At 36.0% G+C, this 137,743-nt stretch overlaps 26 protein-coding genes across 42 annotated transcripts; 10 read left to right on the top strand and 16 right to left on the bottom strand.

The window, feature by feature from the left end:
- Positions 1-2,599: 2,599 nt before the first annotated feature.
- On the bottom strand, positions 2,600-3,131 carry LOC132790674 (endocuticle structural glycoprotein ABD-5). The gene is made up of 2 exons (XM_060799302.1): positions 2,966-3,131; positions 2,600-2,900 (listed from the first exon to the last, which is right to left on the bottom strand). Exons 1-2 carry the CDS (start codon positions 3,097-3,099, stop codon positions 2,714-2,716), a joined length of 321 nt encoding a protein of 106 aa, XP_060655285.1. The 5' UTR covers positions 3,100-3,131; the 3' UTR covers positions 2,600-2,713.
- A 364-nt stretch (positions 3,132-3,495) lies between these two features.
- LOC132791184 (flexible cuticle protein 12-like) lies at positions 3,496-4,027 on the bottom strand. Its single transcript, XM_060800018.1, has 2 exons — positions 3,811-4,027; positions 3,496-3,691 (listed from the first exon to the last, which is right to left on the bottom strand). Exons 1-2 carry the CDS (start codon positions 3,951-3,953, stop codon positions 3,496-3,498), a joined length of 339 nt encoding a protein of 112 aa, XP_060656001.1. The 5' UTR covers positions 3,954-4,027.
- Positions 4,028-5,444: 1,417 nt separating this feature from the next.
- LOC132788298 (uncharacterized) lies at positions 5,445-10,018 on the bottom strand. The gene is made up of 4 exons (XM_060795630.1): positions 9,848-10,018; positions 9,595-9,787; positions 5,801-5,967; positions 5,445-5,700 (listed from the first exon to the last, which is right to left on the bottom strand). Exons 1-4 carry the CDS (start codon positions 9,964-9,966, stop codon positions 5,505-5,507), a joined length of 675 nt encoding a protein of 224 aa, XP_060651613.1. The 5' UTR covers positions 9,967-10,018; the 3' UTR covers positions 5,445-5,504.
- Positions 8,330-8,956, top strand: LOC132790063 (larval cuticle protein 65Ag1-like). Its single transcript, XM_060798494.1, has 2 exons — positions 8,330-8,527; positions 8,672-8,956. The coding sequence occupies exons 1-2, from the start codon at positions 8,385-8,387 to the stop codon at positions 8,865-8,867; spliced, it is 339 nt and encodes a 112-aa protein (XP_060654477.1). The 5' UTR covers positions 8,330-8,384; the 3' UTR covers positions 8,868-8,956.
- A 1,601-nt stretch (positions 10,019-11,619) lies between the features above and the next one.
- On the top strand, positions 11,620-12,187 carry LOC132791323 (larval cuticle protein 65Ag1-like). The gene is made up of 2 exons (XM_060800194.1): positions 11,620-11,849; positions 11,920-12,187. The coding sequence occupies exons 1-2, from the start codon at positions 11,719-11,721 to the stop codon at positions 12,113-12,115; spliced, it is 327 nt and encodes a 108-aa protein (XP_060656177.1). The 5' UTR covers positions 11,620-11,718; the 3' UTR covers positions 12,116-12,187.
- Positions 12,188-14,226: 2,039 nt separating this feature from the next.
- LOC132791714 (larval cuticle protein 65Ag1-like) lies at positions 14,227-14,615 on the bottom strand. Its single transcript, XM_060800744.1, has 2 exons — positions 14,481-14,615; positions 14,227-14,425 (listed from the first exon to the last, which is right to left on the bottom strand). The coding sequence occupies exons 1-2, from the start codon at positions 14,591-14,593 to the stop codon at positions 14,227-14,229; spliced, it is 312 nt and encodes a 103-aa protein (XP_060656727.1). The 5' UTR covers positions 14,594-14,615.
- Positions 14,616-16,826: 2,211 nt separating this feature from the next.
- Positions 16,827-17,265, bottom strand: LOC132792637 (larval cuticle protein 65Ag1-like). Its single transcript, XM_060802073.1, has 2 exons — positions 17,114-17,265; positions 16,827-17,054 (listed from the first exon to the last, which is right to left on the bottom strand). Exons 1-2 carry the CDS (start codon positions 17,233-17,235, stop codon positions 16,859-16,861), a joined length of 318 nt encoding a protein of 105 aa, XP_060658056.1. The 5' UTR covers positions 17,236-17,265; the 3' UTR covers positions 16,827-16,858.
- An 866-nt stretch (positions 17,266-18,131) lies between these two features.
- Positions 18,132-18,750, bottom strand: LOC132790393 (endocuticle structural protein SgAbd-6-like). The gene is made up of 2 exons (XM_060798891.1): positions 18,653-18,750; positions 18,132-18,577 (listed from the first exon to the last, which is right to left on the bottom strand). The coding sequence occupies exons 1-2, from the start codon at positions 18,659-18,661 to the stop codon at positions 18,272-18,274; spliced, it is 315 nt and encodes a 104-aa protein (XP_060654874.1). The 5' UTR covers positions 18,662-18,750; the 3' UTR covers positions 18,132-18,271.
- Positions 18,751-20,209: 1,459 nt separating this feature from the next.
- LOC132790394 (larval cuticle protein 65Ag1-like) lies at positions 20,210-20,676 on the bottom strand. The gene is made up of 2 exons (XM_060798892.1): positions 20,507-20,676; positions 20,210-20,451 (listed from the first exon to the last, which is right to left on the bottom strand). Exons 1-2 carry the CDS (start codon positions 20,623-20,625, stop codon positions 20,256-20,258), a joined length of 315 nt encoding a protein of 104 aa, XP_060654875.1. The 5' UTR covers positions 20,626-20,676; the 3' UTR covers positions 20,210-20,255.
- Positions 20,677-22,785: 2,109 nt separating this feature from the next.
- Positions 22,786-23,331, bottom strand: LOC132793727 (uncharacterized). The gene is made up of 2 exons (XM_060803783.1): positions 23,095-23,331; positions 22,786-23,029 (listed from the first exon to the last, which is right to left on the bottom strand). Exons 1-2 carry the CDS (start codon positions 23,301-23,303, stop codon positions 22,852-22,854), a joined length of 387 nt encoding a protein of 128 aa, XP_060659766.1. The 5' UTR covers positions 23,304-23,331; the 3' UTR covers positions 22,786-22,851.
- Positions 23,332-24,164: 833 nt separating this feature from the next.
- LOC132792889 (larval cuticle protein 65Ag1) lies at positions 24,165-24,784 on the bottom strand. Its single transcript, XM_060802414.1, has 3 exons — positions 24,676-24,784; positions 24,509-24,603; positions 24,165-24,453 (listed from the first exon to the last, which is right to left on the bottom strand). The coding sequence occupies exons 1-3, from the start codon at positions 24,682-24,684 to the stop codon at positions 24,243-24,245; spliced, it is 315 nt and encodes a 104-aa protein (XP_060658397.1). The 5' UTR covers positions 24,685-24,784; the 3' UTR covers positions 24,165-24,242.
- A 2,130-nt stretch (positions 24,785-26,914) lies between these two features.
- On the top strand, positions 26,915-28,160 carry LOC132788299 (pupal cuticle protein 20). Its single transcript, XM_060795631.1, has 3 exons — positions 26,915-27,115; positions 27,152-27,325; positions 27,831-28,160. The coding sequence occupies exons 1-3, from the start codon at positions 26,915-26,917 to the stop codon at positions 28,158-28,160; spliced, it is 705 nt and encodes a 234-aa protein (XP_060651614.1).
- A 1,949-nt stretch (positions 28,161-30,109) lies between these two features.
- On the top strand, positions 30,110-31,570 carry LOC132788300 (zinc finger protein 64). Its single transcript, XM_060795632.1, has 2 exons — positions 30,110-30,686; positions 30,750-31,570. The coding sequence occupies exons 1-2, from the start codon at positions 30,110-30,112 to the stop codon at positions 31,568-31,570; spliced, it is 1,398 nt and encodes a 465-aa protein (XP_060651615.1).
- Positions 31,571-32,458: 888 nt separating this feature from the next.
- LOC132792774 (larval cuticle protein 65Ag1-like) lies at positions 32,459-32,901 on the top strand. The gene is made up of 2 exons (XM_060802245.1): positions 32,459-32,602; positions 32,670-32,901. The coding sequence occupies exons 1-2, from the start codon at positions 32,490-32,492 to the stop codon at positions 32,866-32,868; spliced, it is 312 nt and encodes a 103-aa protein (XP_060658228.1). The 5' UTR covers positions 32,459-32,489; the 3' UTR covers positions 32,869-32,901.
- Positions 32,902-33,401: 500 nt separating this feature from the next.
- Positions 33,402-34,033, top strand: LOC132792340 (larval cuticle protein 65Ag1-like). Its single transcript, XM_060801650.1, has one exon. The coding sequence runs from the start codon at positions 33,708-33,710 to the stop codon at positions 34,014-34,016; it is 309 nt and encodes a 102-aa protein (XP_060657633.1). The 5' UTR covers positions 33,402-33,707; the 3' UTR covers positions 34,017-34,033.
- Positions 34,034-37,926: 3,893 nt separating this feature from the next.
- Positions 37,927-43,195, bottom strand: LOC132788349 (serine/threonine-protein phosphatase 6 regulatory subunit 3). Its single transcript, XM_060795689.1, has 10 exons — positions 42,919-43,195; positions 42,583-42,782; positions 42,180-42,504; positions 41,717-42,030; positions 41,488-41,626; positions 41,308-41,426; positions 40,661-41,240; positions 40,348-40,412; positions 39,187-40,281; positions 37,927-39,098 (listed from the first exon to the last, which is right to left on the bottom strand). The coding sequence occupies exons 1-10, from the start codon at positions 42,976-42,978 to the stop codon at positions 38,936-38,938; spliced, it is 3,060 nt and encodes a 1,019-aa protein (XP_060651672.1). The 5' UTR covers positions 42,979-43,195; the 3' UTR covers positions 37,927-38,935.
- Positions 43,196-43,711: 516 nt separating this feature from the next.
- Positions 43,712-45,000, top strand: LOC132788352 (methyltransferase-like protein 22). The gene has a single exon (XM_060795692.1). It carries the CDS (start codon positions 43,898-43,900, stop codon positions 44,729-44,731), a length of 834 nt encoding a protein of 277 aa, XP_060651675.1. The 5' UTR covers positions 43,712-43,897; the 3' UTR covers positions 44,732-45,000.
- A 13-nt stretch (positions 45,001-45,013) lies between these two features.
- LOC132788351 (all trans-polyprenyl-diphosphate synthase PDSS2-like) lies at positions 45,014-47,432 on the bottom strand. Its single transcript, XM_060795691.1, has 3 exons — positions 46,984-47,432; positions 46,735-46,924; positions 45,014-45,915 (listed from the first exon to the last, which is right to left on the bottom strand). The coding sequence occupies exons 1-3, from the start codon at positions 47,301-47,303 to the stop codon at positions 45,109-45,111; spliced, it is 1,317 nt and encodes a 438-aa protein (XP_060651674.1). The 5' UTR covers positions 47,304-47,432; the 3' UTR covers positions 45,014-45,108.
- Positions 47,433-47,605: 173 nt separating this feature from the next.
- On the bottom strand, positions 47,606-49,696 carry LOC132788350 (all trans-polyprenyl-diphosphate synthase PDSS2-like). The gene is made up of 3 exons (XM_060795690.1): positions 49,003-49,696; positions 48,754-48,943; positions 47,606-48,585 (listed from the first exon to the last, which is right to left on the bottom strand). The coding sequence occupies exons 1-3, from the start codon at positions 49,332-49,334 to the stop codon at positions 47,779-47,781; spliced, it is 1,329 nt and encodes a 442-aa protein (XP_060651673.1). The 5' UTR covers positions 49,335-49,696; the 3' UTR covers positions 47,606-47,778.
- Positions 49,697-50,492: 796 nt separating this feature from the next.
- LOC132793297 (protein nervous wreck) lies at positions 50,493-58,104 on the top strand. Of its 12 annotated transcripts, XM_060803103.1 has the most exons (12): positions 50,542-50,661; positions 51,005-51,133; positions 51,240-51,469; positions 51,537-52,064; positions 52,829-53,711; positions 53,776-53,944; positions 54,014-54,430; positions 54,508-54,570; positions 55,967-55,992; positions 56,060-56,426; positions 56,511-56,851; positions 56,947-58,104. In XM_060803103.1, exons 2-12 carry the CDS (start codon positions 51,113-51,115, stop codon positions 57,001-57,003), a joined length of 3,102 nt encoding a protein of 1,033 aa, XP_060659086.1. In that variant the 5' UTR covers positions 50,542-50,661; positions 51,005-51,112; the 3' UTR covers positions 57,004-58,104. The 12 variants fall into 12 exon arrangements, with proteins under 12 accessions (XP_060659077.1, XP_060659086.1, XP_060659082.1 ...); XM_060803099.1 differs by having other exon boundaries at positions 56,060-58,104; XM_060803094.1 differs by lacking the exon at positions 50,542-50,661 and adding an exon at positions 50,493-50,532 and having other exon boundaries at positions 53,776-54,430; positions 56,060-58,104.
- Positions 58,105-58,649: 545 nt separating this feature from the next.
- LOC132793299 (gamma-aminobutyric acid receptor subunit beta) lies at positions 58,650-102,792 on the bottom strand. Of its 6 annotated transcripts, none has more exons than XM_060803107.1 (10): positions 102,682-102,792; positions 97,800-99,755; positions 85,799-85,896; positions 85,453-85,520; positions 78,176-78,402; positions 76,678-76,760; positions 73,148-73,285; positions 69,750-70,034; positions 65,378-65,913; positions 58,650-64,460 (listed from the first exon to the last, which is right to left on the bottom strand). In XM_060803107.1, the coding sequence occupies exons 2-10, from the start codon at positions 97,937-97,939 to the stop codon at positions 64,299-64,301; spliced, it is 1,737 nt and encodes a 578-aa protein (XP_060659090.1). In that variant the 5' UTR covers positions 97,940-99,755; positions 102,682-102,792; the 3' UTR covers positions 58,650-64,298. The 6 variants fall into 6 exon arrangements, with proteins under 6 accessions (XP_060659090.1, XP_060659087.1, XP_060659091.1 ...); XM_060803104.1 differs by having other exon boundaries at positions 65,372-65,913; XM_060803108.1 differs by lacking the exon at positions 73,148-73,285 and adding an exon at positions 74,788-74,925.
- On the bottom strand, positions 93,241-93,741 carry LOC132792125 (larval cuticle protein 65Ag1-like). Its single transcript, XM_060801371.1, has 2 exons — positions 93,541-93,741; positions 93,241-93,480 (listed from the first exon to the last, which is right to left on the bottom strand). The coding sequence occupies exons 1-2, from the start codon at positions 93,648-93,650 to the stop codon at positions 93,273-93,275; spliced, it is 318 nt and encodes a 105-aa protein (XP_060657354.1). The 5' UTR covers positions 93,651-93,741; the 3' UTR covers positions 93,241-93,272.
- Positions 95,952-97,756, bottom strand: LOC132793300 (larval cuticle protein 65Ag1-like). The gene is made up of 2 exons (XM_060803110.1): positions 96,294-97,756; positions 95,952-96,227 (listed from the first exon to the last, which is right to left on the bottom strand). The coding sequence occupies exons 1-2, from the start codon at positions 96,416-96,418 to the stop codon at positions 96,002-96,004; spliced, it is 351 nt and encodes a 116-aa protein (XP_060659093.1). The 5' UTR covers positions 96,419-97,756; the 3' UTR covers positions 95,952-96,001.
- A 2,567-nt stretch (positions 102,793-105,359) lies between the features above and the next one.
- LOC132792001 (cuticle protein CP14.6-like) lies at positions 105,360-105,795 on the top strand. The gene is made up of 2 exons (XM_060801183.1): positions 105,360-105,517; positions 105,584-105,795. The coding sequence occupies exons 1-2, from the start codon at positions 105,393-105,395 to the stop codon at positions 105,780-105,782; spliced, it is 324 nt and encodes a 107-aa protein (XP_060657166.1). The 5' UTR covers positions 105,360-105,392; the 3' UTR covers positions 105,783-105,795.
- A 1,992-nt stretch (positions 105,796-107,787) lies between these two features.
- Positions 107,788-108,204, top strand: LOC132792491 (cuticle protein CP14.6-like). The gene is made up of 2 exons (XM_060801896.1): positions 107,788-107,945; positions 108,012-108,204. The coding sequence occupies exons 1-2, from the start codon at positions 107,821-107,823 to the stop codon at positions 108,202-108,204; spliced, it is 318 nt and encodes a 105-aa protein (XP_060657879.1). The 5' UTR covers positions 107,788-107,820.
- Positions 108,205-128,999: 20,795 nt separating this feature from the next.
- On the bottom strand, positions 129,000-134,518 carry LOC132791318 (proton-associated sugar transporter A). The gene is made up of 4 exons (XM_060800187.1): positions 133,644-134,518; positions 129,702-131,092; positions 129,455-129,629; positions 129,000-129,384 (listed from the first exon to the last, which is right to left on the bottom strand). Exons 2-4 carry the CDS (start codon positions 131,066-131,068, stop codon positions 129,163-129,165), a joined length of 1,764 nt encoding a protein of 587 aa, XP_060656170.1. The 5' UTR covers positions 131,069-131,092; positions 133,644-134,518; the 3' UTR covers positions 129,000-129,162.
- Positions 134,519-137,743: the final 3,225 nt, after the last annotated feature.

Below are 137,743 nucleotides of genomic sequence, written 5' to 3' on the forward strand. Positions count from 1 at the left end.
ACAGGCATCACATCTACATCTACTAAGCGGACCTGCCTGAGAGTGTGTGCGTGTGAGTTTTGCCTCTGCTTCTGAGTGTCACTGTGTGTGTGTGCTAGCAAGTTAGTAAGAAGAATAAACTTGATACTCTGCTATCTGCAGAGCCCGTTAGCTTTGCATAAGTTTATTCTAAACTAGTGAAAACTGCAAATTATGTTATTTGAATATAAAAATAGACGATGACTTCGATGCACATTTTATTTGTTTTTGTTTTAATGAATTTTAAATGAAATTTTAGAACCTGAAAAGTGTTAGTGCTAACACAGAAGTGTATCAACATGTTGTATTGCATTTCTTCTCATGTATTTCAATTTCTTCTAATTTTTTTTTTAAAGACAAATCAAATTTATTATTTAATCAGATATTAACGTTCTGCAGGTTATTGCCAAAGAAGAATTAAATGATTTGCTATGGTTAAATTTCTAGTTTAATTGTTATGGTAATTTACTCCTGGTCTGTTTTTAATTGAAGTGGAAGCATCTAATCAAATTATTCACAAATTTAACCGCGATTGTATTGAATAACAATTTGCTATGAAAAAAAAAAAACGTATTGTGTCCTTAAAATTTTTGAAATGGGTTTATTGCTTATCAATAAAATATAAAACATGGCTGGTCATCGACTCTAAGTCTTGAAGTGCTAAAATAAAGAGTATGCATGTGCAATGATGCTATCTTTTATCAGAACCATGTTGCAGCACATTTACATATGCTTGTGTAGTGGAATGAGGAAGCCATGTTAACAACTTGCATTATCAATCAATGTTCTGGGGATGCGTTTTACTGCCGGATGCACGCAAGTTGCTTCAGGTGTGCTGTCAATTCGTTTTAATTGAAATTTCGTTGTCAAGATCCATGCGCAATGTGTGCAACTAATTCATTTACATATCAATTAATATGCAAACTACTTTAGACTCATCAATACATGCAAAATGGAAAACTAATTAGCACTGCCTAAAAGTATGCAACAAAATTTTAAACTGAGCTCATAAAGTTCGTTGCCTAAGTCTTTTGATTTAAGGGGCTTTAATATGACAGCCTAGAAGTATGTAAGTTTTCTTTTAATGATTTATTTGTTTTAGTGGCGCACACATACACATGTGATTATTAAAGATGAACTCCATTGACCTCTCGCTGTCATAGTTGTGACGAATTGTCTTCGAATGAATTTCGACGCTCGTTTCAGCACTTGTTCTGATTTATAAATTGGAAGTACAACCTAAATATTTCCTAGCTTCACTTTTAGAAATTGCAAATAGTATTGAATCCTATGTTACGGTATTAAATGCAAATAACATATTGTTCTTTATGTTAATTGAAACTAATTAACTATATATAAATATTAGAACTGAGCAGCAAGTCACGAAAACCATATGTGATTTATTCACGCTTGATTTTTAACAAGCTGAGAACCTATAAATTATTTACAATAGAAATTAATGTAAAATAGCATGTCGGATCTTAATAGGCTTATATCACATTTTATAAATTCATTAACTATTCAACACTTACTTAAATCGATTGTAATATAGATTGAGCTACCAGATTTAGGACGCTAATCAAGATTTACTAAGTTGGCAATACTTTTAACCATAGCAAATAAATGCAAGTACTGATAAAATAATTGTAATTTTATATTTGGTAAACATAAAAATATTCACATTATGAATTGTGTTAATAACTCTTAATTTCTTAGTTAGGCGTAATTTTCTTTTTCTACTACAAATCCACGATTTTCTTTTGTTTACTTTTTTAAGTTATTCGTTTGACAGTTTCAGACCTAACAACATAGCAGACGCTTTTAAAATGCAACTTGTAAAGCGGCTTTAGTAATAAATATTAGGCTCGTGAGTTAGACAAAAAAGAGTCTCCATTAATAGCCCAGATTCAGATCATATTGCAGAAGGTCGGCGGCATTTTAAAAATGCAAATTGAAATTAATTAATTTAGTTTGGTGATCTTAATTATATTAGACGTTTGTCTTTCGGTGTGGTGTAAAAATTAGCATCAACTGAGACACACACAAGATACACACACACAGAGTAACCTTCAAAATAAAAATTTATTGATTTGCCGTTGATTTTTTTGGATTTTGATTCGCGTTAGTGTCCAACAAATTTGCTTTCCGCTAATTGATAAAAATGTATGTAGATGCACAGCTTTCGTTATGTACCTTTTAATTACAAAGAAAACAAAATGTAAAAACACGTTTAGCAAAAGCAAAAACAGCAAAAAAGGTTTGCAAATTTCGTTAATGATGATGCAAAATGAATGTGAAGGTCGTGCGGCTTCGACTTCGACTTCGACTTCATCTTGGGCTTCAACCATAGTGCGTAACGTTGCTTGGCTGTAGATATTAGCAGAAGCAAAGAAGACCACGGAAAAAACCGGGTTGGCATCCAGTTTTAATATAATATATAAAACAACTCTTGCGTCAGACTTTTCATTTCGTTTTAGGCCCAGAACGCGTTATGCTAATAATTAACTGATAGTATATTTTAGCTATTATTAGCCTATTACCTATTGTATAGTTTTTTATAACAAGCTAAATGGATAATTTATTAGTTTTGTTCAGCTTAAAGTTTATTGTCTTTGTTTTTTTGTTTTGTTTTGTGTTTGTTTGTTTTTGAGAATGTTCAGTAAAATGCAAAGGTCTTTTCTGCTCGTTGCACTATTTAGGCCACTAGCTTAAAGCTGGGATGGTAGCCTGTTTCATCAGCTGTGAAACTAATCTCGTATTTCTTGCCATCGGGTGCAGTCCAGCTGGTGGAACCCTTTACAGCCAGTACTCCTTCTGCGTCACCTTCGCCTGGCTTGAGAACACCTTCCTCGTCACGTGTTATGCCATTGCTCGTTTCATAGCTGTCAATGTTATACATTAGTTTAGTTTGTTTATGCCATGATCAATGCATTGTCACTCCACTCACGCAAATGAGTATTTGTCCACACCGTTGTTTTCACTCTCCAAGCGCACTGTCTCCGCTTGTGCATCATCGGCGGGCAATGCTTGACTAATGCCCAACAGCAGACAGATCGAAAGCAGCACAGCACAAAACTTCATCTTTGGGTTACACTTGACTGCACTATACTGGAATTCTAGCCATAGCGCAATTAGCTTTTATAGGCGACTAGTGCTAAAAGTTCTGAAAGCAAACGAAAATAAACAATGATGCGACTCTTAATGATAAAATTCAAAAAACATATAAAAAAAACACCATTCTCATGCATTTTAATTACACATTAACACTTTTGTTTTTTTTTTGCAAACTTTTATTATCGTGTTTCTCTCTCTCTCTCTCGCTCGGAATATAATAAAAGCAAAAGTTTACTAAAAATTAAAAGCAATGCTAAATTCATGACCCTCATTATATCCAGAAATAAACTTCGATAATTATATGATTTTTTTTTTTTTAATTTTATTTAATTAAACTTCGTTTTATTCTTATATATAAGATTATTATTGAGGTGCCACTGGAAGATGAGCGCCTTGTGGTTGGAAACCATTCTCATCAGCGATGTAAGAAACTGAGTACACAACATTATCAGGGCCAGTATATTGGTATTGTCCCCTCACACTGATGGCCTCATTCTCGGAACCAGCATTCTTGAGTTGACCCTGCTCTTGTGCAGAAATTCCATTGGATGTCTCATAACTGAAATGAAATACATATTAAATATTTAAGATGTATAATGGTTAAATCCAATTAATTCTTAGCAGTGATGGACTGTAACTTGAATTAATACAGTGTTATTTTAATGGACGAGTTCTTACCCATATTTGAATCCATCAGTACCAATGTTGTCTGCATCATATCGCAGAACTTGCGCATCGGCATCGGGATTAACTGAAGCAGCGTTGATCAAGGAAGCGAACAGAAGGGCGCACACGGCGAAGACGGTAGTTTTGAACAGCATTTTGAGAGATTTCGCGTCACGAAGTTGTCACTATTAGGAGCAAACTTATTATGTGACGATTTAAACAGATCTCGAGCATTTTATAGTTGGACTACAGACACACATACAACGAGAGCAACACTCACACACTCATCAAGACGCACGCGCTTTTAAGATAATCATAACAAAACACCTTTGAATTATATAATTATTGACTTTGCTCTGAAGATGCAAATGAATGCGTATCAACCCACACACACACTCACACACACACTCAATATATTTATGTAGATGTATGCAAATTGAAAAGGTTTTTTTTAATTAAACACGCCAAAGAGTTGTAAGCATTAGCTGAGCACTCAAATCGTATTTGGATTGGCCCTCGAGCCTTATCAATTTATTGCTGTGGTGAACGTGTTTGAACACGAACGTGAAGATGACGATGCGCGTAATGGGTAAGTGATAATCAAATGTGCTTACAAATATTTACGTAGTCGCGCATCTCTGATGTGATTTCTGTGGCATTAGGTCAATGGCTCAGCTTACGTACACACCAAAAATGATGATGGTAAAACACAAGAGAAAAAAACATAAATCATCTTTAAATAAATATGGCTCGAATAATAAATTTGTTATTGCAGTGAAGTTTATTATGTGATCCGATTTATTAATAATATTAATAAGTTTATTTACATTTTACCTAATAAGGCAAGATTCATTAGGGAATGAACCTTTCGGAATCAAGAATATTGTCATATTTCGAAATATTTTCGCCAAATTATCATTTGTTATGTTATTGTTTATCATAACTTTTTCAAAAGTATATAAAAGGCAGAAGGAGGCATCTCCAAACCTATAAATTATACATATTCAGCGTCAATAGCCGAGACGATATAGTTAGTTTATCGGCCTATCTGTCTGTCCGATTTAAACTCTGGATTTTAGATACTATGAGAGTTGGAAATAAAATTTATAATTTTTCTTATATGCTTGCAGGTAAATTTTGTCTTAACATTTTGGCACGCCTATTTTCGCTTCGCATAGTATTTAAGATTCCGGAAAATTTGATTGCGATCAGATAAAAATTGTATAAGTTATTTAAAAACTTTTCGTGTACTCAATATTCGACCTACAGGGTCCTAGCTCATATTGTCTTATGCCTTTTGTATAAATATAATAGATATTCATATTCATATTCAACTAGTTATAATAGATGACAAGACCTTTGTAAAAGTTTGTCTGTAAGGCTTGTAAGTTTTAATTTTGTTTAGCTGAAATTCTTACCATAGTTTTATAACTAATGTTTTCATTTAACTATAATCCTCTTGGGTGATCATCTATGAATCTTATCCACATGTGCGATTTTTGCTTGTAAAGTAAAGGTTCATAAATATATACACGCATGTAGTATTATGATACTCGACCAAAATATGGCTATGAGTGGTGGATCAATTGAAAAGTGAAATATTTTATAACTTCTGGACGTAGTAAATTGATAATTAGCTATAGATATAGGAAATCAGCATTTATTATATCAGCTCAACTTTATTTTTTTTCTTATATATAAGATTATTATTGAGGTGCCACTGGAAGATGAGCGCCTTGTGGTTGGAAACCATTCTCATCAGCGACGTAAGAAACTGAGTAGACAACACCATCATTGCCTGTAAATTGGAATTGTCCCCTCACACTGATGCTCTCATTCTCGGCACCAGCGTTTACAACTTGACCTTCTTGTTGAGCAGAAATGCCGTTGGATGTCTCATAACTGAAATGAAATACACATTGAATATTTCAGATGTATAATAGTTAATTCTTAGACTGCACAACGAATTAATACATTGTTATTTTAATTGACGAGTTCTTACCCATATTTGTATCCATCAGTACCAATGTTGTCGAAATCATTTCGCACAACTGTCGCCTCTCCATCGGAACTAACTGGAGCTGCGTTGATCAAGGAAGCGAACAGAAGGGCGCACACGGCGAAGACGGTAGTTTTGAACAGCATTTTGAGAGATTTCGCGTCACGAAGTTGTCAGTATTAGGAGCAAACTTATTGTGTGACGATTTTAAAATAGCTTAACCCTTTTATAGTCCAAAATGTTCAAAACGTTCACAAATATATTCAAACTTGCGGCAAGCTTAGTCACACGCAAACTTAAGATAAAACCAACAAAACACCAATGCATATTAAACTGCTTTAATTTTGAAAATGGAAATAAATAAATTTAGAAAATGTTAATATATTTATGTATATTAAGTTAATACGATTAAGTTTAAAAGCATGTATGTAAATCAAGTATATGTCGATCAAATTTTAAACAAGTAAATATTCTATCCTCCTAATATTTTCTGTATTATTCACACATTATAATTAAGAATTGAAAGAGAGAGTAACTTAAGAATAAAGCAATTACCAATGAAAATATATATTACTATATTCAGTATATATAAATTTCACTTTCTTACGCATCTACGCCTATATATTAGGAAGTTTTTTTCGGCAACACCTTCACGCATCAACACCAGGAAATAATCAAGACAATGAATGCATAAAATATATTTAATATAATATAATAGCTATTTTATGGTATTTCTGTAAATACTTGTTAAATAAAAAGAACAATGCCAGAGTTGTTTTATTTGTGTGACACACTTAAGTTAAGGATGGGCAAATTAACCTTCAGAAAGTCCAAAGATAGCCTATACGAAGACGACGAGGGTGGGTGCAACTTGTCATCTCGCTGTCTCTTTCTCAGTGAACAAGCTGATGACCTTAGTCAACATAAAACAAAAATAAAAAATAAAAAGATTCAACGTAAAAACTGAACCTGCTAAGTTGACTGAGCTGCCGACAACTTGGCTACGTTTTACAGAGCGTATGCGTAATGTATCGCTTAGCTGCTGGCTGAGATGGCATCAATCATTCGAATGGCAAAAAAACATCAAGCAAGTCCCAGTCTCCGAATTGGCTTAGATAATCCCACGAGCATGTTTGATTATTTTGCAGTTACGATTGATAAATGAGTTGTTCGGCCGAAAAGATGCGCCACTAATTGATCAACAATGACTCGATTGCGTTTGCACTAGTTTGCCCTTTTGGCTTTTTCATCAATTGTCGTTGTTGCTGTCGTTGTTGATTTGTTGTTGTTATTATAGTAGGCTGTTGTCGGTTATGTGTGGTTCTCACTTTCGTTGCCGTCTTCAGCAAACGTGTTTATTGAACCGGTTCGGCCCTGGCCAGCTGACTGTGTTAAAACAATAAGATGCTCTCGGACAACGATGAAGTCCGCGGGTTGTCTAAATAAATTTGAACTTTGCATTTTGTTCATCAACTCTTGATGCATTTAGATACAACTTTGAATGAGTATTGCATTGAAGTGGTTGAAGATTTATAATTGAATTAAAATTTATTCATTAAACCACAATAAGGGATAAAGAATAGTATTAGAAAAGCCAAAGTCCAGTCTCTCTATTATATATCTGCAAGTAACTTTGAATCTACCCTCGTTTTGTATAAACCAATAAAATCGTATTATAAATTAGCATATTACATATGCTAATTGAATGTTTGAAGCATCAGAATATATTTGGTGGGTGCAAATTTATGGCAGCACATTATCAATTCCATACGAATGCATATTTAGCATATCATCTATCACGTGCTCAACGCATTCCAGACATTTCCTTAAGTTTCACGCAGTCAAATCTGTCATGAGATTAAGCCGAGTTCAAAGACTTGTTAAGTAAGATTATTATACTGCATGCATTTCTCACGCTCAATATAATTTTTGTGATCGGATATTTAAATCGTACAGAAATAAACTAGAATTATAAATATGAATAGATGATTTTGGGTTAACATTTGAATAGCATTAAGTTTGATATCTTTATTATATTACTTATTCTATAAAGCTATTAAGAAATGAATAAAAAACGAAATGCTAATACATACAACAGATATGACCAACTTTTTTGCTGCACTTGAGCCAATTACTCACACAACTGACCCCATTTCAGAGGCGATCTGTAGACGTGTATGTCTTAATAGCAACTCATGTTGTGCGTCTCATTTTACTTTTTTTTTTGTGATTTCTTGGGTGAGGTCTGGGCACAATCAATCAAAGACAATTGCCATCAGCTATAAACCCACAACGGCAATAGCAACAGCAGCAGTTAAGTAATAAAGGTTGGCCACAGGAAACAAAACAACAACAACAACCACAACTAAAAAAACAAAAGTTCAAAATGTTGAAGAAATAAAAAACGGGTTTAGGGGTACCTTAATTGTAATGTGCACTTTTTTTTCTCTCTTTTTCTTGATTTTTGCCATCTTTTGCAGGAGCCAAAAGTCGAGGTGCGTGGTATAAATTGGCCACGAAGTTAACGTTTTGCATGCATTGATCGTCAGTTCCTTGAACGCACTACAAGTCCGCAAAGTTAAGCATAATGAAGTACACAGTTGCTATTGTCGCCATCGCCTTCGCCAGCTTGGCCATTGCTGTCAATGGAGCACCAGCAACAGCTGGGCAACAAGAAGCTCAGGTTGTCCGCTACGATTCCGATGTACAGCCCGAGGGCTATAAGTTTGCGTGAGTAAATCTTACGGCTACACTGCCTACCAACTGACTGTGTCAAGGTCACCATATTAAACTGGTTTGTGTTTTTGTTTTTCTCTTTCTTTCTTCATTATTCCATCGTTCTTTGCCATGCATCTGTCATCTGAACATGCGCAGCGTGGAGACAAGCGATGGCAAATCACATCAGGAGGAGGGTCAACTGAAGCATGTGGGCACCGATCATGAGGCGATTGCAGTGCGTGGCTTCTACACATATTTGGGCGATGATGGCCAGACCTACACCGTCAACTATGTGGCCGATGAAAACGGTTACCAGCCAGAAGGTGAACATCTGCCGCGTGCTGTTCAATAAGCATTTTAAGCAGATGAAACACAGATACATATGTTAACTATGTTTAAGACTTTTCTAAATTTACAATCAAACAAAAATAAAAAAGCAATTTGATATAAAAAAAAGTTCAATCTTCATTGATTATTAGTATTATATTATTGAAAAAACAGTATATTTGGAATGAGTCCGTGGTGTTAAGGCCCAAGAATAAACATAAACTAGGGGAAAACAGCAATCGATTGTACTCGACTTAGAGAAAGTGATTTTTAATATGGTTCTAATGTTTATTTCAGTATTATTTCAGTATATTGATTTGGTATATTTTCACCATATATAGATACATATATTGCAATGGTTTGCTTTTATTGGACATCGAAAACGGGTAAAAATGTACCGAATGAAATACCAAAAATACTGAAATATTATATATATATGTATATATATCAGTATATAGATTTGGTATATTTTCGCCATATATACATATACTGCGAAAGTTTGCTTTTATTAAAAATCGGAAACGGAAATGTACCGAATAAAAATACCAAAAATACTGAAATATACCGAAATATATATAAGGTATATAAATATACTGTTAAAATATATTATAAAATTGTAAAATGCCGTAAAAACTGTAAATGTGAAAAGTTTTTGCCGACATCTTTGCCAGACAGGCGAAGTATTAAAAACTCATTGGTATTTATATGCAAAAACAAACAATTTATTAATTACTTAATATAGTTATTTAAACTGTGGGTGCAATGGGAATATCCTCGCTCTCGGGCTGGTAACCGTTGACACCGGCATGATAGTTGACAGTATGAACCTTGCCTTCAGGGTCGGGATAAGTGTATCTTCCATTAACTTCCAAAGCTTCATCATCGGTTCCTGCGTTGGTCAGTTGACCAGCTGACTCAATCTCAGTGCCATCGGACAGTTTCAGACTAAAGCATCAAAAACAATAATTAATAACTTTTAGTTATCAATGAAATCAGGTAACTTACTTTGATTTGAATGCGTTGGGTTCAACATCCGAACTCTGCTCCACAATAACAGTTTTGTCATCGCTTGGGGCTGCGATGGCCAGAGCGAAGAGTGCGACTAGGACGATAAGGAACTTCATGTTTGTATTAACTGTAGCGCTTGAGACTTCAGAGTTAACTCTGCATTTTTGGAGCAGATAGCTCAGTATTTATAGACAAAATGTGGTTTAATTAGCACTCTTAAAAATTAGTATACTAGTTTAGTGCTAACAAAATTATAAAATTGATAAATCGAATTAATATGTCATCTCTAAAATATATTATGAACAAATGTGACAGAAAATAATTGGAAATGAGAAAGTGCTTATTGGGCTACTTATAAACTGATATTAGAAAGTAAAAGTCTACTCCAAATGAATTAAAAAATATGAATGTATTAAACCTATTTGTAATATGTTTGATCAGCAATAAATTTCCTTTTTTTTTGTTTTTTTTTCGACTAGCTGAATTAGCGTCTCAATGATAATAAAAGTGTTTTAATTTCAAAACGTTTTACACCTTAATGCACCAATATATTATTTCCAGCCGTGGACTCTGCAATCCATTTCGCTAATTTTATTAAGGCTCTAAAAACTTTTGTATTAAATGTAAATTTACTTATTACCCATTGTTTTAATTTGATAACATTCCACTTATAATCGAGTGGCATACTTTTAGGCAGTGAAACTTCAATTGCTTGAACAAGATGTATTTTTATATTTATTTATCTATTGTTGTTGTATTGCTTTGATACAGCAGGTGATAAACTTTTGTGTTGAGTGATGATCTTATGGCAGTGATAAGAAGATATATTAAAGTCCACCTGTCTGTGGTGAATTACCTAAATTTAATAAAAATTAGTTAAATCTTAAGATAAAGTATTAGGATACTTTCTAAGTTCTTATACTTCTTTTTGAAATTTTGCTGATTATTGAATTTTGAAACAGTGACAATCTGGCTTTAAATTTTTTAAGCTGTGAAATGTACAATCTATGGAACAAGCTGAACGTAGTGGAGCGTCCCTTAAATTTCGATATTGTGTAGTCAAATTTTTTTTTTATGTTTACTAAATAAATATTCATTTGACAATATTTTTCAATACGATAGATTTACATTGTGTTCGACACCCACTCTTATAAGTAGCCTCAACAGCACTTGGAGCTTTGAATGGAGCTTCCGGTAAAACATCAAATAAAATTAAAAGAGGGCGAAACAAATATTTAAAACTTTTTTGCAGTATTTCGGGTTTGTTTTCATTGATGTTTTGTTGTGTTGGCTTGTGGCTGTAGGGTAAACCAGCTTTGAGCGGCATTTGAATTTGAGTATGAGTACTGGGGAATACGAAATTGGTGTTTTTTATACGCATACTCGATTGTATATCCAAATTTTATATTGAATCGTTTGATTGATTCACGAAAAATGCAAATTCGTGGCATCGGCAGCACAATGATTATGGCAATCATTATGAAGATGAGATATTTCCTATAAACATCAGTGATTTGTTTGCCTTAGAAGTTTTTGTTATTATCGATTATTTTTTTGTTTTTGCTGTTGTTGTTGCTATTATTGTTTTGTATTTAATATTTTGTTGCTGTGGTTTTTGTTGTTTTTACCGTGATGCGCGACCTGTTGGTACGTTTTTCAAGCCAATTTGTTAGCTTATGCGTTTGGCATGTAATTAGTCATTTTTATTTTAGACAAAATTTTCTTCAATGTCCAATGTTTTGCGGCTATAAAAAGCGCCTGGTCAGCTAAAACAGACATCAGAAATCAAGCAACGTGCAACAACACAGTTCACAGTTCACACAGTTTATTCGGAAGCCCAATCGGACTAAAAATCAAAAACAATCAAAATGAAGTGCGCAATTGCTATCGTTTTCGCTGCCATGCTCTCTGTGATCCTTGCTGCCCCATTGGACGACAGTGCCAATGCGCAAATCCTTCGTCAGGAATCCGATGTCCAGCCCAATGGCTACAAGTTCTCGTAAGCAGCTCACATTATCCATACTCCATGCGTACACACTTTATAATCATTCGATTACTCGCTTTCCTAGGTGGGAGACAACCGATGGCCAGAAGCACGATGAGGAGGGAACTCTGACCAACCCTGGTGCTGAGAACGAATCGATCGCTGTCCGTGGCTCATACTCCTTCACCGCTGATGACGGTCAGGTCTACACTGTCAACTACATTGCCGATGAGAATGGCTTCCAGCCACAGGGTGCCCATTTGCCCAATGCGTCGAACTAATTAATTATTTCCTTAACGCAATTCACAAACCAAGAGCTGTTCTAGAAGTTGATTAGTAAATAAACGACAAGCAAGCATAATTTAACACCGTTTATTCTGGGATCTCAACAGGTCTTTATCAAACGCTACACACCAATGGAAGTCATGCATATTTATCAGCAATCTGCTTGGGCATTTTAATACGAACATTTTTATTGTGTGTCTGTCTTTGAACGAACACATAATGCATTCAGTTGTAACTCTACCCGCTACTCCTATTGTCTAATAGTATAACTGAAATAGGATGGCCATGTCCGACCCAATAAACTATATTTTATTGATCAACATCAGCAGCAGGCACAATATGCTAGCTAACTTTGTCTATTGTGATGTGAAGTAATAGGAGCTATTGGTATTTTGGTTAGAATGCTTTATATGATAGAACACATATTTACAATAGTAATACAAATACGATCGCACAATTTAGTCTGAGTAGTAGTTGTGAGTCAGTAGCGGGTACAAAAATTATGAATTTTAGCAAAACTCTATGCCAAATTGAAAAGCTGTATCATATTGGATGTTTCTGTTAACTAAATTTGATTTATATCACTTACAGAATCATGTTGATGACATTATTAGATATTCTGAAGATGTTCACAGCACAAAACAAGTAATTTGAATATTGAATTCTCTAAAAATAGGTATCATTCTGTATTGTTTTAGCTGTGAGTGTTACATACATAACATATATAATATAAAAATTTGATAATTTACCAATTTATTTTGAAAATCTGACTAACTGATCTATTATATAAGAAAGACATTGTCAATAGGTTGTTTGGTAATGTCATAACGGTTTCTTTATTGATTTTTGACGACGATTTTAACATAGTTAGCATTGTCCGATTTAAGTGCTATATGTATCGTTGTCTTCGATGATTCTCTGTCATTTTGATGGTAACTTGTATATGCCTCTCCTAAAGAAGTCCTTGTCCCTACGGCGATTCGATATTCACAATCCTCCCTTGAACTCAATTTTTGTCCATCGAAAAAATTTTTCATGGCCAAAAACAGATGGTAGCCGCTTGGGGCAATATCCGGACTATAAGGTGGATGCATTAACACTTCCCAACCAAGCTCCCGTAGCTTGTGACGCGTCACCAAATATGTATGGGGCCTGGCGTTGTCATGATAGAACACAACGCCCTTACGATTCACCATGGCTGGCCGCTTCTGTTCAGGGCAACACTTCATAATGGATAATTCCTCTGATATACCACCATACACTCAGCAACACCTTCTGAGCCGTCAGTCCTGGCTTTGCCACCGTTTGAGACGACTCACCGTGCTTCGACCAGGATCTTTTACGCTTTATATTGTCATATGTAATCCATTTTTCATTACCAGTGACTAACCGATCCGGAAATGAGTCGAGTTTATTACGGTACAAAGATTCGCAGATTGATACACGGTCGAAAAGGTTTTTTTTGGTATAACTCATGGGGCACCCATACATCGAGCTTTTTTGTTACATTTTTCGACTTTAAATGCCAATGGATGGTTTTCGTGCTTAGTTGCAGCTCCTCTGCGATGGTTCTAATAGTCACATGATGATCTCGATCCACTATTTCCATGATTTTATCCGTATCAACGGTCACTGTTCGTCCGGAGGGCTTGGGTGTTTCGGTATCAAAATTGGCACTTCGGAATCGCCTAAACCACTGTTCGGCGGTTTGAATCGAAAGTTTGTTATCTCCTAAAACAGCAATAATCTGAATGCGAGATTCCGCAGCAGTTTTTCCCTGTGCGAAATAAAATTTCAAAATTGCCCGAATTTCTGCGTTTGTGAACTCCATTTTAATCGATTGTAATTTTTTAACGTGGAAGCTCATGTAAACAAACTATATATTTAAACTCAAAATGCTATCTTCTATCTCCTAGGGATATCCACATTCAGTAAGAGTCCTTTCTTCTATGTCCAGTTTCTGACCTGCCATCAGAAGTTTCCTACTTTTTATTTGTTGTACTATTAGGTAGAATAGAACAATTTTTATATCTGAATCCTAAAATATGGAGCTTAAAAAAAGAGGTTTTTTTTTAATAAACAATGATTTTATTAGTTAATTTGAAATTTAAACTGAAGGAGCCACTGGCAAATGAGCACCCTGAGGCTGGAAACCGTTCTCATCGGCGATGTATGTCACTTCGTATATCACACCATCGTCACCAATGAATTTGTATGATCCTGTGACAGAAATACCCTCGTTATCAGCTCCTAAGTTCTTAACCACACCTTGTTCATCGTGGGAAGCACCATCAGAGTTTTCATAACTGAAACAAAAAAAATATTAGCGAGTGCTTAATTGCAAAACAGGATATAAATTACCCAAATTTGTAACTTTCGGGTCCAACTTCAGAGGCCAATCTCAAGTTTTGGACTTCAGCAGGCGCTGCCAAAGCCAGAGCGAAGAGGGCGACGAAAACGATGAGGAACTTCATGTTTAGATAGAGTGTAGTGCGTTTGAGATTTCAAAGGTGACTATACAATTTAGGGCTAATTCACAGCCTATTTATAGTAGATTTTCTGTGGTCCATTTTGCATAACAAAAAAGATGCCGACTAACTGGTTTGCTGCTGAACTTGTCAAGCCAAAAACTGCAAAAGTCCAAATCACAATTGACTTTATAGCAAAATGAATATTAATGTAAACTTAAAATAAACTATGGATGTCGCCAAGTAGCCGCTATAGGCCTACGTCTATAAATTGGCTCTCTGACGTCTTTGAGTTTCATGAGTTTTTATTACATATATATGTATATTTTTCAAGAACAAAAATATATGTAAAAAAAACACTTTTGATTTTTAGATATGTTAATGTATTATAAGATAAACTGGTTTACTATATATTTGGACTAAACATTTGTAGTTCTTCTGTTTCGCTTAACTGCTTAGTGGTGAGAACCATTTAAATGATAATATGGATGTCTTTCGAGTTTTTGGTTTACAATTCTTTATTCAGTCTGCGTTCCTCTCACATATCTTTACTGCCTGTTAGTCTTAGTTATGTATAAACATATTAACAAAAAATAAAACAAAACAAAAATTTGGGCTTGATGAACCATCAACAAGAACAGCTAGGAGTCTTGATAGCAAGGATCTCTACTAATTACGATAACGAGTTTGAAAGTTTATTGTGCGTAAATATCATTTAAATATAATATACCAAATTTATACACCAGAATAATATCGAAATATACCTATGTATATTAAATCAATATATTATTCAAAATAAACCATAAATGTCGTGGTTAATCGATTAAACTATCAAACATATCAATATTTTTCAGTATTATTCTTAAAGTATTCTATAATGATATACAAAGGAAGTACTGAAATAAACAGAAGGCTTTTTAATATAGAGTACAATCTTTATTAAATTTTTAGGAATCAGCATTACAATTTTGCCCGCTCTTTGTTTTTTTTTTTAATTTTCTTATATGTATTAATACAATATCGATTTGCATGTCGATTTTAAATTGCCGTCATTCTCAGCTAAAAGGACTAAATCCTTTTTTGAGCCATCCATTGCTATGAAATACAGAAATGAACAGCTTAAGTATTCATACGAGTAAACAAATCACTTGTCACATATGGAATCCGGAACTATATCAATATTAATAGTTATAAAATTCAATTTAATAATTATTAAAACACAATTATATTTGTTCAACAATCAATTTATTCTTAATATATAGATGATATTTAACCCTAGAGGTTGGGAGGACCTTGGCCCTCTGGCTGGAATCCATTTTTATCGGCAATATAAGTGGTCGTATGAGTTTTACCCTCAGAGTCCACCCATGAAAAACTTCCATTAACGGAAGGATTAGATTCATCTACAACTACGGAAGGAGGAGATTCATCTCCACCTTCACCTTCAGATTTCATTTCGGTTCCATCAACTATTTCGTAACTATAATATACACAGATTAGCATATATATTTCAACTTTATTATAAAGTAGCTTACGAAAAAATGATGCCATCGACTGGTTTACTATCGTATCGTAGTATCGTATCGTTCAGAGGAAGAGCCATAACTTGTGGCGCGTTTGAAAGTTCAAAGGTAACTATACATTTTTGGGTTGATCCACCGAGTATTTATACCAAAAGTTTATGGTTAATTAACATGATGGAAAAAGGGAAAACTAGTTTAAATGATGAAAAACAAAATCACAACTCGAACGTAAATAAAACGAATAGTAATACGGCTTAAATAAAATTAATTCATACCAAAATACATTTGTAAACAAGTTTGTTTGATGACTTTTAGAATACATTTTTTAATATAATGCATAATTTATTTAAATTTTCTATTAATTTGAAATTTTACCATAAATCACAACATTTGCTAATCTTTTAGAAATCATAAAGAATTTTATTATTGGTGTATAAAACTAGCTCAAAAATTTTGCTTGCTCTTCGATTTATTCAATTTTCTTATATGTATTAATACAATATCGATTTCCATGTGAATTTTAAATTGCCGCCATTCTCAGCTAAAAGGACTAATATCCTTTTTTTTCAGTCATCTTCTGCTGCGGAATACGGAAATGAACAGCTTAAGTATTCTTATACAAATCGCTTGTCACATATGGAATCCGAAACTATATCAATATTAATAGTTTCAAAATTCAAGTTCAAAATTATTAAAACACAATTATATTTGTTCAACAATCCATTTATTCTTAATTTAAAGTTGCTATTTAAGCAACGGGGGCAACGGGAATATCGTCACTAATTGGCTGGTATCCATTTTCATCGGCAATGTAGGTGACCAAATGAGATAGACCCTCATCGTCCAACCATGAATAACTGCCCCTAACGGAAAGAGATGGCTCCTCTCCAACTTGCTTAAGTTCACCTTCAGCCTTGATGTTGGTACCATCACTTGTTTCTAGACTATAACATACAATGATTAGTACACATATGTATGTTAATGTTTATATAAAGTAACTTACGCATGTTTAAAGCTTTCGGGTCCAACATCGGATTCCGAGCGAAGGACTTGCACTTCAGCTGGGGCAGGTGGGGCAGCCAAAGCCACGGCGAAAAGAGCAACGAAGACAATGAGGAACTTCATATTTTTGATAATGTGTAGCGCGTTTGAGACTTCAAAGGTAACTATACATTTTTGGGTTGATCCACCGAGTATTTATACAAAAACTTTATGGTTATTAATATGATCGAATAAGGGAAAACTAGTTTCGAGCAAAATAAATTATGAAAAACATAATCACAGCTCGAACGTAAATAAAACGAATAGTAATACGGCTTAAATAAAATTAATTCATACCAAAATACATTTGTAAGAAGGTTTGCTCGATGACTTTTAGAATACATTTTTTTAATATAATGCATAATTTATTTTAATTTTCTGCAAAAGTACTTTTTGACTATTACTTTAAAAATTTAGCATAGAGCACAATTTTTGCTAAACTTTTAGGAATCATAAAGAATTTTATTATTGTTGTATAAAACTAGCTTTAAAATTTTGCTTGCTCTTCGATTTATTCAATTTTCTGGGGCGGATGTGGACGTCACAAATATCTAATAAATTATATGTCTATCTAAGTTCATATTGACAGACAGACATACATATCGCTATAAAAATGGCAGCCATTAAGAAAAGAAATTCATGTTTTCGCAGAAAATAACCCATTAAAGTCTCAGAATTTATTTTTAAGACTAACAGCAACAAATCTTGTGTTAATTTCACTCTAAGTGGATGCTACAGCAGTGTTTGCTTATAATTTTAATAATTGGGATTCAAATAAATTCCATGTTTTCATCTTGATCTGTATAGCACTACATAGTTGGTTGAAGCCATAATGGTGACTAGTGATGATAGTAAGAGCACAGTGAAGATGTCATTTTGAAGAATCCCGGAACTTCACTCTTTTGGTTGGCAACGATGTCATTACTTACACTCTGATAAAGGATCCTATTGCTTAAAGTAATAAAGAAAAGGCATTGATATCTAATAATCGAAATTAATTTTTAATACGAGTAACAATAATAATGCACGACACTAACTTCACTGACTGACTGACTGACTGACTGACTGATGCACAGCACTTTACTTACAACCCCTAAAAATGGTCAATTATGTGTTCACTCTACTTGGGTATATGCGCACCCTCGGGCTGGAATCCATTCTCGTCGGCCACAAAGTTAATGGTGTAGGTCTGTCCATCGGGTGCCACCCAGCTGACGGATCCGCGAACGGAAAGCGATTCGTTCTCGGTGCCAGCGTTATTGAGGACCGCCTCCTCGGTGCGTGTGGTGCCATCGCTTAGCTTATAGCTGAACTTGTAGCCACCAATACCAATGTTATCCGACTCGTATTCCACAACTTCCACATCATTCTGAGGCCGTGCGCTGCAGGAAACGGCAGCCAGAGCAATCAAACCAGCGACTATTATCTGTTGTGTTTGTGATGGCACAGATTAAGATTTGGTGATTACTTTTATATATTCCTTTGCCATCTAACTATTTACCAATTTCATCCTGTCAAGTGTTCTGTGGAGCGTTCAACTGCGTTTAGATAGACTCACGAAGATGCAATGTGGCAAATGAAGCGTCTTCGTTCAATTTATACCGCGTTCACGGATTTTGCAAACGTCATAAATTTTGCACAATTGTGGAAGAAGACTAACGTGGCTCTGGCGGTCGTCCGGTAATGTATTTAATTTACCACCAGTGCAACAACAACAACAACAATAACAACTAACAACAGCCTCAAAGTCGCTGCGACAAGTAACATTTAACGCGAATTTGTGCAGCGACATCGCAGATCCAATGCAGATTTTGGCATAACAACTATATAATGCTGTTGGTAAAACATTTGAAAATAAATAAAACACTTAAATTTTGTCATATATAATAAAATTCTTAATTTCGATGATTTTCTATTTAATGGTATAATTTTTTTTTTATATCTTTTTGTATTTCAATATATAAAAAATAAATATAAATTATTCGAATTAAAATGATGCTCAAAATCATTATGTTTCTCTTTTCAAACATATATTTTCTAATACTTTTTTCTATTTCAATAAAATAAAATAAAATGAAATATATAATTTTAATTTAGTTGCAATATTTGAATGCCCTTAATTGTTTCATTATTTATTCACATTTAGAATACAAAGTGTGTACGAAATTCTATATGCATTCTACTTGTCCCCGAATATCTGTTTAATGCATGCGTAAATAGTTAGTTTGACTTTTGTACAATATGTAAACACTTTACTAGTTGATGGTTTATGGCATAAGTTTTGCGGCGTCCAATGAGTTTTAATATTTATTTTAGACATATCAACTTATAGTACTATGCATATGCAAGTTAAGACCCTCATTAAAGAACCACAAAAGCGCTGACAACCGCAAGAGGGCCGCAAGTTCATTTCAAGTCCGAAATTCTTCCATACTCCGTACAATAGCTGCAAGTCGACGAGACGCGATGCGACGTTGGCTATTGGCAATCGGAGAAACCAGCGAATCTGACTTTTGACATATGCAACGGCCTTTGCAACGTTCGATTGATGTTTGTAGTTTGTAGTTTGTAGTCGGTAGACTGTAAACTGTAGTTTCTAATAACACAGCAGCAGCAACAGCAGCATAGCAACCGAAACTCTCACATACGAATATACATATGTAAGTTCATAGTCAGCGTCAGCATTTAGTATTTTTGTCTATTTTGTTTATTCCACCTTCGATGACCGCTACGAGTCGAAGAAGCTGCAAATTGTCGAGCCAGTCGATCAGGTTAACGCTTAAGCCACTGCTGAAGAATATATATGTTTGCCTTTGACATAATGTCAAATGTGTAAATGTGGTTATATTAGTATGATTTCAGGCTGATATTAATAGACATCAATATCGATTTGTGTTTGGATTTTAAATTATCACTATCCTCAACTAACATCCTTTTCTTCTGCTGCGGAATACGGAAATGAACAGTTTAAGTATTCACAAACTTAATGCTTGTCATATATGCAATCATATCAATATTAATACTTATAAAATTGTAGCTAAAAATTATTAAAACACAATTATATATGTTCAACAATCCATTTATTCTTAATTTAAAGTTTCTATTTAAACAACGGGGGCAACGGGAATATCGTCACTAATTGGCTGGTATCCATTTTCATCGGCAACATAGGTGACCAAATGAGCTAGACCCTCAGGGTCCAGATATGAGAAGCTTCCCCTAACGGAAATAGCAGATTCCTCTCCAACTGGCTTAAGTTCACCTGCAGCCTCGATTTTGGTTCCATCACTTTGTTCCAGGCTATAACATTCAATGATTAGTACACATATTTTAATGTTTATATAAAGTAACTTACGCATGGCTAAAGCTTTCGGGTCCAACCTCGGATTCCGAGCGAAGGACTTGCACATCCGATGCAGGTGGGGCAGCCAAAGCCACGGCGAAAAGAGCAACGAAGACAATGAGGAACTTCATATTTTTGATAATGTGTAGCGCGTTTGAGACTTCAAAGGTAACTATACATTTTTGGGTTGATCCACCGAGTATTTATACCAAAAGTTTATGGTTAATTAACATGATCGAAAAAGGGAAAACTAGTTTAGAGCAAAATAAATGATGAAAAAAAATCACCGCTCGAACGTAAATAAAACGAATAGTAATACAGCTTAAATAAAATTAAATCTTACCGAAATATATTTATAAGAAAGTTCGCACGTTAACTTTTAAGAACATATTTGTTGAATATAATACATGATTTAATTTTTTCTTCTGCAAAAGTACTTGATGACCGGTGAAACTTTTTTATGTGGAGAATCCGTATCATTTTAAATATATGTAGTTTTGCATCTCAAATATAAAATAAATCTTTTGATACAAATAAAGAGATTCTACACTTCAATAATACAATGAAATTAAATATGTTGTAAGCATTCAATAAACAATTTATATTATAGAAATATACAACAATTTGTGCTAGACATATGCAATACATTAAGAATAAATGATTGCCATGATTATAACACATTCTACCCAATTAGTAATTAGGTATCATTAATTAGATATTATTATTTGACATCCTTGTATGTTTTATTGGTTTAATTGCCTTTTAATGTGTCACATACATACATATATCTATTAATTAACATACATATATTTCGTGTGTTCCGATGTCCTTTTAAGCATATACATATATACCATATTTACTTTGTCTTTTTCACTGTCCCTTTTAATTTAAGCCTAAAGCAATGCAGAAAGAGGGAGAGAGAGAGAGAGCGAGATAATCGCAGAAGAGTCTTCAAATTTATTATGAGACTCGCATGTTCAAGGTCAGCGCCACTGTCTGGCCAACTGGCTTGGTGCCCGGTTGTCGTCACAGCTGCCGCTTCTGCTGTTGGTGCTGTTGCTGCTGCCTCAGCTTTAGCTTCTTTTTCAGCCTCAGCCTCTACTTCAGCCTCCGCCTCTTCGTCTGCTTCAGCTGTAGCCTCTCCACCAAATACTACCGCTGACGTCTATACGCACACTTCACCTTTGCCATCCCAGACATATCGCCGCAATACCGGTTATTTGGATGGTCACCGACATCTTTTTCGATTTTACATCTTATTATGGCACGACTTAAGCACCATAGTCTTTGACGGGCCAGTAAAATTAGCACTTGAATGATAATGGCAATGTTTTAATATCAAGTTTTTTCCACACTCATACCACTTCATACCTAATTTAATCCAAGAACACTCGATTTGTATTAAATTACATATGTATATGCTCATGGTGAATCGTACAGCTTCAATGTGTTGAATGAGGCAAATGTAATACAACTCATATCAGCGTCATTTGTTCAGATTTATTGCGATAATTCAAAATACACATTTAATACCAGAATAATTAAGATAACACTAAAACTGGTTATTCGTATGTCATAATGCTTGCACCTTTAGATAACTTCAATTTTTATTGCATACTTTTAGGCTGCGTTTATTAATAACAGTTGCTTACTGTTGCTCGCTGTGGTTAACGAAAACTGGAACACAAAAGATGGTTACTGGTAACTTTTGAACTATAAATAACTAGCATACATAACAACTGAAGCACTAAAATTACGGAGGTAATACTTTGATTTGCGAGTATATATTTTTCTTTTTTCATATTATTAATTTCGGCAGATATGAAGTAATTACTGAAGTCTAAATTAATTAACGTGGAAACTTGCACTTGGTAATAAACAATTTCAAAATAATATGTACATATTTACATACTTAATTCTCAGATACATGTTACACGATAAAAAGGAAAATGAAAAAATCGAAAATATTTATACTATATCTATAAAATAGCTCTGTTGAGCAGATAAGTTGGGTTGAAAGCAAATCAAATTAATCCACATTCATAAATCGATCATCGTATTAAAAACGCACGGAATTTTGGCGCAAGAAAATACGAGCGAGTATCAACTATAAATTTACTACATTGATTTCACACTCTTTAAAAAAAAGGTATAAAATATTGCATAAGTGCTAGCTTTTTTTTGACGGTATTTATTGTTGAGTAATATAATTAAATCATTTTGAAATGATATAACATAAAATCTTAACCTATACTTAGCATAAGTTCATTCCTAACAGGTTGGGGCGTTAAGCAAAATTCGAGGATTTCCAGTAAATGTCTTTAAATATGTTATAGTACAATCGATTAAACTGAAGATCAACCAGCCAACGAAGAAAGGGATTTTGGTGAGAGTTTACGATTTTTAAGGCCCGGACGACGCGAGGGTCGAGCATTGCGATCAAAGTTATTTGCATTTTGCACGTCCTCATTCGCAGATCTGTCATGAAGCAACTCTCCCACCTCATCGCGATGTGTGCCATTGGGCAAGGTATAACTGAAATCGAATTGATTGATTAGTTGCTCGTTCAATACTATAACTATTGTCTCAAATGGTTTTACCCAAACTCGTAGCCTCCACGCGTTGGTATGTAGCTGAATTGCTCAATCACCACATCTCCCAGTTGGATGTCCAGTACTGTGCCAGGTGCATATGAGGCTGAAGCACAATTCTTTGCCTCCCACTGAGCACATACTAGTAACAACATTAGATACTTCACACATTTTAGTTTAGTTTTCCAGCCTCCCACAAATGGCTTGCAGTTGTCCATGATTGTCAATAGACCCAACCGTCGACGAACACAGCTAGCGAAAGATTGAAGACTCGAAGTCTGCCGAAATAGCGACCCAGAGACACAGAGATGGGAGCAAAACAAGCCCCGTGGGCCACGCATTACGAATATGAATGTTACTTTGTGGCTAAAACAAAAAAAAAAAAAACTGCTGAGTAACCCCGAGGTGCAGGTAACACGATTGCTTCACCTGCTGTCGTTGTATTCGTTTTGGATTTGCATAAGGAAAGCAGATAAAGAAAACACACAACTTTACAGATGGCGTTTTACATGCTAACCCCCGCCAAAGCTGAAACTCATTAAAACGATCGTAAAAGGAACGCAACTATTTAAATGCCCTATGCATAATCATTGGTGAAGATCGATGGAGATAATGGAGACCACGTAAAAATGTTTGATGAGCTTATTTAAAAAATCTTAAAATGTCAATGAAAGTAATATTAAATGTAAATTTATGTACATACATATATGTACATTAATGTCTCAAGTAGCGTGATAAAAGTTAAGCATCTACGGAAATACCCTAAAAATACTCTATCATTCATTTCGATTTTTATTGGGCTCAAAACAAGCCCATAAATCAAACTGATCTTCAAGCTAGGTCTTGAGATTGCAGCTTTAAGCTTAGTGAGCTTGCGTTTTGAGCTTAGCTGTGATTTTTTACCGCAAGAGTTGTGCTTAAAGCTCTGAGTCATTCAGTTTGTAAGTTTCGTCCAAATGACAGCTTTTTTAACACTTAAAACAATTTTTTGAAAAGAACAAACTTTGAATTTTTACTTTTCGTTAAATTATAGTGAACATTTTTTACTTTTCAGTACACTTTTATTTTTTTAATCTCGTTGATTTTCATTTATATTTAAATTACTTTGATTTTTTGTAATCACAATGATTTAAAGTTAATCCTTGGTTGAATGCACCTTATGCGCTGTCACATAAGGCTGGAAACCTTTTTTTATTCGCCTTATAAAAGACCTGATACTCATAGCCATCGTCGGATATATAACTGTAACCACCTCGAATCTCAATTGGCTTCGTTGTTTGTGGCTCCTCGGTCGTATTTCCATCAGTTGTCACTGTAACGTTGTAGCTGACATCCTCTGATCTCTTATAACCATTGTCCATCTCAAAACTGAACATAAGAACAGTTTAGAATTCATTTCTTTTAATTATTACACTTTACTTACTCAAAGTGTCGGGAATGTTTTCGCTCCTCCGGTAAAGGTGATGCCAATATTACAGGCAGTAAGAATACTGAGACTAACAGGAGAATTTGTGGCAACTGTACAAGAAGAACGAGAAATAAATTAACTAAGAATGAAGTAAACAAAATTAACCAACAACAATTACTAACGACTTTCATTGCTCTGGAGTTTAATGGATTTCTTGGCGTTGAAAGAACTTTATTCTTATGTGTGAAGAAGCTCTGTTCGGCTTCGTTTCTAAATCTCTACTGAAACACCTCCGGCTGAGATGAGCAAAGCAGCCGAAATAAGTCAAAAAGATAATGAAAACAAATACATAACTGAATATCCACTGAGCCAGATTGCGTCATAGTTTATGGCACAACTTTTAGTTCTAAGCATCGAAAGCAGACAGAAACAAGAACAAGAACAATAACAAGAACAACTAGAACAAAAACAAAAGCAACACGAACGAGAACATGAGAAGAAAGCTAACTACAAAAATGTTGAAGCGAGTTCTTATTAACTTTAATCAACATTGTCTGAAGCGTCTACAAATGCGAAAGATGCGAAATATTTTAACTTTTCGTTTAATTCCCCAAGGTCTAAACAATAAACATTTAGCAACAAACAAGTATTCTTTGATTGTTCTAACAAAAAAAATGAAATTGCAAAAGCTTACTTTAGTTTTGCAATTCAGTTTCGACTAAAGGCCATATAACCAAAATACAATCGGTTGAATTCAGAAATTATTCATACATAATATAGACTGCTGCTTGGAAACAAATTAATTTAAGGATGGAATTATAATATATAGTAAGAAAAAGTCAGAAAAGGAAAGATAAATTTACGAAGTTATAAAAAATGCATGTTGGCATTTCTTTCTGATTTATATACTAAATATTTTTTCTGCATAAAAAATGATGCTGAAATTGGCAATTCAGATGCAAAGCATATGCCAGTTCTGATTAAATAGTGAGCCATCGAACAGTTGTTGAAATTCCCGCGAATTAAATACAGGCTGTCAATGCAAATAATTTATCAAACGCGTTTGACTTAAAATGTTGATTTAAGCGTGCTGAAGAACTTAATCGGATGCAACCCTCGCTCGCTACCTTTTCATCCCGACGCGTCGTCCAGTTTGTTAATTCAGTAATTGACAAAAATGGCAATTAGATCGTCGCGCTCTGTCAAAATGCACTTTATGAAATTTTTGTGCTGGAAATTTCAACTCATCAAATGCGGGCGCGAAATATGTGCAATGGGTGCGTGGCGAAATGACCATGAAGAAAGATCTATGGATAGAGATATGGATATGGATATTTAGAGAATGAAAATCATGTGGATATGATGAAGAGGGTGTAACCGACAATTGTTGGTTTAGGCAGCCGGTGCAGTGCTTGGTGGTTAGTTGGTAGGTTGGTAAGTTGGTAAAGTTGGTTGCCTGGTTGGCTTGGTGGTTGCTGGCTGTAAAGGCGAGCGAAGCGGCAACAGCTGACGGCTGACATCGAAACAGGTTCAAAAATCCACACAGCGCCTGGGAAGACGTCAGCTGCGCGCCAGCACATTACAAGTAGGACAAGCTGCAAACAACATTGCCATTAGGCATTGCCAGGGATGTCCTTGCCAGCATGCCTGGCTGCCTGCCACCCCGATGCAGCAATATTAGCGTCATCAGCGGCTGGCACAAGTTGCCAGAGAATTGGCAAAAAGTTAATAGACGATTGACTAAAGCCGACAACGTCGCTGTCCTGTTAGGCCAGCGGCTTAACACCCCCTTTGAGGACAGGCAAAGTGCATTAGAAATGGACACGAGGGGTTGCTGTTGCAGGTGTTGCCTGTGCCGTGCCTGATCCTTAGCTCTCCTTTGGCTTGCTGAAAATTGCCATTGAATTAGAAATTTTGTTTGTGGCCTGCCCGGTTTTGTTGTCTTTACCGATTAGTCTCAGGCAGTGCTGATGTTCCACCACGATTTATCACAATTTTATCTCGTTGGTGCAAGTTATCAATTAAGCTAGAATCTGAATCACTATTTAATAAAGACCATTTTCATTTTGTAACTAGTTATTTATTTAAATTAAATTGAATATGCTATAACATTGAGTATCTTGTGCTGTTGTTACCTTTGCTGTACTTCCAATTGTAATTAAATCTATGTTCAATCTCGCACTTGAATCTCTTTAAAGTAAACACTTTGCTATAATTAGTTTTGGTAATACAATTCCTCTTCAGTTTCTTGCAGTGTAGTCACATTGACCGAGTTTCGTTTTACGTTTTCCGTTTTCCACTTTAATTAGAGGCCACGCACGTGTCTGACCCCCAGGAGCAACAGGTTGTGGTCAAATGCAACTGTTTTGCCATATAAAAAGACCAACGCCAGTCGGTCAGCAACATCAGTGAGCGTGCAACATGAGTGGGGCAACATTAACACCGCTTATTATGCTCATCTCTTTGGCTGTTGTTACTGCACAGCCAGCAGGCTATCCAAGCGCTCGTCCCCCAGCCACGTATTTGCCGGCCAAGCCACCAGCACCACCGCCACCGAAGCCACCACCAAAGCCAGCACCACCCAGCAACAGTTATGGTCCACCCAAGAACGGCAAACCACCGGCGCCACCCATGAAGAGCTACGGGCCACCAGCCAAGCCGGCTCCTCCTCGTGACAGCTATGGACCACCGCCCAGCAATGGCAATCAAAACTACTTGCCGCCCTCTAACGGAAGAGGAAGCAATGGAGGTGGTGCCGGGGGTAATGGTGGTGGACAGGATATACCCATTATAAAGCTGGAGTCGAAAATCAACGCTGATGGCTCCTACAAGGTAAGTCAATTGAGGAAATAAATATTACAGATAATAAAGAAGTAAAAAAATAAATAATAATGAAACTAAATAAACTAAAATAAATATTAATCAAATATTAAAGAATTAATGGTTACCACAAGGTGAGAAAAGCGCGAAAATATATAAATAAAATTAAATAAAATTAAAAAAAAAATATTATAACCTAAAACACAATAAAATATTAATATAAAAAAAAAAGGAAATGAGGGCTACTACAAGGTAAATGAAGTTACATGAATAGTAATCAAAAAATAAATTAATTATGACTTCCACTATGTAAAGATAAAAGCACCAAAATAAATAAAATACTATAAATATTAAAAAAAAACAATAATTAAATAACAAATAAAACATACGAAAATAAAAAACAGATAAATAATAAACTAATCACAAATTAGTAACGAATTAGTCAAACAATAAATACAAAATTAATGTTAGATTAATAAGAAATAATAATGCTTAATTCGCATTCCCCCCTCTTAAGTACGAATACGAAACAGGAAATGGCATCAAGGCAGAGGAGATGGGATATCTGAAGAATGCCGGCGTGGAAGGTGCCGAGGCGCTAACCGTTGAGGGCTCCTTCTCCTACAGCAGTCCCGAAGGCGAGCAGATATCGTTGACCTACATTGCCGACGAGAATGGATTCCAGCCGCAAGGCGATCATCTGCCCACACCGCCGCCAATTCCAATTGAGATTCAGGAGGCACTGGACAAAATTGCAGCTGGTGGCGGCTGTCATGGTTGCGATGACAACGAATCTGGCGGCGGCGCCGGAGGCGGTGGCAACAATGGAGGCTACGTCTATCGCTGAAAATAGGCACCCACTCGAAAGGATCAAATACAATTGACACATTGGCTGTAAACAGGTTGCGGCCTACTTATTTAAAAACAAGCAAACACCAAAACCAAAATTTGGCTTGTGCCGGTCTCTCTCTCTCTCTCTCTCTCTTTTTGGTCTGGGTTTGGTTTTCAGATTTGAGTATTTTGGGTATGAGCAAATTGGCTGGCTCACCTCACTTGAGGGCTGTTCTGCGCTGTGCAGACGCCCCAACCCCTTGAAAGCCGCTGAGCCTGTGTGACTGGCAACACATGTTTTTCGCTTTGTGTCCTGTTGATCGCATACGAGTATTTGTTGCGGGTGGGGGTTGGTGGCTTTGCAATAATGAAAACATTAGTGTCGAAGCATATTTTACTTGGTTCAGGAGCGGACTCGAACAGCCTGCGGTTGGGCACAACTAATTAGGGGCGCAGTCTATAGAAATAGTGAATTGAAAGAAAGATAAAACAAAACAAAAAGTTGTTGAATAATTTCAATTCTACTTAAACACAACTCTAGTGTAACACTTTAAGTACTCTTGGTACAGTGAATATTCAATATATTTGCATCCTACAGTTTCTATAGACAGTATACAATACAATTCATTGATTAGTGTACTTACAACAACCACAAAAAAGATCAATCTGTGTGATTATATTATGACATTCTATAATATTTTATTAACATATTCTTTATATTGTTAATAATTTTCTTTGATTTAAATACATTTTAATACAGTCTACGAATGTTTAGGTAGCTTATATCAAATGCAATCAAAAGCGAATAAGTTAAATATAAATTACGATGAAAAAAAATCATTCTGTGATGTCAGATATAGTAGATTATCCGATTCTGTAAATAATTGAAGTTCCTTCTTAATTATTGGATTATTATTATTGCCTTACTATATACATATATTATACTATTCAATATTTACTTTAGGTTTTTCCTTAATTATTTCTATAATTTTCGATGGGCTTTATTGCTCATCATATATTGTGGTATATATATCCAATTCAATATTTCATTTAAGAAACTTCATAATAATGTTCTTAATTTCCGACTAGCATTATTTCTATGCTCACAAGTAATTTTAGCGCCCCTGGGCCCGTTCTTACCCTCATGCCGCTCTACACACTAAAATCACGACCCACCCTAAACCACAAATAGTGAAACGATACATGGCCATATATTAAGGCATTATCAATGGGCAAGGGGAGGATTGACGGAAAGCGAATGCGATTTGTATATGGTGGCATTACAATAACAATAACACGACGAATGCATGACAACAGCAACAACAACAACAATAGGAGAACAAGGACAACAAACGATCGTTTAATTTCAATTAAAAACATTTTCGTTTGGGCGCAGCATCGAAAGCCAAAAAGGGCCAACGACAAGGGGAGGTATGAGAGGATTAGGCATAGGAATACGCACACTTGCTACAGGGACGCTTAGCTTGGCTTAGTGCCTTAGTGCCAGAGTACATGATGTTGCACTTGCCGCCGCCGCTGCCGACGCCGCGCACAACAACAACAACAACGAGTGTTGCTACCACCATGCTGAGGCAGAGGACAGCACCAGGCAGCAACCAGGACCTGGTGCAAAAGGGATGCCCGGTTGGACGGCTGGTTCGATGATGGTTGTTCTTCGATGTTCGTCTGTGTGTGTCGGTGTGTGTGTGAGTGAGGCGGTCGCAAAGTGCGTAGCAATGTCAGGCGAGGCAGACTGCCAGGCTGGGAATTCTTGCACTTGACGCTAGTGTTTTGACACTGCAAGCCGTAACAAATCCAGGAAAGCAGCGAAGCGCGGTGCGAGGCGGGGCGGGCAAGGACACGCGACAAGAACAACAACAGAAGGGCGGAAGCTGCGAGTGTGTGTGGTATAAAAGCAGCGTTCGCCTTCCAATTGGAAAACAGAATCAAATCAAAGCGCGAGCGATGCACACCACAGCTCAATTGGATAACCACGAGTTGGATGAATCGCCAGCCCAAGCGCAAGCGCAGGCACAGAAACGCTCCAACTCCGGCATGATCTTTCGCATCGAGCAGTTGCTGCCGGGCAGCGTGACCTCAGCGCCAGCCACAACGACAGCCACTACAACAGCAACCACAACGACGACAGCAACATATGAGAGCAGGGAACCAGCTGCCAAGCGTATGCGCTCCAATCTTCGACCCGGTGTTTACACCGCCCAATACACGCCAAAGGACACGTGCTCGAATGGCGTGGCAACAGTCAGTTTGCTCAGTTGCATGGCCACGCCCACGCCCAGCGATGTGCACGCCCACTGCGAGCTGTTGAACGGTGAACTGGCCGTGTCGGCAACGCTTCTCAGGCAGATCAAACTCTCCGAGGACATATACAGCTTCAATGCGTTGTTCGAGCTGCACGCGGGTCAATTGCGCATACGCCTAGTGCGCGATGTGGCACGTGACGATGAAATTGTCGCCTGGTTCGGCGAAGAGCTTGTGCTGCTTATGAGCATTCCCTTTCTCACGCCATTGAACATACAAGGTAAGCAGTAATTGAATGACATTTAATTGCAACGCATCTATAATGAATGTATTTTATGCTTAGGCAACAATCGCTACACTTGCCACTTGTGTCATCTCACCTTTGAGACGCCGCATCCATTGAAGATACATTTAGCTCTCAGTTGTGGTCGCAGTGTAATGGACTTGCTCTGGATGCGATTGCATTACGCGCTTAAGTCAGCCACACGTTCAGCAGCCACGCCCACCACTTTAACTCTATCGCCTCCGCCTGCAACTTCCACATCCACCTCTTCGGCATCCCCCACACGCACGCCACCTCCGCCTCCAACAACACTGTCAGCACCTACACGCTTCTCCGCCTTTCGACCCATGAGCTCGTTGCCTTCATTATCACTGCCGATGGCCAGCACTCAAGCCACAGCCTCTGCCACACTCTCCTATCTGCCCTCCATTTCCATGGCAGCTCCACTAGCTGGGCATCCGATGAATGCGGCCGCGCAGATCGAGGCAATTGTCAGCAATATGGGTGCCTCCAAGCAGGGTCATCTGTGCATCTACTGCGGCAAGGTTTATTCCCGAAAGTATGGCCTCAAGATTCACATACGCACTCACACAGGTTTCAAGCCACTCAAGTGCAAGTTCTGCCTGCGTCCCTTCGGTGATCCCAGCAATCTGAACAAACATGTGCGCTTACATCTACAAACTCAGCCCTCGGGCAGTGGTGAAATGGATATCAATGTCGATGACGAGCCAGAGCCCGGTTTCCAGTGTCAATTGTGCCACAAAACATTGGCACGTGCGAGAGATTTGCAGCGGCATATGGAAACGAGACATGGCGGCACTTCAACGCATTCAACTAGCAGCACAGCGACGGCAACGACAGCAACAGGCAATCAGAGCTGAGACAAAAGCCGATCATGGTAATTGTGTAGCATACTTTTAAGCGTTTGGCTGTGATAATGAAAGTGAAAGCGAACTGAGAAGTGAGGATTGGGAGCTACGAACTGACTATATATATATATAGAAAATATATATAGAAAACTAAAAACGAAATACCTTCACAATCAGGAATTAAATCTTGACTGAGAATCCAAATATAAAATATACGATTCACATAAACTTGTCTTTCATTTCAAACACCTTACTGAGGTATGGGAATGTAATTTCCTGACTTAAACCTCGCCGTTTCCAAAGTTTTACGATATAGTGCTGAGATTTGCCTATAATGTTATTAGATAAGTTAATATTATTGAACAAATTAAATAATATAGGAGATATAGTTATTCCCAATCAAAGGGTACTATAGTAGAAAAGTACTGTTAAATGTTGACTATCATAAACGCATCACTTTTTATTAGTCTATTCAAGATCGTGACTCGTCGAATTTGTTTCTGTTTAATATTTCGAACTTAAAGATAGCAAAAATTGAAAATATCGTTACCTATTCTAAAGCAAAACTGTAAAAACAATGTTTCGACAAACTTATTAGACCCACTTTTACTTATTTAAAAAGAGATGTGTCTCAAAATATCAAGCTCTCATTTAAGGGCAAATTATACCCCAAAATTTCATGAGAAATTGAATGTGTTAACTGCATCTAGACTAGTTCATTATTTAAATAACTTTCGACATATATTCGCATGCTAAATGCTAATTAATGCGAAATTTGAACATGTTTTCAATAATACTTGTTTTAGACATTTGTATTCCCAGCGTTAATCCAGTTATTCGAGAGCATTGAATTTGCTATAAATAACAGAGACATCTCAGTATAAAATCTAGTTACTCTGAAAGTCTTAAGTCCGCTGCACTCGATCGAAGTATGAAATTTCTTATCGTCTTTATCGCAATCGTCGCAGTCGCAATGGCATCATCTGTTCAAGAGGAAACCATCACAAACGAATCCCAAGTTTCACCCGAGGGCTACACATTCAAGTGAGTCACCAAATATTTTATTATAGAAAGCAACCAGTCATTAACTTTATTAATATATATTATACAGCGTGGCAACAAATAATGGATTTGAACATAGCGCAGAAGGTAAAATTGATAATGAGAACACAGAGCATGGAAGTCTCGCTGTTCACGGACATTTCAAATATGTTGGTGACGATGGAGTGACCTACGAAGTCAGATATATTGCCGATGAGAACGGTTTCCAGCCCATCGGTGCTCACATTCCCCAACCTTTAGATGATTAGGTGTTGAATAAATTTACTATATTTCATTCATTATTTTCGAGTTTAATGTTTTATTTAAATTCGGGTATAACATTGAGGACCATAAATGTTCTATTAATGTTTTTTGTGGTAAATTTTTTGACCACAAAAATGTATATATATATATATTATATATGTATAACTATATACATGTAGTTCAAGAAAATACTTGCCTTTTCAGCTGTTGATAGAGAAAATCAAAAATCTAGCACTTTAATCTTAATTATTGTATACTAAATACATTCTTTATGCAGTGATATAGCAGAGATAATCTATTTTAATTTATGAATCTTAGTCGAGCTTCTATTTATAGTAGTTCTTGCTAATATTAGAAAGTTCATTGACTCAATGAAAGTGAATAGGCGAATATCATATTATTAGTATGGTTAAAACACAAACACCTACTTAACTACTGTATTATTAATGGATTATTAAAGCTAATACGAGTGAACACTATTATCCGATACCTAAGACTGCAGTATGTTAAATAAAAAAGAGTTAAATGAACTATTTACTTCAGCTTAATGATCTATTTATTTAAATAGTCGTGCACTATATATAAACACAAATGTGTTTCATGTATCAATGTCTTGCAGAAAACCAGTTGAGACAAATCTTCGAGTAAGCTGCGAAAAAGACTCAAAAAATAAAAGATTTACAAGATAACAAAAAATTGCGACGGTAAGTTATGTCTGCATCTGTTATTATGTCAATGTTATTTGAGTTATTTGGGTGTTGAATCTACTATAAATAACTGGCGATCCGCTTCGTAATATCAGTTACTCAAGCAGTTTTGAAAACTTAATACACTTTATCCAACAATGAAGTTCCTCATCGTCTTTGTTGCCATCTGTGCTGTCGCCTTGGCAATTCCCACCAATAATGTGGAAACCCTGAAATACGATTCCGATGTTCAACCCGATGGCTACAAATTCTCTGTGGAAACCTCTGATGGTACAAAACGTGACGAAGTTGGTGTCCTGAACAACCCGAACACCGATCACGAGTCTCTGGCTGTGTCCGGAAATGTGAAGTACATCGGCGACGATGGAGTGACCTACGATCTTTCCTATACTGCCGATGAGAACGGTTTCCATCCTTCCGGTGCTCATTTGCCTCAAGCTTCGTAAAAATCAATTTAATGTTTCAAAAAATGTTATTGTTTCTCTTTTTTATTAAATAAATCAAACTATGTTGCAATCAATTCAAAATCCATAATTTCTGTGTTTTATGATATAGATGATAGATCTGTTAGTGCCTTGGGTTCCTTTTGAATTTTTAAATTTCATCAGGTTTCCAATCCTTTAATCTGAAATCCATCCCAATAAAAGTATATCAAAATTACACAACACAATCAAATAGGTTTATAAATTTTATTTGCAACTTTTAATATGAAATCAAAGTGAATGTCCTTTGAATTGAATTCACAAATCATATTATTAGACAATAAACGCTAATATTTTCGAACAATTATCGCATATACATGTACATATCTGTGTATGTATGTATGTGAGCATACAAATACATACGAATGCTATTCATTCACATTCACTCAATTTACGAATACAGTTCATTTGAAAGGGCAAAGCAATCACAAGCTTATGCTTACTAAACTATTTATATACATACTTGTACAATATGTATATATTGTATATACAAGTACATATCAAGTGTCTTTCTCTGTATGTGTTTGTGTCTGTGTGTGTGTGTGAGTGTAGAAAATCGGTTGAGCAAAACATTTAGAGAACTATCATACGGAAAAACACTCAAAAATACAAGATTTATAATTACAGATAGAAAATGCGACGGTAAGTTATGTTGTTATAGTTATAAATATCAATATCTATTCAATGTACGATGTATGTCTGAGTGTGATCGAGGGTGTATATAGTATTATTAAATATTTAATATGTAGATCGGAGCATAAAGTTAACTATTTAGTGATTATTGAATATTGAACAAACTTGTTTTTCATGGTCGCAGTTTTTCGTATTTTTATTTTATTTACTTTTTTGGTTTTGGTTTTTACACACTCCTACAAAGTTTAAGGCACTACCTCAAGGAATTACTATTCCGGAGTGTCCCTTGGGGGTTGTTTCAAATAGTTTCGTCTGATAAATCAAACAACGAGAACTAAAGCAAATTCTTTATAGCAAGCAATGTGATCTATGTGTGTGTGTGTATGCGAGTGTGTGTGTGAGTGTGTGCATTTATCACCGAAAAGCAATTACATACATTCTGGAATTGTTTTTATGATTTTGGTAAGTAATTTGGATATATTGACGATACGTTCGTGTTTTGTATGTTTGTTGCTTCCTTCAAGTCTCTACTCGTTATTTTAATATAAGTGTTGTATACGTGTATATACTATAATATATATGTATGTATGTATTATTAATAGACACCAATCGTAATTATAGTTAAGACATTTAATTAGGAATACATACTATACATGTAGTATACCGCTTACTTTTTTTTTGGGGAGGATATTGAAATATTGAAATTTTATTTATTGCATTGTAAAAATCGTAACGTAAATTCTTACATGAAGCACACTTGGGTTCGATTCATTATTCACTATTTACTAATTATAGTTTTTAGGTATTATAATATAAAATTTTTTTTTTCGCTTACAAATTTCAAATGTTTTCTTATTTCTCTCACATTAACAAAATATTTTTGTATTTATTTGTTTTTTAGGGGTCATCTTAAGAAAATTCATTTAATATGTTAGATGTGTATAGGTTTGTGTATTTTTTTTTTTTTTTTTTCGTATCATGAAGTTTTGGTTTTATTACAGTTGCGTGCTCATCGTTGTTGTTCCCGCTTGTTATTTTTGTTGTTCTTTAGAAGTTAGTTTATTAAGCATTTTCATTCATAACTACGTATTAAATGTATTAATTCACTTTTTGGTTTGCAATGGAAACCTTTGTTTAAGAATAATTTTTTTTTTATTTGTGTTTTTTGGGCTTTTGGATTTTTATTAAGTTGGCTTAGTTGAAATACTGAACTGCTGAACACACAGACAAGAATGTACGTCAAGTTTTATTATATGTTTTTTTCACTCTTAATTTGTAATGCAATTGTTAATAATAAAATGCATGCATATACTTGTATATATATGTATGTCTATATATAAGATTGTGTCATTATGTTTTTTTTTTCGTATTTTTCTTTGTTTTTTTGTTGAAGACTTTAATGTTCACAATTGTTGTTAGTTTGTTTGCATGGGATCCATGCAACATATTGGACGTTTGGTATTTTGCATTCTTATTGTTAATAATAATTATGAATTATTACAAGTATCATTAATTATTTTTGTATGCCCTTAAACAAACTGCTTAAAGCTGCGCACAAGACTTTGTCTACAATTTTGTTGTTTTGTTTATTTCAAATGAATTATTTTCTTTTTTCTTCTTTCTTTTTTGTATTTGAATTTAAGTTTTAGTAAATCAGCTTAAGTGTAATACTTTCAGTGTCCAAGTTGAATGCTTGCTTATTATATAAAAGACACACAGTATGTAGTAAAACTACATTTCTACTTACCCATACTTATGCATATGCAAATACAAATACAAATATGGTTAAATGGTTTACAACAATTTTTATACGTATGTTAACCCTTTCCGATTGAATTCGACAGTTATCATTGAAGTTTACAATGCATTAGGTAAGGCATTTTGCACAAGGGAAGGATTCGGTTGTTGGATAATAAACAAATATACATCATTCAATATGTAGGGAAGACAACACAAGAACATATTTGTATACTAAATACTATTACATCGAGTTAAATTGAGTATTTTTTTTTTTATATTTTATGCTAGTTCATTTCAATCAACTGAAGTATTTTTAATCGTTTATTACATTGACTCAATCTCTGATAAGTGAGAATTTCTCTATTCCGTGGGCCGACGACTCATTCAACGTGAGACATTATTGCAGTAATTATTGCTGTTTTGTTGTATTGTGTAATTAATTAGTGGTGATGTATGTGTGTGTGTGTGAAAGTATGCGTGTGTTTTTGTGTGCCAACAACAAAAATTGATTTCTTTTTTTTCTTGTTTCTTGTTTAAGATACATTTGACAATGCGTTTAACTTAAATCTGTGTTTCTTGTTTTGTTTCTTGTTTTTCATTTTTATCAAATACCCTGCAACTTCATTTAATTATCACAGTTTTCATCAGAGATAGTTTTAACATTCTTTTTATGTTTCATATACATTTGTTTGCAAAAATAAAAGCAAGCGATTTGAAATTTGTGCAAGCGTTTTGTTTTTTTTTTTTTTTGTTTTGTTTTTGTATTTTAAGTTTTTTTGTAATCGAGCATACATTTTTAAGAAAAGCCTCGTCTTTTTATTGAACAAGTCCTCAAACTTACGACTAAAGTTTTGCATACCTTGTGTTTATAATAGATTTAATTTTAATCATTTTTCTTGTTTTATTCAAATCCCTTGCAATTGCCTATAACGAAGATTAGCGTTAAATCTTTTGTTATTGGGATTATTTTCTTTTTGTTTGAGTTTATCGCGATCTATATACTAAAACATTGCAAGAACGCAGTCTAGCGATTTAGCTGATATGTTGCGTCCTCAACTATTGACCTTCCATTTATTTTGTATTAGTTTTATGTATTACAATTAATTGAAATTATTGTGCAAGGGATGTGAAATAATGATGGAAAATAAACGTCAATTTAACTTTTTAAGTAATTTTGTTTTTATTTTTTTGTTTAACGTAAATATAATTGTAATTATTTGGAAGCAAAAGATGGCATAATGGTTTATCATTTCGTTTTAACACAAACATTTCTCAGGCGACAAATTTAAATATATATCAAACGCAACAACAAAGCTGTTTAAAATTATACAATATATATATAGATAAATATGTATATGGTACGAATAAAATGTCTTCTTGGAAAGTCTAAATGATTTGCATATTTCATTTCGATTAAAAAAGTATAAAAAGGATATAGTTTATGCGATTCACATATAATTGTATATGTTTTATGCTCAGATTATCCGTGTCGTGGCAAAAATGCTTGCTGTTGTCGTTTTTTTCTTTTTCTTTTTCGTTTTTTTTTTTTGTTTTTGTTTAGTTCTCAGTTTTGTACTTTCGACGTTGAATACATTTTTTGGTGAAACTCAATTGGTAAAACAAAAGAATAAGAGTAAGGGACATAATAGTATATACATAAATATACTAATTGTGCTTGCAGCATATGTAAGTATGTGTGAATGAGTGTATATCATGTATGTGTATGCTTGTTGTATAGATTTTTAGCGCTTTTTGGTTTTGTTTCAAAATACATACAATAAATACAAGTCTCCAATTAAACATTACAAAAATAATAAACGTATTGTAGTACATCAGTATATTCAGATCAAGCTAAGAACAATTACAAAAATTTATAATATGCTGGTACTTTTAGTAATGCTCATTTGTTGTCTAACACATTGAGAGTATTGTAGAGTTTATAGAAGAAACTAATAAAGATACAAAAACAGAATACAGCTTATTTTAATAAATAGGAAATTGGCAATACGATGAGCGAGGAATAGCAGGAATCTACAACATATTTTCCAATTCATTATCATCATCAACATCAACATCACCATCATCATCTTCATCATCATTTTACTTTCACTATTTGTTTTTGTTTTGCTATTGAATTGGGCGGGCTCGGGCTTTACAAATACACAATCGTTTGTTGTCATTTTCAACCTATGTGTACATTATATATATACTATATATGTGTATATAGAGGTGTACATATATGTACATCAATGCTATATAGTATGTACGTATAGTAGTAGTATGTAGTGTAGTGTAGTGTATATGTATATATATTCAATTAGGTATGTAAATATGTATGCATGATTATGTATAAGAGATGACCAAAGAGCAAATCAAAGGCTTTTAAGTTTACAACTTTTTGACATATTTTATGCTATACAAATTGCAATCGTTGATGTAGTATGTATGTATGTGGTTGTGTCAATGTGCCTGTACATGTGTGTGTGTGTTGGGTGTATGTGTCGGCACATTTATGTTGTCGTTGTTGCATTTTCAGCAAAGGTTTTAGCAGCCGCTGCGTTTATACTATCAGACTTCTGCTGCAGCTGCTGCTGTTGCTCCTGCTCCGATCTGGCTGTGATGTTGCTATCGTCGCGAGCATCGTTACTGGTGCTATTGTCGTTGGCATGATTGCTGCAATTAAATGTTATGCATGCATTAGGTTTCAAACAAAAAAACAACTCAAAAGCAAACTGTATACATTGGCAACTGGTATTCTTACAATTCATTAATTTTACTGGGTCCATTTGAAATTGAAGCAGGCTGTTGATCGGTTGCCATCGCAGATAGACTACTATTGCCACCCAATGGCTTTGTCCACATGCCTTCATCATCTTCGTAGTCCTCCTCGCCAGCGAGCAGCACCGACTGCAACCTACTAACGATGGATGTGGCAGCCGAAGCTGCTGTTGCAGCAGTGTCGAGATCGTTTAGCTCGTTAAACTTATCGCTGGCGGCTTTCTCCACATTGGCATTGTTGTCATACTCTGCCTGGTGGTCGTCTTTTATGGTTGCAGTCATGGACACATCGTCCTCGTTAAGCGTTGCCCGTTGCTGTTCATCGCTATTGGTCTTGGCGGATAGATCGTTGGCTTCGGTCGATTGTGATGCATCGGAAGGAGGGGGTTGTGTATGCGGCATGCCCAAATCACTGCCAAAGGTGCTGAAATGCGCATCGAAGTCGGCGAAGTTGTCACTGTTGAAGTCAGCTCCCCAATTACCAGTACTGGCATTATCAGTATTCACGTCCGTAGAGGCACCAGTAATATCAGCAAACTGTACGTCCATCTCCCAGGGATCAGCCGCCAGATTGTTGAGGGTGATGGAATTCTTAGTAAACATACCATGACCATGATGACCGAGACCATCGCCGCCACTGCCACCGTTCTCATCATCATCGTCGTCATCATCGTCGATATTCTGGCCAAATTGAAACATAAACTGATCGTTGTCCGTGGTAAATACAATGTCCTGCAGTGTGTTATCCAGATCGCTATAACCATCATTAGTGATCGATGCTGTATTAATATCCCAAGTGTTTTCGCCCAGAAAATCTTTCGAGTTGCCAGCACTGTACTCATTGTCCTCGTGTGGATTGCAGTTGGCCAACAGTTTACTCTGTTGTGACACTGCTTTCGTGAATTCACCTTCATCGGCATCGATCAGCGATTGCCAGAGCTTTAGCTCCGACTCATCCGCAAAATTAGAGGCAATCAAGGCAGCGATATGTTCAGATTCTGATATACAATTCGTAATATGTTTAAGAATTTTGATGAGGTGGCCCATATAGCCTAGTCGTCGACCCTTTTCGGCAGATCTGCAGAAGAATAACAAAGGTATTATAGTCTAATCCAAATATAGAGGGTGAATGATGTATACTTACTGCGCTTCTGTATTGTGACGCCAGTAATTGACCAATTTGGATACCAGTTGGCATTTGACAATCAGCTGAAAAGATCATAAGTGTTATACAATTAATATGTATAGTGAAATTAATTTGAATTAGTAAGATATATTGGTGAAAATTCACTAGGAATATGTAATTTACAGAGATAGATAGAGTAATAATCACAATAAATAAATTAAGAGTACACAGGCGGAGACAGACAGACAGAGAATATTTGCAATTGATGCTTAGTTAATAGATTTCAAGAAAATTAATAAATATTATGAAAGTCTTTAAAAACAATACTTACATATGTTTGCATCTCTGTGGGCAGGTTATTGTTTGGCGTCTTAGTCTTATCCAAATCATTCTGTGCTGGCGGCCCTTCGGTCGACGGATTTGGTTGAGCTTGAGCATCATCAGCAGCTCCAGCAACCGCTGCTTCAGCACCTTCTGCATCATTGCTTTTAATATGGTTCTCCTGGTTGGTCTCCACTTCTTCTGCCGTTGCATTTGCATTTGGATTCTCATTCTGCTGATCAGTGTCAGTTGCCTCTTGTTCAGCTGATGCCGATTCTGATGCCGATGCCGCTTCAATTGTCTGGTCTTTCCCATCATTACCGCCCTCTGCGCGCTTTGCATCATTTGCGAAATTTTTCGCTTGCACATCGGTCGAGAAGTTTATAGCCGCTGGGCTTTTCATTAGGCAATCAAATAGGCAATCATCCTGATAAATGTCGGTGCACTCAGTTGAGGTGGTATTGTTGTTTGACAACTCGTTATAGAAGGCCAAATGCAATGCCTTCTCCATCTCGCTGTGCAAAAAGTTGTTCCAGCAGTATTCCTTGAAATAGTCCAGCAGCAAGGCAAAATAGTCCGTGGCACAAATACTGACAATAGATGAAAATAAGTGTTAATTGATATTCAGATAATTATAGATATTTAAAGCAAACTTACGCCTGTTGAATAGTCTCATGCTTCGTCTCCAACAATGCGGTAAAGACGCGACACACCTGCAGACGTGTCTTACCAAATGGAGGTGTCAGCACCGCTGCCGTAGTCTCCAAACTCGGTTTCTGCAAGTTTTAGATATAATAAGTAAATTGACAACTTGTAAACAGAAAACGGCAAACATACCGCTGGTGGATTCTTGAGCACATGCACAAATTCCTTGAGGCGTGGCGCCATCACTGTAATCACAGTCTCCTGCACTTCCAAATGAAATTCACGCTCACGTTTCTGCAACAAACGCTGGCGATCTGAGTTGGGCTCATCACTGTTAATAGGGATTAAAAATACCAGTTATTCGAGATTTTAAAACTGGGGGAGGAAACCCATTATTTTGCTTTGTTTTAGCGTGACTCACGTGAACTTTATGGGTTTGATTAGCGTAAGTACAACCGATATTCCTGATAAGATGGCGCTCTCTAGAGCGTTTGGTTCCAAAATCACATTTAACAAGGCTTCTATTGTCTGTACGGATTCAATATTTCTCAATATGGGATTGGAGCCATCAAAGGCCGGCTCGAATGAATCGTTCTCCTGTTCGGTTTGCCGCATTAGACGACCTTGGTTAATAAGATCACAGAAAAAGTCCGCAACATTTGCATGTTTATCGGTTTCTTGAGGATTACGCAATATTGCAATCAGTCTCTCTACAATTTTATCTTCAGTTAGCCACTGCAATAAAGATTATGAATCATTACAATACATATAGATGCTAAGATTGAAGTTCGATAATGGTTGGATTTGTTCCGGCTCGTAAATAGTATATATTTACTTGTAAACCGGAACAGACCCTAAGACCTTAACAATTTATATTATCATACTTCGTATAGGTTGCGCTTTAGCTGACCACCATCGATGAGCTTCATCATTTGCATTATTAAATCAGGTATGACCGGTGTGTCGAAGTGTTTACAAATTAAATCCAAAAAATTCGTCTGCATTTTAATATATTCCAAAAGTTGTAGGCACATTTGTTGATACAAAAACCAATCTTGTTCAGGCTTTTTGGTAAAGAGCATGCTAAACGTTTTGCTAAAAAACGATGATAGCAATGGATTTAACGGTGGTTCCTTTTCCAGATATGAATACAGCAACTGTAGTGTATTCGCATCGGACAGCAGCTTTTCATCCAGGGACGGCAGGCCGCTATACAAGATTATTTAAAAGATATTTAGTTAATATACCTGTATATTTTTGTTGGGTGGAGAAGGGGGAGCAACTTACAGTGTTAGTATCTCACATGACATGTTTGCATAGCGAAAACGCTGCGCCAGCGGCACATCCTCCGATGGTTCCGTTGTGATTAGTTCGACAAGTCGTCTAATTACTTCGGGCCGTGTTAAATAGTTGACGAGGTTCTTTTTTGGCGTTTTGCATTCCTGCAGTATTTCCTCCTCGTCGAGAAATTCCTCCACCGTGGAATTCTGTGCACAAAATTATTAATTATACCAACAAACTTTTAGCAAGTCCAGTCATTTTTGCTACTAAACTAAGCACAGTCAACAAAATGAAAATTGAACCCAAAAAAGATCGCGTTCAACGAATAAATAATATACCAACCTCTTTCTCTAGCAGCGCCTCTATGTTCGCTGAGGGCGCATAACCCTTGTCCCAAAACATTTTTCGCACGTACGTCTTGGCGGTGACACTTTCAGGCTTGGGGAGAAGAAATAGGCAGCAAGCTTGCTTTGTTGTTGCTTGTTAAATGTGTAATTGCACTGATTTCGAGCTATTTCGATGCACAGCACTGCTGTTTTTTTGCACTTTTACAACGATTTCAATAATTTTTCACCCAAAAATTGCGTTGCCACGCTGATGTAAAAAGGGTACTGTTATGCTCAAAATGGCACTGTTAAACTCGAAATGGTCAAGCAGTGCTCGAAACTGCACAAATAGAGTTTGTAGTGAGCGCAACAATGTATGTTAAAGTTGCTGTTAAAATGAATAAAAGTGGCAATGCTTGAATAAAAAAGGGCGAGCATATGGTCAAAGAAACAAAACATTAGTTGTTAATTATTTAATTTGTGCCAACCAATAAATAAATGGAATACCGAGCTGTATATTTTAATAGCTTCTCTTTGACAACTTTCAATGGTGTAGGGCAGTTTATTGTACATACCATGTATTTTTCAGCCAGAATTGGGTTTGAAATTAAAAGAATAGTTCACAATTTTAAATCAATTTATTGTAGACTATAATTTTTTGTAATAAAATTATAATTTATATTAATTTATTGATCGATAGCTACATATTTTTAAATTTAAAATTGCATATTTTGAATTTCAGTCTGCGGTCACACTCAGCTGAATGTCATAGTGTTGTCAATGTTACTTGTACTATTGTTGTTAGCTGATTTTCAACAAGTCTAGCTTTTTTTGGCTGGTTTCGAAAGCTCAATCAGCTACAAGTGTCTTTGCTTGTGCATTGTCAACACTAGCATTTAGTTGTCAATGTCGCAGCCTTTATGTTCTCGATTTTGGCTAAATGCCAGCAGAATTGCCGAAATTATTAGTTAGATGTCTCTGTTCCGGCTGCATAGATGTATACCGTACGATCCGAAATCTATAGTGAGACCAACTATCAGCCCGTGGACAGTGGCGGTGGCAATCTAGTCTCCCAGTTCCGTTTTCGTTATCCCGACGAGGATTCCAAAAGCGATGTCACCATTGTGGACAAGGATGGCGATCTAGACGTGCAGCGCGTTCGCCGTGGAATCATCCAACTCGAACATTCCGGAGCCACAGAAATCAAGCTGGTCGGACTCCAGGTTTGGCGTGGAGCTCTTCTCCTGGCGGATTATCTATTTGCAAAGCGGCAGGACTTTGACTCCAAGACCATTATGGAGCTGGGAGCTGGCGTTGGACTCACTAGCATTACGGCTGCCATTCATGGCCATGGCCAAGTCTATTGCACCGATGTGAATCTGGGCAAGATTCTGGAGTTAATCCAGAGCAATGTGCGGCGCAATGCAAAGTTGTTGCGAGGTCAAGTGTCTGTTTTGGAATATGACTTTATGGCGCCCCAATCTCAACTCAGCGAGCAGCTAATAGCGGCCATTGATGCCAGCGATGTTATAATGGCAGCTGATGTTGTTTACGATGACAGTTTGACCGATGCTTTTGTGCGGGTTATCGAGCACATCTTTGAGCGTGGCCAAAAGTCAGGAAAGCCAAAGACCATCTACATGGCGATGGAGAAGCGTTATGTGTTTACTCTGGAGGATTGTGATTCTGTGGCTCCGATGTACGAGCATTTCCTCAGGCAGACGGTAAGGAAACCTTGGATTATAGAGAACATACCACTGGACTTTCCACAGTACTTTGAGTACGAACGGTGTCCACAGCTCATTTTGATGCGCATCAGCAGCCGTTGAGTCAAAAGACAAACGAGAGTAGCTCCAGCAGCGAGACTTATTCGCAAATCAAGGGATAATAGATAAATATGATTGTTATGTCGATCTCTTTTTCGCAAATTATCGTATGACTGACTTATTCACTCACTAATTAACAGATTCAGTGAGTTCATAATAAGGTCGCATTAAAACTTAATTGCAAATAACAACACAACATACGATAATTTGCCAGAAAGCGCTCCATCGTTGTCTATATTAAATTAATAAATAAAATGACTTTATTTTTATAAGTATACTTGTATAACAATGTTCCGCATTAGTCTAAATTGTGAACTGTAAGCTACTGTCATTGTACTATAATTAACACCTGAACCCATTGACGTCGCCTTGCAGCCGCGTCACAAATCCTGCATCGCCAGTATGATGTTCTCCAGCGCCTGTCGTGCATCCGTCGCCGGGAAGTGTTGCAGCACTGTGAGCGCCGCTGCCGTGTGCTTGCACTGCAGCTCCTTAGTCTTGGCTAACGCTGGGCCGGCTATAACGATCTTGTGTATCTTGTGATAGTCAATGTGCTCCACCGTTTGCTTGCCCTTTTCCAACAGCGCATACATGCTGGGGTCGTGTTCCAAATGGAACAGCACTGGGGCACTCACTAAACTAAACTGTGCGTCCAGTGGTAAGGTGGGAGTTTGAAAGATTTCAGCATCCAAGCAGGCTTGCCAGGCGAGTGCGAGATGCTTGCCAAAGCGATAGGCATGACGTTGCATCTCTTCACTCTGTTGGGCCAACTTAAGGGATGCCTGACAGGATTTTCCTAGCAGACTGCCGGCATTTAGGATATTGCGACACTCCCACTCCTGCTCCGGATTGCCCATCACCTGGCCAGTGGACATAGGAGCATGTACGTCATGTTCGTTGAAATCGACGCCAACGGCGAGCGAGGGACGCTGGAAGGTGCCCGGTTTGAAGGGCAGCGGATTATTCTGTTCGTCGCGTTCACCAACGAATTCCGATTCGGAAAAGTCGCGCACAGTGGAGGAAATCAATTCCACGACTTCCTGGTTGCGCAGATTGGCCAGCTCAGCATTGGTTTGTCCCAGCAGATAGTCGCCCATGAGCAGACCAATTTTGTTGCCAAAGGACATGTCGTCGAAGGTGGTACCATCCTGTCCCGCCTGAGTGCCCGATTGCAAGTTGACGACGCTCTGAATGGGAATTTTAATAGGTAACACGTAAAAAAGCTATAGTCGCGTGTACTCGACTGTGAGATACCCGCTACCCATTTTGAATAAAACCAATATATTTTGTGATATTATTCTCAAAATATGCCAAATATACTGCAAAAATACTAAAAATATACCAAATGGTTTATCGATATAGTACCGCATTCAAAATATACCATAGACGGCTCAATATACCAGATTGTCAGCCAAAGCAACTAAGACTCCTAGTAAGTAGGCGTTTTTGCCCATACAAAAGTATTTCTTTAATAACTTCGACCATTTCTATCTGATGGCAACCAAATTTTTAGGAATCATACAACTATAGTTATTATTGTATGTATATACCAAATTTTGTAACTCTAGCTTTAAAATTACGATTGTTATTCGATTTTTTTTGATTTGCGGGGGCGGAAGGGGGCGTGGCAAAAATTTGAAACAAACTTGATCTGCGTGCAAACATAACAAATGCTGTCGAAAAAAAATTATAGCTCTATCTCTTATAGTCTCTGATATCTAGGTGTTCATACGGACATGGCTAGATCGTCTCGGCTGTTGATGCTAATCAAGAATATATATACTTTAAGGGTTGGAGATGCCTCCTTCTACCTGTTACATACATTTCCTGTCGGCACAAAGTTATAATACCCTTCTATCCTATGGGTAGCGGGTATAAAAAGTGTTTAATTTGCTGTCTTAAAGTTAAGTTAAATTGTAATTGCATACAATTTCATGAAATTATCGTCTATGCAATAAACATTTCTATCTGTTGTACTATAAATTGAAATGATGGGCCAAACTTACATTGTGCACCAGGTGGGAGATGCGAATCATTTCAGTGATCTCGGCCAGCGCTCGTTGTGAGTGAAGTACGCCAGCACTCTTGTCCTGCTCCACATCCGGAATGTTGGCGGCATGTCCGCCAGCCTTGGACACGAGCAGCACAATGAGTCCCCAGGCCTGCATTGTGTTCTTGCCATTGTACAGTAGATGCCTTGAAATTGTTTAGATTGGAGAATCACACCGAAATGCACTAAGATTTCATTGACTTACTTGGCAGTCTTCATTAGCGGATGCGCACTGCCCACCAGCTTGGGCAAGTATAGCGCCACATTGGCAACCTCATCGCTGAGTAACCAGCGTAAACTGAGGAATGAGGTGGGATAGCCAACAATCCGCTCCGCCTCGCTAACCGCAAGATTCCAGTCGTGGCTCGGTGGTGGCGTCGCTTGTTTACTTGTCACCGTAGCCGTATAACGATGCTGCTGCTGCTGCTGAGTGATAGTTGCCACTGGTAATCGAGAATTGGACACGAGGCACTGCATCCTTTGACGCAGCACCTGTTGCATAATCAACGTGGTAGCTCGTTGCATCGTTGTAATAGGTTGTGTAAATAAACTTGAATCCCGTGCAGAAATTCCACTTTCAATTACTTTTACTCAAGCTATTGGTATTTCGACACATAAATTCCACACTTTCTGCACTTGTTGCTGCTGCTTTTTGGCAGGTTATCGTATGACTGACTTATTCATTCACTAATTAACAAAATATATATTCATATTATTCTACCAACTGATGATTTAGTGACTTCATAATAACGTTGCCTTAAAACTTAATTGCAAATAACAACACAATATACCATAATTTGTCAAAAAGTGCTTCATCGTTGTCTATATTAAATTGATAAATAAAATGACTTTATTTTTATAAGTACTTGTATAACAAATTCATTTGTCCGCCCCGCTTAATGTTCTGCATTAGTCTAAATTGTGAACTGTATACGCTTTAAGCTAATGTCATTGTACTATAATTAAAACCTGAACCCATTGACGTCGCCTTGCACCCGCGTCACAAATCCTGCATCGCCAGTATAATGTTCTCCAGCGCCTGTCGTGCATCCGTCGCCGGAAAATGTTGCAGCACTGTGAGCGCCGCTGCCGTGTGCTTGCACTGCAGCTCCTTAGTCTTGGCTAACGCTGGGCCGGCTATAACGATCTTGTGTATCTTGTGATAGTCAATGTGCTCCACCGTTTGCTTGCCCTTTTCCAACAGCGCATACATGCTGGGGTCGTGTTCCAAATGGAACAGCACTGGGGCACTCACTAAACTAAACTGTGCGTCCAGTGGTAAGGTGGGAGTTTGAAAGATTTCAGCATCCAAGCAGGCTTGCCAGGCGAGTGCGAGATGCTTGCCAAAGCGATAGGCATGACGTTGCATCTCTTCACTCTGTTGGGCCAACTTAAGGGATGCCTGACAGGATTTTCCTAGCAGACTGCCGGCATTTAGGATATTGCGACACTCCCACTCCTGCTCCGGATTGCCCATCACCTGGCCAATGGGCATAGGAGTGAGTACGTCGTGTTCATTGAAATCGACGCCAACGGCGAGCGAGGGACGCTGGAAGGTGCCCGGTTTGAAGGGCAGCGGATTATTCTGTTCGTCGCGTTCGCCAATGAATTCCGATTCGGAAAAGTCGCGCACAGCGGAGGAAATCAATTCCACGACTTCCTGGTTACGCAGATTGGCCAGCTCAGCACTGGAGTGTCCCAGCAGATAGTCGCCCGTGAGCAGACCAATTTTGTTGCCAAAAGACATGTCGTCAAAGGTGGTGCCATCCTGTCCCGCCTGAGTGCCCGATTGCAAGTTGACAACGCTCTGAAGGGGAGGGGAAATTACATGAATTTAAATAGGTAAATAATGTCTTATTATATGAATTGTATGCAAATTAACAGATTGCGCTTTGCATACAATTTCATGAAATTATCTTCTATGCAATAAAGATTTCTATCTGTGGTATAAATTGAAGTGACGGGCCAAACTTACATTGTGCACCAGGTGGGAGATGCGAATCATTTCAGTGACCTCGGCCAGCGCTCGTTGCGAGTGAAGTACGCCAGCGCTCTTGTCCTGTTCTACATCCGGAATGTTGGCGGCATGTCCGCCAGCCTTGGACACGAGCAGCACAATCAGTCCCCAGGCTTGCATTGTGTTCTTGCCATTGTACAGCAGGTGCCTTGAAATTGTTTAGATTGGAAAATCAGAATGAAATGCACTAAGACTTCATTGACTTACTTGGCAGTCTTCATTAACGGATGCGCACTGCCCACCAGCTTGCGCAAGTGCAGCGCCACATTGGCAATCTCATCGCTGAGTAACCAACGTAAACTGAGGAACGAGGTGGGATAGCCAACAATCCGCTCCGCCTCGCTAACCGCACGATTCCAGTCGTGTCTCGGTGGTGGCGTTGCTTGTTTACTCGTCACCGTTGACGTAGCCGTATAACGATGCTGCTGCTGCTGATGATGATGAGTGAAAGTTGCCACTGGTAATCGAGAATTGGAAACGAGGCACTGCATCCTTTGACGCAGCACCTGTTGCATAATCAACGTGGTAGCTCGTTGCATCGTTGTAATCGGTTGTGTAAATAAACTTGAATCCCGTGCACAAATTCCACTTTCAATTACTTTTACTCAAGCTATTGGTATTTCGACACATAAATTCCACACTTTCTGCACTTGTTGCTGTTGCTGCTGCTGTTCGCGTTGCTGCTCGGTGGCAAACTGACAAAAAGTGAAATCACAGTTTTGGACTCGGGCGTAACCTCTTCTTTGCTGCTGCTGCTGCCGCTGTTGTTGCTTCTTCGCTGGCGGCCCACTTTTACAATTGGCTATAGCGGCGCCACAACCGTTTTGTTTGTTTGCTCTTGACTTGAAAACAGGTTTTCGTTTGGCTACCAATGCCGCTGCTCCCGCGAGCATTTTTATTCCACTCACTGTTTTGTTTTGGTTTTTATGCTCTTCTTTTTCTAAAATCAGCTGTGTCTTTGCCGATATATCGATAGCAGCGATAGCAGGTGCGCGTTCCTCATCGATTATCAGGTGGGAGAAATTTGGTATCGGTATGCAAGCAGTATTTATTTATCGCATCCTGCTGTACGGCGCAGTATATTTTTTCATATTATTATAAGAGTTATTTGTATATTTAAACAATATTCATTCTTAATGTGAGCTAATCAATAACAATATTATTTGTTTCATATCAAGCACTATCCATTTTTGAAATACGTCTATTAAGTCTTCTTGTGGAAATTGCCTCACACCTAATTATGTGTGACCAGCCCAGTATATTTAGAGTCTTCAAATAATCGTAATATACTTTTGCGCTTGGCCACTTATCAGTTGTTAAATTATCAATATTTATCAATTTAAAAAGTTTACTGATAGCGAGCATACTTATGTTTATCAGTATGCAAAAGCCCATTGTCGCCAAATTTTGACATTAGTTGCTTACTGCCAAGTGAATGCGTGTCATTCTCGGTAAAAGAAAAACAATGGAAACGTAAACGTAGTGACAATTGTAAGAAAACACTTTATGAAAGGGTTTTACATAGAATAACAGTTGCATTTAAAAACACTGGGTCCACAGCGCATGTGTCGGTTGTAAGAACGCTATGAATGAACATGTTTGTGCTTTTAGCACACACCCTTGCTTTTAGCCCAACTCGGTCGCTCTCTCTTACTCTGTTTTTCGCTCTCTCGCGCAGCAGCTAACGGTGTATGTGTGGAAAAACTGCTACAACGGTATTCAAATCGAAATCGATAAGTACGCAAAGAACACAGCGCGCAGCGTGAAAACGTGAAAATTCCCTATTAAATTGATGAATAAAATAATTTTGCAAACAACTAATTGGTAGACAACTCGATGCCACAACAAAGCATGTCCAAAAAAAGTGTTAGCTCCCAGAATTTCTTGTAAACGTAGTGCCAGGCATGCCAACAAAAAAAGAAAAACGAAAATCTTAAGGAGCTCTGTGCTCCAATAGAAATCGATACACGCCAAGAGACATGGGGCGGGGGAGCAGTTCGGGGGCGGGCAGCTTCAGTGAAAGTTTTCCATCAATTTGCAACATTAATTTCGATTATGTAAAATTGCATTTGAGCTGATTGCAGTCGCGACTTTTCTTAAATTTAGCTCACGCATTTATTACATAAGCTTTTCTTTGGTAATCCATTAACTATACGCTTTTCTTTTCACCTCCTCCCACTCTCGCCCACTCTTCATTTGTCATTTGCAGCTGCTTGAGGTAATGTAAAGCCATTTTTGATTGGAGCTCGAGATCAAGAAACCGCTTCCGCTTGATAGAACTGTGCCCAATTGTTGTGCTAGTAGCCAAGCTATCAGAATGCAGCCGCCGCCGCGTAAGGTATAAATCGGAAAAATCCGTCAGATAAGAATCACACATAAATCGATAATCCTTATCACACAACATAAAACACAACACACTCAATGGATTTCTTTGAATCATGCAGGGTAACTATGTGAAATTCCTCAAGAATTTGCACACGGAGCAGGTGGCCAAGTTGCAGCTAAAGAATCAGCATGAGTGCGATCTACTGGAGGATATACGGCAGTTCACCATCAAGCGATCTGCCATTGAGAAATCATATAGCGAAGGTCTCCTCAAGATCTCGTCGCAGTATCTCAATAAGAAAATCCCAAATATACCCGACATTAAAATGGATGGCATGGAGGAGCGTTGGTAAGGGCTCAAATTGTATTTCAATTCTGGAATTTCTTAACCTTTCCAAACTCTTTATTCGTCTTAGGAATATGTGGAGCGTTTGGCGCACAGTGCTGGAGGAGAATGAGAAACTGGCTCGTGCTCGACTGGCTGCCATTGAGGTGTTCCAGCAACAGATTGCCGACGAGGCCAAAGTGCTGCGGGATTATAAGCTGGCCATTGCCAAACGTTCCCTTTCGGGCATTGTCAATGTGCAGAAGGAACTGCATTTGAGCGTTGGCGATGTGGACAAGACCAAAAAGTCCTATTTCGATGAGGAGCACTGTGCACACGATGTTCGCGACAAGGCCAAAGATATTGAGGAGAAGTTGAAGAAGAAGAAGGGCTCGTTTTTCCAATCCATCACATCACTGCAAAAGAATAGCGCCAGAGTGACTTCCCGCAAGGAATTGCTCGAGGAAAAGTCTTCGGGAGCACGCAATGATTACGTACTTAGTCTAGCTGCGGCCAATGCACATCAGAATCGCTACTTCACCGTCGATTTGCAAACAACGATGACAACCATGGAGAATTATGTATTTGAGCGAGTCGCCGAGTATCTTATGCTAATGGGGTGAGTAACACAAATGGGTAATTAATTAGCTAATGCTTTTCTTTGGGTAACACAGAAGTAGTAAATATTTCCTTATGAATCTCATAAAATTGTCTTATATTTGTTATTGTTCTCTAGAGATGTATATGTAAAAAGTAGTTTAATTCAGCTTTGCTGCCCACACAGTTCACATGCGGGTACATCACTGTATCAAAGGTTTTCTCTTTTCAAGTTAACACACTTACAGAGACGCCACTGTACGAGAGTGCTTCGTAATTAGTTTCTCTTTTCAACTAATTTGACTTGAAAAAGACTTGTTTGTGTTTCTCATTACTCATATCATATTTAATTCAAGGGTTTCTAAAGTGCATTTCTGTATCTTTTAGTGATTATTTGCTTAGTATTAACAAATGAAATGAAACCAAAAAGAAACATTTAATTTAAAGTCAATTAAATAAAACTGTATAAAGAATTTGAACTGAAATGGCTACAATCGTAGTCTTTAAATTTATATTTTTGCCGTTTTTAGCTTCTTAACCCACCCTTATATGAGACGTGTTCAATAAATTAATAAAATTAGGGTGTTAAAGGCATTCTTCATGGTTCTTCAGTGAACCTTATCGGATTGACATCGATAAGATTGTTAATTTTCTCATAATTCAAGCTCTTGTACAACAAAATCGTGACTCTTCAAATATTAAGTTCCTAAGTGTTACACATTGATTGGTATCCGGCAGTCGAATGCAATATTTATTAATAAACATGCTTATCAATTATTCTTCCAGACGCACAGAGCTACTCACCTGCTCGGCCACGCAGAACAGCTTCGGCAAGATACGGGATCAGGCGCAGCAGTTGACGAGGGAGTACAATCTGCAGTGTTGCTATCTGTTCTATCCGGTGCTCAAGCAGCACATTCAGTACGACTTTGAGGCATGCGATAATGATCCAGTGCGTAAGGTGACCGCAGAGCATGATTCTGCAGCCGAGACGTTGACCAAGGAGGCAAAGAACTTGGCTGGACGTGTGGTGAAGGAAAATGCTTCAATACGGGAGTATGCCAAGAAGTTGGCATTGTGTCAATCGTTGAGGGATGCTGGTCAACGCACAGATCCCAACGATCCAAATGGCCCAGATCTAGATACCAAAATCGATGAGTTCCGTGACCAAATCCGTCGCTCCGAGACGGAAAAAGCCAAGGCCGAGGCGTGTCTGCAGTGTCTGCGCGATGGGGGCATCAATGTGGACGAATGGGTGCAGGAGGCAGAGATTATGGGTGTGCAGGAATTGACACGCTCCGCCAGCTCGATTTCCATGCGCACCGATGCTTCCGGACAGGGTGAAAATCCCAGCTCAGATTCGTTCTACGACAGTGACAAAGAGGAGGCAGCTGGTGGTGCAGCTGCTGCTGCTGCTAAGCCCAAACAGGAGACACAACTGTCACGGGATCGCACCTTCAGTGACAGCGATGAGGAGCCAGAGGAACGCGAACGTGCTCAGCCATCGACTGCGGCACCTGTGCCAATGATGGCGGCCAGCGGAGGCGGTGGTGGTTGGGATGATCCAACTGAGGTCAATTGGGATGCCGAGGAGGAGGATAAGGATGATCCCATTGTGCCAGAGCCCAAGGAGGCCATCTTCAAGTGCACAGCTCTCTACAGCTATACGGTGAGTAAAGAGTTTTGATGAGTTGTTTTTAGATGCTAATTGGATTCCCTTTTATGCTTTGCAGGCACAAAATCCGGATGAGTTGACCATCGTTGAGAATGAACAGCTTGAGGTGGTGGGCGAGGGCGATGGAGACGGTTGGCTGCGTGCCCGCAACTATCGCGGGGAGGAGGGTTATGTGCCACACAATTATCTGGACATTGAGCAGGATGCGGCCGGTGGCGCCTTTAATGGTAGTTCAGGCAATCAATTGCGCTCACAAATCTCATTCTCATCTGTCGATTACACCGTTGACAATGAAGATCAAACGGTGGACTCTATGCAATCACCCGACCAGGTCTCTGTCATAATGGCACCACAGAAGCGCGTCAAATCCGATGTGGAATGGTGCATTGCGCTCTACGATTACGATGCAACCGCCGAGGATGAGCTGACCTTCGAGGAGGGCGACAAGATCAAGATCATTACGAAGACAGCGCACGGTGTCGACGATGGTTGGTGGGAGGGTGAACTGGATGGTAAATTTGGCAATTTCCCATCGCTGGTCGTTGAGGAGTGCGATGAGATGGGCGAGCTGCTCAGCGATGGAGGCGACGAGTCTCCGCCACCGATGGCACCACCCAACTTTGCCTTGCCCCCGGCCCCCGCACTGCCGCCAGAGTACGCACAGGAGCTGTCTGACATAACGGAGGATATGTTTGCCTCACAGGATACAGCTGGTGAGTATTGAGAATTTAAATGTTTAATTATTCATTGTAAGCTGACTCGTCATCTACTTGTTCTCATTGCGCTTCAGATGAGGATAGGGACAGCGGTTATATACCAAATGGCGCTGCGGCTCCTAGCATGCCTCCGCCAGGTAAATAAGATGCATATACAAGCTTACACCTTTCCTCTCTCTCGATCAATCTCTCTATTGTCTTATTTATATCACTACCAATACTCAACTCTCTTATATTTACACTCAATATCGATTCCTCTAGTACTATATCATTTTTATTTCACTAAACACAAAACAAAAACCAAAAAAAAAAGTATTGTTATACCTGCTTCTATATTCTCTAGAGGTACCTAAACTTATTCTTCAAGTGCAGCTCGTCTAACTACTAACCACTACCAAATACTCGTAACCACCACCAAAAAAAAATAAACCACTATCATCACTGTAACTATTCTCCACCACTCTCCGTACTCTCCGTTAATGTGCTATCCAAAACTAAAAACAAAAACCAAAAAACGAACTTTAATGTTTTATCAAAACTATGTCTATGAAAATGTGTTGAGAGAAGTGTAAAAGGAAAGAACTTAACTACAATTCTTTACAGTGTTCTTTAGGCTTATCAACGTGTGTCCTCTATGTGTGTGTTGGTGTTACCTGCTATGCCACTGTCTACGATTCCATTCTCAAGTTTCGATTGAGTTTCGAATTCTTTATTATTTCTTTTGTAATATACAATATATATAAATACTACTACATATGTGTAAAAGATTCTTTTTGATATCGTATCGTTGAAAAAAGCATTCTAATTGATTCTATAAGCCACAGTTTGTTTTCCAACTACTTACTATACTTTTTGACTCAGTGTATTTTATGACCAAAAATTTGATGTACTTTTAAATGTTTCTCATCTCAACTGTTGCCTGTTTTCTATCTCTACCCCTTTCTTGATTAAACAACTATATAATCACTGTAATATTTGGATATTTTGTGAAGGTTTCAAAAATATATTAAAAATCCCACTCTCCATTTTAAAAGTAAAATCAATTCTTTCTATCCTAATTCAAGAACTTTTATGATATACTACTATAAGCATGAAGAATTGAAGTACTTCTAGTCAGAGTCAGAAAAATCTTAAGTATAAAACAGTAATCAAAAAATAAATTTTAATATTCTTCCCACATTATCCTTGTCAAAAAATAAATCAAGCCTTAATAAATTGCATGCGCATGAGGCCCAATCAATCCACCTAAACGCTGAATAAAATTGTGCAAATATCATTTCGATTTGATGTATGTATAATGTATTTATTTTTTGAATCCTATCTTACCCTTTATACGTGTATTCAGCCCTATAGCGTATTCCTTTAGTTCAAGATCTTGTATATCACTTTAGATTGAGCCTTTAACGTTCTACACACTTGACTAAGGATTTTTCTTTGAATAAATACATATGTATTTAAATAATTATAAATTCGAGTAACGACAAAGAGACTAAGTGAAATATTTTTCTCTGCTTTTATTTAATGCAAACTCAGTTCTTATACAAGAGCCTGGCATGGAGGTAACATAAATTAAGAAAGTAAAATACTTTGTGAATTTATTTAATTAGTAATTTTATGTATTTGCAGGACGATTTAAGTGACGATGGGAAGTCACCGCCAAGCATGCCGCCCCCACAATTAGCCAAGGGTCCGGAGGGAGGTGCGGCCAATGGCGGCGCTACTGCGAATACTTTGAACTTAGGTATGGCACAAATAATTGTTACCGCTGCAACCCCAATGGTTGAAGACGGTGCCGATAAATCTTTCCCACCAGTAGGAGAGAGTGATCAGTCAAAGTCCCCTGCGGCTAGCGATAAGCAGCAGCAACCCAAAGAGCAGCCCGTGGTCGTAGATAAAAAGCCCGATATTGTGCCGAAGCCAACGGCAAAAGTGTTGCAACAAAAGCCACAGCAGCAACAATCTCAATCAGCGACAACGACAACCGTAAAAGAAGGTAAAGTTGCTGTCGATGGTGGCGGTCAAGTGGGGCCAGCTGTAACCATAACACTGACAGAGTATCATGTATCCTGTAACGCAGAGGATCAACCGTCTAGCCAGGATGCCACTGACTCGGCCTCCGATGATGTGCCCGTCCTTCCCGAAGCCGAGGATCCCTTCACCGAGAAATCTAATTCCGGCGCTTCGGCATCTGAAGGCGGCAGCAATGCGTTTGAAGCCAACTTTGAGGCCAATTTCGATGCTAATTTCGATGATGCATTTGCCGGAGGCGGCGGGAGTGGCGGAGGTGGAGGTGGAGGCGAGAAGTCTCACGACTTGGATATGAATTGCGAGGCAGCTGCCGAAGATGTCATTGAGGCACCCAAGCAGGTGGTCGGTGGAAGAGCAAGCATACCGGAGGAATTGGACTCCAATCAATTGGCTCGTTTGGAGAATCTAAAAGAATCGAACGCCTAAAGAATGTCAATGTCTTAGTCTCCAGCTTGTCGACTTTAATGTTGTTCGTTATCTATTAGGCACTCAAGCAAGAGCACGATACCTTCTATATAGACTATACTCACGGTCAGTTATAGAACAACCACCACCAGCAGCAACACCACTGAACAAACCGCTCTGTTTGCATTTACGAATGTCTCTACACAGAATTCTAACCGAGAGAGAAAGAGACGCTTTGTCTTCTAATCCAATACACAAAACAATTATATGCAATAATCAATGAAGTAACAAAACATAATACAACGACGCCATAGTGTACACAGCTCAATGATCGACAACCACCATATACATCTAGATATACTTACATATATCATACATAAATACTTCATATATCACTGTTTATATATGTATATTAGTTTGTAATATGTTAAACTCTCTGAAATGCAAATGATAAGTATAACAGGCGTGTTCCGAATTCCACAATAGCAACAAATTCAACACATTATACAGAGGATCGCGATATCTTTTGATATATAGCTCAAACTTGAACGTTTCGTAAAGAATACTTAATCTGTTTCTTTGTAGAATTGTTGAGAAAGCGAAATTCGGAATGCGTCTTTATATATAGGTATATTGAAATATGTATATTATAATCGTTTTTTGGATAGGCAACTGTCGCAATCGTTGTACTTGTAGTTCTCTCTCAGTCCCCGAAAAGGATGTTCGAATATCATCAGTTAATAATCGAGCAATAATAAGTATAAATATATATGTGTGTATATATCTAAGTCAACTATATGATAACATATATGTATTAGCGAAAGACTATATATTTTAAATTGTTTCAACGCTTAATTAACAATAGCAATATCAGCCAAAAACAACAAGTATGTACTTCAACTAGCTCAGAGATATTTATTATGGTTTACTGAACACACGGATATCAGAATATATTTTAATGTTAGCACATCTATGTAACTTACATATATAAGGAATTGTGACCCATCATAGGAAATTTCACTTTATTATTTCCCGAATATATAAGCACTATAGCATTGTTGTATGTTGTTATTTAAAGTTGATTCTAATTAGTTAAATTATTTGCGTCTTTCGGAGCGAACAAGTTTAGTCAAATTATCTCGGTTTATACCTGAAATGCCTAATCAAATTTTGCAAATCGAATAACTAAAAGAAAACAAAAAAACCAAATACTCAAAGCTTAGATCACAAGATGAAACTGATTATAGTATGAGCAAAAACTCTCTTAAAGTTAATTTACTGAAATAAATAAATAAAATATATATATCTATATATTAACAAATTAATTAATTCAAATATACCGCAACGTATTGAGTTGTATGTTATTTTCATGAGAGATCATACAACTTCAATTTAATGAACAAATAAATAAATTAACACATTACTTGCAGAAAACAAAAAGTGTTTTTATTATAGATCACCATCACCATTTTCCCATTTCTCCCAATAAAAAGATTTTCAGATTTTAATTTTTTTACATATCTTTATTCGTATTCGCTTCATTTGCAATATTATTATAATTATCTTCTTGGTTTGGATGTTTCCCATTGTCTTTATTTGACGCATTTAATTTAGCATTCAACTTAATGTTATAGGTTCTATTTGGTTTTCATTTTTGTTTTGATTTTCATCGTTCTGTAACATTTATTGCGTGTTTAGTTTTTGTTTTGTTATATGTGTATTTATTTTTATACGCTATAGATATTTTTTTATATTTTTGTCTTTTACTTCTTCTTCGTCTTCGTCTTCTCTTCTGTTTTTCCTTATCCCATTTTTTTTTATTTATTTTTATATATATATAACGAAATTAACACAGTCAAAATTTGTGATCAGTGATCAATCATTACATACGCATTACGCTTTAAATTATTTATTCTTTTTTTGGTTTTTTGGTTTTTCTTTTTTAGCTTATTTATTTTTTGTTTTCTTTCTTCGGTTTTATTTCCTTCTTTTCTTTTAAACAGTTGCATAATGCCTGCTTATCTACTATTTCGGGGTATTATACTGGGTTGGTTATTTTGAGCAACGAAAATAATTGGTGCAGTAAGTATACATAAAAATCAAAAGTAATGCCTGATATAGAGATAGAGTATGAAATAGAGAGAGGGAGATTTTAAGGAGAAGTGAGATTGAACAAATTGTAATTGACGAGAGGCCAACTTGGGAATCAATAATTAAAATACAAATTATGATAAGAATTGACTGCTTCGTGGGAGTTTGTTGTTCTTGTTCTTGTTGTTGTTGTTGGCTGCTGACAAGGTGAATAATCATAACAAATATTCATTTATTGCAATTAGGAACTTTTATTTAATGGACGGATAAACAAAAAATTATAGATACCATATTTATAGCATTTTAGCAACTGTCATCATGGTATAAAAAATCAGTTAAACTTCAAGTGAATCGCAGAAAATTAAGTGAGTTATATAAGTCTGCAGCAGTCCGAAATAGTTTTGAGTTGTGCTGAGATAATTGAGAATGATTGTGAGTGTTTAGAAATAGTATTGCTAAATGCTTGAGCAACAAATCAAATGGATAATTTATATAGTATTTGAGTACTTGATTCAATTTGAATTTGGGATCTTCTTTTGCCATCTAGCTGTTAAATAAAAATTGTAAAAAACAATTTCGAATACAAAAAACTACAATAAGGTGTACAACCATAAGTATGTTTAAATGTGTGTGTGTATATGTGTGTGTGTGTGTGTGTAGTTGATGTTGCAAGTTAATTTGTGCAATTTTCCAATGTTTTGCATTTATTTGTTGTTTTTATTGGATGGGGAATACCAACTATCAATAATTATATTTGTTTCATAAACATTTCATTACATTATTTTTTGGGTTGCATTAAAAAATGTTTTTTTTGGTGCATTTTTATGAAATATATGTATGCTTTTGTGTGTGTGTGTCTGTTTTTGTGTGTGTGTGTGTTTGGGAAGTGTTTTATAATTATACTTATTTGCATTTGCATTTGTGATTTCTGTTTTCTGTTTTTTTTTCTGTTTTCAACTCCAACTAAATATATTTAACTTATGTTTGTAACTGGTTTTCTTTTATTTTAGTTGTTTTTGCTTATCTAAATACTTTAGAATTTCATTTTGAGACCATCATACATACATATATATAATACATACATTATTATACATAATCTATACGCACACAATGTAATTATTACATCATGTACATACATGCAACATCATGTTTTATATACGAGTATGTATATGTAACTCTATATATGTATACATATTTAATTTCTCATATTTTCATCATCATCATCATCGTCATCATCATCATTATATAAAACGTTGGTGTTGGTGCCCTCGTCTAAGCGAAACGGCACCAAAAATGCTTCAAACATTTCATTGTGTTGTTCTTGTTTTTTTTGTTGTTCTTTTGTATATAAGTAATTTAATTTAAGGGCTTGTGTCATTATTTGTCCTAAATGCTTTGCCGCTTATTTCTTTGGTTTTTGTTTTAGTTTTTAGTATTAATTTTATATTTCTTGTTTCTTCGAGTTTTCATTTATTTTCTATTCACTTTGTTTTTTATACTTAAGTACAACTAAATTGTAACAAATTATATAATTAACTAGGTGTAGAGTAAAAAAGAATATGAAAAAGTAAATACAATTACATAACTTAATTAGTTGTCATTGTTCTTTTGTTTATTTAAAAATGCTCAGCTATTTGTTAACAACTAAAATGTTTTTGTTTAATTTTGTTTTCTTTGGAAATACGCTCCGAAACCGTTGAGCAGCTATTTGTTGTTGTTCTTGTTGTTCTTGTTGTTGTTGTTGTTTTTGTTGTTCGCTTTTGCATAGAACTTAATTATAGATAAACCTATGCATTATACATATTTACTCTTTCAAATTCACTTATTTCTCTGTGTTCAATTTATAAACATTTTGATTTAACTATTTTGTTATGACTTCATAATCATTCTCTTTTTTTATTCTTTTGTTGCATACGAGTATAATTGAATTTCGACATCTGTATAGCTACAAAATATATGTGTATATATACGCATATATGTATATATACTTGAATTTTGTCTTTATCACCGATTTCACTTGATGTCGAGTTGCGTTTACTGCCTGATTTCTGATTCTGATGCTAGCTATTTATTGAAAAAATTGTGTTCCTAAGAATAATCTTCTTCTGCTTCTTCTTCTACAGTTTATTCCTCGTTTGTTGTTGTTTTTGTTTTTGTTGGTAGATGTAAATCAATTGCAGTTGCTTTATTTCAAATCCATGTATGTAAGTACTTGGCTCCAACTGATCCTTTCAACTCTCCTTCTATGTTTGTCTTTTGTAGCATATAAAAATGTAAGTATGTATGTGAGTGTGCCTGTGTGTGTGTTTGTGTGTGTGTGTGTCTAGAAAGTTAATAAAGTAATTTTCGCTCAGATGCTATATTTTTTGTTTTTGGGTTGGATTATAGGTGTGGTTAAGTGTGTGTGTGTAGATCAATCAATTGTGTGCAAAACCATCGATAATACTAGCCTGAATGTCAATCTCGATTATATATCTACAAATATGTGATATATATATCTATAAAGTATACTTCACGATAGTAGTAACGATCGATTTGCCCTAGCATGATGTTATAGGTAGTACGAGTATTTTTAAGGGTAACTGTGCATTGTTGACTGTGTAGAATTTGCTATTTGTCTTCGATATTCTCATCTCCAAAACATTTAGACAATATATACTATATATGTATATATATATTGAGCCTAGAATTTAATTTTCATATTCATTTCCACTTCTTTCGATTTATTCTCTTATTCTTTACTTGGGATTACTGTGTATATAAAATAATTTGTTTTTGGTTTTTTTTTCGTTTTCGTTTTTGTTTTTGGTTGGTTTACATATAAAAAACTCGTGCTACATATAGGTGCTTAAGTATGTTATGTTATTGTAAAGTACATCCATAACATACATACATATGAAATATATATATATATATGTATATTGTATCGTATATATATATATATCTATGTGTATTATGTGTGTTTATGATGCTGCTTCTATATTAGTGTGTATTTCTCTGTGTGTGTTTTTCTGTGTGTCTCTTGTATTATCCATATCCATAAATTATTAGATGCTACTCATTTGTTTGGTGTATACCTCAGCTTTAGCTAACTGTACAAAAAAACTTTAGCCTTAGATTCACATCTCGTCTTAGCTATTAAATTAAAATTTATTGATGATATTCTCTTTTATGATCTCGATAAATGTTTATCTCTTTGCTTAGTTTTGTGCCAGGTTTTTTCTTTCTTCTTTCTTTAATTTATTGAACTCACTTGCCTTTGCTTTTTTTTTAACTAAATATTTTCAGTGACTTATTGAGGAACTTCACCAAAACTTTAAATATGTTTACGGTGTGACTGTGTGTGTGTCTGTGTGTTAGTGTGTGTGTGTCTACTAAGCTAAATTGAATGGTGCATTTGTCTATACTGCTATATTAATCGCTTTATTGACTGTTTGAACGTTTTCTTCTTCTTGTTGTTGTTGTTTTTGTTGTCTGAGTTACTTTAACTAGATGTAATTATATTAATTAGCTAATATTAATTAATTCTTAATTTCCTTGCGAAGTTTTGCTCCTACTTTGCTGTGTTTTTTTTCAGAATGTTTTTCTTTTTTAGTTTTTAATACAATATATACAACTGTTTCAAATTAATTTGCTATCAACTATCCTGTCTTTGTTAAACAACTATTTGTGATCCTTATAGGCTAGGTTCTTAGGCAGTTTCATTCAAATTTGTGTACATAAGTATCTAAACCTATTTATTTTCGATTTATATGTCATTTATTGATTTCACTTTGCTTTCAAAGTGTCATTTTATTTTGCTTTTTTTAAATAATTGTTTTGCTTTTATTTTTTATGGTGCCGCAAAGTTTTCTTGAAGATGGATTTTTCTGTGCAATTAAAATGTTATTTTTTTTTGTTATTGGTATTCTTATTTTTGCAATATTTTTTTCGTAGAATTTTCTATAAAAATTGGTGAAACTAAAGCCGTTTGTTTAAAAACCAAATTTTTTTATCGTTATCATCTCTTATTTGTTATCAACTATTTGCTTTTTTTGTTTATGCCCGATGCCTTTTGTTATCAAAAGGTGCCATTGAAAGTAATATTGTACATTAGAACTTTTCCTTTATTTTGTATTTATTTTTAATGTGCAAATTATTAAAAATTTAAGATTTTTATGGTCGAGTAATTTTAGGTTTTTTCATTTCATTTCATTTTTGTTTTTCGTTTTCATTTTTAAAATTAATTAAATGATTTCATTAATTTGTTTAAGTTTGATTTGCATTTTGAAAATTTATCGATTTTAATTCCTAAAAAATTTGGCCATTTTTCTTGGAAGCGCTAAAAAGTGGTCAGTTTTGAGAAATAAAACAAAAACATATTGGGTCTTTTTTGTTGTTGTTGTTAAAGATAGAATTACAATTAACAGTGCGTGCAGCTTAAAAGGAGTTTCATGAACCACAACAAATAAAACTAAGGCTATGATTTAAATGTAAATTAAAACTAAGTTTTTTGCCTAAACTAAGGAAGACTCTTCAAGTGTCTGCTTAAGGGAAGTAATTGGCAAAGGAAATCATTTCAAAAACGGGACAAATTGAAGAATGCCAAAGTCGAGAGCGATCGACTTGATAATTCCCTATAGCCAAATACAGATATAATTTCAGTATTATTATTTGATATTACGACAGACGCTCGGACAAATATAATTATATCATATGCTTTGGTGTAGCTACAGGGTTTTATTTTTGATTAACTCAAATGGTTGAAAAGTTGACTTCTGGTTCATTTATATTCACTTATGTAAATTGCATCGGGTGTATTAAAGTTTTGAATTATGTGAGTCTGAAATAAATTGTTTTTGACTGTGCTATTATTTGCTTTTGCATTTGTAATTATCTATGTTGAGACTTTTTCACGAGTATTCTTTTCGTTCTTTTTTTTTTGTTTATATTTAATTTGCTTTGTTTTTTTTTTTACTTTCTCTACTATTTGCTATATTTGCTGCTTTTGATTATTCATCGTGTTGTTGTTCTTGTTGTTATTTTCTTCTTACTTCTAGATTTATCTGCTTTGGTTTCTCTCACGTAATTCTATTTAACAATATCCTTTGCTCTCCGTCTCCATAATATGTGTGTCCTTTTCTTGTAGTATTTAACAATAATATGTTGCTTTTGCATTTCTTTTGTTTATATCGCTAGTTAAAATTAATTTTGGTTAATGTTTTTTGTGTATTTTTTTTTTTTTTGATTTTTTTTTTTTTTTTTTTTGTTGTTTTTCAGCGCGCTGCATAGTTTGACTCTCACGTGCGCTGTTCACTTGTCGTCTCCTGCATCTGTCCTTCAATCTGCGCATCCTGGGCGTTTATTCCTCCCCAAGCAAGACGAGATCGTCGGCAACGACGTCACTCACATGAAGGTAGATGATCCAGTACATGAGATTGAAGCATACGAAGCAAACAGGAAACACAATACGCGAGTATTTGTCGATATCCGAGGGCGTAATGCCAAGGAGTTTGTTAATATCCTGCGGGGGAAATAAAATATTTAGTATATATTCGATGAGCCATGCACAGTGCAAGCTCGAAGTGATTAAACATTCTTTTTTTTTTAGTATTTTTTTTATATTAATATTACAAGCACTCTTTCATATAGTCAGTATGAAAATATTCTGAATATTTGTATATTAATATTACAAGTACTCTTTTATATATTCAGTATGAAAATATACTGAATATTATTTATACTAATATTACAAGCACTCTTTAAAATATTCAGTATAAAAATATACTGAATATTTTTTATTTTATAGAATATTTTCATACTGAATATTTGAAAGAATGCCTATAATATTAGTATATAAATATTCAGTATAGTTTTATAGTATTTTATGAAATATACAGTATAGTTTTATAGTATTTTATAAAATATACTGAATATTTTGGAAACTAATATTACAAGCACTCTTTCAAATACTTAGTATGAAAATTACTGAATATTTTTTATACTAATATTACCAGCACTTTTTCAAATATTCAGTATACAAAAATATTGAAGATTTATATACTAATATTATAAGCATTCTTTCAAATATTCAGTATGAAAATATACTATAAAAATATACGGAATGTTTTTTATACTAATATTACAAGCACTTTTTTAGATATTCAGTATGAAAATATACTATAAAAATATACTGAATGATTTTATATTAATATTAGAAGCTCTTGCTTTAGATACTCAGTATGAAAATTTACTGAATATTTTCTATAATAATAATACAATCACTTTTTTAAATCACTTTATAGAGCTTGCACTGCGTTAAAAATTTCAATTCTTTCTCGAATTTGATTCAATTGTTTGATTTCGTAAATGATTTAGAGACTCTCGTATTTTGTTTTGGTTTTTGGATTGTGCCGCATCATGTACGATCTTTACCTTTACCTTTTTTACTTTGCCAGGATGGAGTAAATGTGCGGGCACCGCTGCCTCTGGATCACCGCCGGCATCTGGTGGACCACCACCACCGCCCCCAGCACCACCGCCAGGACCAGCGCCGCCGGGCGCCGGGCCGGGTCCATGCGACTGAGGTCCGCCACGACCGCCATTCACCGTGTTCTCCAACGTGCCGCCCTTGGAGTGTGCCTTCGGGTCATGGACCTTGAATCTCACCTCCTGGAACAAGGGTCCCACTATCGAGCAACCGCGCGTACCAACGTTTTGTTGGATATTTGAAAAGCCGATTGGGCGGTTACTCACTGTTTGCTTGGGCGCATGCGGATGACCATGGCTGTGGGCATGGTGACCATGCCCATGTCCATGCTCCGGGCCGGGTCCGCCTCCGACATTCGGATTCGGATTGGCCTGCTGCTGCACACCATCGAGCTGTTGCTTTTTTTGTTCAGCTATCTTTTGGATCGCCATAAATCTTTGTTTTCGCATTTGAATTCGTTTTGCCATATAGCCGACGGTGGCGTATTCTATGATTGCGATATGATTTGAATATAGTTTCGAATTGTTGTTGTCAGTTTTAAGTATTGAGAGATAGTTTGATTTTTTTTTTTTGATTGATTGATTGATTGATTGATTGATTGGTTGTAATGCGATTGATTGGATTGATTTTGATATTGAGATGGGGGCAAACGGACGGTGGCGGTTCGGAGGGGTTGATGGCGGATGCACAAAATTTTGAATCAAGTCGCGTTCCATATGAGTTTTAATGATGGTTTTGTTGATAGTTGATTTTTGGTTGTAGTTGTTGTTGGTTGTAGTTGTTGTAGTTGTTGTTGTTGTAGTTGTTGTTGTTGTCAATAGTTGGATTGTTGCACAGTTTGTAATTTTGAAGTACGGTTTGGAACAGTATAGGGAAAATGGAGCGTTTTTTGGAATATATTAATTTTTTTTTTGGCATTTCATTTTTCTTTTTTTTTTCAATATACGTAGATGTACATAAATTTATGTACATATACGTATATTTAAGAATATATATTTAAATAAATTTTAATAAATAAATATTGTGATTTATGAAACTTCTGTTGATATGTTAAGGGATTGTAAATAAAATGGGGTCTTTGGAGCAGCCTTAGAAGTTAGAAAGCAGGTTAAAATAAAGCAGTCGAGAGTGCTCAACCAGCAGATACCCTGTACCGAGATCAGGGGTTAGCTAAGTGCAATATATTACTGTAAAAATTATTGACCCTATAAAGAGTAGTTAGCAAATATAGTTGAAAAGCAAATTTAAATTTATAAATTCTTTCTGCTAAGTTGAATTTATATAGTACTTTTTAAGAGACTTTAATTAGCATATATTATATATTTATTATGGACTGTCTTTATTCGATTTGGGTACAGGGTATAAATAGTTAGCTTGAAGCAATTTCGCCCCAGTGTAATTAATGGTTTTACAAATAAAAATGTTAAAGAAATTATTCTTTTCGTTAGCCAGGCAAAGGAAAAAAGTGAAAAGCGAGTGGTGTTGTTGTGTATAGTAGGTGTGTGGTGAAGGGTGTACTCGCATGAAGTACGCTGTACGGTGTACACTGTACAGTGTTCGGGTGTTCGGTGTTGAGACAGGTAAGTACAGACAGAGCGAGAGAGAGATAGAGATTCAGAATAATTAAAGTGTAGCGACTAAATGACTGTGAGTGTTAATGTGTGTGTGTGTGTGTGTGTGTGGGTGTAAGTATAAGTGTAAGTATAAGTATAAGTATATGTGTGTGAGTGTGTATTAGTGTCTGTATCTGTGTGCTTGTCAGTAACTGTCTGTCTGCTTCTCATGTTTTGTTGCTGTTTTTGTTGTTTGCTTTGGTTTAGTTTTGTATTTTTTGTTGTTGAGAAATGAGTGAAAAAAATTCATTTGTAAGCCAAATGGTTTATGTACAAATTTATATCTGCAGTTGAGACCATCATTCAAGGAAAATGTTTATGTGCGTGCCGTAAATGCAAATTCATTGAACAGTCGCCCGTGTAGAGGACACACACATTTCCGTGTTACACATTACGTATACGCAATATTTTGTTTGGGGAGTACGTACCAATCCGAAGTAGTCCTAACATGCATCGGATAAACAAAAGGGATCCAACAATACTATACGAGTATGTTTATGCTATGTATTTTTATGTCTCTAAACTTAGCTATAGTTATGTTATATACTTTTGGGGCGTGCTGTATTCATAGAGTATATTTTTATTTTTATTTTTGCTATTGTTGGGGACGGGTTGAAGAAATGAGACGCTCGTCGAACTGGTTAGCCAACAATGAGGGGTGAGTATTAGCGTTGAACGAGTAACTAACGAGTTGAACTACTTACCCCATCATAAGAACGTCTTTGCTGTAAATGCAGAGAATAGAACAGAAAACAAAAAACAGAAACGAAATAGACAGAGACCATCTATCATATCTTACCTAAAAACCTCAAGTTCTATCGTATACATTATATTTATGTTGCCATTCACATTTGCGATTACCATGTCTGGGTGTGTAAGACTTAGACTTGGCAATCCAAATGTGTTATCTTGTATTATGATTTTGGTTTGGCAACATTTCTTGAGGCTTTCGACTGATATATATGTTGATCTATCCGGATGCTATCAAGAGCACATCTTACTTGGACTTTTTATTTACAGTGTTCTGGTGTTTTCTCTTTTCTTATCTTTTTTTGTTTGTTCTTTTATTCAATTCAATCGCGACTCAAGCCAGGTGTGACGCAAGGCATGCTGGTTCATTTTCAATTTGTTGTCTTTTTCTTTTCATTTGCATTTGGATTTGCATTTTTTTTTTTGCGCTCGGTATCAGCTCGTACCCTGGGCTGGAGATTAATGTTTGATTGTGTTTTTCGTTTTTGATTTGGGTTTTTTTTTTTTGGATTTTAATTAAATTAAATTTAGCAGTTCGTAGTATTTTTTTTGCGTTATTTTGTAGTGGAAGCTGGGCGTATATTAATATCTGGGTACCATTACAGGTTGAAGTGTGTTCGCTCATGTGCATTTTGTATGCAGTTCTCATGATTTTTGTATTTTTATTTTTTTTTTTGCTTTTTTGCGGTTTTGTTTGCTGGGTGCGCTGGAACACTAAGTCAACCTGAGGCGGCTACAACAATATACTATATAGAGTACAGTTAAGTGGAAGCTAAGAGGCTAAAATAATTTCATGGCATGCTTCGATTTAGTTGTTGGAGGCTCTCTAAAAGCATATTTCTGGTGTATGTTTGTGTGTTGCTAACACTGAGTCTAAAATATGTGAGCGTATGTGTGTGTGTGTGTGGGAAATAGTGTAGGTGTGAGTGATGTGTTTGTGGAAATATTGTGGCCTTTACTTGGGCAACGCATATCTATGAATTTGCATACATTTTCCTTAGATGATAGTTGCATTGTTTCTTTGTATAGAAGAAATTAACAATAACATACAAATACGAAAAAAGAGATTTCATTTTTTTCATCTTGTTGACCTGAGTACAGTTTTAGTTGTAGGTTTTGTGTGAGTTGTTGCTTAAGATGTTAGGATTTTAAGAGAGAAAGTTTAAAAGTTAGAGCATTGATTCGACTTGAAATTGAAATGGTTCTTCTTGGATTTGAAATATATTTGATATGGGTTTTTCGTATACTTAGGTTCAATCAAATGTATTTCAAACTCTTCTTAATTATGAACGAGCCTTTTCTTTTTTTGTTTTTTTTGTTTTGGTAAAGTGCGCACATAATCTGATCATAAACAATTATCAGTACTCTACTTCCAGGATAATGTGAATTTGTAGAAAATTGAATACGAATTAATCAAATTTCGTTTGCCAATCGCAAAAGTATAAAAAGATTTTTGAATTTTGAAATTTGGATCGAGAGCATTTGGTTTACTTTTTTGATACTTAGTAAGTATTGTTTAGAGAGGGTGATTTGATTGTAAGTATCTGTGATGTTTTGTGATGCTGCTGCAAAACGCGAAGCTGAAGAACAGTGTAAAAGTGTTTTTAAGTAAGTTTGAAGATAAAGTGAAGGAAACCAAATGCAAAATTTTCTGTTATCGTTTTTTTGCATTGGCTGTGGCCTGAAACAGTTTCAGTTGTCTTTTCTTTCGGCCAACTTGAAATGAAATTATAAAAATGAATAAAATCATAGAATTGTAATAATAATTGAGTGTGTGTTCTTGTGTATGTGAAAGAGATAGTTAGATAGATAGATAGAGATAGAGAGTATGATAGTAAGTTGTATATGCCCGTGTGGTGCTTTTTGTGGAATTGAATGGAAATTGTATTTTGGCTACTTTGAATTGGTTTTTGGTTTTGTATTGTTTGTTTGTTAAATGTTTTCGCTAGATTTTGTTTACCCAGTAGACTGGCAAAGACCATAACGAAGCATGTTCCCAGATAGACGTCAATCGACTTGACGTAAGAAATCTTTGGCAGCGCTGCATTTGTTGACGACATCAAAGTGGTCATTGTCAACACGGTTGTCACACCGAGCGCCACACGCGCCGGCGTTGCATTGCGATTGAGCCAAAATGATACCCATGATATAATAACGATCAGTCCAGAGGGTATGTAGATTTGTATAAGATAATAGCCCATCGAACGCACGAATTGAATTTCGCAGGCTAAACGTGAATAGTTGCCTGTTGATTATTATTGATTTCAGTTCAACATGTTTTTTTTTTTTGATAATGATTGTCGTCGTTTTTTGGTTTGGTTTTTTGATTATTTTGATGGTACAGTTTTCAAGTAAATACGTATAAATATATAAATATTTGTTCATTCATGAAACGAGATTGGGAGAGAAAGAGAAAAAGAGAGTAGAGAGTAATATATTATTAGTAAATGCTTTCGCATATCATTTCATTTTATGAAGTATATTAGAAATTAAAAATAGTTATTATTAACAATTATTAGTATGTTTTCTTCACTCAACTGAAAAGTAGTAAATATTCAAATAAAGTTTCCAATCAACACAGAGCAAAAGGGCTAAACCAAATAAATGAAATGAAAATTTTTAACTAATTTAAGCATTTTTCATAAGTATGAGCGCATTATTAACGAAGATAACGAGGTATTCTTCAATGGCTGGCAAAAATTGGGTCGCTGGCTCATTTTCGAAATATATATTGTAAATCGACGGGTATCGATGATTATAATTGAAATCAAAACAAGTTAACTATATAATAGAAATATGTGTGTGTGTGTGTGTGTGTATGCAATAGGTATAAAAAGTATGTGGTAAGGGATTATTGTATTATCACTTATGTAAGTAAGTAACAAGTTAAATAAAGCAATCGATAAAATTGGATGAATTTGTAATGGACTTTTCGCAATTACTGTCAAACTTTTAATTTGTGCTCAAATTAAATGGAATACGTAACGCCGCAGTCGCCTACTTGCAATACTGCAAACTCTTTAAAGATATTTAATATAGTATTTATTATTAAATAAATAATTTACTCTAAGTCGAACACCTCATGAGAATGACCGCAAATGTTGTTGGAATTGCTGTTAGAACAAAAAACAAAATTAGATAACAAATTTAAATAATATTTCGAATGAACAGAGATGAGCAGAGCTAGTCAAAGGCCCAGTTAGGCGCATTATTATTTTTTCTTATTTTTTGTTTTATTCCTACAAGAGATTTATTATTTATGTATGTAATACGAAACGAAATTTTAAAGATGAGAGCATGCTTGGGAGGGCGTCTTATATTTGATTTTTGTTGTTATATATTTTATTATATATATATGTAAGTATGTAGTAATTAGTTTTTGATTTCATTTTGATTTTGGTGTATTTTCATCTAATTATGTTAATCATTAAAAAAAGCTTGAATGATTTGCGTTTAGATTTTGTTAATGTCTTAATAGGAATATCTTTGATTTGTTTTGTTCAAGTTTATTGTGTTTTGCCTGTAATTTTTACAATATTTATGTTAATGTTAGTTCTGTAGTTGTTTGCTGTTATTGTTTTGGGTTGTACTAATGAATTTTCGATAGCGTTTTAATTTCGTTAATTTCGTTTTCTAGTTTTTTTTTCTATTATTTGCATTGGAGGTAAACTAAATGTGACAAGATAATAGGTTATATAAGTATAGTAAAATAGTTGAATGTGTATTGGTGTCAGTTGGAAAATATAATAAATTACTTTTATCAATACCAGGCATTAATTGAAAGGATGATTTTCTAAGTACAAAAAAGCCGTATAAAGATAAGCATCGCTATTCGTTTCACTATTTTATTAATTGTGTGTTTGTTACCCAATAGATAGATATAGTATGTATTTATTTATGCATATTTTGCTTATTGCATTTATGACACTAAAGTCACTAAGTAAATATCAGAATGATTGATTTTGTATTTAAATTTATTTTGTTGTTCTTTTTTTATTATTATTTTTGTCGAAGAATGAGAAATGTTCAATTATGATATCAATATATATTTGATTAGCTTGGGAATGCCGAACATTCATTTTTTTTTTTGTTTTGTTACAATTATGAAATAATGATGAACCGAAAAGCTAAAAATAAACTTAAGCTGGTAGATAGAATCCAATGTAGAAAATGAGTTAAATGAATTACTAAATGAATAATAAAATCAGCTATCTTAACATGCATTTGTCTTGCATTTATGTTAGTTACTTATGTTAGATTCTGATAGATATGAATTCAATTACAGTTTTAAGCAAATCACTAAATGGCACACAGGCTTATCATTACATGATTTCCTAATAGGTGGTCAATGTGGTAGATTTCGGATTTACACCCTTGCAGCCTATCTTTAAACCAACTGTTCTTAACAAGTAATTTATCCGGATTGAAAATTTGTAATATATTTAAATAGTTAACAACCGATTCATAAATAGTTAACAACCGATTCATATATTAACAGGACAAATCCTGTAGGGATATCAGTTGATTTTCAAATCTTATTAGCAAATTTTTAAACAAGCCTGAAAGTATGCTTCGATTAAAATGTAACTAGCTCAGCCAATTCATAAATCCATTTTGCTTCAACTGATTCTCAAACCGCCGAAACAATTTAGTGTGCCCCTAAAAGTATGCTTTACACAATTTGGGGATCCTCAAACAAATCTGAATCTAGACAGAAGCTAAAGCTGCAAGGGTATTTAAATCTCGGTAGTCCGAATATTGCTTTTCATTCTTCTCGATTTGTTGTATGTTTTTGTCACTTTTAATGTTTGATATCAAAAAAGTCAAACTCGATAGATAAGTTTTTTACGCTTTCAGTAATTGTAGTTGTAGTTGTAAATATAGCAAAATGTTATGCTAAAGTACATGCATTTGTTGTAGTATTGCCTCCATTTTCAGTTGAAGCCTCAGCAATTTACACTATATATGTATGTATATATAGTAAATATCGAGTCATAGCCCGACATAACTGCAAGCCTGTCGATTTATTTGGATGAAGTAGTACGAGTGCGTTATAAAATTGTTTTGGGTAAAAAATAATGTAGAATTGAAGGTTAAGCAACAAATCCAACTTAATGTCGTAAAGCAAAATGATCGAAACGAAATGAAAAGAAAAAGAAATATATATATAAATATATATACATAGATGCATGTATATATGTATATTTATATAAGCATAAGAATATTGTCATCATTCAGCACTATTTTTCAAATGCATACATATGTATATATGTATAAGTATAAAGGTAAATATAAATATAAATGTAAATATGTAAAGTTAAAAGTAAATTTAAAAAATCGGTAACCGTCTACAGGTACCTGTGGTAAGACTGATCTCCATAGCTCTCTGACGATGACCCAAGACCTTAAATTGGGGCAGCGATACCTCACTCGAGACACCAACCGAGTTAGGGCCTTCATTCCATTTATAGCGAATGTCACGCATCGTGTAGCCGACTATACATATATGCACATATATATGATCACGTGTATATATATGTTTTTCGATTTTATGTATACATATATATACATTTCAGTTGTGTATATATATGTATTAATAATTTGTTAAAACGTGGATTGTTTCGTTCATCGATGTTTTCAATTTGTTTTGTTTTTTTTTTTTTTTTGGTTTCATTTATTCGGTTGATTAATTGTTTATTTTTCCATAATTTTGGTGATATTTTTGTTGTTGAATTTATTAGCGTTAGAGTTGTAGTTCGGCACAGTTCGGTGAGGTTGTCGTTGTAGTTCATTTGACGAAAAATATGCACAAAACAAAAAATACATTTCGTGAGACTATTAATGATTGGCAGAAAAATAATTTCCTAGTTGGTTTGATCAATTTTTTTTTTGTTCTCAAAATATTTACGTTTTGTTTTTGTTTTTTTTTTCAAAATTTTGCAAAAATTTGTGGTATATTTTTGGATAATTTTTGTTTATGGTTAATTTATTAATAGTCTCATTCAGAACTTGTTACTTAAAGTGTTGTTAAATATATTTTTTGATTTACATCATAATATATAATATTTTGCTTATATATTACAATTCCAATATACATTTATAATACAATAGGATAATCCAGTATTTTTGGATACCGATATGTTTTCAACTAGACTTAAAGCTACTGTTTGTTCTTATTGGCAGTAGTTCATTTTTGTTTGCTTTCGTATTTTTATTATATTTTTGTTTTTATTTCTTTTTAGTTCACCTTAAGCAGTTCAGGTGTCAGAAATGGGTGCTCTTGTGTGTTCTGTTAAGTATTATTATTTAGTATATGTATTTATAAGGGATTATATATATATATGTATATTTTTTTTTGGTTTGTAGCTGTTTGTTTGTTACACATTGTTAGCCTACCCAAGCAAATGCGCTAATTGGACGACAACTGGATTTGGTATTGGACTAGTACAATAAAAATAATTGCGACTCGAGAACCGAAAAAAGTTGTAAATAAGGAGTAGAGTAGAAAATTGTTATCGCAATTGTAATCGAAATCGTTATCGATAAATGCCTTTCAACGCTTACACTGGACTACAACTGCTGCGTACTGACTAAACAGTTAATAAATCGATTAAGTGATCAATCAAATCAATCAAAGGCACAACAGAGGTTAGTAGAGGACACTCGAAACACAATATTTACGGTATGTAATTAGTTAGTAAAACAAGTTACAGTTAGCACTCGATATAGGTGAACATAAAACAAAAAGGAAAAAAGAATGTGCATGTTTGTATGTTGATTATGCGCTAAAACCCTTTGAAATCAAATCAAAACTAAACAATTTATTACGAAATATGAACTGAAAAAAGATTGTATAAAAATGTTTTGTCACAACAAAGAAGATGTTAATGTCACTTAATGACAATATTTATTGTTCTTTTTTTTTTTGTATTTTTTTTTGGTTTTGTTTTGACTTTTGTTTTTTTTTTTTGGTATGAATTTTTAATGTATGGGGGTACCTGTGGTTAGGTTTATTTCGGTCGCCCTCTGCCTGTGTCCCAAAACTCGGAACTGCGGTAGTTCGACCTCACTGCTCATGCCAACACTACTCAGTCCATCTCTCCAGAAATATCGGATATCTCGCATCGTGTAACCGACTGGTTTCATGTTGTTGTAGTTGTTGATTGCATGAATTTGTTGTCGTTGTTGTTGTTGTTTAATTGTTGCAAAAAGAGGGGGGCAGTAGTTAATTAATTATTGTAATTGCTTTTTGGTTTGTTTCATGTTGTTATTGTTGGTTGGTTTTTGTTTTTGTTAGAGGAGGTGGAGGATATAGTATCAGTGTTCTCGGATAGTTCGATTGACACTTAGGCACTAACTCATATATTATTTTTGTTGTTGGTCTGAATGAGTAACATATATGTTTGTAAAAGAACTGAGTGCTTACAGGTATCTTAATAATAAACTTTAATAAATTATTCATATCTTAGCTATGGTGAATAAAATCTATCGCCTGATAATGTGAAATGTTATTAATCATTGCTTATTGCTTTTTTTTTCCATTCTCAATTAAATTTAGTATATGTATTTACATTTGGTATTTGTGTGACCTCTGGAGAAAAAAGCGTGATTATATTAAAAGGGTTTTTCTTTCGTTTTGTAATTTACATAGAATTATTTTCACAGTACGATTATATTAGAGGTCTACGTATTGAACAGAGAGGCAGCATATTAGATTCGGTTTAGTATTTTAGTATTTAGTTATCGGTTATCGGTATTATCGATCGATCATTATCAGGAGCCTTCTGCGGTTGCTGTAAGTGAGAAGGCGACCGAAACTAACCAATCTTATGAATTCGTTTTGGTTTTGTTTTGGATTTTTATTGTAGTTGGTTTTTTTCTTTCGATTTATTATGTTTTAACCAGGAATTTGAGTCGAGGGCACATGGATGAATCATGAGATCAAAAAGAGAGTTATATACGATATATGCTACAGGATAAATGTTGCAAAATTATCTGAATTAGCGTTTGTGCAAAATTTGCCACATTAAATTGGCATAAAACAAACTTAAAATGGTTGAAAATGTACGCAGTAATTATCTATCTATATTATTTACGTATTTAATAATTTTTGTATTCATATGAGCAGAACTATTTGGATTTGGATTTTGTTTTGTTGGTTAATCTTGTAATTTTGGTGGATCCATTTTCTTAACAAATAAGAGTTTTATATAATGAAGAACAGAAAATGATTGAAACCAAAGAGTTGAGAACTAGATAACGAGCGCTGTGCCTCATAACTACTGAACCCTCAATTGATTTGGGTGTACAATGTCAATGTCAATACTGGTAAAAGACTAAATTTTATAGTAGTAAGTAGTAAACAAAAGAGTTATCAACCCTGATCTGCCCAAATATATAATATATATATCGATATGTGTTTTTACTGTACTGTGTGAGTTGACTTACAATTGCATTTTATTAAACATTTTGCATAAGCTTCGATTCGTATGTATAAATTAAATTTTAAATCAATTTTCTGCCCACACTGAACAAACAGCGCGTGGCCTTAAGCTGAGTGGCCAAAGTTTCATGCAGATGCAATTAGTTATGGAAATAACATATAGATAGGAACTTGAATCAAATTTATTGGGAATAAAATAATACCAATACTAAGCGCATCGTCACTTCACTTTGGCCACTTGGATTCTATGCTTGGTTAAGTGCTTCATATTCTGAATGAGTTTCATTTTATAGAGATTCGCTTTAATTACAATTTTCATTAAATTTTCATATACAATTTGTTATAGATTTTGTTTTGCCTTATTTAATTTTTTTTGCATTTGTTCTTTTTAAATAGAATAAGACGTTGCGGTGGAATGAGAAAAAGAAAGAAACGTTGTACTTACAGCTTTCGATTTCGATGTGACACAGTTGCCGATCCATGGGGAAATATTGTAGATTCATTGGACACGATGCCGTGATAGTCAATCTGAAATTGTATTTGTTTTGTTTTTTTTTGTGTTTCGTTTGTTTCAACGACAAAAGAAAGTTGTTCGATTAGTAAATTGGTAGTGAAAGCAGGTGTTGAGCACAGCTAATTGTTACAACAGTTAAACAAGCAGGAGGATCAAATAATTTACGACATTTAGGGGGTAGTATATTATTATTATTAGTTACGAGTTGAGGGTTTGTTTGTTTTTTTTTTGTTTGGCGGTAACAGGTAAGTAAGGGGTTAGTTCATTTGGCTAGTTGAAACAGAGCGAGTTCAATTGGATATGAGTTATATATTTTTTGTTGTTTGTTTGTTGAATATTATAATTATTATTACAATTACAATTAATTAGTATTGTTAATGTTAATAACATTTGTAGTTGTAAGTGAGAGAAGAGAAGAGAGAGTGAGGCGAGTTGCTCTTACGCTTTGCTTCTGTTGATGTAAATTTTTTTAGTTGTTTGATTTGTTTTGTTTATTTTTAATTTGGACAGAAATTATTGTTTGTATTTTTTGTTGGTTGTAGTAGAGCTACGAATATGTTAATGGTGGTTACAACTAGAAAACCCAAACTCTAAGCATACTTGACGTTAGACGATGGCAATTTACTGCTGCTTTGCTGCTTGGCTGTGATTTTGGACAGATTCTTGTTTATAGGTAGTAGAAAATGTACTGTGACCAGTGCAACCTTTTTGCGGTGTAAAAGACACATGACAGAGACGGAGAGATATATATATAGAGAGAGAGAGAGAGTCATGCAACTGGCGGTACCCAAATTTCAAATACCTTTACTTTGCTTTACTTTATTATTGTTGTTGTGTGGGGGTCAAACTTTGCATACTTCATGCGCCCCATCCCCCTATATCATTTTAGACAGGGGGCGTGTGTCTATCATGAAATGTGCAATAGAGATTTATCTCGCTTTATCGCTCGCATATCGCCAACTTGCCAATTGAACTCACTTGATTAAAGTATATATATATATAATTATATTCATATTCATATTCATATTCGATTTATAAATGCTTCAAAAACTTTTTCATTTTGTTGAACGTTTTGTTTCAGTTTTTTTTGTGGTTATTATTTTTTTTTTGCAAATTACAACATTAATTTATACACACGCACACACATCAAAAAATTGTACAAAGTTGCAAAAAGGGTTGAAAAATAATTGAAATGAAAAAAAAATCTTTAGTTTGTTAGTAAAATAATTATCAATTATTCTCAGTAGTTAATACTGTTTTCGATTTTTTTTCTTATAGAATTTTGTTTTGATTATTATGTTAGTTTTTTGTTTTGGTTAGTTTAAGTTTTGTAAATAGATATAAAATCCAATACACATACACATATAGATGGAAAAAATAGTTTGAAATTGCATTTGAATTAATTTGCTTTGGAGTTAATGATTTTTACCTAATACTTCTTGTTATCGATCCAGAATGATGCACTCGAATGAATTCATTACTGGTTGTTGCAATGTGAAAATATGATTGTTTTTCATTTACAAAAAAGGTGTCAGGTACCCAAATATTCTTAATGAATTCTGATCCAACCGATAGTGTTTCTACACCAGGTCGTTTTCTATACGCTAAACGAGGATCGGTCCAAAATTGACGAAAGTAAAAATCCAATGTAAAGTCCTATTTACGGGATACGTGTTTTTGTTACCAATTTCGATACGATACGATACGGTACGGTACGATATACGATACGATGCGAATACGATATCAAACGCATCGCGTTGCAACGTCGCATTTTTCGTGGGGAGGAGGCAAAAAGAGATGTTTGTTTCTTATTAGTAAACTTGATAGAACTTATCACTAATTTAATATAATATAAAAGTAGTACGAGTATGTAAGTATTTTTTGTTAAGATTCAACACAAAAGACTCTCATATAATTTAGTATATTGAAATGAAAGTCTAAAGAGTACATAGTTAGAAATTAGGCCAAGATCACAGATCACAAATAAAAAAAAGAATAATAATAATATCTAAAAACGATAAATGCGCAAAGACTTTTGCGTTGAAAGTAATGATAAATGAAGATTTAAGAATTTGGTATTAATCAAGCATGCAACAATTGGGCATTAATAATAATCATAAGTAATGCATTTAATTTTGTGACATGCAAAGACATCAAATATATTTTTATTTTTTACAATGTGTTTTCTGGAAAGTGTTAAATTTTCTTTATCCATTTGGAAAACTGAGAAGTAAAACGAAAAGTAACAGCATAAAGTAAAATCAAAGTTTAAGAAATCAACAAAAAAGTTAAGCTATATACAGTATTTCGCTAATATGATTAAAAAAAGCAGTTCAGAAACCTTTCATCATCTTATCGTATTTGCTGTGATGTGAAGTATTTAAGAATTTCTGATTAATTGAGAATAGATATGTAGTAATAAATATTATAGCACTATGGATAGCACTATGGCAAATGGTATCAGTAAGTCTCTATGGTATTTGGTATTTTAGTATACTATATTTTGAGCTAACATGGACTTGGCTCATTGTTGTTGTTGCTGCTGCTGTTGTTGCAGTTGCAATTGCTGCGGCTGCGGCTGCTGTTGCGGCTGTTGTGGCTGCTGTTGCTGCTGTAAGGGCTGTTGGCAGTGCCTCAAAGCTAAAGCATACAAGGCGGTACACTACGACTAAAAGAGGCACAGAAGCGTTTTCTTGTTAAGGGACAAGGTCGGATCGGATAGCGGATAGCGGATGGAAGAAGGCGAAGGACGATGGACGGAGAGGGCACGTTCTATGTTACAGGTCCGACAAGTTATGCAGGCTGAGAGTTTCGAGTATTTCTTTTTTTTTTTTTTTTTGTTAACTGTGTTCTTCATGTGTGTGTGTGTGTATGTGTGCTGCTAAAAGGTTGGGTTTTATTTCGGGAATTAGTTCCTTGTATCTCTAGTGACCGCGTCAAGAAACAACAACGAAAAAAAAAACGTATAACATCGTTAAATTAAAAATGTACATGTTGTGAGCATAGTTCAGGGTACTTTTCGAGTACTTTTCGCGCTCACATATATATTCATATATGTTCATAGAGTAAATAGTAATTTGTACTAAATGCTTGCAATATTGATCGAAAATTGCCCGTTGCACTCGTGACGTATGTGCAATTCTCGTTTATAAGTAAATTCGATTCGATTTTATTTTGTTTTTGATAAAGTTTAAGCTTAAGTTCAACTAGAAGATTTGGTTTCCACTCAGTTCAGGCACGCCCAAAATTAAAATATATAATAAATACAAATTTGGTATAATAGATTAAAAATAAAGCAAAATTAAAATAAAAAAAGATATAATCAAGCATTTATATAAGGTCAGGGTTTATTTGGGGCTCAACGCAATCAACTATTTTAAAGGGAAAACAGAGGGAAAGGGAGAGATATTTTATTGAATTTATAAAATACTGCAACATCACACCACAATCTAGAACGCGAACGATTTCATGAATGTTTTCCATTTATTGTTTTGCAGCGCATTGTGTATTTTGTTTTTTTGTTTTTGTTTTTTTCTTTACAACATTTACTCAATTTGCATACATATATCTGTATCTGCATTTGTATCTGTATCTGTAGCTGTTTTATTGCTTTGGCTTGTTGTCTGGATAATGTTAGTTTAGAGTTTGTTTTTTGTCCGGTTTTGTTTTCAATAGTTTTTTGTTTTCATGTTTATCTGAACGCATTGTTTTCTTTCATGTGATTTGAATATGAATATTGTGTGTGTTATAGAAATTATATTATAATATCCTTGCAGTGGGTTAATTTAAGGCAGATTCTGTTCATTAAATGCGTTAATGAATAAATTATAAATACAGACTTGGAATTTATTGTTTTTTTATGACAGCAATATTTTTAAATCATTCCTAATTTAAAGCAGATTTACTTCATTATAATCTTTAATGCATGAATTTTAAAGTTAGACTTGAAATTTATTATTCTTTATGACTAATGTTTAAAGCTGCTACCCGCAAAGTAGAAGGTAATATATATATCAAATATAGCCTTTGGTATATTTTAGTATTTTTTCAGTATATAAATTTAGTATCTTTTAAGAATAAAATACATCATTATATATCAGATACGAACTTTGGTATATTTTTTAATATTTTTGGAATATTAATATGGTAAATTTTGGAATTTTCGGTATATTAAGTTGGTATATTTAATTGAATTGTAAAGTCAGACTTGAAAATTATTGTTTTTTATGGCATTAATGTTTAAAGCTGCTATCTGTAAATAAGAAGGTAGTATCAAATATAGCCTTTGGTATATTTCAGTATTTTTGGTATATTAATTTAGTATAGTTTAAGAATGAAATGTATCAATATTGTCATTTGGTATATTTTTGTAAGTTTGGTATATTAATACGGTATAATTTAGAATTTTTGGTATATTAATTCGGTATATTTTAAGAATCAAATGGGTTGCTGTTGTAGCCTTCTTACTTGTTTATGTCATTTCGAATTTAAAGTAAAGTTACTTTATTATAATCTTTAACGAATGAAGTAGAAATTCAAGCTTGCAATTAATAAATATATGAACTATAATTGAAATGCCTTATTTTTCATGACTCCAATATATAAAAATCATTTCAATGGTATTAAAACTAAAGTATAGTTAAGCTTCTTTATTTATGCTAATACTTTAACTTTTATACTGCAAGGATATTCAAATAAATAGCTGAATAAGTTTAAAACAATGTCGTTATTACTTTTAGATATTTGTGGTAATTCTGTGCACTCGCTTGATATTGATGTTGTTGCGTTGTTTGTTGCGTTTTTGTTGTATGTTTTTGGCATGTTGTGTTTTTCGTGTTTGGTATTTGGTATTTTGGTATTTCGTGTTGTTTCTGTCGCTTCTCGTGCTCATGTACATTTGAACCACGTTTGTTTCGCATAAATTGATTGCTGTTGACTTGATGCCAAAGCCAAAAAGTGGTGCACGTGTCAATCCGTCTAGCTTTATGCACTATGTAACGGGTGCAAGTTTGGTGATGTACTGTGTGGGGCATACTTTATTTATAGTACACACTGTGCTTGATTTCTCACACGGCTCGAAAAAAGAACTGAAAAACTGAAAACGAAACAATCAAAAGTGAAACTCAAGTAAATGTGGTCGATGCTGATTTCTTGGATGTGGATTTTGGATATTGGGTTTGTCGGAGGTGGAGGTGGGCATGGTCGGGGGATTTCCAATTAAATGCTGTTCTCTATCGACCCCATTCTCAGTGAAGTGGATTTGCATGTTTGGTGTGAATGGGGAGGGGAGACGAGTTGTCGAAGTTACTGAGCTAAGTAATATATGGAGCCAATTTTATTGTTGATTAATGATTGGGAAAGAGTTCAATGGTCTAACTATATATATATTGAGGACAGAAGTTAAAACGAGTTGAGAAATAAAAACAAGAATTCAAATTTAATTAACAGTTGTTCAATCGATCAAAAATTAAATGAAATGTGTTTTTGTTGTGGTCTTGTTTCAAGTTTTAAATCGAATCCTGAATATCGCAAGTTACGAGTACAATTTAGAATTTGTAGAAAATGCAAAAATATATGAATAATTGAATTGAATCCTTTTCGCATTGAAATAAACACAGAAGTACCTTATACACTTATACGTTTGTCTTGCTATATATAGATATGTTATATATATATATATGTGTGTGTATCACATATGACATCGAGCTATACGAGTATTGCGAACATTATTCATATACATATATATCCATATATTCATTCATATTATTTTTAATGTTTTTTTTTTTTTGTTTTGTTTTGGAATAATTTTAGTTGTAACAAAAACGCATGCGCGCAGCCAATGTCGACAGGACTGCTGTGATTATTTGTTTTGCCTTTGGCCACAATAAAGTACTTTTTGATTAGCGGATTAGCATAGATTATATAGATTATTAAAATGAAAATATGATATCGCAAGAGGTCTGAGCGTGTGATTCTCGATTGGCGGATGCAATTTATAAGTTCAGCATGAATATAAAAGAAAACTAATTAAATGAGCAAAAATTTCATAGTTTAGTGAATGTTTACGTATCAAAGCTTTGATAGATATATATAGTATATAGAAAGATAGTGGCGCTGAAGACAGAGGACAGAGCAGAGAAGCGGGCAAAAAAGCCAAGTGATTAAATTGCAGTATCACATTCAATTTTCAATTCAAGAATATATTTTACTGATCGATTGGAATATAAAACTGGTTTCGAACATAATACATCAAGTTGCCTAATAACAAATACAACAATGAAACGATAAATCTTCAACAATTTTTAATAATAATTATATTCTTTTGTATTCTTTATGTATTCTTCAATTTCGGTTAATTTACTGTACTTTATTTTGGCGCAACGACAAATTTGACGGCATCGCATAACAATTATAAACACAACATTTAATTGTTAAAATTGTAGAATATGTTTATATATAAGTATATTGTATAACGGGAGTATATGCATTGGAAATTCGCAATTTGCTTTCTTCCAAAAACAAAAACTAAACAATGAACAACAAATGAAACTTAATTCAATGAATATGTTTTTCTTTTTTTTTGTTTTTTTTTGAGACTGCAAATAAGCGAAATGATATATGAACAAATGTTACACAAAAATGTGTGTTTAAGCAAGAGAGAGAGAGAAGAGAGTTACAGACAGAGAGAGAGAGAGAGAGAGATAGAGAAGTAAGAGGTACTGGTTGATAGTTGGGAAGAGAGAGAGAGATATATATATAATAGTGAAATCAAGAAGTTGACGAGAAGATATATGATTGAATTTTCATTTTTTCGTTTATTTTTTTTTTTGTATAAGAAAAACAGAAAATTTGAGATTTTCTTTTTTTGTTGTAAAATGTTTGTAGTTGGTATAGTATTTTTTTTTGTTGGTAAATTTTTGGTATGTACCATGAGAACTTCCGAAACCGAACTGATACTGAGGACATACATTGTGACGCCGACTTCCACAGGGGGGACCTGCAACATACATATACACACACACGATTGATGGGTTTTTGGTTTGTTTTCATTATACTTAATGGATTTGTTATTGACGTAGTTGTAGTTGTTGTAGTTATTGTTGCTGTTCTTGTTGTTGTTCTTGTTTATCTTGTGGTTTGTGGTTCTGAACCATTTTTGTGTGTTAACCCAAAAAAGATCTTAAAAAAAAATTATTAGTTAAACGCATTTGCGTTTCAACTTGTTGCTGGCAACTTATGTATTTCTTCATGTTTCTGTGGAATTTTTCATTTAGCAAAATCAAATATACATACAATATAGTTTTTTTTTTTAAGGGGAAATCAGTGCGCGTTTTCAATTAAATTCGTGCGAATGATTTTGCTTTTTTTTTTTTGTTTGTTTGTTGTTTGCACGCGCCGAATGAAAACCAAATCGACTACTTGAATTTTGCTTAGAATTGTTTTTGTTTTTTATTTTTAAGTTTAACTATTTTTTCATTTGTTTTTTTGTTTTGTTTTTACGGCTAAGGCTGAGCTATAAAAATTGAATGCAAACATAGAATAATATATTTGATGTTGTTGTGAGTTTGTAAATAATACTAGCGAAACATATGGATAAACTACAAGAAGTTGGTTGTAAGTATTGTTAAGTACTTAGTTTTCACTCAGTGATAGCGGATTTAACACACCATTTTGCAAAAAGCATTGAATTTTGTTTGTCAGAAACTTCGAGTAAATTGATCTTGAAGCATTTTTGTATGATTTATTTTTATTGTATGTGGTCCTATAAAAAGTAGATGAAAATAAATAATCTATGAAGTGAACAGAACAAGTCGATTTTTGATTATTTGTTGATTGATTGATAAAGGAGGGAGAGTGGAAGATGATTTTTTGTTTGTTTGTTTCTTTGTTTGTCGTTGAGGGCAGAGGGATTTGTGTGTGTGTTTTTGGTTGAGTGTGTGAGTGTTGGGAACTTTTTTTTTTCTTTTTGCTGTGCTCTTTGACCAATCTAGAAATGTACTCAAATTGTCAACAACGACAACGACACATACACACAGAGAAACTCGTTTAAAAATTTATGCATTAAACTAAATTTGGTGAGATCTTATTTACTTATACGTAAGAAAAAAGCATTGCCAATTGCGTTAATAGAAGTAGTAATTGTAATTGTAGTTGTGGTTGTAATAGTAGTAGTTGAGAGTTCACTAAAACATTTCAATAAAGAATCATATCAGTTGAGATAGCCTCACTCATTTTGATCAACCCTAAACAAGCACTTTTAAAAAAGTGCACTATGAAACCCTATTTGATAGCTAACCAAAAGAAATTCACAAATCAAACAACTTAAATCGGAGCATCAAATAACATAAATAAACATAGAACTTCAAAAAGAAAGTTATAGAGAAGAAATCATATGTTCAATTGGTGTACTAATCGATTTTAATCGATTTACTGTTGTTAATATTACTTTTTTTTTTTAGATGTTTTGTGTTCATTTAACGTGACAATATGTAACTGAAGCATTGTGTGTCTTACGAATTGAAAGAGTTAAGAGTAGTTAAAAAGTAAAAGTAGTGTGTAAGTAGTTGAATCCAAAAAAGTAAAGTTCAAATCAAGATGAAAAGTAAATGTTCCAACAACAGAGACAGAGAGCAGATGCGAGAGAGCGCTTAACGATAAACGATAGATAAGTTATTAAGAGAGGTACAAAGGTCATTTAGTTTGTACCATTTTCACTTCTGAGAGCGAGCTGATTGATAGCACATACATGGTGACTCCGACTTCAACGGGAGGTCCTGAAACACGTACAGTTTGTTTGGCATGTTATAGTTATATCATATATGTATGGTAGAGTATTACAGTATTCACATTGTTCACATTATTACAGTCTAAGACGCTCAAAATATAATCATAAACTAAGAAGTAAAAACAATAACATTTTGTTGGTTATCGACCTCTCTCTAAGTGAATAATAATTATTCAATTTGATTTGCGAGTTGGGCCCCCATTTGAGCTAGCTTTTTGTTAGTGTGGGTCTCTAAGTATAATGCGATTGCAAATCGTTCGTACTTACCACCATAATTGGGTCTTACTCTTTTGTCGTAACTAACACTAAAGGAGTCGAGTATAGCGGATATGTTTACGTCACCCAACATGCTGCCTCCGCCGGTTCTGTAAGAGACAGAAAATATTCATTAGCACAACTGAAACAAGTATGAAAACCATTTTCAATAAGAGCAAAACAGTGTGGTATTATTTTTAAAATATACAAAAATTAATATGCTGATAAAATACCACAACATAGATATACTTAACGTATACCAAATATACACTCTTAAAATTCATCGAAATACTTAAAATAATCGCAAGGCTATATTTGGTACGTTGATATTCTTCAAGTATGCCAAATATAAATACTAAAAAATTGTTATACCGAAAAATCGAAAATTATACTATATTTGGTATATTGATATATTTTTACATTCAAAATATGCCAAAGTCTATATTTGGTATATTGGTTAAAATATACTGAAGACAATGTTTGGTATATCGATATACTTAAAATATACCAAATATATATTCTTAAAATATGGTAAATAAATATACCAAACAATTGGCAAAAGTGTACTGATTTAGTATATTGAAATACTTTTATATTAAAACTTTACCGAATGCTATATTTGGTATATAGATATACTATTATAGTAAAAATAAAGTAAAACAATTGCTGACTGTAGTTATTACGATATGTACCAATTGTAAGGTACCTTCTACCCTTCTACCTTCTGGATAAGTTAAAGTTTAATCAATATCTAAGCAAACATGCATATACATTTAATATATATTGTATGTTAAATGTTCCTTAAGTTTAACCTTATGCAATCAAAGCTTAATGGCTTCTAATCATAAGCAGTTGAACCTTAACATTTGCAAGAAATAATTTAAGGCATTAAGACGCTTGGATAGCTATTCCAGCCTCGTATCTGTGGATCTACATGGCACTGATCAATAATACATGCCCATTTTAGAGGCTGAGATATGCCCTCATTCTGTTTGCACAACTTTATGATACCCTTTTTAGGCATTTTTATGGATATTTGGCAGAAAGAAGAGCAACAAAAAAAAAAAGCGAAAACGGATAAAATGATAGCTGGAGGAGCAGGCTGCTGCAGGTGTGTGTGTGTGTGAGTGTGTGACCCTATATATATATATTTATGTATTTGTGTGTGTGCTTGTGCTACATTCAGTTTGTTTGGTATCAAGTGTACACACTCACGCAGAGTCAAACAGTCAAATGGGCAAGTCGCCCAAGCCAAGCTAACCATATGTGTATGTCCTTTTAAGGGCTGTGTATGTGTGTGTGTGTACGTTTGTGAGTTTGTATGTATTATTTATGGCAAGTCCCTGGTGCTGAAGGCGCTGGCATGCCTGTTTATTTGCGTCTATTCTGCGCTAAACTGTGCTATTAAAGCGCGTTTGTTGGTATTTTAACTGTCTCGCTCGTCTCGGATATACACAAGTGCTTGTTTGCTTCTGTGGCTCTGCTCTGTTTGTGTGTGTGTGTGTATTTGTTTGCAAGTGTGTCAGTGTGTGTGTGCGTGAGTAAAATCACAATTTAATAAAAGTTACGCCTGCAAATAAACACCCACTTTTCTGACTTTGCACCTTTCGCGCTTGGAACGTGGCTAAATTCAAATTTTAATTACTTGCCATGCTTTGTACTTTGATAATTCAATATCTAAATGATTTTAGCTGCTTGATTGCCATGACATGTGCAAACTACAATCTGTAATCAAGTAGCACGCTCTCGAAACACACACTTCAAACTCTCAGCAAGAGTCGCTCTCGCTTTGGCTCCCACTCTCTCTCTCGCTCTCGCTCGGTGTTGCTCTCGCGGTCTTTTGCTCTCTTGATTCTTTTGCGCTCTTTGCCTCTTTTTTTTTGGGGCTGCTGGCTGCGCATGTTGCGCTTTGCTCTGTGTATACGAAGCGTTGGCATTTAACAAAAGTCGTCGAAAAAATGGCAGCCTATTTATAAATATAAAGAGGTACACACACTCGCACACACACACCTCACACACATGTGCGTGTGTAAGGACAAACGGTGGCAGGCCACAGAGCCTGGCAGAGCTGCTGCTGCTTCTGCTACTGCTGTTATTGTTATTATTGCTGCGCAATGGCCTGACAACAGTTGATATGCGGTTACTTTGGCTTTGGTTTTGATGACTGCCAGCCTGACTGCCTGCTGCCTGGCTTTGGATAATGAAAAGTTTTGATTGCTATTTGATTTGAGTTTAAGATGAAATTGGTATGGGCTTGGGCTGCGTATACGCAATATTCATTGTCATTAGCTTACAGCTTTAAGCACGTCAGGTGCTGTCAATAAGTTTTAACTCGCACTGGCATGGCAGCAACATCATTCTGTATATTGGTTAGGCGTGGCCAACTGCCAGCTGTGAGCTGCGAGCTGTTCGCTGTTCGTTGCCAACACCGCGTATACATAATATGCAAATCAAAGTGGCTGCCATCCAGCCAGTCCGCCGCCTAGCTGAAACTAATTACGACTACTATGACACATTTGATCAAATTATTTATGCACACTCTCTGGCTCTGTGTGTCAGTGTGTGTGTGTATGTGTGTGTGGCTGCCTGTGTGTGATGCTTGTTATTGAGTGCACTCGAGACTGTCAATGAGCCATCAAATATTTGCCCATTGAAATACACATACATATACATACATGCTATATACACACAATATACTTATATGTTAGGCTTTAAGTCTGCAGACAAGTATTGTAGTATGAGCAAATATGTATGCATTGAATTACAGCTAAAAATGCGCAATTTTTTTAATGTTAATTCAAATACTCTAAAGCAATTGTGCATATGTTTTAAAGTTGTAAATATATTTAGTTTGTTTTTTAAGTAATTTATTTGTTTCCTAGCACTAGAAGCTAAACCCTTGATTTATTATTTTTACTATGCTTTTTCGAACTAACTGAAACATTGTATTTCAAGTGCAATTCTTTATCATTATTACTTTAATCATTTTAGAATACCAATAGGTTGTTTCAAATTTAATGGCTTGTTATTTACTTTCATTAAACTTTCTTTCCACCACTTTTACTTAAAATATGCCAGATCTATTAAAATATACCAAATTAACACACCTAAAATATAGAAAAATGTACTGAAGGCTAATACCAAATATATATGTTTAGAATATAATAATGACGTTATATTAAATACCGAAAAATAGTATATTATTCAGTTTATAATCAAAATGATCTATAGCTTGCCTCAGATTTTATATCATTTATTATTTGTTTACACACAGCTAAGAGTAGATTCCAATTTTAATTTTATAAACACATATTTTATCTAAGAAATTGCCCTTAATATATTTTCACAAGCAATTTTTCTTAAAAATATGTTTATGTTATTTCATTCATTCACTCATTTCTAGTTTCATTTTATTATAAAGAAAATATCGCCAGCTTTTCTTTGATTTCATTGAATATTCTTTTTTTGTTTACACGTAGCTAAGAGTAGATTCCAATTTTAATATAAAATATCTTTCATATTTAATAAATACCAATTTGATTTAAGAAATTGCCCTGAATATGCTGTGTGATGTGTCAAGGGAAAAATGTAGCATAAATAGTGAAAGCTTGAGCTGTCAGGGATATTAAGTTTAGTGGAGGATGCGCCCACAAATGTAGGCAACGCTTTTTATGTGTGCCACAGCGACAAAGTGTGCAAAGTGACTTGCACAATACGCGCTGTGGCAGCAACAACAACAACAAGCAAACAGCAAAAACAGCAACAACAACAACAAACAGCAAAGTGTAACAAACCAATGTCATGCGCAGCAACGGAGGCAGAAAGCAGCGACAGCGAGTAGCAAAGTCCAAGCCCAAAACGTGTCGCCAAGTTGCCACCATGGCAACACCAACTAAATCCACATCCTCATCCACATCCACATCCACATCCACACACACACTAACCCACAAACACATACACACACACACAACTACATGCACACACTTATCCACAGCCAACGCCGGGCATATTATCGCTGGCCACAGTTTGTTGTCTTATCTGAAGCCGCTGTTGATGCTTTGTTTGTCCACATCTAATGTGTGCGTGTGTGTGCGTGTAGCCTTGTGTATGAATGTGTGTGTGAGCGTAAGTTTGTGTATGTGTTGGAGCTAGCGGCAACGCCCCCAGCAGTGTTCACTGCGTAACTGATGATGGCCGACAGTGAAATGAAAATGTAAGAAATATCTTTGTTATTGTTTGTTGTCATTGTTGTTGTTGCTGTTGCTGTTGTTGTTGTTGTTGCTGTTGCTGTCGTGTCGTTGTCCGTGTTACTTTGAGTGCTGGCCATTACGTATACGCGGCGTTGGACACGCGCCATTGCATAAATTCAAGTGATATGTTAAAACAAAACGGAAATGCGAAAACTGCTAGAAAACATTATCTCGCTGCCAGTCGACAGTCGACAGTCGACACGCTATTCACGTCTCCTTCGTGGACCGAAAGCCCCGGCTACCCATGTCAGGCAAAATACTCTCTACAACAACAGCAGCAGAAACAACAACTTAAGCATTGCCAACGCTGGCTCAAAGATAAGCCAAAAGTTGGCAAAGCACATTTTCTGTTTTTGTTACGCAGTAAAACACTTGGGCTATTTCTACTATGTATTTGTTGGTGTGTGTGTGTGAGTAAGCGTTTTTTTAATAAAGTGATAGCTTGATGGCAAGTATTTTCTAAAAATAAATGTACATATTTATTAAGCTGGGCCTGAGTAGATAAATATGTTATGCTATCTCTCAGCTGGCGACCACGCCCATGCAATACATGGGGCCTTGGGAAATACGAAATATATATAGAAATAGGCGAATTGCACTCGAATCTCTGTTTGATTAAACAAAAGTCAATTTCAATTGCAATTGATGTGACAGCTCAAAAGTGAGGTAAATGCACATATGCAAGTCCTTGACATTTTCCCAAATTGAGCAGCAGCGCCAGCAGATAGGGCAGAAATGGTTGCCTGGCGAATTGGATTTGCGAATGAGAGCGAAAAAACCAAAAAAACGAAACGAAACGAAAGAAAATTGAAGTAACCGTGTCTGGGCTTTATTAAATATTTCATATTCGAAAAGTAGTTGGGGAACGGCTGGCTGAACATTCAGCTCAACAACTTGGCTGGCATCCATCGCCCCCATTGATCTCTCTCTCTCTCCACAAAACGAAACGTTTGTGGATATTCTCAATCATACTCAAAATGTGAAGGAACAACAATTTACGCTCAATGACACTCAACGGCGAGCTGTTGTCTCAGCTGCTGCCAACGTCTCAGTCAGCGTTTTGTTGAATGATGCAGCTGCCACCCAAAAGAGAGAAGAAAAGAGAGAGCAAAAGAGTGAGAGGGAGAGAGAGAGGCAGGCAGGCAGGCAGCAAATGTCCTACTGTGCTTTCAGACTAGGCGGTGTTGCTTTGTCGCTGCCATTGCTGCTGCTGCCACTTCGGCATTATCTGCCATCAATAAATTCCAAGTGAAGTGTGCACTTGTGTGGCAAGTGGTGCACAACGGAGCGTGGAGCACAGTCCGAGAGTCGCTCACTGCCTCTATCTCTCTCTGGGGCACAGGAAGTTCAGGGGTATAAAGTGAGCAGCAGGAGCTGCTTGTGAAATTGTGTCGTTGTGTAGCTGTGGCCTTTAACCTTTCTTAGCAGCAACAAATGCATTGTAAGAGAGTCTGTGTGTGTGTGTGTGTTTATACAAGGCTATCATTTTGTGTTGCACACTTTGTGGCGTCGCCTGTGCAATGTTGCATGAAAAAGTGGCGTAAACTTTACACAACCTGCCCCAAATAAGCAGCCAACTGTGCCAAGCGTCGTGTGACTTGCGACATTTCCACGACATTTGAGTTTGCCTCCTTTGCCTCTTGCCTCTTGCCTCATCTCTCTTTTTGTGCGGCACTTGTTTCTTGTTGTTACGCTGCCTCACGCGATCCCGTCTCATTTGAAGTCACAGTCCAGAATTGGAGTTGGAGTTGGAAGAGCCTTTGATTTAGGCAAATTGCCTGCTTGCTTTATGTGTATGTGAATGGGTGTTTGTGTGTGTGTGCGTATATAATAAACTCTCTGAATGTGAACTAATGAGCGTTAACCCGAAAAGGAAAACATTGCGAATGCGATGGCAACTTCTTTCTAACAATGTCGCATGCACTTTTCAAAGCCAAACAACACTGTCAATTTACTGCGCAAACTATGTAATTAGAAGTCCTTGCCTGTTGGTGCCTGGCAGTTGTCATTTTTCAAGCTGCGTTCTCGCCATATGCAAATGCGACGATGACGAGCTTAATTAATTGACTCTGACTGCATTTTTTTTTTGTTCTTGTTTCGTTCCAAAACACTTGTACTGTTTATTTACTGCTGGCAGGTCAAACACAGGCTGTCATTCAGCCTAATTAGCTTCGCCAACCGCCAACAGCGGACTGCCAGCCTGGCCATTAGTTTAAAGCCCCAGTTTGCACTATTGTACAGCGAAATATAGTACAAGTGCTTATTTGAATAATCATAAATTACCATGAAATATTACTCCATGGAGACACACACGCACCTGAACACTGCCTCCCCATTGGACACTGGCCACTGGCCACTGGCCACTAAACGTTGAACGCTGAATGTTGCGCGTTGCAGCAAAATGTGTCGCAAAAAAGAATTTATTGTTGCCATTATTTATCTGCAGATGAATGTTGCTGAAATTGTTCATCATTTCATATTTGCTGTAAAGTTACAAACGGCAAGAATAAGCACACTTTTGTTTTTTATTATATTCATTCGAAAGATTGCTGAAGTTGAAAGCAAAAGGGAATCTTCTAAAGAAAACCTATACTATTCATTATTTTTTAATAATATTCGTATTTTAATTTCTAATTTGCTACTCAAGAAATGTGGATCATTTAGGCGTTTATATGTAATATTTTAAGCATTTCATATTCATGAAACAGCTGTGTTGAGAGAGAAGGCAAAGAAAATCATTCAAACAAGATCAATAGTTCTTTTTATTGGACGTGAGTTGGTATTCTACTAACTCATACAAAGATGCAAAGCTGTGTGATTTAATATCGCTGTGTCTAATTATATAATATCTAATCGATCTTCACGACGTTGCATGGTTACCAACAAGGAAGATTTCATATACCGGTACAACTGGTTATTGCTGCGTCCCTCTTAGGGACAATGGGTTTAACCTAAACCTAAGCCTTGAAGTCTAATATCTTATTAAAGCTGCTGGTACAATTACTAATCAACTTGTGATACTCGTATAAAGCTCACTTTTTTATATAAATTATGTTTTGAATATATGATAGTATTTAAAATACACTTTTTTTCCTTAATAATGTATTGAAAAGTTGTTGAAGATTTTGTTCCATATATATTCGTATATATATAGATTTACTACAGGTGAACCAATTCATAAAAAAAACACTCATATTTGTTGTCAATAATAATCAATATATTTTAAGCTTTTTAATTTAATGAAGGGCCTCTGGGGCAATGGGCAAATGGGCACCGGAAGGCTGGAAGCCGTTCTTATCGGCGATGTAGTCGACGGTGTAGGTCTGGCCATCATCGGCAACGAAGCTGTAGCTACCCTTGACCGAATATTCACCCTTATCTTCTTCTTCACCTGGAATCAGTTTGCCACTCGACTCATGGCGGGAGCCGTCAGAGGTTAAGGTGCTACAACATAAAACAATCATAAGGAAATGCTTGCAAATACCTTTTGTATAGCTCACTTACTCGAATTTATATCCATCAGCAGTGACAACGCTGTCTTGTCTGTGAATTTCGACTTCGGGTGCAGCCAGGACGAGGGCGAAGAGGGCGACGAAGACGATAAGGAACTTCATGTTTAGATAGAGTCTATTGCGTTTGAGATATCAAAGCTAACTATGCATTTTGAGTCTGATCATCTGGGTATTTATATTGTTGCGAAATCGATGCGACTATTGACTATCTCGAACAACATTTGCAAAAGATTATGAAACTAGTTTAATGGCAAATATGATAGACAATAAAATATGACAAAGCAAACAAAAGAAAATACAAATCGCAGTAATTAACTTTGGAAATGCAAATGTCGGCGTCATCTTTAATCGAACAACGAGTTTGAATCTAGTTTCGTCTACATATTCTATATGATAACGTATTTCGATTTGTATGCACATTTAATTTGTATATTGATAAAAGTATAGTATTGATGGTTCACTTTCTGCAAACTTTTTCCGTATAACATCAATGTGTCTGAAATTTGTTGTTTGATTGTGTGATTTGCAATTAACTTTCGTTTTCATTAAATGTATATTCATATTGTTATCATTTTAAAAGAAATAAATCTTGTCTACACCGCATCTATTTGTTAGTTGGGTATTATAAGTGTCTGACATCCGAAAATGAAGAAAGAAATTATATCCCGGAACAGTATTTAGTCCACATCAAATGTTGTAAAAGTTGTGGAAAATTAGAAACGCGAAAATATTGAAAAGCATTAGAAGCATCATCCTAATTTGTTATGTTTTCTAATGTTTTCTTTTTCGGCCTTAGTGAATATGAATATTTAACAGAGATGTTCTTGGTTTTGAATACGTTTATTGTGTGGTCATCAAGAAAATATTCAACAGCATTGCATTTTGATTCAAGTTTTTTCTAAGCTATATAGTTTTTGTCTATAAGTCATCGGTGTAGCTTCTGTTTTTTATACATTCATTGCTCAGTACAAATTAAAGTCCTCCGATTGTTTATATTTAAATATTTGTTAACGAATATAGAAAAACAATTTATTGTCACGATCGCAGATCTCGACTTACACAGCGATCGATTGATTACCAATACGTTGAGAATTTTAATGACTTTATTTTATTTAACTTTGAAATATTTTATTTACTTACTACGGTTTTGTTACTTTGGTTGACAATCTGGTCTATTTTTTCACTGTATGGTATATTTTGAATCGACTACTCATAGTACATCAATATACCAAATAAAGTCTGTGGTATATTTTTTTGGTATTTTTGCGGTATATAAATTTAATATATTTTTTTTTAATAAATGCCGCACAATTTTGCGATTATTCACAACGGGTAGTCGAGCACACTCGACTTATGTTGCATAAAGATAGATAGAGAAGACATTAGAAAAAAACAAGTAAGTAAAAAAATAAGAAAGAGCACACTCGACTGTGAGATACCAAATGATGTCGAAAACAAATTATAGCTCTATCTCTTATAGTCTCTGAGATCCAGTGTTTCATACGGACGGACGGACAGACACACAGACGGACAGACGGACATGGCTATATCGTCTCGGCTGTTGACGCTGATCAAGAATATATACTCGTATACTTTAAGGGTCGGATATGCCTCCTTCTACCTGTTACATACATTTCCTGCCGGCTCAAAGTTATAATACCCTTTTACCTTATGGGTAGCGGGTATAAAAACCAGCATTATTGCATTTTTAAATTTTCCGCAAATTGCGGACTCATTTATCTTTTGGGTCAGCACAATCAACTTTTCATTTCATACCTATTATTATTTTTTTATGTATTTTAAATACAAAAGAGAAGAAATTTATTCATGCCGTTTATAGTTGACACCTCTGCTGTTGCTGCAATTGCCATATCGTCGATATTGTTCTTGCCGTGCCAATTTATTTTACAATTATGTTTGATATAGAAAAGATTAACCGCTGATCTAACAATAATGCAGCAGCTCAGTAAGATGCTTCGTCACACATTTCTAAACACCCAACTCTGCGAATTGATATTCATGAATAACAGGTTGATGACTGTCTTCTTTGATAATGTAGACTGTTAGTAAGAAAGACATCTGAGGAAGCAGAACTCGCTATCCCAAGCCCAGAAAAGGGAACATATTGGGCTTCCAGTGTGATAAAAAGATTTATGCTGCAGGACACATAACGATCTCACATCGAACACCATTAAGGGAAAGCTCACTCAAAACTCAATCGAATCGATGTTGACAAGTCTTTTCGGTGACTGGTAAAAACAACAGATAATCCTTAGATCACAAGTACTAAGCTGCGAGGTAATCTTTTGACCAACGAAACTGTTTAAGGAACAGACTTAAGATGTTGTCAACTACTTTTGACCTCTTTAGTGAGAATTGTCCAGGAATTGTCTGTGATTGAACTGCACTTCAAAGAGTTCATAGAAAAATATCCTCTTTTTTTTTAACAATAATCAATTTATTTTAAAACTGAAGTTTCTTAAGCTTCGGGGGGCAACGGGCAGATGAGCACCCTGTGGTTGGTAACCGTCCTTACCGGCGGTGTAAGTGACGGTGTAAGTGACACCATCGTCGGCGACGAAGCTGTAGCTTCCGCGCACTGCAATACCCTCTTCCTCTGTACCTTCATTCTCAAGATGACCTTCGCTCTCCTCCTTGATGCCATTCGAGGTTTCGACACTATAATATCAAATACAGCATAAGGATCAGTGAATGTTTGGTAATAGGTTGTTATTGGTCACTTACGCGTATTTGAAGCTTACAGGTCCAACATCGGCATCCTGTCTCAGGACAACTGCATCTGCATCAGGATTAACTGGGCTAGCCACGGCCAGGGCGAAGAGGGCGACGAAGACGACGAGGAACTTCATGTTTGGTTTAAGGTTGTAGTGCGTTTGAGATATCAAAGGTGACTATACATTTTGAGGCAGATCGCCTCGATATTTATACTCAACTCTCGCATGTGTAATCTGCACTGACATCGCGAAACAAAAACTAGTTATTCGCATTGTCCGAATTTGTATTAATGCCTATGCAAATACAGTCCAAATGCCTAATGAATACATTAATTTGTTTGCAAAAAACTAATGCGTGACTCTCGGCTGCTTTGCATATTTTTGTGGACGGATGGTTAATTAATTTGAAAAGTTCTAAATTTAATGTGGGCATTTAATCATTGTTTGTTGTCAACCGAGATACAATCATGCTTCACTTTCCCTTTTCAAAGACACAGAAACCCAAATAAATGCTGAGATTACGGACAAGCACGTGGATCTTTTCTTTGCTTTTGCTTTTGTTTTATTTGTGGTGCTTTTTATTTTTTTTTTATTTTTTTTTTAATTATTATAATATTCGCAACCTCAAGGTTAGCATCACAATCTGGTTAACTGTAGTTTTGTTTTTTCTTATTTTTGGGTTTTGGCCAGTTAAGCCATCTCGCTTGCACACGCAGCGTCTTGGCCCAGCGATGGATGCGACCCAGACGAAGATATTACCGGTTATTCGTTGGCTGAGATACAACGTTTGACGTCATAATCATTGATGGGCTAGCCAAAAATTAGCACTTCAATGTTAATGGCAATGTCTTAAGTCGTAGCCAAAAGTCGAATAAGAAAAAGACGAAAACGAAGAAGAAGACGAAGTCGCTGTAGCTTTAGCGACTGTCTTCCCTCCCTCTCACTTTTTGCACACCAACTGAAGATTGAATAGCCAAAATGCCAAATTAATTTGGTGTTTTATGACAATAATACCCCGGAACAATGGCCACAAATAAATGGGGTATTCTAATTTTGCATTTGGCTATTAATTTCTTTTAACTACATATACATTTTATATAGTTGAGTAATGTTATAGGGTATTAATTAATCCATACTCTCAATAGGTGAATTTATTACATATTACACACATGAAATATTGTCGTAGGTTCGGGTTTTGTGTGCCACATTTGGAAAGTGTTTAAAATTAGACCAAGGTTCAGGAAGTGCACACACATATAAAATACATATTTATGAACTGGTTTATGCAGATAAATCGCATTATTTATATTAATTGACTGAGAAGTAGAATGAAATTCGATCAGGTTTCTTTTGCGGTGATTAACACAATGTTCAATAAATTAAACTGTTATGCAGCAGCAGAAGGCGGAACGTGCAGCAAACGTTTAATTAGACGAGTTATACTCGATATAGTTATATCGATACGATATATGTATGTAGATAGATCGCATTTAGATAGCTAATGATTGGTACTTACGCCGATTGGACTGTGGTGCTCCTCTTGTGGCCCTGCTCCTGTACAATTAGCGCCATATTGATGGCCAGCCATATTGTCAGCAGCGGTGTGCGGGTGCAGGGCGTCAATTTGATTAATTTGTCCATTGCTGAATCACTCATGGTGGTGCAGGTTGTTGCTGTTGCTGTTGTTGTTGCTGTGGTGCGTGGCGAATGTCAAAAGGTTGGAAGGTTGTTCTTAAGTAAGTTGCTAGTTGTTGTTGCTCTTATTGTTGTTGTGGTTGTTTAATCGTGGAGTGCGTCTGTTGCTTATTTAAAAATGTTTCTCGTTCATTTGTTTTTTTGTTGTTTTGTGTGTTGCAATTATTTATGAATTACGTTTTTTGTTTTGTTTGGCATTAAAATGATTTTAGATTTTTGTTTTTTTTTCGTTTAGCTTTTTTCTTGGTTGCGTATAAAGTAAGTAAGTTTTAGTTGATGTTTTTTGTTTTGTTTTTGGTTTCAGTTGCAAGTAGTTGAATTTTGTTGCATTAGTTGAGTTGCTTGTCCACTTTCCTCTCTTCTTCGTGTCGCTCTAAATGGGGCATTCGCTCTAGTCTCTCAGTCAGTGAGTTAGTTGGTTGCTTTCTTTATTTATTTTTTATTTTTGTTTTTGGTTAATTTTATTTTATTTGTTTTTTGTTTAGGCAGCGAGGCTTTCAGTCAGTACATCAGTGCGTGCTTGTTGTGTGTGTATGTGTGTGTGTGAGTCTGTGTGTGAATAAGAGTCTGAGTGTGTATTATTATTGCTGAATTGCTCTTAAGCTTAAGTTGCTATCTCTTTCTCGTCTCTGACTTAGTTGATGCGTTGCCAGTGCGCTATCGTTTGACTGCGCGGCAAGGCAAAGCTTAACCAAAACAATGTCAGTGCGAGGAGCATCAGAAGTTGACACAACAGCACCGAGTCCGATATTGATTCCACCTCAATGGCACTGGGAATGGGCAGACTTGCATCTGTCAATGATGCTGTTGATGATGACAAAGATGTTGTTGATGATGATGAAGAAGATGTTGCTGCTGCTGCCGATGTCACAGCCGATCCTGCTGCCCGGGATGATGATGTTATTGCTCTATTGCGCGCTGTTAACCTCGGCCACATTAATCGCGCCAAGCTGCACGTCGCACGATGTTGTTGCTATTGCTGCTGCTGCTGCTGCTGATGTTGATGCTGATGTGTTACCGCGCTGCGTCTGTCATTAGATAACTTTGAGCCTCAGCTACGCTCTGACGTGACATCTGCCCCAAGTTTTCCTCCTTTCTTTGCCTTAACTTTTCTTTTTATTTGTTACTGTATTTACTTTTAATTACATTCCTGTCTGCGTCGTGAGGGCTTTTTGCAAATTCCCTGAAATTGAGCCTTTCGTTGTCTTGACGTCGTCCTTTTTGTGGTGGATTATGCGTTAATTACGCATCCTGTTTTATTATGTATTATGCTCGTCGCACACACACACACAGCCACACACCTCTTTTTTCTATGCTCTTTTTTTGCTGTTGCTGCTTGCTTCTTGCGGCACGTCGTTCATTAATAAATATTAATAAATCTCCGCATTGTTAATGTTCGTCCTTTGCCCCCTAGATCAATTGTGACTTGCGTTTCAGAGGGGTTTTCTTTTTTCGTTTTCTTTTTTTTTTTTACAAGTAATTGTCTTTAACTTTTCTCATCCAAATTGACGCTCCATCCCATATTTCTTTGTTGTCTCTTATTGTTATTGCTGCACTGAGCGTTTATTGTCCGTTGGCTCTAGCTTCCACTTGATGTTGTTGTTGATGTTGTTGTTATTGCTGCTGTAGGCGACGCTTCTCATTTTAATTGCTGAGTAAGAATGTTTTAGAGATGATAAAGTTCCTTTTTGATGTTTTCTTTCCGAAATGATTTTAAAAAATTTACAATTATGTTTTTGCTTCCTTTCCTTGTTTATTTTAGAGTTTATAGTTTACACTGAGAATGCGAAAAATGTGGAATTATTATGAAGTTTTTAATGGCCCAATATGTATTTTTAATTTTATTGTTTGTTTCACAGTTTTGTTTTATTAGTTTTATATTTATTTTTATATGTAATTATTATTATGGTTTTTTCACAGTTTTTGAAATATTTATATTATTATTATCATTATTTCAAATTTTTTTTAACTTTTTGTTTTACATATTTCAAAGTTTTATTTTAGAATTGTTATTAATTTTATTTTTTTGTAATATGTATTTTTTATTGTTTCTTTCACAGTTTTGTAAATTTAATTTTTACTAAATATACACCAATTTTTTTTTTATTATTTCCAATTTGTTTCATATTGCTTTAAATAATTGTGTTATATACATATATATTTATTATTTATTTAATTATGTTTGCACGCATAAACACTCACACACATACACACACATGCATACACTTGCATTCACATAAACACACATATATTTTGTTTAGTTGGGCAAAGGCAAAGCGTCTTCCGTAGTTTTGCGTGCTGCTGTTTTCGTCCTTTATCTTTCACAGCTGCGCGTTTGAATAGCGTTTGCCCAGAGTCAGCAATCGGAGGCAGCCCGTTGACAGTTTGCTTTTGGGTTTTTCGCTTTGCTTGGAGAGCAGACGAGCCTGCAGAGCGAGCCAAAAATAGCTTCAGCTCGAAATTTTTGAGAGCGCCTGTAAGTATGCTACAATTTCTGCAAAAGGCGCGTGCACTCTCTGTCTCTCTCTCGCTCTCGCGTTCTCACGCTCTCTCGCATTGTTTGTCGTTCGTTTCTCGTTCGTTCGTTCGTTCGTTCTGCTTTGCAGCCGCAATTGCCTCGCGGGGCCTAGAGACCCACCTTTCTTCCCTCCCTCCCCCCTTCGGTTACTCCCTACGCTTGTCGCCATTTGGATTTGGCTTTTGCAGAAATGTCACTGGCAAACTGGCAACCCCGGCAGTTACACTCTGTTTAGCATAAACGCTTGCTACTTGGCTCCTGCCACCCATCTACTATACTTCTGTCTCTCTGTGTGTGTGTGTGTGTGTGTGTGAGTGTGCGTGTGAGTGTGTCAGGCCTTTGCTTTTGTATTGCTGTTTTGTTATTTTTTTTCTCTCTATATTTTTTTTTAGTTTTACGTGTATTTTTTAAGCGCATTTGATTTGTATGCCCTTTTCTGCATGCTTTGGCTCCTTCGGGCCCCTATTATCTTTTGCTTGCTAGCTCTTTCCCTCTCTCTCTCTGTCAGTCTCAATGTGTGTGATTTCTCGCTCTTTCGTATGCCACACATTCGCACGTATCTCGTTAATTGGTTTTGTGTGCGTGTATGCGTGTGTGTGTGTGTGGTTTTTGCTTTCAAAATTTACTTGTACTTCGCGCCGTTGCTTTGATTGCTTTTTGTGGCAAAGACGTAAAGGATTTCGAAATTTGTTGTTATGAAATGTGGCAGAGGAGGAGGAGGCGAAGGAGTAGGAGGACAGCGTTGCCATGGCTGTTGCTGTTGTTCAACTTGTCAGAAGAAACGCGAGCTGAGCCGTCACAGGATAAGTGAATTACATAAACATATGTGCAACTCTCTCTTGCGTTTGTTGTTGTTGTTGCTGTTGCTGTCTCTGTGTTTTCAATGATAAGGACTTTGGCATTAATTAAAATGGCAAATATGTGTATGTGTGTGTGTATTTATTATTGTCATTCTGCGTACAAGTTTTCCCCCGCTCTCATTTCACCATTCTGTTTTGGCTTTTGTACAAGCGCCGAGAGTTATTAATGAGTTTTGCCTCGGAACTGGTCCTTACATTTTTGATGACCTACAAAAAGGCTTAAATATGCAGACCCTAACTTGAACTTGCATATTTAATGCGCAACATGGAAAACTTGCAAATTACTTAATCAGATTTTGAAGGCAAGTTTTTAATGGAAAAGTATAAAATGTTGGCACAAAATCAACCAAGTAATATTGCTTGTCTTTCTCCCTTCCACGAGTTTGCAGTCTAATCCATTAACCTCTGAGTAACCAGTATCATTAAGCGGCGAAGATTCATTCTGCTTTTATATTTTATGGTGCATGTGAGATTTCGCAAAGCAATTGAAAGTATGCGGGTCTCTGTCTCTTCCTCACTCTCTCTCTCTCTCTCTTTCATCAGGCTAATCAACGAAGCCGGCCATCAATTTGCTTGCGAATAAAATAATATATAAAAGAAAAGTCAGTCGGAAGCAGCCGGAAGACGAGACCTGGAATTGGAGCAGCCACCAAGACTTGAGGCGGCAGACGGCTGCCAAAAAAGAAAAGAAGGGAACAAGAGACGCACGAAGACGCCGACGATATTGCTCCTCACTTATGCAGAGTGCGGTATATATGTATATTTATATCATCTATATATGCATAAACGTATGTATATACAAGCGAACGTTGCATCAGACTCCGCTTTGGGCTCAACTTTTATTTATTTAGGTTTATCGAGTCTTTTGGTTTGAGTGACCGAGTTTAGTTTCACATTCAAATTATATTTTTTTTGTATTTGAATTTTTTGCAAATATTTTGTTTTTTTCATTTTCGTTTTCGTTTTCTTTTTCTTCTTCAATTTCAATATTTTAGCACGGTAATGTCGTGAATTCCATTTACATGTACACATTCACACACTCACACACACGTACACGCGCGTATGTATGTGTATAAATATATATATATATATATACACACATACACAGACGCACGTCGCGCTCTCTACACCAAGAAATATGCATAAAGTTGGCTTCGATTTTTGCAGCAACGCCTCTTTTCAAGCGAAACGGCAGATTTCATTGAAATAAAATGATTTGATTTGGAAGTTTTCTGTTTTCCGATTTCATTGCACAAATTTATTTCAGATATTAGATTGTTGTTTCCTTTTGTATTTTGTAGTTTTAGAATTTCAAAAGATTATACCAAAAATTGTATGTGGAAAATGTATCTATGCCTCGCTTGAACTATTTTAATTTTTGCGCACAGCGTTGGCGACGACAACGTCTGAACTCAACTCGACACGGACACGGACTCGGACTTGGACTCGGGAGTCGACTCGCTCAACGCTCAGAACGCAGAACTCAGAACATCGAACGCATCGGGACATTCATCGTCGTCGTCGTCGCGTCGTCGGGCATTCGGCAATTTCCATCACTTCGTGTTAGACCGACTGGCACAGTGTGGCACACACAACACGAATCTGCAAACAAAAAAAAAAAACAAAATTCTGGGCGCGACACACGACACACGAACTTGAAGCCGAACTCGAACTCGCCTCAACCGAATCGCAACCGAAAGTGGCACGGAACGCTCCTTAACAAAAAAAAAATGTGCAGAGCTACTACTTTACTTTACTCTGCTTCATTTTACTTTACTTTACTTTACTTTACTCTCTATATGTATTGTGTGTAGCTGTTGTAAGTCGCTGTTATTGTTGGCTTTAAGCGAACGCTGTTGTTGTTGTTACTGTTGTTGAGTTTCTGCGCTTTTTGTTCAACCGGGAACCGTTTTAGATCTGCCTCAGCAGCTGACTTTGCCTCCCTGTCTTTGCCACTTTGGCACTTCATGCTCTCAAGTCAAAATATATCAGCTAAATTGCACACAGAAAGACTTAAGAATGAGGCAGTATTGAAGTCAAATAGTAAAGTAGTTTTTGCTATTTCAATTCGTTTATATTTCAAAAGTACAAAGTTACAGCTACAAATGCTTGCCACAAAATATATACTTTACGTGTTCGGCATGTCGTATGCTTGATATTGAATTGCCATAAGTAACGGCTTACAAGAACATCCCAATTTAACTTTTATTGCATTACAAAAATAACTATATTTTATATACAAAATTGTATTATGTTGAATGATCAACAAAACAAAGTATATAAAAAATTTTTGGTTTCTGCACAAGTCAAAATATATCAGCTAAATAGCGAAAGTATTAAAGTAGAATTACTATTCTATTATACATTAATAAAATAGTATTTGCTGTTTTTCTTATATATTTGGTATCTAAAAAGCACGACATTTTAGAGAGAAATGTTAACCACAAAGTATCAAAATCCTTGTTTTTTTTTATATATTTACTATCAGAACCATTAGTTGTATGATCGACAAAACAAAGTATATATATATATATATATAAAATTCTTCTAGATAGAAACCCTTAGACACATGCAGTAATGAAGCAAAATAATAAAATACTTTTTGTCTTCTAAAATACAAAACTAGAGCAACAAATGTATGCCAAAAAGTTCTTATAATATTGTCATGATTTGCAAAACATATGCTTGATATTGTATTGTATTTTAACTATTTATTTATTTGTTATTTTTATATTGATCATATTGATCATAAATTGTATGACAAATTAATTTCTGCTATATTCACATGTCAAAATAAATGGGCTAAATTGCTCATGAAAGAGTTAAGAGAAAGGCAGTATTAAAACAGTATAGTAAAATTGCTTTTGCTCTTTTGACTCATTTATATTTGGTATTTAAGAAGAACAAAATTGTAGCATCTAATGTTTGGCACAAAGTAATCATCATACATATGTATATACTTACAGTATTTTCTTGTTTTTCGTTTCGTATTCTTAAAATGGAATTTCATTGTTTTTTCATTTATATACATAATTTATACTTATTACAGGAAATAATACCTCTAATAAAAAGTTAAACAGTTTCTGCTCCTTCAATTCGTTTATTCTTGTTATTTAAAATGTTTGCTATAAAGTTTTATTTACTTATAATATTGTTTGTTTATAATCTTGTTTTGCATGTCGTATGCACGATATTGAAATACTATAAGTCAACCTAAATATTAAAATCTTACAAAATCAGTTCACAGCTGCAACGTCAGAATATTTTACACATATTTATATTTTAAATATCCAAACTGCATTTTAAAACATTTTCATTAACTTGAGAGTGTTTATTTTCTCTGTTCTTATTAATTTATATTTATTTAGTTTATAATTTAAGGATCATGAAGAGCGTTCTAATGACATATTCAGCTGCAACAACAAAAATAAAACCACTTTAAAAATGCTTCCGCTAAAAAAAATTCATTAAAAAACGGGTTAACATATCATCCCAAGTTAACTTTAATTACATTATGGAATAAATAATTATATGTGCATAAATATTTGTTTTTGACATATTTTTTATAAGAGACCTTAGTAGGAGAAATAAAGATTTGTTTTATTTTTAATTTTGCAACTTTGTGTTAGGTTAAACCGGCAGCCAAAAGAGAAGCAGAGGAGACCTCTTTAGCAGTACCGGTCAACTTTATGTTAACACCGACTGCAAACTCGATATATCTACTGCATTTTATTAACATACTATTCTAATATATGTCGCTAACATATATACATACATGCACAAGTTAAGCAGCTTTGCATTCAAAACTATAAGGTGACATGCATTAATTTTTTTAAGGCATGAATTAATTTTTGTATTCATTTACATATTCGCGAATTTTTTATTATACTCCCAATAAAACCAGTTTTCTAAATTTTTCGCCAATGATGTTGCGAATTATTTGCACACCGAAGTTGAGTATAAATATCGAGGCGATGTGCATCAAAATGTATAGTCACCTTTGATATCTCAAACGCACTACAATCTTAAACCAAACATGAAGTTCCTCATCGTCTTCGTCGCCCTCTTCGCCCTGGCCGTGGCCAGCCCAGTTAACCCTGATGCAGATGCAGTTATCGTGAGGCAGGAAGCTGATGTTGGACCCGAAGGCTACACCGCTTAGTAAGTGGGCAATAATCAACTGATTACCAAACATTCACTGATCTTATATTGTATTTACCGTTATAGTTCGGAAACCTCGAACGGTATCAAGGAGGAGAGCTCAGGTCATCTTATCAACCAAGGCACAGAGGACGAGGGTATTGCTGTGCGCGGAAGCTTCAGCTACCCAGCTCCCGATGGTTCAATTATCTCCCTCACCTACGTCGCCGATGAGAACGGTTTCCAGCCTGAGGGAGCTCATTTGCCCGTTGCCCCAGAAGTTTAAGAAACTTTATATTCCAAATAAATTGATTATTGTTAAAAAAAAATTTCTGTTTTCTTTTGTGTCTTCTTGTTTCTACACCTGCATTACACGCTGAGTGTTGCTGGTGTTTAAATGAGTTCTTCGATGATGATAACATACTATCAGATCTTGTCTTAAGGTATGAAATGGGTGTCCATATAAGGCATATAAGGACAATTATAAAAAAAAAACAAATAATAAAGTTACAGTCGAATGTGCTCGACTGTGAGATACCCGCTACCCATTTTTAATAAATATATATATATAAACCGAAAATACTAAAAATACTAAAAGTATACCAAATGGTATATTTGGTATATCGATATAGTACCAGACTCAAAATATATCATAGACGGCACAATATACCAGATTGTCAGCCAAAGCAACTAAGACCCCTAGTAAGTAGGCGTTTTTGCCCATACAAAAGTATTTCGTTAATAACTTCGCAACCAAATTCTCAGGAATCATAACTGCTATAGTAATTATTGTATATACCAAAACTCTAGCTTTAAAATTACGCTTGTTATTCAATTTCTTTTATTTGCGGGGCGGAAGTGGGCGTGACAAAAATTTGAAATAAACTTGATATGCGTGCAAACATAACAAATGCTGTCGAAAAAAATTATAGCTCTATCTCGTTTAGTCTCTGAGATCCAGTGTTTCATACGGACGGACGGACAGACGAACAGACACACAGACAGGCATACGGACATGGCTGTATCGTCTCGGCTGTTGACGCTGATCAAGAATATATATACTTTATAGGGTCGAAGATGCCTCGTTCTTCCTGTTACATACATCTCCTGCCGGCACAAAGTTATAATACCCTTCTACCCTATGGGTAGCGGGTATAAAAATGTAAGCCGGCATGTCGTCAACTGCAACTAAATCACTAAAGGAATGCATCAATATTATAATCATATTAATATAATATGTAATTAATTGATTATAGACGTCAAGGCCAAAATTATGCTTTTTGTTTCCGTATAAGAAAGGCTTTCATCGTTACCCATTACAAGAGACATTAGTATAAAATAAAGATTTGTTTTATTTTTAATTTTGCAACTTTGTGCTAGGTTAAACCGGCAGCCAAAAGAGAGGCAGAGGAGACCTCTTTAGCAGTACCGGTCAAATTTATGTTAACACCGACTGCAAACTCGATATATCTACTGCATTTTATTAACATACTATTCTAATATATGTCGCTAACATATATACATACATGCACAAGTTAAGCAGCTTTGCATGCAAAACTATAAGGTGACATGCATTAATTTTTTTAAGGCATTCATTAATTTGTATATTCATTTACATATTCGCGAATGTTTATACCCGCTACCCATAGGGTAGAAGGAGGCATCTCCGACCCTATAAATATATATATTCTTGATCAGCATCAATAGCCGAGACGATCTAGCCATGTCCGTCTGTCTGTCTGCCCGTCCGTCCGTCCATATGAACACCTAAATCTCAGAGACTATTAGAGATAGAGCAATAATTTTTTTTCGACTGCATTTGTTATGTGTATACAATAATAACAATAGTATTTATGATTCCCGAGATTTTAATTGCGTTCAGATAAATTGTGCAAGTTATTAAATAAATAGTTTTGTATGGGCAAAAACGCCTACTTGCTAGGGGTCTTGGTTGCGTTAGCCGACAATCTGGTATATTGTGCCGTCTGTGGTATATTTTGAATGTGGTACTATTTCGATATACCAAATACACTATTTGGTTTATTTTTAGTATTTTTGTAGTATTTTGGGTATATTTTGAAAATTATACCGGAATATTTTGCTTTTATTCAAAATAGGTAGCGGGTATCTCACAGTCGAGCACACTCGACTGTAGCTTTCTTACTTGTTTATCATACTCCCAATAAAACCAGTTTTCTAAATTTTTCGCCAATGATGTTGCGAATTTTTTGCACACTGAAGTTGAGTATAAATATCGAGGCGATGTGCATCAAAATGTATAGTCACCTTTGATATCTCAAACGCACTACAATCTTAAACCAAACATGAAGTTCCTCATCGTCTTCGTCGCCCTCTTCGCCCTGGCCGTGGCCAGCCCAGTTAACCCTGATGCAGATGCAGTTATCGTGAGGCAGGAAGCTGATGTTGGACCCGAAGGCTACACCGCTTAGTAAGTGGGCAATAATCAACTGATTACCAAACATTCACTGATCTTATATTGTATTTACCGTTATAGTTCGGAAACCTCGAACGGTATCAAGGAGGAGAGCTCAGGTCATCTTATCAACCAAGGCACAGAGGACGAGGGTATTGCTGTGCGCGGAAGCTTCAGCTACCCAGCTCCCGATGGTTCAATTATCTCCCTCACCTACACCGCCGATGAGAACGGTTTCCAACCTCAGGGTGCTCATTTGCCCGTTGCCCCATAAGCTTAAGAAACTTTAGGTTTCAAATAAATTGATTATTGTTAAAAAAAAATTTTCTGTTGTCTTTTGTGGGGGAAGTTTGATTGTATTCTTGTTTCTACACCTGAATTTAAGACTGAGTGTTGCTGGTGTTCAAATGAGTCCCTTGATGATGATAACATACTAACAGATCTTGTCTTAAGGTATGAAATGTGTGCCAATGTAAGGCAGATGCTTCCAGGATAACTATGAAACAAAAGAATGTAAACCGGCATTTCGTTAACTGCAACTAAATCACAAAAGGTATGTATCAATGTTATAATCCGATTAATATGTAATTAATTGTTTATATGATAGAAGTCAAGGTCAAAATGATGGTTTTTTGTTTCAGTATAAAAAGGCTTTGTCAACCATCGCCATCAACCATAAATAAAAACAAAAACAGTGCGGTATTAATTATAAAAGATACCATATTATTAATAACGGTAAAAAAAAAAAAATAAACCATGAACTATATTTTTCGCCATAAAAAATTTCTTAAAAAACTTCTACAATTTTTATCAATTCGCATTAAATTTTCAGGAATCATAAAGAAAATTATTGTGTTTACCAAAGCGACTTGCGAATGCGGAAGTAGGCTTGGATTTGAATTCTTTATCCTTTAAATAAAAAACAAATATGAGTTGCGTTATACTTTAACAACACATAAGGTAAACATTGGGAACAAATATTAATCGAAACACAATAATTCAAATGCAAAATGGAATGCAATATATAAAAGACATGAAGAAGTCCTTTCGAATTCCATAAACACGTTATTTACCCCATATTTATGTATACGTACAACTAATAAAGAGATACAAAGTAGACAACTTAGTAATATAATTTTATAGACTCAGCTTTTAAATAAACAAATATATTTTATATTGAAAGTTGTCAAAGCTGTTTGAGCATGCAGCTAACCAAAGTTGAAATAGACGAGTTGAACAAAGCTTCGAAACTGGTTTAATTCGCAATGCTTTTAACTCATAGATAAGTGGCTGATAGTCATCACTCTATTTTGATAAACCATTAAACATAATGCAAAGCGAACCCCGGAATGCACAATACACGATCCATATCATGAATTTGATGTATGCAAATCGATTGTCTGCGATCGCAGAGCAAGTAATTTATGCAAATCTATTCAACGACATTTCTGGTCAAATAAGTTAACTGATTTATTGCAATTGTACGCCAGTTGAGCTTTCTTTTGTTAGCTGGGTCACTTATGCGCACAAAGTTATTAATTACACGACGACCAAAGTATTGTATGAGGTCGAAGGTAGAAAGGGGGCCTTGGGAATAGCATTCTGGAGAGAGGCTAGCCGATGGCTATTGCTGAATAAATCGTGTCGTAAAAAGACAAATACTTTTGCAAAAGCCAAATATTGTGTTGTGGCAGCCAACACGTAGTATACGTATTTTTGGTACATGCTCGCTTGTATTGCGTATACGTCACAGTGTCCTGCGTTTAGCTACACAGACTGCGTTGCGATGCTTGTAATTTTATGTGTGTGTATCTGAATTGCGCAATATAGCATATTCATAAATGGCAAAAGCGATATAAACACAAAGCAGTTAAACAGGCAAAAGCAAAGGAGCAAGAGCAAGAGCGAGATAGAAAGAGAGAGAGGGAAAGCCAAAGCGAAAGCGAGAGCGAGCGAAAAGAGCTAAAAATAAAATGTAAATAAATAATTTGCACTGCGTCATGTCAGAAATTTTAAACACATAATTAACAGCTTATTTAACCCTGTTCTCTGCTGGGGCTGCTGCCACTGTCACTGCGCCAGATTATTCTGCATGGCTTGGCTCTGACAGCCAGCCACAGTGTTCGGTTTGGGGAGCAACTAGGCTGGGGCTATCGACGGAGAGGGAGAGTGGAGAGGGAGAGTGGAGAGGGAGAGTGGAGGGGGGTCTCTGAGAATTCATAAAAAGTTGTCTATGCTTGGGGCGCTCGCAGTGACAATCGTGGCCTGCACCAAAACACAATGCTGGTGCCCAGAACTGCCAGAGAACTGTAGAACTCTCTGTCAGTGTGTGTGTGTGTGTGTGTGAGTGTGTATGTGGTTGTGTGAGTGTGTGTGCCACTGTGGGGCAGCAAGGGCAATGACGACAACGACAAGTTCGAAACAAAAGCGAAACAAAAACAGCAACAACAACAATAATAATAACAACAACAACAGCAATATTCAGCAGTGGAGCAGTAAACGAATTGCCTTACCACACACACACAAACACAAGCACACATACACACACACACGTACTAACACATATTTGTGCAGCATTTTTTAAACAGCGACAACAGCGAATTGCGATGGGATACTTCTGTCAGACAAGTTTGAACAGTGGACGAACCTCTGACAGCAACAATGGCATTGAAGTAACATTTTTTTTTAAAACAATATTAACATTATACTTTTAGAAGTACAACAACAGTTTTTTTGCCAACCAAATAGTTAACTAAATATTTTAATTTGCATACATTTTTTAATTCGTTCACATTTTAATAAGACAGAGACTCAAATTTTGTCTACCATGTATTATGCTAAATATTTAAATTTACTTTTTTTTTTAAATTAATTAAAGATAAAAAACATTTCTTCGCTTATAATAATTATGCTTTATTTATTAAATTTAAAACAAAGATTCTTTTTCAAAGACAAGTTTTAAACAAGCATTTAAATTAATGCGATTTTCTCTACTCTTTTATATATTAGTTTTAAAAAACAACAATTCTATATTTGTCAGCCAAGTATTCTAATTTGCTTACTTTGTTGTATATAATTTTCTTGAGGCATTCGCATTTTGACAATAAATGAACATCGACTCATTTCCTGTCTGTCAAGTTTTCAACTAAGTAGTTTTAAACAACAACTTCGCGCTTTTTTTTTTTGTCATTTGTATTTCTACAATTGCCTTAAATTTTACTATAATGATAAACAGAGTTCAACATACTCTTTATTTTTGCATTGTGTCAACAATTTAATATTTACTTGGTTGATAAAAATTAAGTTGTTGATCTCCTTGAAATAAAATGAAATGTTTACATTTATTATTTACATCTTATTTAGTATAAAACTTGGCTTTGGTAAATAAACTTTATAATTTCTAATCAACATTATTAATTTAATACTTGACCTACGATAATTGAGTATTTGTTTCAATTCAATAATGCATTTTTCCTTCCAATAAAATGAATTGTATAAGAATCATTATATTATTTTATATTTTTGTAATTTTTTCATAGCTAAATTTTACTTTAATTATGTTAGAACTAAAGAACTTTTTCTTTCCCATTCTGATAAGTTATAAAATAATATTAAATTTATACATATATTGTATTTTAATGAGGAATTAATATATTATTATATATTATAATGAGTAAATGAAGCATATAATTTTTATAATTTTTTTATAGCTAAACTTTTATTTTAGTTTTGTGAGAACTAAAGAACTGGTTCTTTTCTATTCTGTTAAAATTATAATTAAAAGTGTAAAATGTATAAATATCGCTTTGTTAATTTAAGTTGAATATACTTTGTTATTTTATCTTATCTTTTTCATAGTCATTCAAATGATTGCTATGGAAACATTTTATATTATTTATATTCCCCAAGAGCATAAGTAAAGTATTTATTAGTTTAGTTTGCTTCGTAAATATTTTAGATAATTTTCACTCTTTATTTATTGCCATTCATATGATCGTTCTGTTGTCTGCACAGTGTGCAGCATAATCAGTGAATGCTAGAGACACAGCTGGAGAGTGAAGAAGCATCGAGCGTATAGAACAAGTGGATGAGAGAGGAAGGAGTTTGTGTCGTATCTAAGCATACCTATATTTGCTACATGTGTATGTGTGTGTGTGTGTGATACACTCAGTGGTGCTGTTGTGTTTTAATGTGTCATACACCCAACGCCACTCCCTGCTGTGTGGCCCAATAACAACAAACGCAACAATAACAGCAACAGCAACAGCAACAACAACAATAACGTCATAATCACCGCCATCATCATCATCATCATCAGCGACAGTAACAGCAGGAGAAGCGTTGCCATCAGGCACTCTTGATGGGTGGGCGTGGCGTGTGGACAAATGTGCATGTGCGATGCAAGTTTGTGAGTGCAAAAAATTAAAAAAACAGAAAAGAAGAAAAACACACAGAGAATAACACAGAAAATGGAAAAAGAAATCAACGCAAAAAGGAAGAAAGCTGCAAATGTAGGCGACAACAAGCATTTCTTTTTTTTTGTTTGTTCGCCTTGCCAATGAAGCGAAAATGAAGAAAAGAGAGAGAAGTACAGTGAGACGGGGAGAGCGAGCGAGACAGAGATGCAAGGAAAAATAAACAAAGAAGCAGCAGAGCAAAAAAAAAAAAGAAAAACATAGAAACAGAAAATAATTTATTTCGGTTGACACATTTTGCTTTTGGTGCTGCTGCCCGCTGACCCGCTCAACGAGCAATTCAATGCTGCTGCTGCTGCTGCGAGACATAAACACAGCAACAATATCGTCGAGCAGGCGCAAGGATATACAGGATGAGCCAGTGAAATGTGGAGAGGGAGGAGGAGGTCAAGCCAGCAGCCTAGCTTTAAACAAAAGAGCAGGAAGTGCAAATGCTTCTTTCACTTTTCTCATATTTCGTTGGGCAACGCTTTTTGTTTGCTTTGGCTATGGCGACGTTCTTTTGCCTGTTACTAAATTATTAGTGTGACCCAACACACACACATACACACAAACAGACAACTTTTCGCTAGTTTTGCTCTCTGCCATTTTGAATTTTTAAAGCAGCAACGAAATGATGACAGTCTGAGTTTGAGGCGCGGTTTTTGTTGCTGTTGCTCTTGCTGCTGCTATTTTTTTGTTTTTCGGCAGTAAGCGCGCAAATTGGCTAGCCCTGTCACCGAAAATAAGTTTTCACTCGGCTGGGCAAGGCCGGGCAGGCCTTGTGTGTGCAGACCTCTGTGTGTGTGTGTGTGTGTGTGTGTGTGCATGGGGGCGTATACATAATTTCGGCTGGGCTGCATGAAATTTTTGGACAGCGTGCGGCAAGTGCCCAGTTCTGAATCTGAATCTGAATCCCAGTCTCAGTCTCCCAGGTAAAGCGGTAGCCAAAAGAATGGCAACACTTATTATTGTTTGAGCAACAACAACAACAACAAAAGTAACAACAACAACAATAGCAACAGCAAACCATAACAAGCAGCTCTACAGCGCAAGCGTTTGCCCGGGAATTTTCATAAAAGCCAGAGAGTCTGCCAGCTGCTTGGATGCTGCCCAGCTAGCTAAGCTCTCTCGCTCGCTCTCTATCTTAAACTCTCTTTTACTCTCTTCATTCCTTCTCTCTCTCTCTCTCTCTCTCGCTCTTCATCCCTTATGCTTTCTTTATCACACGCTGTTCAGTTTATCTCATCGCGCGCCAAGTCTAACTTTCCAGGCCCAAATCTTTTGCGTTGTGTTTGCATTGTAGATTTGCTTTTCTTTGTGAGTGTGTATGTGTGTGCGTCTCTGTGTATGTGTGTGTACACATTTCTCAAACACACACACACACTCTTACACTCACACACGCAATTTTCCAACGCCACGCACTCAATTTAATTTTTGTTGCAACCGAATATTTTGTTGTCAGCCGCAGAGCAACGGCGCACAACCGATATACCCCACACCACCTCATACCCTCGGCCACAATTGCGTATGTTGTGCGATTAATCTCAGGTTAAATAAATGCGTGAGACTGTATGTGTGTTGTGCTTCTTCTGTGTGTGTATTAGTTGAGGCAGGCGTCCACTTGTTGTTGCCTCTTCGCTTTGGTTTTGTTGTACACCAATTCTGAGTATACCCTGTAAAGGCAGCCTGCTTAAAACAGTTCTAAGCCTGTTTAGAGAGTAACTAACAAGTCGAGCACTTAGTTGAAAGTAGTGTGCGTGTGTGCACATGTGTGTGTGTTATACTTTATATGCTGCTTAGCACTCGGTGCGTGACCTTTTCTTTCATTTTTCCATGTATTTCTTGTTGTTGCTGTTTTGTCTTCTGCTTAAGTTTAATACGTATCTACATACACACACAATCGCACTCACACACACACACACACACTCACAGTGCTTTTTATATGATTTTAGCGTCTTTGAAGCTGTTGTCCCACAACAACAACACAACACAAGCCCGAGCACAAGCACAACAAACACCAAGAACAACCGCATACACCTTGTACAAATTAGCATAATGGATTTTTTTTTTGTCAAAGCGTAGCCTCGTCTGTGGTGCTCCCCTCCCCATTCCCTTCTCCTTGCTGTTGCGGCTTTTGGAAAATATATACGCTATGGAATTTGTGGTCGGAGCTAATCACGAAATGCATTCACATTTGCCTAATCATTTGGCTTAATTAATTGGCAACATGAGCAGGAAGCGAACAGGACAGAACAGGGAGCAGCAGCAGCTAACTGCTAACAGGTAACCAACAGCTAACAGCTAACTATGTAGCTAACAACAGACCGAAACAACAACAAACAGGCTGAGGCCAATGCTGTCAGCCAATCAACCAAAAACATTCATTAAAATCTCTGCATCTTTGAACTTTGATTCGGAAATTTGCAAAGCCGCAGTTCAATTAGCCTAATTCGCTTGATGATTATCCATTAAGTACGAGTACCTGCCCCGCCTACCGCCCACCGCACACGCCTTCGCCACCCGCCTCCTCCTCCTCATCCGCCCCAGCTGAGAGATCTGTTGACAAAAGACTTCCGCACAGCATAAATATAATTGCTGAGCGGCGTTCAATTATTTTGGGTATATTTTTTCGTAATTGAAATCTGAACTTTAATTGCAAGTCATTAAATTTCTTTTTGCATTTTATCCATGATTATCGTTAAAGCATAAATGTGCATTTTAATTCCAATTAATAAATCATTTATAACACTTTATCATTGAAAGTTTTTTCTAACATTTAGAATTGTCAGAACAAAACATTCTTTACATTCTTGTAAAGTAAAAATATTGTTTGCCATTAATATTACTGAAGACTCTTAGATTTATATTTAAAGTAATACGAACTACAGCTATTTGATTCCCTTGTTACTATTTAGACCTTTACTTTAATTGTGGTATTTATTTACTTGATGCATTTTTTCGACTGTATAATTTTAGTTAATATAATATTTCTTAGTGTAAAATATTAGAGACTCTTAAAGTTATAAAATATGAGCCACATTTATTTAATGATTAATCATTTTACCATTTGATATTCTTGTTACTTTTTAGAGCGTCGCAGCCGAAGACCTTAGCAGCCTGTACATAAAATATACGTCAGTGTTAATTTAATTTTAATTATTTAATAAATAGAACGTCACTTTAAAAACAATAGTTCAGATACTCTGTCTATACTTTCTACTTTAAAATATAATTCATAGTTGTGGTGAAACTTAATTCTTTATTCTTCAGTTTTTTTGTAAGTGTTATTTAATTTTTGAAAGCATAGCGTTCAAAAAATATGAGCAGCATTCTTATTTATTTATTTTATCATGCTAAATAAAGTTCAATCTTGTTAAATATTTCCAAAGTAAAAGTCACAAGTTCCATAAAGTATTTGCGTATCGAAGCATTTGTGTTGTTTATAAACTATGCGTATAATGTAAATAGTAAATAAAAGCTATATTATGAAGTATACGCACTGTTGTGCAGGCTACAGCATCCAAGTGTGAGAGCGAGAGAGAGAGAGAGAAAAACGAAAGAGAGCGTGAACAATTGGTGGGGAGTGAGAATAAGCGAAAGTGCGTGTGCTCTCTGCACAGTTCAAAATAATCGAATTGAAGCCTCAACAGCGAGAGAAAGTGACACACTGAGAGATGATGCTGCTGTTGATGCAGGGAGAGTGGAGAGTGGGAGACATTTTGAGTTAAGCGTTGTTGACGGCGCTCTCTCTGGCTCTCGTTCTCGCTCTCCCACTCGCTCTCCCACTCGCACTCGCTCTCACATCTCCCAGTCTCTTGACTCTTCGCTCTGTGTGTATTTAGTTCGAAATGGGTTCGTTTTAGCGGCCATTGCACGGCCTAGTGTTTTGAGTTGTTACTCGTATGACGTCATGAAAGGCACACAGCCACACAGCCACAGAGCCTCACCTTGCTGCAAGAGTAATCTGAGCCAGCAGCCAGCCATCCAGCCAGGGCCAAAACACGTTGATGCCGTCTGCTGATGATGCTAACCATGCTCGAATACGGAACAACTCACAGCATCATTAGAGGCAGCCATCTACAACACCATCTCCAGTAAAACATCTCGCATCTGTTCGATGTTGTCGCTGTACGTGTATGTGTGTGTGTGTGTTTCTCTGTGTGTGAGAGTGAAATATTTGCGCGTTTTTATTCACTTTCGAGCTTGGGCTTTGCTTGTTTTTTGAGGCCTGCTCGTATTTGGGGCCGTTTGTCATGCATTTTTCATTTTGTGCAGCGCGCAAAATGTTAACGCCGCCACGTGAAAACAACAAAAACATCCACACACACATTTGTGAAACTTTACACACATACACACACACACACACAAGTTCAGAGAGTCAATTCCCATTTCACATACGACTCCATTCCCATTCCCATTTCACATTGAATGTAAGTATGAGTCTCTGTGTGTCATTTTGACATTTGTTTACATATTTATGTCAGACAGTCAGTCGCACAGTCGAGTTGGGCTTTAGTTCAGTTCAGTTGAGTTTAGTTTAGTTTACTTTAGTTTAGTTCATTTCACAGCACAACCCATTCACTCACTCAGTCAGTCAGTCATTCAGTCAGTCAGTCAGTCTTGTGTCCCACAGCGCCTGTACCTTTTCAGTTTCAGTTTCTATCCGCTTCGCTCTGTTACAGCTTCTGCTTTTGCTCCTTTCTGGATTTTCATACCCGCTACCCAGAGGGTAGAGAAGGGTGTTATAACTTTGTGCCTGCATGTAACAGACAGAAGGAGGCGTCTCCTACTCTATATAGAATATATATTCTTGATCTGCATCAACAGCCGAGACGATGTCGCCATGTCCGTCTGTCAGTCTGTATGAACACCTTGATCTCAGAGACTATATTTGGACAGCATTTGTTTGTTTCAAATGTTTGCCACGCCCACTTCTGCCCCTGAAACTCGGTAAAAAATGGAGTAACAAGCTTAATTTTGACGCTAGACCGATTTTTTTTGGTACTTACAATGAAAACTATAGCCTTTATGATTGCTTAGTTGCGATCAGATAAGAATTGTAAAAGTTATTTAAGAAATGCGGGTCTTAATAGATTTGACCGACAATTTGGTATACTTTGTTTTTTATGGTATATTTTGAGTGTAGTACTAAATAAAAATACCAAATGTAGCCCGTGGTAGACTTTAGTATTTTTGCGGTATATTCGATTGGTAATAGCTTTGGCTGACAATCTGGTATATTTTGTAGTTTATGGTCTGTGCTTAATACAGTACCATATGAATATACCAAATATATACTGTGGTATAATTTTTCGCATTTTTGCAGTATATAAAATTAATATGGTATACTTTAAAATTAATACCGCACTGTTTTGCAAATATGGCCTTTGGTATATTTTTAGTACTTTTTTACGGTACATTAATTTGGTATATTTTAAAATTGTTTAGTTTATATTTTTAATTGGTAGCGGGTATCTCACAGTCGAAAATACTCGGATGTACCTCTCTTAATTTTTTTTTGTTCTGCCTGCCATTCAATCTCCTGGCCAGCTGCTGCTGTCAGTGGGTTTGGCCCCATTCTGGCATTTTGTGTTCACATTTCTGCTGCTAAATATCTTCTTACACTGCCTGCCTAGCTGCTTCCCTGCCTCGCTGACTGTCGTTCACTTCTTCTAGGTGTGGACGCTGTCTGATCTTTTATCATCATCAGCGTCCGAGACTGGACAGTTTTATGACTGCGAGTGTGTGATTGCCTTTCAAATATACCTGGTAAATTTGCTTTTTGCTGACCACATTTGCACACAATCTGCTGCAGTCGCTTCTCTTCATTTAAAGGGTAGAAAGCTGCTGTTGAGCGACAGCAACTTCCGCTTTCCTTACTCATTTCTGGCTGTCTACTCTCCAACTAATCCTCAACTCTTTTCCTATGCAAAACGCACATTCTACATAGCGTGTATAACTTGTCCGGGCAGTCGCCACTTTCCACTTTCCTCTCATCGCTCGTCATTTGCCGGTTGCCACTTGCATTAATAAACCAGTGTCAAAGTTTCATAAATTTCAGCAAACATCATTTGGTGAAGTGGGGAGACCGCTGTGCATAAGCAATTCAACTGTCACTGTGGAGCGGTGCTCGAGATTAAAATGTGAACTTTGGCTCTGGCAGCCGAATTCTGCAACAATTTCCACTGTGCAGCACTTTTGTTTTTTTTGTTGCTGGCTTTGATTAAACTTTCTCCCTAAGCGGCTTAAAAGTGCAACACAAAATGCTAACTAAAAGCCACAGAAACATAACCGAAGCTGCAAAGTTATGTGCTCGAAATACATAAATAAAGTTCATAAACGGTGAGCGACTGAATGAAGTGAAGGGGGCGAGGAGTGGAGTGGAGTGAAGGAGGGGAGATGATTGGGGGAATGCGTTAACCTTTGGCATTTTTAATTAAACGAACAACACATAAAATATCGACACTTCAATTGCAAAAATAAAAAAGATGGCAACAAAATACAACAAATAGCTGGCAGGCAGAAAATTAAGCAGGCAGCAGTAACAAACCAGTTGGCAACAACAACAACAGCAACAACAACAATAAGGGGAGAGAGGCAGCAACTGCCGAGGGGACTTAACGAACCGCACCGAGCGCAGCCGAGTGTGTTGTATTGCATTAAAGGTAAACCAGGACGACGACGAGCCAGCCAGCCAGCGATGGCAAATGAACGAGCCTATTAACAGCAACAAGGACGACAGCAACTGTAGCAGCAAAAGCAACAACAACAGCAACAACGACATCAACAGCAGCAGCAGCAGCAGCAAAAGCAGCGACAGCAGCAGCAGCAGTCTCTTAATTAAGAACTCATGTTAATTGTAATTATTTGGCACATGAAATTTTTATTAATTTATACCGCGCAGAGAGCAACAACAACAACAGCAAACGGCAACAGCAACAACTACAACAGCAACAGCAACAAAGGTGTGTAGTTGCTGTTGCTGCTGCTTCTGCTGCTGGAGTGTTAATGATGATGCGGCTGCTGCTTAGTATGCCAAAAAGGGGTGTTGGCATAATGGACCCAGCATCAGCTACAGCTACAGCTACAGTTATCAAGCGAGTCCGGGTCCGGGACCGGGTCTGGGACCCGAGTCACAGCCAGAGTCAGAGCCAGAGCCAGAGCCAAAGCACTGAGAACCTGGAGGTAAGGTTGAAATATAAAACGAGCAAATGATGAGGCTGCTGCCTGTCGCCTTGCCATTAGCTGGTGAGGCCCTCATAAGTATGCTACATGTTATGCATATACTATATGCTAGTGCTGTGTGTGTTTACACCATAAAAGTGGTTGAAATGAATAAAGAATATACACAACCACATACACATATACACGCATTCACAACATACTATACTATAAGGAATACACGGACGCAGCAGTTAAAGTCACTCTACATACATATGTATATGAAATGATGCCACAACGCGATCGTGCGTACAGCGATGGTAATTTTTCGTATTTTCTTTTTGGCGAATTATACAACTCGGCTGAGACCGACAAAATTGGCCGTTAAGCGAAACACAATAATTTTTTATTGTATTTATTATATATTATGTATTATAAAATGCCAGCTATTGTATTTAAATAGTAAAATCAATGCGTCTCTTAAGTGCAACTGCCGTAAAGCGAAGCCGCTGTTAAGCGAGATTTGACTGCGTAAATATGTCATACGAGTAAGAGGCGGAATTAAAATGTTCTACTCGTATAAACATTTTTGTATTTTTCTTTGCAAAAGAACGTTTTCCCTTAATATCAATAATATAACATATAGGTTCGCCTTTAAGAAACATACAATAATTTTTTTTTTTATAAGCCTACAGTATTTTCGAAGTACAAAATGTGTTGCCCTTAAGCGTAAAGGATTTGACTATTGAACTATATCAAACGTCAAGGAGACGGGCGTAAAATGTTGTTAGCATATTAGTGTTTTTGTATTTTAGTTTGCCAAATAACGTTATCGCTGTATAGCATTAAATCGACATCAAGATTGGCCCTTAAGTGAAATGTGTTGCCCTTAAATGTAATTGAAGTAAGGTAAAGCTGTTGTTATGCGAGATTTGGCTGTATGTATCGTAGGACTCGAAAAAAGAAATATAATTTTGCAGTCATTATAAAATAAGAAAATTTTTTTAAAAATTTCTTTTGTTGGACGTTAAGTGAAACACATTAATGTTGTACTTGTGTTTATTTTTCTTACTGTTAAGCTAGATAATGTGTCATTTAATGTAATTAAGTCGCAAAATAAATGTGACCCTTAAGTGCAATTGATGTAAAGCGTGGCAGCTTTAAAGCAAAACTCTGCTGTATAAATATGTCATAGGTCTCGGAGACGGAAATGGAATTTTGCAGTCATATGGGCCTGTTTCCGTTACGTATATTTGTGATTTTCATTGATTAAACCACGAGCGAGCAGCAGAAGCAGCAGCATTGCCATCGCCATCGCCCCCTAACGGGATTAGCATTTCACAAGCAAATCGACTGACAAAGGTTGACAGTTGACACACGCTACAACGCACACAGCACAAAAAAAGACACCCACACACAAAGGCACACACGCACACACACACACATACAGAGACAGACAAAGTCACCCAGATAGAACCATAATTGAAGCGTCAAAGATTTTTCATTTGCTGAAGTCGTATTTAAATGCTTTTTTTTGCTCAATCCTCCCTCTGCACCGCATTGTTATGTCTGATGTATGAAATTTGTATATGATTATGATGATTGTTGAAGAATAAATGACATTTTGTTGATGTGCGCCCAGCTTCCCTTCTCACTCATTTATTTTTCTCGTTGGTTGTTGGTTGGTATTTTAGAATTCCTTTCAATTCGATTCCCTTGAAATATGCAGGAAATCAAGATTATATGTTTGCGGAAAATCCACTTTAATTATGTTGGAACAATATTCCGACAATTTTGCAAATGCGTTTTGCTTATTGATTTCCATTAAGCATATTTCTACTTTATATTTGCCGAGTGTGTTTTCCCCGTTGCTGTTGCCATTTGCTAAACCATTTGTAAACCCTTTTTATCCATTTTTAATGGGCAAACATTTTCAATATCTCTCGAATATTCCACATGCTATACAAAATCGCAAATATTGTTTGCATTTTGCCAAATCAAGGTTGCATTTGAAGATGCGTCCCCCCCATGCGACGTGTGTGTGTGTGTGTGTGTGTGTGTGTGTGTCGCTGTTGTTGTCGTTGTTGTCGGTCGCTTACATTTTAGATGATATTTCTAAGCGTTCAACCATACTCGTGCCTTCCCCTTCCCCTTCTCCTTCTTCCGTCAGTCAACCCGCTCTTGCTGTTGCAATTTCGAATTTCATTACAGTTTTTCCTTTGTTTCTGAGCACGAGAAATGGCATCTTCCCCTGTCCCCTTGTCCCCTTGCCCCTTTTTTTGTAGCACACGACTTGCAAAACAAAAATCAGGCAGCAAATAAATGAAACGTTTTGAGGCAAAAGGGCGGGGTTTTAAGCAAGATTGGATACACTGAATAGGTGTGGGAGAGACTCTGCTGAGAAATATGCTGCATAAGCGACTGTCAGACAGCGGCAACTACAAAGTGCAACTGCAACCTCAACAGGAACAAGGAGGAACAACAACAGCGTCACGCCATCGATGCCAACTTGCAACTTGATAAATAACGAATTTCAATTAGCGCTTAAACTTGCCTCTCTCCACATATTCCATGCGACGCCAAGTTTTTGCCTAAATTCGCAGTCAGTTCATTTAAAAAATGCTCTAAGAATGAGTTTTTCCCAAAAGCTTTAAATTCCCTTCTAGTAGGCTTAGTTCAAGTAATGTAAAAAAGCTTTAAAAATGGGATATGCCCCAACGAAAGCTAAGGATGAAGCAGTTGTGAGCTAAAGTTTTGCAGTAAGAAATAAAGCTTTTCTTTTAGCGAGGACACAAGTCCCATTGAAAGCTGCGCTACAGTCAAAATTAATAGTAGAGCTTTACACAGTAGTGTCCTTAAAGTTTTTCACATAGTCAGAAGTCGGACAGCCCTTTGAATATTACTGAAATATGCTAAAATTTGTAGGGCATGCGCTGCTGTGTGTTTACAGTGACAGAGCTGACAAAGCAGTTTACTATCTCCTTTTCAGGCACTACTGTATGCATTAAGAGTGGTATACGTCTACAGTGGTGTCTATGTGAGTCTACGTTGCTACAAGTACACAGTGGTGTCTGTGTGGGAGAGTTTGACCTGCTTAATAGTATATGACAAAGCAGCTTACTCTCTCTTACTTAAACATCACTGTCTATATTTACTGTGCTCTAAGTCTACAGTGGTGTCTATGCGAGCGTAATTTTGCCACAATCAAGAAAAAAACATAATGATAGATAATAAATATTCGACTGAAAAATTGTATCTGCCAAAAGAAACGCGTAGCAATAAAATTAGCACTCTGATTTGCAGTAATATATCGATTATAACTTCCAAGTTTCTTTGCACAATGGTCCATTCATTAAAGATGCTGTTGCTTTTTGTATTTTTTTGGGGACTTTTTGTTTATTTTCTTGGCACGGCATGTGCCAGTATTTTGGTCTGTCATGACCTCTGGTCTATGTCGAGGTTCAAATGCCTGTCGTGTGTTTTTATAAAATTAAAAACTTTTACCGTGGCTGCGTTGCTGAAATCTTTATCGCAACTGTGCAAAAAGCGGATGGGAGGATTCTCTTGGTTTTCTGAGTGTGTGTGGAGGAGGGGGAGCGGGAACAGGAGCCAAGAACAGCAACGTGTTCTACCAGCAACAATTGCTTGTTGATTTGGCTGTCGTGCCCAGCGTGTTGTCTTGGAGCAAAAGTTTTGGCATAGTCTCAGCACTGACCCCCAAAAAACCGACACTGACTCGATTCCCAAAAAAACCAAAAAACGAGAAAAATATTGTTGCAGCCAGTCTGTTCGCCTGCCAAAGACAATTTACGGCACGACGACACTACGACTACGACTACGACTACTGTCTTCTACAAATTATCGACTGGCAAGAGGACAGAAAACAATAAGATAAAAACCCACAACCAAAAAAAAAGAACAGAAAAAAGAATATTTTTGCAGATAGAAAACGTTGCAGTTTGCTAGACAAAAACTTTTGTGGCCAGGTTCAGTTTGATAAGAAATAATTTATTTGTGGTCTTGCGGTCACTTTTCGTTTGCCAGGTGAGAACAGGCATTCAATAGCAAATAGCCATTTTGGCCGAGAGACAAATTGAATGTGGCAACTGCAACAAGCTTAAAGGTGCCATAAATGAAGCCAGCACTTTGTAGTGTGTTAATAAACCGATGATCGGTATTGACTGCATAACCCGAAAGCTCATAATCTATGCTCTGTTCAATATGCTGTAGTTGTAAAGTGAGCAAAAGGGTATGTGTGATGGGTAGAAAATAAGTAAAGTTTAAATGCAAGAGCAATTTTTAATAGCTACACTGAAAAAAAGACCAGCTTTTAAAAATAAGAACATTCGTCTTCATAATTGTGTTCTTAAAATAAAACCACTTTAAGAATAAATTCTTAAAACTAAGAACATTGGTTAACAAAATGTCAAATTCTCAAAATGAAAATACTAGATGTAGGATACAATATTCTATAATCTCTCGAAATTCTTTTAAACTTCTTATCTAGCTTTGAGTGTTTTCGTCCATAGTTCAGTTATTCGAGCTGTCGCAACCCTTCTTTATTGAACTCTAAATCGAACATACAACTGAATAACCGAAACACTAATTAAATAACAAAATAATAAATAAATACTAAAAAAAAAAAAATATAATGCAATATTTTTTTGATTTATAAGATTTTTGGTATTCAGACTATAAGACTTACTTCTTCTATAAATAAATAGTAAACAATATAAATATATAAAAATATAAAGTAATATTTTTTTGATCTTATAAAAATGTTTGATTTAAAAGACTATAAGATTTGTTCCACTTATTAATAAGAACTTGGGTCTTATATCAAATGTTCTTGAAACCAACTTCTAACTTTAAAATTTGTATGTTGTCGACACACTTTTTCAGACCGAAATTCTTAGTACTATGAACAAAATTTTGATTTTATATCTTTTTTTCGGTGTATGCTATATAAATTTTCGGAGATAATATTATATTCATAATCTGTGCTCTCTTTATAGCCTGTACTTATGGTGTGAGTGAAACCGCTATGTGATGAGTAGTATCTAAAATACATATAAAACATTCGTTTTGTAGTAGATAAATTGCATAAATTTCCAAATATCGTATTGCCTTCATAGCCTGGTGCTTTATAATCTGTCCTCTATCTTTACCCTGTAGTTATAGTGTGAGCAAAAGGGTATATGCGCTGGTTCGATAAAAAAATAATTACATTCGTATTTAAGAATACTTTTTAGGTGATATATATAAAGTATTTAAGTATAAAGTATAAACTTCATGCGGTTAGCGGTCGTTAAAAAATGTTTTGACCAGAGACAGAGACCGAAATATACATATATAATACAAAGCACGATATACATTTGCATTCGCTTTTTAATTTTGAGCTTTGCATTTGTCCTGCAGCACTGTTAAATTACATTCAGTGATTTTAAAACCACAATGTGGCACAATTTGCTGGACGTATGCAAAAAGTGGGCGTGCTGCAAACATATTTCGTATTTTTAAAGTTTTTAATTTATCAGGCTTTCGGACTTCTCAGTTCGTGTGTTTTTTTTTCATTCAGAATTGTCCCAATGTCATTTTCATTTTCCTTTTGGACACAGTCCGTTTTTGCTTGTGATGGATTTGGAGCAGTCTCTTTTATGTATTATATATTGTACTTGTGGCAGCTGCAACGCAAAGTTGACTTGCTTTTCTATCTGTAGCAACAGGCGGAGTACTCACACACTCGCTCGACTACAAATCGGACTAGAGAACTCGGACGTGCCCCTGTCTCGGTCAGTGTCGCTGTCTCTTTCTCTGTCTCAGTCTCAGTCGCATTCCCAATCTATTTCTCTATTTCTGTCTCATTCTCTGTCGCAGTTGCAGTTGCAGTCTCTGCATGTGTAACATGTCAGATGAAAGCCACAAGGTTGTGCGCCAGCCGACAGTTGAAAGTTGCAATGACATTTCAAATTTACGGGCTATGACAAAGTGAGTTAAATGCATTTTGAAAAATACTCGGACTACGACGAATTGAAAAGGAAATCCTGTAAAGTGCATTCACTGCGACACCAGCCAGAAAGTTGCCCCATTTACAAGGACCCCAAAAAAAAAACCCAAAAAAAAGAGGATCATAAAGTTTGTCAAATATTAGATGTGTCAGGCGAAACTAGCTGCAACATTTTTAATGTTCCTGATTACAATCTCATTTGATTGCTGCAGCAAGCAAAACTTTTTTTCCGAACGCAATAAACTAAAGTATATTGAAAATTCCATTAAATAAATATGCAGAGTGCATTTCCCAATTTCAAAGTAAAATTTACCGAGTCGTTTCATAGTCATTTTTGAGTAGAGTATATTTAAAGCATGGCCATACATTAGAATTTACGTGTCTCAGTGTGTGTGTGTGGTGCGTTAGGTGTTATTAAAGGTTGATTGAAGTGCGTCATCATTGTCAACGAGCTGCGTCAACCGCTGAGTGGCACCGGTTGGGGCCAATTTACCAATGCTTAGCCACAAAGAGCCAGACAAATTTGTGGGCAGAACTGTTTTAAGGGGGAGGGAGTGGTGTGTAGGAACATTTCATTTAAAATATATATATATATATATATATATATATTGCACAGACACACACACATGTCTATAGACAGCAAAGAGCAGAGTGCTGTAAGTGTAATTTATGCGTCTTCATACACTTGCGCGCACACACATGAACGACACACATTTTGGGAGCAAGAGAGAAAGAGAGAGACAGAGAAATTTAGTGAAAATGTGTAACGTTGACCCGACGCCATTCTCGTTTTGTGCCCACTTTTGTAGGAGGAGGTGGCTGACGTTTGACGCTGTCTCTGGAACTGGAGGATGCTTCTGTCCTGCCGGGCAGAGAGTCTGACAGAGAGCCTCACTGCCTGGCTGCCTGACTGCCAGGGCGCAGCTCGACGCTTTTCATTTTTCTGTTTTTGGGCTAAAATACCAAATTACGACATAAATAATGCATAGATAACGAAATTTATTACATTTCATGCATCAGGCTACATCAGGCTACAGAGCCTGGCCAGCCACGTCCGGCCACACACACATACACACATACACGAAGAGAACTTGCACATCACACACAGACACACACACACACACACACACACTCACTCGCAAAGGCTGCAAATGTTTAACGGATGTCGTTCTGTCGCCTTCTAATTTATGGTTCATGTAAGTTGCTCTGATTAGTCTTTTGCCGAGCACAATTTTTATCGCAGCAGCAGCGTGTTGAACTCATTCACAGATCTATCTTAAATTTTCGGGCAATACCTTTGCTTAATCCAAATTCGAATTTCGAAATAAAATTCACAAATTGTTCCGTTCGAAATTCGAAATAAAAATTCACAAATTGTTCAGCACATCCTTCTTAAACTCTCTCACATTGTAGTCAGCTTATAATTGCATTTGCATATTATTTCCCTTTTATTGCACATGTCGCCTTGTTTGACATGACTGTGAGAGAGTTCTCAGGCATTGGGTTTCAGTTTTTGGAGCGCCAAAATGCTGTTTACTTACCGCATCCGCAGCTGAAAATGTTTATTAAATGTGGCGCACGCTTTGGGCGTAAAGCAGCAACTAAAAGGGTTCAAAGTAGATGGTAAGAAAAAAATGCAGACGAGAAAAAATGGAAACAAAATTATTCGCAAATAATTTGCATATAAATTATGATTGAGGTGTCAAGTTTATTCACCACAGGCAGAGGAATTTTTCTTCTACTATTTTGCTTGCAAATTAAAGTCAAATAAAATGCAATTTATAAATTTAAATATGAAAACAGAAGAGTTTCTTTTGCACTAAGCAAAACAATCAATTAAAGGAGAATCCTAAAACTTTAGCACATTGTAAAGTGACTGCAGCAGCAGTGTTTCAATAAAAAACCGGAATAACTAAAGCACCGCGGCTAGAGAAGATGACAAAATAAAAGCAGAGCATCAGCAACAGCAACAGTTGAGTTGACGAGGTAAAAGCCAAAGCAAGAGAAAGAGCGAAGGTCGTAATATCCTGACACAATTGTCGGGGTATTATTGCTTTATTGTTATTGCCGATGCTACCTACGTGTATACAGTTTCAAGTAAGGTCGCTGGTAAACAATGCTAATGCACATACTTTGGCAAGAAGCAGCGACGAAATCGGGAACACCGCGCATCGAGTATAAAACTGACAGCGTTTAACTTGACGATTCAGTTTGAGTATTGGCTGGATTATTTCTAGGATAAACGTTGCACATGTTTCGCCTTTTTAGGGCACTCAAATCGAATCTAAAATGAATTTACCTTTGTTGATTTGCGACGACTTTTGCTTATTGGCTTTTGGCTGACTTTCTATCATGCGAACACGCGTCACACACACACACACACACATGAAATTTGTTTGTTGATTTGCCAGCGAACAGCGATTGCTTTCTCGGATTTTGAATGAGCTTAAGACAAATGTAAATATTCTTAGTGCTCACTCAACGCCAACTATGGAGACCTGCAAGGCATCTTTGGGGGTGAAAGCGAGAGAGAGAACGAGATGGGGAACGCATGAGATAGATTGTTGCCAGGGGAGTCGGCGTCGGCCTTTTATGATGAATGATTGTGTGTTTCCTCTAGATTTGTTGCCGCCGATAAACTCAATTTGTTTTCTTCCCCTGTTTTCGGCTGTAGCTGTAGCAGATGCAGATGCGTGTCAATCGGGCCCTTCTTATATTACGCATACGCAGCATTGCCGCATTTGAGAGAACGTTGTTATCGTCAAAAAGTTTTTGAGTGATACTAGCGCGCACAAGTTGTAACTTGCAAGTTGAAATTTATCTCACTTTATGGCAAAGTGCATTTTCAATTCGCCTGTTTTGCGAACTGCACTTTGGTTGTATTTTTACGAGCGACAATTTGTAGTTAATGTCTGAATCTTGTAGCCATCGCAATTGCATTACATTTCGAAATATTGCGCATAAAGATTATTAATTGTGCTCGCAAATGCCGTGCAACAAATTAAATGCTTTGGATTGTGCTTTAATTGCGCTGCGAATTTCACATTTTATAGTCGATAAATGCAATTTAGTTATTAAATGCAATTTATCATGCAAGAGACGCCGGAAATGTGTCTTTCGTACTTACTTAAGACGCAGCTGCTGCTCAGCTGAGGAAATTGGCAACATTCGTTTGTAGTTGATACCCTGCAAACAGCTTGTGAGATGCTTTTTATATCTCTAACTATAGATAATAAAGTATTCTCCATATTATACCTTCAATCATACCTCTTAGCTAAATTTATAATTGTAGGGTGACGAAGTGCAAGTGTTGAGGAAATTAAAAGTTGCATTCAAATGCAACGCACGTGCGTAAAAATTAATATCCGCTTTCTTTCTTCTTCTTGCTGAGCAGCACAGTTGTCTTGCCACTCAACTCGACGTTGGAGAGTCTACGAATAAAACGCGCACCTAAAAGTATGCTACATAATTTTATTTGAATACATTAACGTTTATATAGAGCTGCCTAAAAGTAGGCAATTATTTTATCAACGACGCAGCGCTGCTTTGTTTTGGCAATTAAACGAAATTCATAATTACGATTTAAACTGTTATAAATTCAATACTTTTAGACATACAGTACGAACATGGCAGCAATGGCCGCGGTGAAGGACAAGAATGTCGACGCATAAAGTATTGCGCACGTTGTCTCCATCCAGGCAACCAAAGGACCAACGCTGACCGAGACAATCAGTTGGGCAATAAAGACCATGCTGCTGATGATGGCAACATCGGTGCCCAGGCCACGAGCCTGCTTCAAAGGCACCGTCTCGCCATTACGTACGCTGAACTGAAAAGCAGAAAGAGAAAATAAATGATTGAAAAATCAAACAAATAAGAAAAGTATTCAAAATACTTACACAATTCTTAGCGTGATAATTGGCCACCAGAATAAATGGCATGGTAAACAGTGTGCCATAGAGTATGCCAGCCGAAGTGCTGAAAACTAATACACCCCACTTGGTGGGCCACAGACCGAGTATGAGCATGCCAACGCCATAGTAAATCATGCCGCTAATATAAACTGCCTTGGTGCTAAAATTAAACCGAATTATTAATAAAATAATTATACTTCTATTTATAATAATTGTATAACTTTAAGCTTACCCAAACCACTTCATCAGCTTGGTCACAGACAGCGAGTAAATGGAACAGGAGAAGGCATAGATGGACATGCCCCAGCAACCAAAGCGAACGCCCTCCTCATACAGCAACAATGCCGGCGAGTTCGGTGGCGCCGTGGGATTGCCATGGAACACTGCCTCGCCTACAAAGTCGGTGAAGTACAGGCAATAGGTGACATGTCCCATCCAGCAAAAGAGATTGGTCAACGCCAGCATACGCATCGAATACGGCATGATGAAGATGCTCTTGAGATAAGCGCTCAATGAAACTGGCGGCTCGGCTTCCGACTGCGTTTCCACATCCTGTAGCTTCGACTTGGCTGTAATCGAAGGCAAGTAGCTATTCTGATAGCTCTGCATGGCATTGTTGGCTGCCTTCAGATCGTCGGCTATTTGCATTTCCTGTATGTAATAAATTGCATTGTTGTTCTTCTTCAGCTCCTTCTTGATGGCTGCCTCGGAGAGTGGGCGCAACAACTCATCGTTTTCGATGAGCTGCAGTGGAATCTCACGGAAAGTCGTCACCGTAATCAAGTAACAGACCACAAATATAATTGTCACCAGACTAAACACCGTTGGTATATTGCCACCGAGAAAGGCGCCAATATGCGTTGTCTCCCAATCGATGCCGCCAATGGCGTAACCAATAGTGCCACCAAAGCCAGCGAATAGTGTAAACATGGTGAGCGCCTTCGGTTGCTCCTCGGGCACACACATGTCCAGCAAATAGGTGCGAGCAGGTGTCTGGCAGGTGTCCGCATCAAAGTCCAATAGCACCATGCCCAGTATGGTTAAAATTGCAGCAAATTTGAAATTCACTGGCCATGCTCCCTCCTCCTCCTCCGGTACAACACTCGGTGTTGTATCTAAGCCATGCTCTTGGCTCGTATAGTTGTAGCCCACATCACCAAGCCAAACGCCCAAATCTTTGCCGTAGGGAACGAGGACAAGGCCACACAGTATTCCCAGCGAGAGCAGCGAGATGATTGGACGTCGTCGGCCCCAGCGCAGTTTACAGCGATCACTGATGCTGCCCAGCAGCGGCGATACAAAGAAACCAATCAGTGGCGACAGTCCCCAGGCCATGGTCATGTGCTTGTGGTCGATGCCAATCTGCAGCAGAATTGGCGACACAAAACTCGTCTCGGCCGCATAGGCAAACTCGATGGCCATCGCGATGGCCGAGAGGCGAAACAGCTCGAAACGTGTCTTGCGACGAAACACATGCGAATAGTCCGCATCCTGATCCCTCGCATGATTCTCACGCTGCTTCAGCATGTACTTGATCATGGGATTCTTGGCAGATGACAGCTGAGCTGCCTGTGATGAATCGGCGGTTACGCCCACCATGTTGCCCACAAATTATTAAATCAGCTGGAAAGATAAAAAGAAGTAAGAAAGACTGTGAGATACCGGCTCTGCATTTTAAATCACAGCATATAAACCAAATTAATGTACCGCCAAAATACCGAAACATCCCAATGTTTTTAGTATACTGATCTGTTAAAAATATACTATATATTGTAAAATATACCAGATTGTCAACCAAAGTTCCCATTTTCAACATTCAAAAGTATTTCTTAATACGGACTGACGGACAGATGAAGCCATGTTCATCGTCTCAGCTGTTGACCAAATATTATTAATATACCGCCAAAATACTGAAACATACCAAAGGCAATGTTTATGGTATTCTGATATGTTCAGAAAATACCATATAGTGCAAAATATACCAGATTGTCAATCAAAGTCTTAATTTTTCCCATTCAAAAGTATTTCTTAATAAGGACGGACAGACAGACAGGCTTAAGCTTTTTGATCCTGATCAAGAATATATATATACATACTTTTTAGGGTCGAAGATGTTTCTTTCTGCCTATTACATACATATGGAGTCGCAAATTTATAATACCCTTCTACCCTATGGATTGCAGGTATAAGAAAGATAAATATTAATCTAGTTAAAGAAAGCAAATAAAAACTGCAATGCGCTGCGTTGGCAAAAGATAAATAAAACTATTGAGGCAAAGACATTGAACTCAATCTATTCAGTATGTGAAGCAACTACTTTTGATCGGCGATTAATTGAAATGTGCCATCTTCGCGCTCTGCTTCCATTCGATTCAATTACAACGAACGTCTTCACTCACTTTTTGCCCCAGAGCAGCGTACAAATTATCTACACAAACATTGGAATCATTGATTCAAATGCGAAATGCAAATGCAAATTGAAACTGAAACTGAAACTGAAACCGAGACCGTGTGCTTATCGACAGCTCCTTTGTTTCATTGTAAGAAATTTGAATCTGAACCCGAACTCGAAATGAAACCGAAACAAACAATTGCTGCGACAATTGATTGTAATAAATGCTCAGACAAATATATAGAACAAAAAAAAGGAAAAACAAAATATTATTGCTATTGCATTGAAAATACTTTTGTTGCTTAATACTGAGCAAACCTATTTTGCATCAAATATTTATTCTTACACAAGTTGGCTAGATATATTTCTGTTTGATTTCTTTTCAACACCGATATGGAAGTATCCAATAGTTAAAGATGTGTTTCTTTGGCAAACATAAGGTAAATCATTGAAACGACAATGACTCACTTTTCAACAATATGTCACTTTATAATCTCTTTTTCTTTTTTCACTTATTTTATTATGATTTCATTCCAACTACGTACTCGACTGTTTCAACTTAATAAAACGAAACATCTTTCGATTGCAATTGATTAACAAATTGATTAAAAGCTGCCGCGGCGAGTCTTAATTTTTTTTTTCTTTTTTTTTTGGCTGATCTGCTAAACGATATAAGTTGACCGTTGCGTGTTCGGGCCACAACTGAAAACTGTGTCTGTGTCTCACATCGAGTTCAAATCTTGGACAGAGCCACAGAGACAGAGCTAGAGCAACAACAACAACAACAACAACAACAACAATAGCAATAAAATTTATTTTATACATTAGTAATACAAAAAATGTATAACGAAGAAAACAACTAATTTATATGCTCTCAACGACCTCTCATTCCCATTGTTGCCTGACACTTTACACTAATTCAACTGATGCGGGTGGCTTTCTCGCGACATCTGAACTAGAATATGAGTGTGAGTGTGCGAGAGTGAGTGTGAGTGTGAGTGCAAGAGTGAGTGTACTCGCAATTGTAGATCAAAGAATTGTGTCGAAATATGTGCGGAATGGAGCCCTTGCCCTTGCCCTTCCATATGCTTGCATATGCATAAACGTGAATTTAACTGTTTTGCTGACTAGGTCAATAATTTGTTTATGCAAAAAACGAACAAATTGTTTAATATGCTAATAAAGTGATTCGACACGAGAAACACTAATTAGCAACAGCCAAGGGGGAAGTGTATGTGTGTGTGTGTTTCCAGACAGTTTATTGATTCGATTGTTATATTATCGAATTTTGAGATAGAATTTTTATGCTGAATAAACGTCATAAATAGTGTGTGTGCTTCCAGATAGTTTATAGTTTCGATTGTTATATAGTACATATTATAAAGCTTTGAGATAGAATTTTTATGCTGTAATAAACGTCATAAATTGTGTATGTGTGTGTGTTTCAAGATAGTTTATCGATTTGATTGCTATATTATCGGGTTTTGAGATAGAATTTTTTTGCTGTAATAAACGTCATAACTTTTTGGATTTTCTCTATTTTAATTGAAATTAAAATTGGCATATTGTTTCACACGTATTTAATTTAATAATCCACTTGATTTCGTGATTCGCTTTTGTGCTATAATTAAGATGCTCATTTGAGAACTTTTTAAATATGCATGAACGTGATAAATTTTATGGGCATGAGACTTAATTACTCAATTGTTAACTTCGACAGGATGCAAACTTACATCATAATTATCGTCTTGAAGATAATTTAGTTTAATGTGTTTGACTCACCTTCAATCTATGAAATTTCTCACAATTTCACCCACGCTCTTTTATTCAGTTCTTTTTATGCGATATATTTATTAATTTATTTTACTGATTCTTTGGATTTATTTGTTAATCGTGCACTGATTATTTTTTTGTGTTTTACTCACTTTCCGATTTATGTTTTAGTGTCAATAAATTGTAATCCGTTAAAGTTTTTCTCTTGCACAAATTGTTAAACATAAAATAGATTTCGATTTTCTTAAACTTCAATTGTTTCTGTTGTTGTTCCTTGGAACGAGCGTGGGCGTGGCACTTTTGGGTGGGCGGCGGCAGTGAATTCACTCTCATAACTTTACCCATGCAATTGAAGGTACAATGATAACAAATGTTCTCGTTTTTATATACTTCTTTCTCGTTTTTCCCTTCTAAGTTAGTTTTTTTTTCACTACAATCGATTCGATATACTTTAAAATAGATTTGTTTCTTTTTTCTTTTGTTATAATATTATTTTTTAATAGATTTGCTAGATTTATTGTTTGAGTTGTGTTAGAGTGTTGACATTGCCACGAGTCGAACGCAACGACAACTGTTTACTCCGTTGGCCTGGACGCTGGGAAATTTTTGGCAAGACATGAAAATTGCTTTTGCGTTTGACAATTTGCGTAAATCGGAGAAAAAATGAATACGCAGCCAACAATTAACAGACGCGACGCGTTTCACAACAAAAACTTTTCAATATTTTCTATTTTCTGCACAATGTTTTGCCTCATGTGATTGTTTTTTTTTTTTTTTCTCGTGTATTGTCGCTATTTTTGGCTTCCTGTTAAACTTGTCAAAAATTAAATAAATCCAACGAACTTCTGCTCTTGATGGTGATCACTGTGCCTTCCGACTCTAAGACTGAGGCGCCTTCTGCTAGACGCACGTATTTATACACAGCATGCAACATACGCACTCTCATTTTCGCAGTTCACACTGAGAGAAAGCGGAGGTCCAGAAGCATTATCGAATTCTATTGGGAGAGCGAAATTTTGTGGGCTAATCTTTGCTATTTTGCTGAGTGTATTAATAGCCAATTCTCTCAAACTCTTTTCTCTCTCTATTGCTCTCTCTTCGTCTCGCTCTCTGCGATTATCGCTTCTCGTTTCGCTCGCTGCTGTCCGATCAGCGCCCTCGTCGCTTTATCGACAGGGTGGCTTTCTTTCCACTCTATATGTATGCTGTGTTGTGTTGTGTTTTGTTGTGCTGTCCCGCTTCTGTTGCTGCGTTTTTGTTGGATTTCTTTTACTTAATTTTCATTTGAATACCCTCTAAACATAAATGGTGTCAATGGGGTATGCTAAGCGAAGAGATTGTAGAGAATTATGGAAAGTATTGGATCTGCCTTAACCTTAAAGAATTACATAATGGAAATAATATTACTCGAACTATTTTAAAAATTCATCTTTATTTTATTAAAATTTATTATTGTTTGTACTTTTCTATTTAAATTTATTACAAATTTAACAAATTTTCTTTATTGTAAACTTAGCAACGAAAACTTGTACACAAATTTTAAGATTATTTTAAAACTTATTCAAATATATTTTTTTTTTTGTATTTATAAATTTAAATTTATTAAAAATATTTTATAATTTCTTTATTGTAAGCTTAGCCAAGAAACCTTCTACACAAATCTAAACACTATTTTTAAAATGAATTGCTAAATTAAAAAAAATGAATTCAATGAAAATCAAATAAAAGAAATGTTAAAACATAAATAACTATATTAAAAAGAGTAACTAAATGCTAAATGAAAGACGTATAAAAAAAAAAAGATAATCTATTTAAGTTTTCAAAATATATTTTTTTCTTCTTTATTGATATTTGTAATTTGTTTCTTAAGATTATTTTTTAATATTAAATAATTTTCATATTAACATAGGGTATTTTAAGTGCGACTACCCTCGACGAACCTTATTTCTTTCCTGTAGAGTTTGCTCTGTAATGTAGTGAGTTTTGAGACAAATCGCCTGCATTAGGGTGAACATTTTATGACATGTGCAAAACAAATATCGTTTGCAATAAATCTACTAGATTTGATAAGCATTTGCTGGAAATATTGCACTGCTTCAAAATGTGTGTATCCAAATATCTCAAGTATCTCAACAACTCCAAGTATCTCAAAAACTGTGGACGGCATCTGTAGACCCGATTCTAGGGAGCATACACGAAAACGGGTTTCTCTGGAGCGCCTCGAGGAGGCTATGACAAGTTTTAAGCAAAGAGCAATGGAAATCTACTGTGCCAAACATAAGTAGTAAACATGCTTGTGTGTTCAGCAAAACTAACAATACGTCTGGAGTTCACCACACTGAGTCGCAAAAGTCTTTTATCAGTGCTGGAAAATTTCAGATTTACCTTGGGAAATTCCATTTCACATTTGTTGAAAAGTATATATAGCAGGAAGACATAGTTATCTTGAAGCGAAGGAGCTCGAGTGTTATTGAACGTCGAATTCATAAATAAATGCCAGACTATATGCGGATAAGTGTTAATGAAGTTCTAATTTTTGTTTATCTTTTGCATTTATCTGACATTGAAATGCGTGTGTCGTGCTATAAATTTCCATTTTCAATCAAGCAACGCAGTCTGATTTGCTCCACAGCCAATTAGGCAATCAAAAGTGTTTGCTAAAGAAATTTCAACATTATGATTATTCATAATTCTTTTATTTATGCCTGACTTGAAGTCAATATTTACTGATTGAAAGTTCTTGCTTACAATAACATTTACGAGTGCTCCCATTTCGCTTATCTCTCTATTTTCAATTAAATTTACTTTCAGCATGAGACATCGAATCGCGAATTGTGTGTGACTTAGCCATGAACAAAATAATAAGATTCTACTTAAAATTTAATATCTATGCGGAATTTGATTAAGTGATTAGCATTAGCCAGCTGTTGTCTGGCTTATTTGGTTAAACTATTAGCACAAATTTGTGACATTTGGCATCAGAGATGAAATATAAATCGAGCGTGTGGTGAATAACAAAAATTAAAAAATTATGTAAAACCTGCGGTTGGTTTAAAGACCACAACGATATGTGCCAAGTCATTGACTTGTCGCAGCATGATGATGATGATGATGATGACGACAAACGTCCACTCTTGCTCTCATTGGGCCGCTCGAAGCTGTGCTGGGGGTGTATGCGTGTATTCGATTGTATAATTGTGTGCGCGAGACTCAATAAACCGGTAAACGAATCATGTAAAAAACAGATTTCAAATGCTCAATTTGCAAAAACTGCATACTCAATAAACACATCCCCACCATCCTTATCAATGCAAACATATATTCACACACAAAAATAATTCCATCATGGGACGTACGTAGCCATCTGATAGCGTCAGGGGCTGATAATTTAGTCGCGCGGCAGCTTATCTCCATAAATCTCTGCAGTTTGTTTACCTTCTGTTTCATTTAATAAATCTAATTTTGCGATAACCCAGTGACGATGGCTTTTTGATAAGCCTCGAAAATAAACTGGCACACTAAAGGCTTTGTCCGAGAGTCTATTAAATTTAATTAAAATTAAATTAGACGTTAATTTATTGCCGCCACTAATAGCTGAATTATTTGATAACAAACAGCTGAGCGGGCAGCATAGCAGCCAGCTTTTTGTTAAGTACGCTTCGTTTCTCTAGAGCCGAAAAGTATGCAGCAATTATTTTCTACTCTCAATAACATAATGTGGAGCGAGAGAGCATGAGAACTAGTTTTAAGAAATTTGTGTTATTTAAAACTTCAAATAAGTTTTTGGAGTGTGCTCTGTTGTTGTCAGTGTCTCATCTTGGCCGAGACATTTATTTGGGTCTTCATACAGTTTGCACATTGTTTTATATGGCATCGCTTCAACTGCTCATGCTGAAGTTGTTTTTCTTATGTTCGTTTGTTGTTGTTTGCTGTGCTGCTGTTATGGACGCTGTTGCTTTTGCTATTTTGCTGTCCATCCTGGCATCTTCATTTTGCTGTTTTGTTTGCGGCAGTTGAAAATTAATATGTCGGCTCTCTGGACCTGCAAATGTCTTAATTAAAAGTTGTTTTTGGCATTCGCTTTGGCAGCATGGAATGCTGCTGCCAGT

Source organism: Drosophila nasuta, chromosome 3 (genome assembly GCF_023558535.2).
Source record: "Drosophila nasuta strain 15112-1781.00 chromosome 3, ASM2355853v1, whole genome shotgun sequence".
Taxonomy (NCBI): Eukaryota; Metazoa; Arthropoda; class Insecta; order Diptera; family Drosophilidae; genus Drosophila; species Drosophila nasuta.

Coding starts and splice junctions, on each gene's coding strand:
- LOC132790674 (XM_060799302.1), bottom strand. CDS start 3,099: ATGAAGTTTTGTGCTGTGCTGCTTTCGATCTGTCTGCTGTTGGGCATT. Junction 2,901..2,965: donor GTGGACAAATACTCATTTGC/GTGAGTGGAGTG, acceptor TAACATTGACAG/CTATGAAACGAGCAATGGCA.
- LOC132791184 (XM_060800018.1), bottom strand. CDS start 3,953: ATGCTGTTCAAAACTACCGTCTTCGCCGTGTGCGCCCTTCTGTTCGCT. Junction 3,692..3,810: donor ACTGATGGATTCAAATATGG/GTAAGAACTCGT, acceptor ATTTCATTTCAG/TTATGAGACATCCAATGGAA.
- LOC132790063 (XM_060798494.1), top strand. CDS start 8,385: ATGAAGTACACAGTTGCTATTGTCGCCATCGCCTTCGCCAGCTTGGCC. Junction 8,528..8,671: donor CCCGAGGGCTATAAGTTTGC/GTGAGTAAATCT, acceptor GAACATGCGCAG/CGTGGAGACAAGCGATGGCA.
- LOC132788298 (XM_060795630.1), bottom strand. CDS start 9,966: ATGAAGTTCCTTATCGTCCTAGTCGCACTCTTCGCTCTGGCCATCGCA. Junction 9,788..9,847: donor CCCAACGCATTCAAATCAAA/GTAAGTTACCTG, acceptor TTGATGCTTTAG/TCTGAAACTGTCCGATGGCA. Junction 5,701..5,800: donor ACTGATGGATACAAATATGG/GTAAGAACTCGT, acceptor ATTTCATTTCAG/TTATGAGACATCCAACGGCA.
- LOC132791323 (XM_060800194.1), top strand. CDS start 11,719: ATGAAGTGCGCAATTGCTATCGTTTTCGCTGCCATGCTCTCTGTGATC. Junction 11,850..11,919: donor CCCAATGGCTACAAGTTCTC/GTAAGCAGCTCA, acceptor TCGCTTTCCTAG/GTGGGAGACAACCGATGGCC.
- LOC132791714 (XM_060800744.1), bottom strand. CDS start 14,593: ATGAAGTTCCTCATCGTTTTCGTCGCCCTCTTCGCTCTGGCTTTGGCA. Junction 14,426..14,480: donor CCCGAAAGTTACAAATTTGG/GTAATTTATATC, acceptor TTTTTGTTTCAG/TTATGAAAACTCTGATGGTG.
- LOC132792637 (XM_060802073.1), bottom strand. CDS start 17,235: ATGAAGTTCCTCATTGTCTTCGTTGCTCTTTTCGCCGTGGCTTTGGCT. Junction 17,055..17,113: donor CCCGAAAGCTTTAAACATGC/GTAAGTTACTTT, acceptor TGTATGTTATAG/TCTAGAAACAAGTGATGGTA.
- LOC132790394 (XM_060798892.1), bottom strand. CDS start 20,625: ATGAAGTTCCTCATTGTCTTCGTTGCTCTTTTCGCCGTGGCTTTGGCT. Junction 20,452..20,506: donor CCCGAAAGCTTTAGCCATGC/GTAAGTTACTTT, acceptor TGAATGTTATAG/CCTGGAACAAAGTGATGGAA.
- LOC132793727 (XM_060803783.1), bottom strand. CDS start 23,303: ATGGACAACTGCAAGCCATTTGTGGGAGGCTGGAAAACTAAACTAAAA. Junction 23,030..23,094: donor CGTGGAGGCTACGAGTTTGG/GTAAAACCATTT, acceptor ATTCGATTTCAG/TTATACCTTGCCCAATGGCA.
- LOC132792889 (XM_060802414.1), bottom strand. Junction 24,454..24,508: donor AAACATTCCCGACACTTTGA/GTAAGTAAAGTG, acceptor TCTTATGTTCAG/TTTTGAGATGGACAATGGTT.
- LOC132788299 (XM_060795631.1), top strand. CDS start 26,915: ATGAGTGGGGCAACATTAACACCGCTTATTATGCTCATCTCTTTGGCT. Junction 27,116..27,151: donor CCAAGAACGGCAAACCACCG/GCGCCACCCATG, acceptor CCACCAGCCAAG/CCGGCTCCTCCTCGTGACAG. Junction 27,326..27,830: donor ACGCTGATGGCTCCTACAAG/GTAAGTCAATTG, acceptor CCCCCTCTTAAG/TACGAATACGAAACAGGAAA.
- LOC132788300 (XM_060795632.1), top strand. CDS start 30,110: ATGCACACCACAGCTCAATTGGATAACCACGAGTTGGATGAATCGCCA. Junction 30,687..30,749: donor CACGCCATTGAACATACAAG/GTAAGCAGTAAT, acceptor TTTTATGCTTAG/GCAACAATCGCTACACTTGC.
- LOC132792774 (XM_060802245.1), top strand. CDS start 32,490: ATGAAATTTCTTATCGTCTTTATCGCAATCGTCGCAGTCGCAATGGCA. Junction 32,603..32,669: donor CCCGAGGGCTACACATTCAA/GTGAGTCACCAA, acceptor TATATTATACAG/CGTGGCAACAAATAATGGAT.
- LOC132792340 (XM_060801650.1), top strand. CDS start 33,708: ATGAAGTTCCTCATCGTCTTTGTTGCCATCTGTGCTGTCGCCTTGGCA.
- LOC132788349 (XM_060795689.1), bottom strand. CDS start 42,978: ATGTTTTGGGACAAGGGTTATGCGCCCTCAGCGAACATAGAGGCGCTG. Junction 42,783..42,918: donor AGGCGCTGCTAGAGAAAGAG/GTTGGTATATTA, acceptor TTTTGTGCACAG/AATTCCACGGTGGAGGAATT. Junction 39,099..39,186: donor CCCAGTAAAATTAATGAATT/GTAAGAATACCA, acceptor ATTTAATTGCAG/CAATCATGCCAACGACAATA.
- LOC132788352 (XM_060795692.1), top strand. CDS start 43,898: ATGTATACCGTACGATCCGAAATCTATAGTGAGACCAACTATCAGCCC.
- LOC132788351 (XM_060795691.1), bottom strand. CDS start 47,303: ATGCAACGAGCTACCACGTTGATTATGCAACAGGTGCTGCGTCAAAGG. Junction 46,925..46,983: donor CCGCTAATGAAGACTGCCAA/GTAAGTCAATGA, acceptor AACAATTTCAAG/GCATCTACTGTACAATGGCA. Junction 45,916..46,734: donor TCTCCCACCTGGTGCACAAT/GTAAGTTTGGCC, acceptor ATTCCCATTCAG/AGCGTCGTCAACTTGCAATC.
- LOC132788350 (XM_060795690.1), bottom strand. CDS start 49,334: ATGCAACGAGCTACCACGTTGATTATGCAACAGGTGCTGCGTCAAAGG. Junction 48,944..49,002: donor CCGTTAATGAAGACTGCCAA/GTAAGTCAATGA, acceptor AACAATTTCAAG/GCACCTGCTGTACAATGGCA. Junction 48,586..48,753: donor TCTCCCACCTGGTGCACAAT/GTAAGTTTGGCC, acceptor CCTCCCCTTCAG/AGCGTTGTCAACTTGCAATC.
- LOC132793297 (XM_060803091.1), top strand. CDS start 50,632: ATGCCACAACAAAGCATGTCCAAAAAAAGT. Junction 54,431..54,507: donor TGCCTCACAGGATACAGCTG/GTGAGTATTGAG, acceptor ATTGCGCTTCAG/ATGAGGATAGGGACAGCGGT. Junction 54,571..55,966: donor TCCTAGCATGCCTCCGCCAG/GTAAATAAGATG, acceptor ATGCAAACTCAG/TTCTTATACAAGAGCCTGGC.
- LOC132792125 (XM_060801371.1), bottom strand. CDS start 93,650: ATGAAGTTCCTTATCGTCTTCGTCGCCCTCTTCGCCCTCGTCCTGGCT. Junction 93,481..93,540: donor GCTGATGGATATAAATTCGA/GTAAGTGAGCTA, acceptor TTTATGTTGTAG/CACCTTAACCTCTGACGGCT.
- LOC132793300 (XM_060803110.1), bottom strand. CDS start 96,418: ATGAAGTTCCTCGTCGTCTTCGTCGCCCTCTTCGCCCTGGCCGTGGCT. Junction 96,228..96,293: donor CCTGTAAGCTTCAAATACGC/GTAAGTGACCAA, acceptor TTGATATTATAG/TGTCGAAACCTCGAATGGCA.
- LOC132793299 (XM_060803104.1), bottom strand. CDS start 97,939: ATGAGTGATTCAGCAATGGACAAATTAATCAAATTGACGCCCTGCACC. Junction 85,897..97,799: donor AGCACCACAGTCCAATCGGC/GTAAGTACCAAT, acceptor TGTCTCTTACAG/AACCGGCGGAGGCAGCATGT. Junction 70,035..73,147: donor GGAGATCAGTCTTACCACAG/GTACCTGTAGAC, acceptor AATAATCAACAG/GCAACTATTCACGTTTAGCC.
- LOC132792001 (XM_060801183.1), top strand. CDS start 105,393: ATGAAGTTCCTCATCGTCTTCGTCGCCCTCTTCGCCCTGGCCGTGGCC. Junction 105,518..105,583: donor CCCGAAGGCTACACCGCTTA/GTAAGTGGGCAA, acceptor TTACCGTTATAG/TTCGGAAACCTCGAACGGTA.
- LOC132792491 (XM_060801896.1), top strand. CDS start 107,821: ATGAAGTTCCTCATCGTCTTCGTCGCCCTCTTCGCCCTGGCCGTGGCC. Junction 107,946..108,011: donor CCCGAAGGCTACACCGCTTA/GTAAGTGGGCAA, acceptor TTACCGTTATAG/TTCGGAAACCTCGAACGGTA.
- LOC132791318 (XM_060800187.1), bottom strand. CDS start 131,068: ATGGTGGGCGTAACCGCCGATTCATCACAGGCAGCTCAGCTGTCATCT. Junction 129,630..129,701: donor AAGCTGATGAAGTGGTTTGG/GTAAGCTTAAAG, acceptor GTTTAATTTTAG/CACCAAGGCAGTTTATATTA. Junction 129,385..129,454: donor ATTATCACGCTAAGAATTGT/GTAAGTATTTTG, acceptor TCTGCTTTTCAG/TTCAGCGTACGTAATGGCGA.